Genomic DNA, 115,859 nt, shown 5'->3' with positions numbered 1-115,859 from the left:
TGACTACTATAGCAACTTGATGCAGTCAGGTGGAAAAAGTCGAGAAAATATGCCTTGTATGCAGGTGGATCATAATGCATGTGAGGGGTCATTGGGCTCTTATGACAGTCTGTAGCTATAGAGACTGTAAAAAATGTGTCCAACCCGGCTCAGATCCTCAGTTTGAATCCTTCTGGCAGGATATTCAGGGTTCATCAATTGTAGCAAGCCTTCATTTATCACATAAAAACTTACACCAAGAGGTGAAACTTTGCAAATTAAACTTGAAGAGAATGTATCATGAATAGTGTTTGGAACTGTCACAAAGTGTTTTGTATGTGCTTGTTTTTTTTGTCTCTTTTTTGGGAACCTATATTCCATTGCCTCTCCAAAGTTGGACTCTTGTGTTTTTTTGCGCTGGCTTGCAGCAACTCCTCACTTTCAGAGCACTTCTAACCGGCGCTTACTGTTGCTAGGTTACAAAAGTTGTCTGTCTGCACTTCCTTTTCCCTTTGAAGTGAACATAAGTCTATTTTAAATGGCTCTGCATGCTTAATATTTGCTTTTATTTAAGGACATTTTAAACATAAAAACAATGTAAAAGAAAAATCGTGTCCTGGCATGAGCAGCAGCTCTACACCTGGAAGTTGTGCCCTCAAAAAAGACAAAAGGATTAGCTTCTTATCCGCCATTATTGTTGACAAAGTTGATGGAAGTCCTGCCCCTTCTTTATGTTGATTTGTCAGCGAGGAAGAAGTGACATTAAAGAGTGCACTGCATCTGTGAGCACAACCAAAGAAACAGCGGCGTTTTTGCGCTGAGGGCGACTGCATTGGTTTTGTATAGAAAGTGGGTGCTGCCAGTGCAAAAAACACCATTAGTGAACACAGGCCCTTGTCCTGCATTTTGGTATTTTGTAATTACAGCAGGTCATCGATGGTGTGGGCCTAAGAAAAGTTTACCAATTTCGATCAAATCAAACAAAATTAAATTGACTCAAACAGCAAGAGAAAGCTTTTTAATCTAAAAAGGTAAAATCACCAAAACTATAGTTACTCGATGACATGGTTTCTCACTCTTGTTTCTGTCTGTATGTAAATCAAGTCATTTTTATGTTACACTGATTCGTACACTGTTTTTCAAATGCCTCCAGCTCGTCCAAAATGCAGCAGCACAAATTTTAACAGGCACTAAACATAGAGACCATATCACTCACTGTTTTAATACACTGCACCGGCTTCCGGTAAGTTTTAGAATTGATTTTAAGATTGTACTGATTCCCTTTAAGGCACAGAAAGGTCTGGCCCCTGACTATATTGCTGACCTTTTAACTTTTTATGAGCAAACTCGCAGCTTAAGATCCTCTGGCCAGAGGAGTTCCTTGTCCCACAGTCGCGGCTCAGGACAGAAGGTGACTGTGAGGGTGCATGTACTGTGGAACAGCCAGCCAGGGGAGATCAGCTTAGCACAGCAGCAGTTTCATCTTTTAAACCTTCTCGAAACACACCTTTATGAACAGGCGTCTATGAAAGTCATCGATTAATTGTCTTTACTAATGTTATGTAATATAATTGAAGCCAACACCGGTTTTGGGCTGTGTACACTAGATGGTCATCATGGTAACTCATTCTGGCTAGTTAAAAATAACAAGCCAACATGAGAAATAAACCAAATGATTTAGACCTCTATCAAACTCGGAAAATGGTCATATTCAGAATGATAGAGGAAGATTTGTGCATATCAATGTTTTAAGTGGTATATCTGTCTGTCTTTAAATTATGTTGTAATTGAATTGAACGGCAACCTCAAATCAAAGGTCAAAGGCTTACCTCATTTTATTTCAGGTTGTTTAGTTACCTCTTTTTAACTCATCACACATCAAACATTGAACTAAGCTTTCCTGTTTATCAAAACTACTATAAACCTTTATCTCACTGTTGTCCACCTCAAACCTTTAGTAGTGACCAACTTTGTAACAACTTAACTATGTCACGAATACAAGCTCCTTCTATAAGTACACTAGGTAGAATTTAATTAACCAATTAATTTATTTGTATTTATTTCGTCACCCACGGGCAATTTAGAGTCACCAACGAGCATGTCTTTGGACTGTGGGAGGAAACCGAAGCACCTGGAGGGAACCCACACATGCAAAGGGAGAACATGTAAATTCCACACAGAAAGGCACCCTACCTCAAAACTAACCACTGCACCACTGTGCAGCCCTTACACTCCTCCTGCACCTTCTTCTTTGTCTTCTTCAAGCCGAGGAAGTGGCGAGCTCTTTTCCAGATGGACTTCTTTTTCTCTGGAGCCTTTCTCGTCAGGATCATGGGCCTGTTCCAGGAGTCCAGGTGCCGGTGGAGTGGGAAGAGACTCTTTCTCCTCTTCCTCCTCTTCCTCCTCTTCCCTCCTTCTCCTCCTTGCAGATTTTGTCCTTCAGCTCCTCGCTGAGTTGTGGCATCTCAGCAAGGCTGGCTTGACTGTCTTCCTCTTCAGGGATTGCTGAGGTCTGTTGGGGGAGTGTCATTCTTAGGTCCTATTAGTGCCTGTGGAAGGACTGCTCCCTCTCAGAGGCTTCTTGAATCAGGAGACTGATTTCTTGCTCCTTCTTTTGTACAAAGTCATCTTGTTCAGTCTTCAGCCTCTGGATCTGCTCCTGGAACTCTGACACCCTTTCAGCGTGAGACTTATTTTCTGCCTCAAGTTGCTGCTGAAGGATGTCACTCAGTTCATTGTTCCTTTATAATTTTGGGGTATTTAACCATCCTATTGTGTCCTAAGGCTTTACACCCTTAGTGTTAGCATAACACTGTAATAAATAGCGGACCGTAATCTACATTGTGCATTTACTCCACCACTACATCCCAAACAGGGCTATAATGCCAAACATTAATAACCACGTTACACTGAAAGCGCTGACTCTTAATTTGGCTTCTTCGTCCCATCTCCACAGCCGAGAACAGCCGAGAAACATCGCCCGGCAGGTCTAGATGAACCAGGGGCTCTCCAGCAAGCTAACATGAGGCGTGCGGGCTGGCAAAGTTAGCTAACATTGACCAGCAGATCGGTTCGGCATTTTGGCAACTGTAAAATCCTACTTTTAGCTAATTTAAGGTTTGGCTGGAGTCAGTGGGCCAAAGCAGGTTCATTCAACAAACACTAGCATATCTTTTCCTATGTTCTGTTTTTAGTCCATGATCGCAGGGAAGCTACATGTTTCTCACCTTTGTCCATCAGACTCCATTGTGGGTCGACAGACTGTGATTGACAGCTTAAGCACGCTGAAGCAAACAACCGCCAGGGGTTCAAAGGAACCATTTAAAGGGGGGGTTGAAAAATGTCTTTTTTATTACTTGTTTTTGTCAGTTGCTGAAAATAGTAAAATGATCGTTGGTATAGGGTGCTGAAGTATAATCACCTGATTGCGGGGACCTGATTGGGACTACGATGATAGTTTATTTTTAAAAAGCCAGAATTTTGCTCCAGAAAAAAACGTAGCTTTTTCTCTGAATTTTGGCCTTTCGTCCACATACAAACGCCGTTTTTGGTCAATGAAAATGGATCTTTTGTAAAACTCCAGCCAGAGTGAAACTTTTTGAAACTCTGTTACCACGGAGCCATGTAGACCGGGTAAACTGCGTTTTGTGCTCGTGGCGTCAGGCTGTGCACCGTTATCTCCTGTGAGGTGTCAGAAATGAGGCGACATTCCTTGCAAAATGACAGACGTGACAAAAACAGTGATGCTTCTTTCCTTGCTAACAGGACTTTTTACATGTTTACACATACTGTATATGTACAGCTACTCGTCCACTACATTGAGGAACAGAGGCGTTGGGATGCACCACCTCACTGCACTACTTTTGATTGGCCGCAATTTTCTTTTTTTGTTTTGCACGACTGGGTTATATCGCCGCCTGTTGGTGTGGCATTCTCATGACAGCGTTTCTGTTGTGTTTTTGCATTCTCATTTGGACGGGGACTTTTTTATGAGGGTGGGGTTTTTGGAAACGAAAGAGGGAAATACCCACGTACGTGTAGACCTCAGATTCACAAAATGTCTGTATTCCAAACTTGACATTCACGCCAATGCAAAAATGTCTGTAAATGATGCTGCTGTTGAAATCAGTGGACTTAACTGTGTGCCTAAGCAGAATTTGAGCTGAATTTTAGAAGCTCCAAGATTTCATCCAAATCAATGAAAAGAGACAATCGGGTGTGGATCTGCCTGGGGGGGCAGATATTGATGCGAAGATTCATCCGTGTGAGTTCAAAATGTTTCCACTCGAGTAAAACTAGTGTGTATTCTGGGGCGCTTTGAATCTGCTTCATAAACTTACAGAGATGAGAGGGGGAATGGAGAGGGACTGGAGGGAAATCACAGAAAGAAGAGGAGTTCTGGTGAGTTCAGGCAGAGGCTCAGCTGAACGGGCCCACTCCCACACACACGGGCGGTTCGTTCGTTGCTTGCCAGCTTACATTTAGCGTCTGTACAGTTGGTATATTAGCTGTTTGGGTCAAATAAACAGACGGCAGGAGCACAATTCAAGCAAATGATGCCAGCTTAAAGAATGTGCAGTTTTTTTAGTGTGAACGCACTCTACAGAGGCAAACTGGGTGTTCAATTCCCTCTTGGGAACTGTACTGTACTGGAATCATTTAAAAAGGAACTTACTTCTTGGTAGGATTTGATGTAACTGAACAGCACACACGGAGCGAGAGGTTGCTTAGTTTGCAGAGCGGGTTTGATCCAACACATATTGACAGGTATGTGTGGGCATGAGCCTTTGCAGTGAGGTAAAGTTGGCTGTGTGGGTGAGGACAGGGAGTACAAATCAGGCCTTCTGCTTCACACACACACATAGGCTACACACTTACACACTCTTTTGCCACCTACCCAGATGAAAGCGTTGGCTCCGTGGCTCCCTCAGAGGCCCTGTTGAGGGCTATTGTTGCTTTTTATAGGATGTGGAGTCAGCAGGAGGTATGCTGCCGCGTACCGTACACTATGTTGTGTACGTTTTTATGTTTCTGCTGCGTACATATTTCAGCTGTTTATGTTTCCTTATATCTGCAGAGAATGCGTGTGTGTGTGTGCAGTGCCTTCTTGTCATTTCTCAGTAAGACTGTCAACATTCACACTGCAGCTGGATCTTCATATCTCAGCATGCACACTCCAGCACACACACACACACACACACACACACACACACACACACACACACACACACACACACACACCCTCACTCACAATCCACTGAGGGGGGGAAACCGCAGCCTTGGATAGTTTAAGAGTCTCTGTGTCAACAACCAGCTCTAAAAGCACAAGTGTTTGTGGCCGAGCAGCCGGTTTAGATAAGCCAAAGGCTACCGAACGGAAAGACTGATATCATCATTACAGAATGTGCTCGCTGTGATGTTGACTGATGAAAAGGAGAGGGGTGAAGAATAAAACAAAGGAAGAAGCCAGCAAGGAAGACGCTCATGATAAAATGTTTCATAAGAGAAGCGAGCAATGGAGGAGGATGAGATGTGTGAGATGATTTACAGGCAGTGAGGAGAGCAGGGGGTTGGAGAAATATTAAATAAAGTAATGGATTAAAGACGGAAAGAAAGAAAAGACGGGTGGGAGAACAATACAAGCTAAAAAAGATAGTCTGGGTGGATAAAAGACAGAGACAGGGGACTAACACATGTAAATAAAAAGTTAATTATACAAAACTAATGAGTTTTCCAGGTGAGCCATGCAGCTTTATTGTAACTTTTTAGTTTGGTGGAAATTCAGGGACGGTTGCCAACACCTGGCAAACAGCCAAACAAATACAAACCCCAGAAATGAAAAAGCAATAAACCTTATACTGTGATTAAATTTACAACAATCTTATTTGTACTGGTGTTGTGAAAAAAAAAGCTTTTGTCTGATGAAATGTAATTTGATTTAGCAGCATGCAGCCAGTGAGTTGGGGACATTAGAGAGCAGGGTGCTGGAAGCTGCCAAGAGCATGAACAGCTCTCTCACCCAGACGCCCAGCCAGGTGGGGGACGATTAAAAAAACAAAAAAAAACACATGTAATGGATTTTATACAGTCGGTAAAGGAGACATTTTGCACTTAGCTTACTTTTATGTCTTCCGCAAATTGAAAAATCAGATTCACTAAGAGGCTGCAGAGCATGCAAATGTAATTTGTAGCTCATTATTTAAAAGATGCTTTTAAGTCCTGTCCCCTGTTTGCTAACATCAGTGCTGCTTTGTTCCCTCCAAATGGTATTTAAATAATGAAACTTTATCAATTTGAGGGGAATTGGCTGGGAGGGGAGAAAGCAAAGAGAAAAATGGAACAGGTGCAAAGAAGGGAGGGGAATTAAATAAATATTTGACCAAATTGTTTGCTCCACAAATAATTATTTCAGAAAGTGGGAATCATTTGGAGGCCAGGAGGATACGTGCAAACAAGGAAGAAAGGAAGGAAAGAGGAGAAGAATGAATAATGCTGCATGCATCGATTTGGTTCCGGTTGCTTCTGTCTTCAGTAACTCAATAACTTAATAATCCAGATGTAAACCTAAGGCATATGTTTTCTTATGCACATAATTGTGAATTGATAAACTAAAAAAGGATGTTTGGAACCTTAATGAAGCCAATCATTGATGAATTTGATGCATATATTTTGTTTATTAGGGTTGTTATTTGTGGGTTGACACCAATTATGCAGATGTAATATTTGGAGTTGACATTATATGAGGAGTAATGGTTCATAACGGAGCAGCTCAGTGAACACTATCGCCTGACAGCAAGAAGGCCCTGAATATATCCAGTGGCTTTCTGGGACTTTATACCGGAGCTGCCTCTCTTTCATTGTGTTCTTGACCCGAGGCAGGTATGGAATTATTACATGGAGCACATATACACACAGAAAAGCCAAAGTCTCTTCTCCAGCTGTAACAGCTTTGCGCAGCATATAATTTGTTCCCCCAGCTTTCAGTGCTGCTTCTGAGTATTACTGCCTTCCAATAAGTACCGAACCGCATTTATAAGGGGCTGCCTGTTGGTTTATGTGGGAGCTGTGTGCATTTGGTTGTGTGAGAGAGGGAGGAATGGAAAAAGAAAGAGAGGAGGCTGAGAGAGGGGAAGTGATATAACAGTTTGAGTGCACACTCATAACTACTGACTTAAACAAATCTAAAGATGGCTGCACTTTTACTGTCATGGCAATTCTTTTATTTAAAAACCCCCCAGAAAACTTAGTTAAAATATCTGTTTTCGACATTTTTGAACAGTTTATTAACTGAAGCTGGAGAATTCCCTAAATATAAATGCCTTATGCATGGGTCTACGCGTGTGCGTGTGTGTGTGTGTGTGTGTGTTTGCGTGATCAGTTATTTGTGCTACTATGCAGTGAGTTAAAATCTGTGTTAGTAGGTTACACTCTCAGCAAAGACGAACCACAAGAGACCCTCTGAAGTGTGTTTGCATCTTCAGACTGACATGCTGAAGTTTTAGTGTTAGTCTGTGTTCTACTGTATTCACATTTTAAAGAGGTTAAATCCGGAGCACACGGTTATACTAAGAGCTTTTAATAAGATGCAGCAGCTAAAGCATATCTTCATCAGAGTAAGATAGTTCAGTGGTGTAAATGCCTGCTGTCAGTAAATAGCTGTCTCTTAGAGGATGGAAAGGCTCTGGGTCTTCCTGACATTTTATGCATCGTTACAAATGGAACAAATTCACTTTATCACATTGTATCCTGTTAAAAATTCACATACATGAAATAGTGTTTGGAATTACGGCTCTTTGAAGGAAGTCGGATCTTATGGCTCCGTTCCTTTCTGAGGGCTGCTCATCGTTCATGAACGTCACAACACTACGAAGCAGAAACGCGAACGTGCCTGCACTATGTTCTCCCGTGTCAACACGCTTATTTAAAATTCCGCGCTTTTAAATATTTAAAAGGAAACAGCAGATTAATGTGGGAACAAATAATCAACGTCATTGATTTGCCAATAATTCATGATACAACTCTGTATGCCTACAGAGATGTCAACAAAAAAACAAACTTGGCGGAGGGTTATAATATTGCTTACCGTCAGCATTATGTTGTGGTGACATGATTCCGCTGCACGTGACCTCGTATAGTTGAAAAAAGCTGCCTGTGGTAATTTGGCATACCGGGGAGTGGATATTGGGGTCCAACTACGTATAAAAAGGACGGCTCTCACCTACAACTCGGTTCCCGTCGTTCGTACCAAAGAGGCGTTTGAAAGAATCAGCTCGTTCGCGAATGTCACAACACTAACATGAAATACATTTTTAAAACGGTAATTCATGGATTAACGTCAATGTTCATGAGTGCACTGTCCTGGGAAGCTCAAAATTGCAACATAATGGAAGTCCCACCTATGGGACTCCTTAGCAGACATGCATCCATACATTTTATTTGCTCCATTTTCCTGTGACAACACGTATTTTCCCGTTGTTTTTTGGAGATCTCGACTTATTTATCTCGAGACACAGCACAACACTGCACCACAGTAATATCAGATGCCCATAACTCGTATCCCAAAAGCACAAAACAAACATAAAAATGGGCTTAACTCAACCAGCAATTACTCGTTATCATGGGAAAAGGGAAAATGTATGGATGCATGTCCACTAAGGGTTTCCATACCCACCATCTTCCTTTCACCAAAATCTGATACTTCTACCATTTTTTCATGATATATTTGCTTTTAAAATATGGTATCATCTAGTCATAAAGAACTCCTAGGTTCTGACTTTCCTGTGAGAGACATCTATCAGCTGATCACAGGCATTTTAAACGTCTAACAGTTCTGTTAAAATGTTGCTGTCCCCTGTTTAACACTATACATATAACTTATTGTTAGTGCGCTCCAGATCTCATCTTTGTCTGTTTAGGCACCTGTTTGAGCTTTGGGTAAGATGCCTCTGAGACTTGGCCCTAAGAAAACATTCACATAGTGTGCGTGCAGACACTCTGATGCCTCTGTTCCTGTATGCATACATGTGTGTAAAAAAATTGTGTTGTATGTCAGAGGAAGCGTGAGAACGGGGTCAGTCTCCTGAGGAGGGGAGAAACAGCGAGATGAATAAATGAGGGCAGGAGTGATGAGAAAAAGAAGAAAGAGGAGAAGAAATGCTGAGGCAGAGAAATCATTGGTAATGGCTCTCTTAGCTAATTAGAGGGCTGAAACCAAATTAGCATTGCACTGTATACAGTTACAGCCAATTAAGAAGAATTGTGAAGTGGGGCAGATGGTCAGGGATGTGGGCCAGTCTTTAGTAAAGTTATTACAGCCGACAAAGAAGAAAATCGTTCTGGACTGAAATTCGTCTTACTATGGTCTCACATCCTGCCGAGCTCTTCTCTGCACACACATTTTGCACAGTGTGTGTCATGTCCAGAAGCCAGTTCTCCACAAATGTCATCATTCTTGTTCAATAACTTCTCTCACTTCCTCACTTTTAAGATAAACGAGTCGAGTGGGCGACAGCTTCCCTCTTTGTGATCTTCCTGCTAATCTTCAAGCACGAGCCCGGGTGCTTTGGTTTGTGTGTTTTCATGGGTACATCGTGTTAATTAAGAGCAAGCTTTCACGGCTTGATTGAATGAAGAGGATCTTTGATCCTTCATGTGTCGGCCTCTCATGGGTACCAACGCCAGAACACCTCTGAGACAGACACTAAAGAGAGAATAAAGGAAAGCAAGGGTGGAAAGAAAGAGAGATTGAGGGAAACGGGGAAAGGCCAAAACAAAGTTAAAATGGGCATGACTCATTTAAATTTGATTTAAAAGACAACTTTATGGTTCAGTTAAAAAAAAAAAAGTTTGAATGTAATACGCTCATAACAATAACACTAATAACTTATTCACATCTGTCCTCTGTAGAACAGAAAACATGTCGATGTTGTGACAGCTTCCTTGTTTCCTGTAAACTGCAGGACCTTCATTCATTATGAAACGTAACTCTCATGTGCAGGCCTTCCTTCATATAGATTTTGGGGCTTTAAAGCTTCAGAGAGAAATTTGCCAGGTTCACACAGCGAAGTGCCCGCAACCGCCACCCGCTTTCCCTAAGCACCTATGCAAACATTTTGGGCTGTTGATACAGGGACCGCTGCAAGCTCCATTTTTGCAGCGAGGGTTACGTCATCTATTTTCTTCTGCTCGCTGCTATAGCAAACCTGGGGGGTATACTACGAAGGTTTGGATTTTGTATAATTTCTTCATATCTTCCTAAAGTTTAGCTTGCCCCTTTTATAGAGACACTGTGTGATTGTTTAGCGCCATTGGCTTTATCAGGTTAAGTGAAGCCAGATCAGGAAAAGAGACCCTGGGTATGTTGAACTTCCTTCGTAGTATAGGCCCCTGGTCAGAAAATACCCCACTAGTCTACACACAATAATATACATATATAAATCTTATGTAAAGTGATAGACATGCAATCATACTGTCCTCAAACTTGTGATAGTTATTCACTTATTAGCTGTTATGGTCATATTAATCAGTGCACAACACTCAAAGAGTGGCTGCTGCAAAACAACCAAAGAAACCTGGCATGAGAGTAGGCTGAGCATGTACCTCAGAGATCCACTCAATAATGTAAATATTACAAACAGCTTTTCTGTGTCCAAACACAGATGAGACAATCCCAGGTGATCCTAAAATGAAAGCCCTCCAATTGTGCCTGTGATTGGAACAATCATGTGCCGTGCAAGAGCTACAGGTGCAGCCAGCACATCAGCTAATCAGCTAGCAGTCTGCGTAGTGTTCAGTGTAGCCAGAGAAGGAACACATTTGCTCTGAAGGGGTTAATGCGGCAGAGATGTAAACCAGGCTCTTCCCTTCAGTTTGCATATTACAGTCTGCATTTAGTCTCCATTAAAGACAAAACTAAACAAAACGGCAGCATTCAGATACTGATTAGAAGGATGATTACAGCGGTAGAAGCTTTGAAGCCTTCAGCTAAGCCCTTCTTATATGTTTGGAGCTGTAAAATCCAGGTATTAACCTGTTTAATCCCAGCGTCTCCTTTTATAAATGCATTTTACAGGAAATCGGTTAAAAACTTTCAATGATTTATTAACTTTTGTTTGAGGACTTTGATGTGCTGAAGGCCTGTCTGGAACTTAGTGAGGAAACACAAATACAGACACACAGGATTAATACACACAATGATACAACACAAACACTCAGAAGCAAATCACTTGTTATTTAGCCTTTATTAAATAATAATAATAACATTAAAAAAGAAATTCTTCTGTACAAAGTCTACAAACAACGGTTTGAGTTATCTGGCCAGTGCCATAGGTGTGTGTGTGTGCATGTAGTTTGTATTTGTCAGTGTGTGCAAATGTGTGTGTGTATCCATCGAGACAGAAGAGGTAATACTATCCGGGCGTTCAGAAGGAAAGAGTTAAAGTCAGGCAGGAAAGAGAGAGAGAGAGAGAGAGGAAAAGATAATAGGTGAGGAGTGTGTGTGCGTGCGCGTGTGTGTGAGAGAGTTACAAAGAGAGTCACGTGAAGTCAGGAAAGAGATGAGAGAGAGAGAAAGAGAGACGTAATAAAAGAGCTCCAAGGCACTTGGAAAACAGTCCAATGAAAATGCAGTTGATGGACAGAGAACACTTCTATCTCTCTCTCCATTGTTCCCTCCCTCCATCTTTCCATCTCTAACCATCTTTTTATAATCCCTTTATATTCTCCTAACAGGCCTCATTTACCTGCATGTGTGCCCTTGAACAGGCGGAGATGAGGGAGAACGACAAAAAAGAGAAAGAGTGACACGTTTGACTCTTTCTTCACATTTTACCCCCAAAAAGACACCGACTCAACCCAGATAATACAAAAAGGTCTTTCTAAGACTGACCTTCACTTGTTACAGCCGAGCAAAGTGAAAATGTCTGGGTTACTGATTTTCCCCTTCTAGTCTGTCTTTTGTTCGTCTCTTTGTTTGTCAGTCTTTCTGTGTTGTGATGATGTGATGTTGGAGCCGAAAGCTTCATTTTGTGTTGGATTGTGTTTATCTTTTGGCTGTCTTGTCCTCCTCATCTGTCAGCTGAGTGTCTCATTAGATATGTTTACATGCAGAGCATCACCTGCCTGCAAGCTGGACTCCAATTGTTTGGATTACAGATAGATTTTAATTGACTTTGTTGACATGTTAATGAAATGATCCTGACTTAAGTTACATCTTTACCAACAGATAGTTTACTTCAAATGGAAGGACGGTGGGAAAAATTGCAGTAATGTTTAACATAAGCTTTAAATAGCATTTGGGGGCGCCGGTTTACCTCAGCAGGCACCCCATAATATACAGAGGCTATAGTCCTTGTCGCAGCGGCCATAGGTGTGACTTTGCTGCATTTCATCCCCCTCTCTCTTCTCCCAATATTTCTCCTCTTTCTACAGCTGTCCGATCCATAAAGGCAAAAATGGCCAAAAAAAGGAATCTTACAGGAATCATTGACATACTCTTTAAGGAATCATTAAAGGTACTCTGTGAAGTTTTGTTCCATAATAATCTTATGTCCTGCATTGTTTTACATTCATGTTTGCTAATTTGTAGTTTTTTCTGTTCCTTAGCTGAAAGTTAGCTTCCATTTTTTGCTAGCATGTTAGCTCCACCAACAATCAGCCAGTGGAATAGTGTGAAACCATGGTGCAAACTAAATGGGTGCACACTAATGCTCCATAGTTTTACAACTGATCAAAAACACCACAGAGTACCTTTACAGTGAAATGAAGCTTCTCCAGTATGTAAACATAACCCCTATATTTCTTCCCTTTCTCTCTCTTTCAGCCTGTCTCTCCATCTGTCTGTCTGTGTGTGTTTATGTGTGTGTGTGAGTGGGGTGTGTGTGTGTCTCCTGCTGTTCATCAGTCTCTTCAGCAGCACTGGCCCTCCTTGATGGCTGTCCTCCGATACAGCGTATACTGTAGTTAGCTTAAGGCTCGATTGTGTGTCCAAGAAACGCGACGGTACGATTCCCGTCTTCCTCCTGTAGTCGTTCCTTCTTTTTCTGTTTCTAAGTGTCCTTCATTCAGGGGGTGATGCTGAACAGTGGTGGAAAAAGGCAGGATGATTTAGTCCGCTCTCCACCTCTTTGAACACTTGTTCAGACCCTCCCCTGTGCACATGCACAGCTCTTTGGCAATCCATAGGTTGCAATAAAACAATCACTGACATTTTGTTCACACAGTGTCTGTCCCTCATTTGGGCATCATACAGTCTGAAAAGCAAAAAAATATAGATATATACCAAAGACAAACTCTAGAATACTGAATCTAAAGCACGACTCCATAACAGCATGTTAGATTTAGATAAACCTCTGATTTTCTGTATCCCATCTTCCGTTATCTTTCCTCTATTCTTTGTAAAGACTGATAATCTGTAATGGAAAAATGTCCAAAAATAGAAAAGGACTAAAGTAACAGTTAAGACCATGGAGTCCAACACGATGCTAAAGAAAGTCTAAAAAATGGCGCAAGAGCTCTACAGGGCGGCTACAAACTGAAGCTTTCTTTACCTTTTTTTCCAAACTGACACAAGTCTAAAACAAAACAAAAACAGTCACCATTACTCTTCTATGCCACTGGTTTCACAAAGCGCAGACCAAGGGCAGACAAAGGAGCGAGCGAGCGCTATATGGCAGGCTAATGGACGTTTGAAACTCCAGGAAATCAAATGTAAAACTGTCAGAAACAAACAAAACGAAAGGTCCTTTTTCATCCTCTTTACCTTCTTCGCCTTTAGAAATCTAGATTCATTTGAGTTCTGTGGTTTGATATCTTTTAAACTCCTTTAGGGGGGTAGGCATTCGCTTGATATGTTTTGATTTCAGTCAAAAGTACCCACTGGTGCTGAAGCCTTCACGGACAGTTAGATTTCTGCATGCCGGCTCTATTGACCACATTCAAATGTAACATTTGCCCTCTGCAAAATCATTGGAACATGTTGATTAGATTCTTTTCTTCATAAAGACTCCAACATTTCCACCAAACACCCCACCTCTGCTGCCATTTGTGGTCCAAATGTCCAGATTGTCATGGGTGCTGTAGTCCATCTCCTCTCTAGCTTCATTCCAGTGGCTGGTGGGTTAAATTCTATGGTAGATCTGTCATTCATATTCATTTATTCATTCCTTCATTCATTCACAGGCTTTTAGAATCAAGCAGGCTCTCTCCTGCAGGCGGAGGAGATATGGTAGTGTAGGTAAGGGAGGTCGGTGTCATCGTTCCCCCAGTATGTGCCTCCTAGCATGGGGGAATCAAAGTCACAAGTTCCCACTGGCACTGGGGCAACTCAGGGTTGAATGTTCCCCCTTTAGACATCAGAGCAGGATATTAGGAAGGGGACGATGGGGATTGAAATAACAGATAGTGCTTCCTTTTCGTTTTTTTCATTGTCCAACCAAGAACAATATTTCTTTTTGCAGGGGATCATGGGACTTTTCTTTCCCCATTGTCTCTTTCTCCTCTTCATGCCTCCGAGCAGCACCTCTGCTGGTTTATCTTCACTTTATGCTTTATCCCGTCGTATAACTCAAAGTTGTAATTCTCCAGCGTCGTGGAGGAGCGCGAGGAAAGCCCGCTGTAGGAGCACGTGCAGTAGAGGAGCAGTCCGGCGCAAACTGCTCCCAGCAGGACGCCTAGAGAGCTCATAACGATGATGGTGAGGAGGATGGGGTCCAGCGTGTACAGCCAGGCATTGTCCTTGTCTTTCTCTGACACCAGCGTGACGGAGGAGGGGTCCACATCAGAGGAGGGGGTGGAGAAGGAAGATGGCCATCCTGGGAACATGTACCCTGGAGAGAAAACAGGAAACTTTAGAAAACACTTCTATACATGATTTTAAAAAACATGTAAGTTAAAATATGATGCATTTTTTAGGCTATTTACCACAAATCCCCTGCACTACATACACTGTTATCAGCGATGTAGTAGAAAGACTGAGAGAGTCTGCTTGGGGTGGCTGTCAGGGACAATGGATGCGCCAAACAAGTGCTATAACCCAGGAACCCAAGGTTTGACTCCTGTGTGAACCAAAACTTTACCTTGAGTTATAAACCTTCTGCATGATTCTAAGCCTAATCCAAAAGGCAACTGGACTTGGTTGAAGTTCTTGAAGATGTTTCACCTCCCCTCCGAAAGGCTTCTTCAGTTCTCAACTGACTGATGGACAGAGCTAGAAATATAAGCCTCTTCTAGCTCTGGGTGAGAGATGAATCGTCTTCAAGAGCTTCAATCAGGTCCAGTCGCCTTTTGGCTTAAGCTTAGAATTACCATGACCTGGATGACTGAGAACCTTCGCAGACCTTCTACCTGATGTTTCTCCTTTTTTTTTGCCTAGACCCAACCGAACAAAGCGTTTGCATGGGATGCAACAGGTGCTTCTCTGGGTAACTGAATAAGACGCCCAAGGATAGCACCAAAGCTTTGGAATGTGTTAGATGGTCATAAGCCTTGCCTGGCATCAATGTCTGAATGTGGGTGTGAATGGGTCAATGTTGGCATGAATCATAAAGGGCTTTGAGTAGTTGGAAGACTAGAAACTTTGCAAAGACTTTTGTAAGTGACATTTTTGAGTGGCACTTGATTATCTTTATGTTCACCTTGATGGATCACAAGACTCGACAAGTTTCTGCTAAATCAAAAAGAAATGTGGATGGAATACTAGAAAAATCAATCCATCATCTATACTGCTTATCGGGTTCAGGGTCGCGACTCGCGGGAGGCTGGAGCCGATCCCAGCTGTCACTGGACGAGAGGCGGGGTACACCCCAGACTGATTGTAAGGGTCAATCACAGGGCTGACACATAGAGACAGACACACGCTCGCACTAATGCCCACAGGTAATTTAGAGTCACCAATAAACCTAATGAGCATGTCTTTGGACTGTGGGAGGAAGCCCACACATGCACGGGGAGCATGTGCAAACTCCACACAGAAAGGCCCCCCTACATCTGAACTGGGATTTGAACTAGGAACCCTCTAGCTGTGAGGCGACAGCGCTGACCACTGTACCACCGTGCAGCCCAGAAAACGACATAAAGACGTCTAAAACTGTGCAGCATGCACTCGAAAGTGATTGCGCAAATAATGTGCAGCTAAAGTCAAAGTAATTGAGCTCCATTTTGCACCACTGTGGCCACAAGTGAAAGATGAGATAATGGTACATGTTAAAGTGTTAAATTTACCAGACGGACATAGTAATCCCCTTTACTAAGGAATATCTCTCTAAAGTAAGCGAATATCATACTTGTTGGGCTGCAGCAGCAAAACCATTCACTATATTATATAAAGCAGAGTTTTATTTCTCATAGACTACATTTTTTCATGTAAAAGAATAAATGCGGTCTTCCTTCTCTCTTAAGTCCCACAGCTTTAGGGAAATTAATTTAAGTGGCAAATGTTCCACATTATCGCTGATATATTCAAGCACAGCTAATTCTCTTAACCGCAGCCCCAGTTGTTATTGACTTCAGAAATATGGAAACATAATGAAAAGAATTACTGTAAAGGTGCTCTCTGGTGTCTCGTGTGTGTTGAAGTGTGCACATCTAGTTGGCATAAGCAATCATGCTAATCCACTTAATGAATGTATACTCATGAACAAGCCAATCCGCAATTAAGTAGTGCATTTAGAGTGTTTTATGGAAGAACACACACGCAGAGACACACACACAGGAAAGCAGTAAACAGACAGTAAACAGTCTTGTTCACTGAGCTAAAGGCTGAGTACTCTTCTTGTATCTGTCAAGGGGAACACACACACACACTACTCACCGACACACAGACACACACAGGAAGTAAACGGTGATTGTAACAGACAGATGTTTTCTAGGTGCCCAGGAGGAAGCTGTCTGTCTCACTTTGTCTGGCACAGAATATGAAAGAGGAGGAGAGGAAGCACACACTAACATGCCTACATGCGCACACAGACACGCTTCTAAACGCTCCATCACTCTCTGCCCCGTCTACACACACTAGAGATTGTCTGTCACTGTTGCCACGGGGCTTTTTACTCGTGGAAGCACGAGTAAAAACGAAGAGCCGTGGGCATGCCTCAGCTTAAAGAGCTGTTCCACTGTTCTTTGGGTGAGACTTGTAAACCAGCCAGTATCGCCTCAGGCGGAGAGGAAGGAGAAGAGAAAAGATCGGAGGAAGACTCACCTCCATCGATGGGGGGCTTGGGGTTGAAAACAGGATCGTTCCCGAAATCCATAGGCCTGGGATCTGTTAGAAAGACAGAAAAAAGAGTATTAATCGCAACCATCCAGTCAAGCGCACAACATGTAGTAATAACACCACTCCATCTTTGACACTGTCAGCACAAAAGCAACATCTGTAGATGGAAATCAAGGAACACAAACAGCTCAAAGAGTGAGTGATCTTGTTTCAACTTTCCGAGGAGATCAGGGAACAGATCTCCTATAAGCCCTTTTATTCTTTGCTCAGTCTATCAGGGGAAAATAACATCCAAGGTTACTAAACATTTCAGCGAGACTACCTGCTCAAAGCCAGGAAGTTTCATTATGTGATAAGCATCAGTGCTCTTTTTTATTTGCTTAGAAATGAAAACAGAATCAGGAGATTTAGAGAATGAGCTAAAAGATATGAGAGAGAGAGGAGGCGGAGACTGAACTGTGTGAAAAAAAAACACACTCAGAAAAGTGTTTCATAAAAAAATATCACCTTTATTACCTTCACATTCCCCACAATACATTTTCTTTTTATTCCATGACCATGAAATTCAACGAGCTAAAATACCACATTATATTTCCCAGGCAGGCTGAAGTGCAAGGCTTTGAAAGGTTTGGAAGCTCAATTCCGCTTCAATTCTGTTTTATTCAAGGAAAGTGATATTACAATCCTCTGAGAAAAAAATAGAGCAATATCTGAGCAGCTGATAATCATTTATTGCTGGGGCAAAGGAACCAGAAACACATTATGACGTGGAACTGTAATAGATATTCAAAAGGCAAGAGGTGAAAAACTAATTTAGTAGATATGGAAAAAGATACAGAGCCTAATTTCCTCTGTTAGATAAGGTCTGTTTTTTATGAGGCAATTTTAACATGTGGCATCCAGATTATAGCTCCTAAAAACCGCCCTCACAAACTTCCAGTACTCTTCAGTCTGTAAATAACAGCGAGAGATAAATAGTTTCAAATGAGAGCTGCTGAACATATTTGCTCATGGATTAAATATGAGGTAATTTCCTTGGAAATAAAGACGATTTAATCACATGTTTTCAATTGTTTAAAATTGACCCAAAATTGGCTTCCAAAGCAAATAAGAAAAAAAAAAGAAAGACGTGGACTCAATTGGATTTCAATTCAATACCATAGCAACAAATAAATCCTCTTCTAATTGAAGTGTATTCCTCCTCAGATGTTTGATTCTTCAGAGTTTGCTTTTTTAATTACTTGACTGTGAGTATATAGACGCCTCTACTGGCTTCCTCTCTGGTTCAATATTTAATTTGCTTGAAGTGCAAGACAGTGCAATCCATAGCAAGTGAAAAAGACAATCATAAAGTCGAGGTCTTTCCTTCAGAGAAACAGAGAAAGTGCACAAGAGTAAATATAAAATGGATGTGGCCTCAGCCGGGGATCAAACTTTAAGCAGTTACCAAGTAAAAGCTGTTGTATCCAGTTCCAGTATGTCCAAACCATAGACTGTATAAAAAGATGGACAAAGTGACAGCTCCCTAAAAGTGAAGTCAAAACATCTCTAGAGCCCCCTGCTGACTGGCTGTAGTATAGGTCAAAAAGGTAAAGCCCGCCTTATGAGTCAGACTATAAAATCAAAATACAAGTCAAATACATTTTTCTCAAACATGGTTTCTGTCATTATAGTTACTTCCTCATGCTGATTTACGTCCAAATGTTCATTTTTCTGACAAGTTTATTTTAATTAGTTATTTGATGCTGTAAAAAGGATGATTGACAGCTCTGTTGACAAATACGGCTCATGCAGCCGATCTGTTCCTGATTAGCAGAGTAGAGAAGGATCAACAAGAGGAAACTAAATCAATCACTACAGTCATTGAAATTTTCATATCTGTGAACGTCTGCTTCAGACCAACACAAGAAGCTGTTCTGCTGTTAAATACGCAGATGTCTTTTTTGGTAAGTTAAGTGTGTGTTTTGGTTAGCTTAAGTGGTTACGCCAATCTCTACTGCGCAACTCTGGCTCCAGATGTCGTCAACATCGCAAGATGCCAGCGCCTGTCACGGGGGCTATTTTGGCTTCAATTTCGTACAATGAGAGCAGATGGGGACGCGTCTTCCATCTACGTATATATATAGTCATTGGTCCAAACTAGTGACAGTTCATCCCTGACTGAGGCCATGTTTCAGAAAGATCAGTCTGTGTGGCTTCCCACAAGAAAATCTTTCTAATGAATACAAAAAACTCATTATAACAACAAGAAAGCAAAGAACAATAACCTTAACATTGATTCATTTGATTAAAAAATGACATCATTAAGGTAGATTTCCCAAAAACTCAACATGTGGTTGTACTGTACCCCTAAAATGAGGCCAAAGTAATAGGTACAAGAATAAAGGCATGAAATACAGGTGCTTAAATAAACTTAACCAACCAGGTGTACCAAAACGTGCAAAACCTCAGAGTGCCCGGCAGGTTGCAAACAGGACTTCAAACAATGTTGGAAGAAGTCTTCACCATCCAACTAATTAAAACAATGCAGTCATTGTGCAGAGTAAGCAGTTATCCCTGAAACAATAGATACCTGCTAAGCTCGATATGGCTGATCCTAGTAGTCACACTGTAAGTTATAGTATGTATGGAGGCCTGAGTGAGATGTACCCTTCATGTAATACTGGTCAGAACATGCACATGAAGGCATCTCGTCAGTCTTCTCTCCTGCCCTATGATTGTGTAAACGTGCAGCCCAACATCAGCCCTCAAGGGTCCTTATTCTCCTTTCTCACACTTAACAGAGACATAGCAGAAAAAAAGCAGGATAATATATGATAGATGCTCGGACATTCTTTGGCCGACTGTTGAACACTTTCTAATGATCCTGGCTTAAAGCCCTCAGGCGAGGATCCTGAAAAGCATCATCATGCGGATCTGAAAGGAGATTAAAACTCCCTGTAGTCCCATTTTGTCTCCACTGTCCAATTAGTAAAGAGAAGCATAAAAAAGGGGGCTTTTTTATTCAGGCAAAGGCATGGATGGCTCTTTGGCACCATACGCTGCTGCAGCGGGGGCCCGAGGACCTGTTAGAGTGCTTTCACTCGTAATATTTCTCCAGAACACAGAGGAGGAGGAGGCAGGAAAAAATAGAGATGGCCCGAAGGCTAGAAGTGCTTACTGCAGGGTTTTATGAATGCAATCAGCTCCATTAACTAATTAGAAATATTAAAGGGCTTCAAAGTAGTCTGTGATGGAGAAGGGAGAGAGGGAAGTGAGAGGAGGTTGATTTAAAAGCCCTGCACGAGAAGGCGCCAACACGTTTTCCAAATCTTGCAAAAAGTTTGATCGAGGGAGAGAGAATGAGAGGGAAAAGTGCACGGGTAGCACAACATAAACACAGTCATAGATCATTTCTCTATTTGAATTTGGGGCTCATATTGATTAGGTTAGAGCAGAGGGCTGCTAGAATGACTCACATAATGTGTAAATCATGCACAAGTCGATTCAAATGGAAGGCAGAGGGGATATGTGAGCACCAAATATCTAAAATACTTGTTGACTAAAGCACAAAAGCACATTATGAGACACAATTGGATGAATAAGTCGATATGCAGAGCTGCAGAGCAGATACACTCCTGTACATGCATGAAACAATGATTTAAATGATGGATTCTTTGCTAACACAGGTTAGCATTGGTTAGATCGTGTGTGTGACTGCGTGCGCGCCGTGCTTATTTGTTTCCATCTCACTGTCTATTCTGCCAAAAGGCTTCTTTCATCTGCTCTTGTGTTTGAAACAACCTGCCCTCCTCCTTTAATTCTCCTCCTCCTTCAATCTAAACCCCTAACCTGCCTCCCTGTTAGCCTTCCTCTCGCAGTAAGAGAAAAAAAATCTATCTTTAGAAAGTATAGAGAGCTGTTTTTTCCCCCCTTTACTTCTTTCATCTTCCTCCATCTCTGGGCGCATTCTTTGGAGGGAAAGGGGGCTCGCTTAATGGACCCTTCTCCTCTGAGAGGTTTTGCTCTCCTCCATTTCTGCCTCTCATTTCCTCTCCTGTGTTTTTTGCAGGGAGGATTTGCAATGAAGGGAAGGAGTAGAATAGGAACAAGCGGGGTTTGATAAAAAAGGCTGGGGGATTTGGGCATGGACAAAATGATGGGGGAAGCACACAAAGCAAGATGGTGAGCTGCTGAGAATTCAAGAAAAATAAGTCGGCAGTGGTGTTCTCAATTTCACAGACAAGGATCTGAATAGCAGGTGATGCTGAGCTTCTCAATCGTAAACCAAGCAAATTAATATTTTTTTTAATCCAAATAACTTTCAAATAAACTGATTTCCTTCCATCGCATGTCCCCGTCTGATGTAAGCTTGAACCTGGATGCTTTAAACATTCACTGTTGCAAAATGGCTTAATCCACGTGACGATTTGACATCAAATGAAAGTCAAGAAAAGTTTTTAAGATCATCTCAGTAAACACAATCAGTAGAACTCTTTCCTTAAAACAAGTCAGTAAGAATAGAAAATAAACATTGTATAACTATTATACATCAGAAGCACATGTTGGCCTAGTAACACATGTGATCACAAAGACAAAAAAACGTGTAGAATCACAACCAGTTAATTACTCAACTTATATATTAAGATTCACAGTAGATGTAAGAAATGTTCATAAACCATCAGAGCCTTCAATAAATGATTATTAAGAAGCGGAAAAGTGCTTAAGTTACTCTCAACATTGCAAAATAACATGTAACCCATCCTTAAAAATGCACCATGTCACACTTGATGAAAGGAGTTAAAAACGTGTATGCATACTCGCCTGTACTGCACTGAAAAATAATAATTCTAACACACACAGTTAAACTAAACATCTATAAAGCTGTGTGGGGTGTGACAGTAAGTCCTGCTGTGGAATCAGTCTTATCTGACGAATTATGGTGAAGAAAATGAACAAACAAGTGATCCTGGATATGCAGTTTTTCTTAAAAACGCTTCATATATAAGAAGCTTTCACAGCATATGTTTGGTCTCACCTGTTGCATTAAAGCAAAACTGAAAATTTCCATAGCCAAGAGGATAATATCTTCAGGCTACAAGGCTGATATGCAAGACATTCTGAGCTCCACAAGCTATGAAGATTATGAAGTTATCGATTCTACAGAAAGAAAACTGCAGCTTTGGATACAAATGATTTTGTATTTGTTTCATTGACCTTTTCTAATGTGTGCAGGACAAACATTAACAGACACAGGCATTGGATTATCCATGGGATCCAGGCAAAAAAGAAAAAGGTCCATTCATACTCTAATTTGACACTGAGGCACTACAGAAGAGGTACAATAACACTTTTAAAGCACATTTTTACAAAAGGCATATCAGTACGTAAAGAAAAATGCACTCTTGGTAACAAGAGCGACTCCGTGTTCGTGCATATGTGTGACTGCTTGAGACTTTGAGCCTTTGTGTGTTTGGATGCAGAGAGTCTGTGTGTTTGCAGCTCTTGCAGGATGCCATGTAAGCTGTCTCGTCCCGACTTCCCCTCGCGTAAACCAGACGGAGAACAGCACAACACTGATTCCTCCGCAGACCAAAGGAGCCACTCACGGAGGATATGTAGCTGTCTTTCTGTCACGGCTGGACAGGCAACACTAATTCTTCCTGCACCTTTTCCTTTTCTCCTCTTAATCTGTCCCTGTCACTCTCAGTCCCTCGAAGGCCGGCAGGACAAATAAACAGCAGTTTCATTCAGAAGGGCAAAGAAATCGCTTTCTCTCTTTATGCAGCACACGCTGTGACTTCTATCTCCCTGTACCTGTGTGTAAATCCCTTCTCTGTTGACAGGGTGTTTGGAGGCAGGCAGCGTCCAAGCTGCAGATCAGAGCATGGCGGGCTGACATGTCCTTACAGAAGAGGAAAATACGCTGGTACAAGTCATTCTGTCTTTAAGTCAGTCTACCTGTTTTCTACTTGTTATTCTGAACATAATCCATTTGTTTTCAGGTTGGGGTGCAGTTGTAGAAGCCAGTAAGTGCATCAAAGAAGTTGCAGCCTCCCCAGTGAGAGATGTCGGTAGAATTTAATATAAAGAGTTTATTTCCAGCCAACCAAGAAGTTGAGCATGTTGCATCCTGCGTCACTTAAATAGATCAGTCGTAGTAAGAGGAACTGCAGTGTCTCTTACATGTAGAATCTCATAAGAGAGGGGTGGTGATTATGCTGAATACTGCTGTCGATCATTTATCTCAGGGAGTTTTTTCACCCCCTTTTATTTGAATAATTCTTTCTAATATATATTTTTTTATACTTTGCAAGAAGTCCAGTTGTTTTCAACACTGGGAGTCATAGCTGTCATCTTTGTCCAGTTTGATGGTGAGCATGGGGTCAAGACTCGCCCCAGTACCCGGGTACAGGTGGTTTTGGTTGGGGCTGTGGATCAGATTATAGCTGAGGTTTTGGTTCTGGTAGCAGTTTTGGTGACCTTGCAGATTTGGATGCTGGCTGTTGTGGTACATCACTGAATGATGAGTACTGCTGGTCTTCTGGGTCGCCCAGTGGTACCGATGGCAGCACAGTATCACTGTCACGGTTACAGTGATGAGCAGCAGGAGGGCGCCGCCTCCTGCCAGCACATAGTACCAGTAGGCAGGGAGAGGCTGCACCGCCACTGTGTCTACTGTGGGCTCCATCCCAGACATGGCACCCCCTGGAGGGCAGGAGGACACATTACTGGACGGCACTATGGATGAGGGAGGCATGCAGACCGCATCGGAGAATTTAATGCTTAATGTAAATTATTTATTGCCAATTCACTAAACCCCTTCCTAGACAACCACCGTCTAATCTTTCGTGCAACCGTAACAAGGACAGGTGGGTCTGTCAAGCTTTGAATGTCTCTACATGCGTACAGTGGGCTGTAGTAAAACGATACAATGCATTTATAGATCCTGAAGAGCTTCTAAACCTGGAAACACTACAACAATTTTATAAAGACCTGATTAAACTAAATGGTTTGTCAGCACATTCATTAGCATGTCTGGCTAACTAGTTTACAACCTACAGTAGCGCTAGCATTTCTTCCACAGCCAAAGTGCAATGCATTGACTAGCTACCATAAACTAAATAATTAATTCATTTTGACAGTTTAAAACATACTGTATGAAAATACAAACAAGTATGTAAAAGCTAAGTAGCTAAAAAGACATTGATCTGACCTTGATCACTAACCAGGCTAGGATGCTGACTCTTTGCCCGGGACATTATGCTTCAAGTTTTCATTTTTTTGGCAAAAATATTAGACTATAAAGAAGTCAATGGCCCTCTTTGTGGGGTTCTCACTTAAGTGAATTAACTGCAAATGCTAAAGAGTCAAACAGGAAATAGTATTTTCAAGAAAATGTATCAAGCTAATGCTAGCTTACCAGCTATGTAGCATGTGCTGCCAAAATTGGTAAAAGACAACTAGAAATCATAAGCCTAGTGTATTTACGTCTATGTTTGTCTAAAATGAAGAGTCTATTGGATCATTTTGACTGTTAAATCTGAAATTTAAACTGCATAGAAGCTGTGAGAGAATCTAAAGCTTGACAGGCCTACAGTAGCTATGGGGGTAGGGACTTTAGTGAATGGTCAATTACTACAGCAGTGAGCTGAAATCATCACAAACTGCTGTTATTCAACAAACATAATAATGCACGTAAGAACAACAGCAGCCGTAACTGATAGTTGGCTTCCAGTTTCGGGTATTCAGGTCACTTTTCTAATATTTACAGTAAACATCAAGTTTCATGTAAGTCATTTAACATCTTTATTCTTCACAAAAATGCTGCTGCAATCACGTTTCGATTTAGCTGATTGTACTCAAAGTATTTTTTGTCAATGCAAACGTCACAAGCATAAGCTGCACATTGACACGCAAAGGCTCATGCCATGCGTCCAGATTCCATCACAGAATGCAAAGCTTTGATTATGCAGTGACTGGCTGATTTAGACAAAAGGCTGGGGAGTGTTAAGTGGTTGTTTATCAGGGCAAGATCACACTGAAGGGACTCGAGTGGAGGAAGAAAGAAATGGAAGGGAAAGAGGGGATATCAGAGCGAAATTACAGGGGTAGAGAAAGGATAAGAGAGAAGGCATTAAGAAAAGAATGAAAAGAAGAAAGACGGGAGTGAAATAGAGAGGATTGGTAGAAAGTGAAAGGAGAGGGTGGGAGGGAGGGGAAGTGAAGGGAGCGAGCTAATCCTGCCATGATATCTTTAATCCTGCATTAGAGGGTCTGTCTGAAACTTCAATACTCTGTCAACTCACTGTGAAAGAAACCCACTGAGAGAGAGGTTGTTGAAAGAAAGACAGACCAAGAAAAGAAAGAGAGAATGAAAGAACGTCAGCAAGAAAGAAAGAAAGAAAGAAAGAGGAAATAGGCCAGAGCCAGGCCATCAAGTACGAGATGGAGACAAGAGAGAGAAGAGAGATAATGGAAGGACAGAGGAAGGAGAGTTGCACAGAAAGACACTCAACCTCAAGAAAACCAGCAAGCTTAATTTTGTTCCCTTTTTTTAAGTTCAAAAGTGCTCTTTAAAGGTTTAAAATGTGCTTTCATTGTAAAGCTCTGCCCTAAGCACCCTGCACAGAGAGCCTTCCCACCAGTGGATTAAGACACAGATGAGTTCTACGTCTGCAAAAATCGACCGCTAAGTTGCGTTTTTTTAATCTACAGGGGTAAAAAGGAAAACGTTTCTCAAGAGCTCTGTTCCTAAAGTAAGCTTAAAAAATGTTGCTTTCAAGGAACTTTGGTACATAGAGTTTCCGAATCACTGGATTACTATCTTTCCTTATTCTAATGTACAGTTAAACTGAAGCCATATTAAGTCTCTTTTCTTTGGTGTTGGTGCATGTCTGTGTAGCATGATCGGTCCGTGTGCCTCCTCGGTTGCAATACACAAACTTTCCAGTGTGGCCCTCTGGCAGCAGTATGTTCCCTTTTCTTCCGCATGGAATCATTTTCTCTTTTGGATTCAGATTAATTTAAGATTAGACGTTTGTCCAATCACTCAAAATTGAGTTCCGACTTCTTTTTCGCCCTGTAGGATGTTTGCAAAAACCACATTTAATGGACTGTTGTATAATGGAAACTTAAAAGTTAATGGTGGATTTTAAAGTTTCAAAACCCTGCATCTAACTCTTTTATTATCCACATCAGGACACACTAAAGAGATAACCAATGAGGCGTCTATATTCAACTGTATCTAGGTTAAACTACATCTGCTCATCTAAATAGAAACACTTTCGTCTTAGCTCAAATTTCAACAGGCCTCACAAAGGAGACTCATGAAAACACACGTATGTTAAAACTGACACTGTTGTCGTGCTGGGAGTCGCATGATATCTGCTCAGCATCCAGTAGAAACCTGTGAGCATTAGCATTAGGTACAAATACTTGTGTCTGAGTCAGGTGACTGGAGGGTTTCTGGGTTCGGCTCATGTCTTTTACTATTTTTGGGAAAGGGATTTCTGTCTTTATTGAACTGAAGTAAACAAAAGTGGTGCTCAAGTGTCTGACAGTATTCAAGGAATGTTTTTGATCTATTCACACATTAGAAACACACGGACACACACACACACAGAGTAACACACACTGAACTTACTAAATTAGGCACCCAGCATCAGTAATAACAAATAAAAAAAACCATTCTTGTGTTTTACCCAAAGCTGAATAAACATGACTGCTTGCACCCACTGTAATAAGGAGTAAAGAAGTAGATGTCTGCTCCAGTGTTAACCCTGTAACCTCTCAGCCATCCATAATAAATGTGAACACTAACTACCAAATGCAAAAACATCTTCAGATCATGAATCTTGATATAAATGACTCAGAGGGGTCAAACACAGGATCATTTGTGTCACTGAGGCCCGGGCTGTGCTCATATTTTGTGGGTTTTCTAAACAAAAGCAGTCCAGAAGCGAGCTTTGCAGGTCCAAACCCAGTCTTTGAAAACAAGAGATCCAGTAGCATAATCTGCCTAAGCCCTTTTTATCTGCTTTCAGACTGGCCTATTTGAGGATGAAGGAGGGGAAAAAAGAAAAAGAGAAGTTGGATGGTGATCAGCGCTGCATTTTATTCTGGTGGCATCAGCAGCTTGTGAAAATGGAGTAGCAGGAGCAAAGAGGAGAGGAGAGGAGAGAGGAGGAAAGGAGAGGAGAGAAACTGAAAACAAAGGCAAGGACTGGAATGTAAAAGAATAGTTTTGATGAAAGTAGAGGAGCAGAGAGGAGGGAGGCGCACAATATAAAAAGGGCAGATGAACAAGAGGAACTAAAGAGATGGAGGAAGAGAGGCTCCTTGTATGGTGCTGAATGCAGGGAGAGCAGCAAATCAGGATGGGGAATGGATGACGGGCAATTGTGCTGTTCTCTACAGTTATAAAGTAGTGAGTAATGGACTGATAGAGTAACAAGTTAAGGGCGAGAGAAGTAAGTTTACTTTGACTGAGCAGTTCACCAATGACCTCGTGATTGTAACCCCCATTCCTGTGTCACCTTAAAGATTATTTCCCATACCAGAGATAAAAAGATGAACCCAGTTCAACTTATTCTCAATGGGTCTTTCCAAACTGGAGGTAACCTTATGCACCGGAACTTGTTCAGATACATCAGTGATGGATCACACACAACACGGTGCATACTGTTTAAGACTTATCAGACTGTGTAATGCGCAAACACAATGTTGTTGCTTTTGCAGTTGCACGTGTTGTGTTTGCCGCCTGCCTAAGTTGCTGTTGTTGTAAATAATCATATGTTACCTTGTGTTCATGTAGTGGATCGGTAATTTTCTCCCCAAGGAATATACCAAACTGCATTACCAAGAGTATCAGCGCAGCATGCAGGGAGTCATGCTGGAACAATGCAGTGAACACATTGCATCAGGTTGCAATGTTGTAACCAGAGCTTTTCAATGGATAAAGTCCGCATGGATATAAACTCTGACTTAGTCTTACACAATACTTATACATTTGGAAAAGCAGCTGTGGATATGATATAAGAAACTATTTAGATTTAAGAAACTGTATTTAGGTTTGATTGAAAATTATGTAAAAGCTCAAGAGTAGAATTTCCAGTCAGAATAAGTGTGGTTGATGTCTATTGAACTGTATGTAACATATGTTGTGCACTAACAAGGTTATTCAGGGCCAATGCAGTGCTGTGAGCTGAGCTTTGCAACAGGCAGAAAGCACAGACGTTTGGCACAGGAAGAACAAATGGAACAGGAAGTGGAACTTACTGGTTATGCCAGGAGTTAAAGCGGGGAAAGGCTCTGGAAAAGAGAAGAGAAAAGGAGTGTTATTTATGATTGCTGAGAACTGATAGGTATGATGAAGAGATGAGGGGGTGATGGTGGCTCTAAGAGCACTGAGACCACAGTGATAGAAATGTATCGACTATTAATATTGTCTTCTTCTTTATGTTATTATTATGTCTAACATTAATATTATTATAGGTAATACAACTATAAACTACACTGTATGTTTCCTCCTATCCCAATCAGTTCTGGCAGATAGCCGTCACCAAAAATCCGGTTGTGCTCAAGGTTTCTGCCTTTTAACGGCAGTTTTTCCTCACCACAGTCGCCAAGTGCTTGCTTGTAGTAATTTTTTGCTTCTCTGTAAATAATATTGTAAAGAGAAGGGTGTAGACTTGCTGTATATCAAAAGTGCCCCAAAAGAACTTCCGTTGTGATTTGGGGCTCCATAAATAAAATCGACTTGCCTCATTTGGTGATTAAAGTTCTGGTGACTTATACTCTGTGAGTCCCAAGTTCACAAAATGTACAATATAATATACAGTACAGTACTAAGTCATATTAGGGATTTGCTCAGACTTTATGTACTGTTGCAGATTTTCAGGATTAATTGAAATGGTACAACTATATTTCTGATGATCGTTAGCAGAAAGGCCCTGATACAGCCGACTCACAAAATTGCAGTTGCTGCATTTTCTGCTAAAGCACTTGTTTCTCCTTTCTGAGGAAATCAATAACGATTTGTAGAGTTCTGCGACGGTGTAGGAGTCCTAAGGCCCATAATTCTTCCTGGATGACAGTTATTTTTACTAAATGCCGAAAAAACAATAAGAGGAAGATAAAAGAGTGGGCTGATAGGGTTGGAAGACAGGAAGTGTGTCCTTCCTGAGCGTGTCTCTCTCCCTTTGTGTGTCTTTCATTTCTGACTTGGTCTCAATTTCTGCTTTCTGCTTTGTCACACTATGTCTCTCTTCCCTGTGATTGCTCTGTAAATCTTTTTTGTCCGAGGTGAGAAGAGGCAGGATGGAAGATTGGGTTGAAGAGAGTGAGGAAGGAGTGAAGAGAAGGGAAAGGGAGGAATGGGAAGGAAGGGTGGAGGTAAGTTAAGGGTCATGGGAACAGGGACTGAAATTTACTGCTGTTTATTATTTGCCGGAGGTTATGACATGCATTATGAAAGTGAGAGGGAGAGGGAAGATGAAAAAGAAGAGAGAAAAACAGAGGGTTCAAAAACACAGAATGGCACCACAAATATAAGATCTACAGAAGGAAGATAGAAGAAGAAGAAAATATAATAAATGAGAGAGCGGGAGAATGAAAGTTTAGAATTTTTGAAATGAAATGATGGAAACATTGTAAAAGTGACAGAGGCAAGGGTAAACATGTCTTCCCACATATAATCCCCCAGTGCCTCATAATAAAAGTTCTGACATGTGATGATAGCATATATTCTTTTAGATAGATAGATCAATATTTATATTTGACCCACAGAAAATGCCACAAAGTTACTGTTCTATCTATTGACACAAATGTTGAGGATATAGGACCATTTCATTTTAGCATCATCCATCCATCTATTATCTATACCGCTTATCTTGTTCAGGGTTGTGGGGGGCGGAAGCCTATCCCAGCTGTCATTGGACAGGAGGCAGGGTACATCCTGGACTGATCGCCAGTCACTCACAGGGCTGACTTATAGAGACAGACAAGATTTCACACTCACATTTTACGGGCAATTTTTAGAGTCAGTAATTAACTTAAAGAGCATGTCTTTGGACTGTGAGAGGAAGCAGGAGGACTGGGAAGGAGCCCACACATACACGGAGAAAACATGCAAACTCCACACAGGAGAGCCCCCTAAGTCCGAAACGGAATTCAAACCAGGAACTTTCTAGCTGCGAGGCGACAGCGCTAACGACTGCACCATTGTGCAGCCCATTTTAAGATGATTAATATAATATTCTTTTGAAATAAATAACATTTATAATAAAAAAGGCCCAATAAAAAGGTACCCCCAAATATATGTATCCCATTTGAAGGTAATTAAATTTCACAATTCGGTTTTGCACTCCCGTTACAAATGAAAGCAGCAGAGGTTGAGTTATCCTGACTTTTAGTTCCTACACCTTGGGTCCTAAAATTCCCATAATGCTACTCGGTAACTTGTTTTACTACACGCTCAGTTTTAAAATTAATAAAGCTCCTCCAGGTGCCACAGAAGACTTCATACAGCTGTCTTCACAGGTTAAGCACTACACGTCATGACAAGTTAATAGATCTTTATGAGAAGAATCTGCACAAATATGCTCCAGATCTCATTAAAACACACAATGGAACAACAAGGTGAGGGACAGAACAATTGCAGCCTTCGCAAGGATTTTATTGTGTCGGATAAGAATTGAAATGACAAAGACTTTGGACAGAGATGAGACAGATTAACACCATTTGGCTCAATTAAATCATGTTGAAAGAGACGCAGCGGTACACTGGCAAGCAAGTTTACAAGAGTGTGTGGGCGTGTGTCTTAATGTGTCATGGTTATTAATGTAAAACAACTGTGGCGCTTTTTACATGTCATCATACATTAGTGTGTGTATGTGTGTCTGTGTGCTCACACATATTCACTGAGTGCAGTGGTGTTTCGCTACATTAAATGCTAAAAATATTCCCATTATTTAACATGACAGAGAGAACAAACTATGCGTGTGTGTGTGCATGTGCATGTGCGTGTGTGTGTGCGTGTGCATGTGCGTGTGCATGTGTGTGTGCGTGTGCGTGTGCGTGTGTGCGTGTGTGCGTGTGTGCATGCATGGGTGGAAATTATGTTTGTCAAACAAGGATATGTGAAGCATTTAAAACTTAATCCCGTGTCTAGTCAGTGTGTTTAAAGTAAGTCTGGATTTGTGTTGCAGTAATAGCATCCACAAGTGAGGCCAATGGTTATTAATAGTCTCAGTGGTTAGCTTGTGTGTTGCAGTGTGTGTGTGTGTGTGTGTGTGGGTAAGAGAGAGAGAGAGACAGGTACATTTTAGTCACATAAAAGCTACATGTTGCTTTCATGTAATCATGCAAAGGCACACACATTTTGTTTTGGTCCTCAGTGGCCCTGCGACAGACCACACTGAGTGGAAGAGGAGGCCGGGGATGGAGAGAGAAAGAGCGAGAGACATAGAGAAAGAATGAGAAGAATGATAAAACAGCAGGGTGGGGTGGTAGAGGAAAAGACTGAGGGAGGTAGAGAGAGGAAGATATGAAAGATAGATTAGAATCCGTGCCCAAAGGCCGTTTGTGGCCTACTTTCATTTTTTATCGATATATTTTTTCATGTGTGTTTGTGTGTGCGCGTGTGTGTGTGTGTATTCATGTGTGTGTAAATGAGAGTTTTCCCCCCTTATTTCTCTCTCTAAACTGGTCTCTGGTGAAAACATAGCATAACCAGTATGGTGTGTGGGAGGGAGGGAATAAGACTGACTGACTAAATAAAGCCTGTAGTGACATATGACACAGACAGACAGGTAGACAGACAGGTTGTGGGACTTACGTGTACACTGCTCCAGCTCGATGCTGCTGCTCATGTGGATGTTGTCTATTCTGATGTGGCCTCTGGTTGGGTGATCAAAAAAGCCCTCGAACACCACCTGGATGTAAGAGAGAGATTCTTTATTAAACGCAGAGGTTAATCATCACTAATGATGGAGTGTGTGGGTAAAACACTCAGAAGGTAATGATGAGTTGTTAATGAGGGCTGCCATTAGCATCAATGATTCTAACCATCAGTTGGGAAAACTCTGAGTCCGTCTGCATTTTTGTTTTTAGATGCATCAGTGTACACAGAGTAACAAACAGTCTCATAATGACCCTTAAGTGTTCATTATCCGTGAAGTTTTTTCCTTAAGCTTATGATCTAGTAATAAAAACCTGTAAGAACATTAAATGCTCTCTGTGTCTTTCCGACGGGGACTGTGACCTGAGCTTTTGCTGACTTGTTGAGTTGAGCTTGTTTTTCTGTTAACAGATGTCCCATGACTGAAATCCTTTTTCTGGTTTAATAATATAGTTAAAGTTGTAATCTCGAAGATCTCAGTTTCGTTCTCTTTGGCGACACACATGGCAATAAACTGTAAAGTGAGAGCACACTTCCCAGATATCCAGACAGTGTTGCATGTGTGACGTCCACAGTTGGCTCCAGTTCTAACTCTTGATTTTCCTCGCTGGTGGTCGTTTTCTTTTTTAGACTGTCTTCCTTTATCTGAGCGTCGAATTTGTATCTTTTTCTTTGGATTTTTAATTATTTTTGAAGCTGTATCTGTAGTCATCGATCTTTCCTTTGTTTGCTCAGCCATAGAAGATTACTGTTTACTCGCAACACTTGCAGAGGCCTGAAAAGCAGCCGCTTAGCTCCGCCTACACCGCCTCTGACATGAAACATTCATAAAGTAGTGCTGATATAAGACTGATAAATGTGCGTCTTACAAGAAAAAGCATGACTCATGTTGGCAGATATAAGAGTTTGGTGTGGCGCTTAACTGAAAAAAAAACAGGAACAAAACTTTGTTTCAAACAGCCAGATCTGATTTGGCTGAAAATAATCTGAGTTGGGTAGAGCCCTAAGCTGATATATTTATTTGATGATTGAATTGCTCTGTAATAGTACACTTCACTTAGTATCACTTTAACAACCCACTGTGTATCACTAGCTCTGGTTACATGCAGCATAAACCACTTAAAGCACAATAAACTGTTCCGAAACAACTCGTACCTGGTACTCCCTGGGGCTTTGGGGCAGGATGGTGCGGCCCTCCCTCCAGTGTGCCCCCTGGTCTCCTTTAAGGGCCCATAGCAGCGTCTCCTCCTGGTCACTGTCCCGCAGAAGCACCCTCAGGCTCCCCTGCGCCTCCCCCTGGAGCTGGTAGTAGAAGAGGAGGCAGAGCGGGCCTAGCTCCGGCCCCACCTCGGGGCTCATTAGTCGGGCCCGCTTGCGCTGGGTGTGGGCGCCTGCGTCCAGGTGGAGGTAGTTCCCTGAGAAATCTGGGGAAAAGGAGGAGACAGAGAGGGATGATTATTGATGTGTATTAGATTAATAAGTTGTAAAAAAGTAATTTAGTGGCTTGTAAACTTACACGTCAACAGTTTTATAGGGTTCGTAAATATAAAGCAATCGGTTTTTGCATTTTATTGATTCTATTTTAATGTGTTTTATTGTTCGTGACAGTTCTGCTGCAGAAAACAGACTTGCTTTTGCAGGCCCAGCATACAGCATGATGTAGTAATGCAGCGGGATGTGGTTGCTTAGAGTTTAAAGCATCGCCACCATCATTCTGTGGTATGAGGCCTAACCACAAAGGAGAAACTGCCATTTCATCATGGCCGCTAATGGCTTCGGATACAAATAAACACGCACAAATACACACACAAATACATACACAACCCTGTTAAAACCGCCCTAATCACTCCGAATGCTGACACCTCGTTCTGTTGCTCTCCCTGTTTATGTCAGCACAGTCATCATACACATACAGGCACACAGCTTTTTTTTTTTTTTTTCTAATTCCAATTCACTTCCTTTTCTCCTCTCTGCTCAAAGAATTGATGGGAGTAAGAGCAAAGGAGGGGACCGAAAAAGAAGGGGCGAGTGAGTGAGAGAGCGAGCAAACACGACATGAGAAGGAGAGAGAGCGGGAGAAAGGCAGTGCCATAGTGTATTCTCCACCCAAACAGGACCATAATCATTAGCCTGCTGCTGTGTTTTGCTGTTTGTCTATTTTTTTTATCATGGCCGGAGACTAAAAGCTTCGCTGGAGCTGCAAATAGTGTTTCTAACGACACCACAACACCATATGTGACACCTCATACAGAGAGAGTGAAAGAAAGAAGAGTCAGAAGAAAAACTATCTATCTATCTATCTATCTATCTATCTATCTATCTATCTATCTATCTATCTATCCTCACCTCAGCCAAAACAGGAAAACACTCGGCGCATTTTGCAGCGCATCACACTTAATGAATAATGGATTTGGGTTGAGGTAGCTCTCTGTTTCTTCACTCGGAGGCAATGAAATCGGGGACCCAAATTACCGTTGCTCATTAAGTACAGTTAGAGAAAGTTGCAGTGTTTTTCTGTCTCCTCGCGTTTGATCTTGGCGAACGTACAAAGGGAGGGAATTAATTAACAAGTCTCCATGGGAGGGAGAGGCAGGGATGTAGATTGGCTCTGAGGGAGGGAGGGAAGTGTGTGTGTATGTGTGTGTGTTGGCGTCTGTTTACATGACTGTTCATTTATGTTTATATCTGTATGTGTGTGTGTGAGTTCATCTGTCAGTCATTGTTTCTGTGTACTCGTGTGTAAGCTCGAGTTGATCTTTTAGCCTTTTTTGAGTCTATTTTTTTATCTAGGTTTAAATTTAGATATACGACAAAGCATTGAAAACGTTGGAGTACCAAAGAACTGCATGATGACCTACAGTACAATGTAAACTCTTGCTTTCTCTTTAGATAGCTGCACTAAAAATATGACTTGACCTTTTCTTTTAATGCGTGTTACACTGAATCCTAACATCACTAATCACCACAAAAAATCCCATCTTGTAGTTTTAATGAATCCATCTACATTAACTGAGCTGCCTTTTGTTGTCACGCCTCATTCATCTTATGAACATTTTTTTAAGATACATTTTTTTGGCCTTTTATGCCTTTATTGATAGAGCGCACAGTGGACTGTTGGAAACAGGGGAAGAGAGAATTAGGGATGACATGCTGGAGGAGGCCGAGGGTAGGAGTCGAACCCGGGGGCCGCTGAGCTTATCCGGCGCCCATCTCAGTGACATTCTGCCAGTCCATCCTGCCATTAAACTACTAATGCCTTTAAAATATATTGTTTATAAACCAATGTCAAGTTGTTATAAACTGCATCAGAATTAATATACTTTCCTTATTTGAATATAAACTTTTGAATCATTACATTGCATTTTACTGATATTTTAGCATATATGTTAAAAGCTTTGGGTTCAGGTTGTAAGGAAAAGACCACCTTAATCCCAGTTATGCCGTTTGGAACATATTAAACAAATGATATCATCGGGTGATATTAAGATGTCAGTTTTTAGTCTTCCAGCCCTCCCTTATACTCGTTTCCTCTCCTTATCAATAACTAAAATAATTCCAACAGTGCTGTGAAGAGTTTCCTTCGATGAAAATCTCCACAGGGTGCAGAGTTTCAGTCCCGCCCTGTCTGAGATCAAAAGAATAACTTATGAGCTCAGTTCAGGTCGGATTTTCTCTTTTAAAACCCTTTTCACTGACAAGGGCTGGGGATTTGATTTGCATATGGAGACAGCTTCCAGACAGGGTGCTGCGCTAATGTTGCTGTAGAACAAGACTTAATGTCATGTTGCTGTCTAACACGGAGACAGGGACGCTGCTATGTCAATTACACACACTCAGACACGCGCAAACACACTTAAAGCAGCGCAGAAAGGCACGTATAAATGAACGTGTTAGCGGGCACACACACACGTCACACACAGCAGCCTGGTGTGATGTAGAGCCTTGCCTTATGTCACGGCCTTGTCTGTTTATAAAGGAGCTGCTCAGTCAACCATAAAGTAGATGGCTTCAACAGATACAGAGAGAACCTTGGTGGGGAGCAAGGTCGTGTGTGTGAGTGTGTGTGTGTGGGAAACAAACCCACACACCTTGAGTGTTTAATACGCGGTCAGTCCCACCTTGAGTGGCTAGTGAAATAGTGTGTGTGTGTGCGTGTGTGCGTGTGGGGCCTCAGGGGGAGCTGCAGAGCTAAGGCAGCACTTCTGTCAAAGCCATCATCTGAGTTATCTGACTGCTCTGGGCGATGTGTGTGTAAGTACAGTGTGTGTGTGTGTGTGTAATGGATAAAACAGTCTTGGTTATCCTCCTGCTGTCTTATTAAAGGTGGACAGATGTGGAAAAAGGCAAGTACCACTGAGAGGAAAGAGAGAGAGGTCAGTGCGGAGAGACGGAGGTGATCCCAGTGATGGAGTGAGAGGACTGGAAGTGGAAAGTGACATAAAAATACTGACATGATATACTGCTGTAGCATGTTAAGGGCATGGTGAGGGTAACAAGGAGAAATGAGATGTTAAGGATTGAAAGCAGAAGGACATTTGTACTGACATTAGGGGTTAATATAATGGAGGAGAAATGGAGGAAAAGAAGAAGGAAAAGGAGGCAATCACAGGATATGAAACGAGCGACAAAAGTGAATAAAATAGAGATAAGGGGAAAAAGAATGTGGGGAAAAGTTAATCTACAAAAAGAGACAAAGAAAGTTTTGGATTAAAAAGGAAGCTGAATGAGAGAAAAACTAAAAAAAAGATGCTAAAGTGAAAACTAGGTTAAAGGAAGTGAAACTATTAAACCAAACATTTTCTTAAAACCTCTAATTAAGTGGTACACACTTTTAGCGGTTCAGAGTGAAATCCTTGCATCATAGTTGCTGTCTGTGGTTCCTCCCAGCGCTGGGATCTGTAATATTCCACCACGGGACAACCACTTTGCTGTTAATTAGCTACAGAAGCCTTTGTGCTGAGGAGGGTCGAACATCACAACGTGACGAGGCTTTCTTTTCCGTGTTTAACAAATGAGAAATATCTTGAAATGCATCAAACTCTAAAAGCTGAGAATTGTGTGGTTCTAATGGGCACAGAAAGTTTTCATGTCCGTACAGGATCTCACCTTGTAGTGTTATTAAAAGTGATAAATTAGAACTTGTGTGAGTCTGGTTGAGAATGCTTGATGAAAACTCTCCTTTCCTGATGTAACTTAAATTTAAAATTTCTAGAAATTTCTAGTTTCTATTCTTTTAATTGTATCTTATTTACTTAAGTACTTGTGATTTTCTATTTTTTTTACTTACATTGTATTGATATTTATGATGATTTTATGGCCTGTCTGTTTTATTTTGCTGCCTTTGAAAAGTGCTCCAAAGGTTCCCAACCATCCGTTTTCTATACCACTTATCCTGTTCAGGGTCGCGGGAGGCTGGAGCCCATCCCAGCTGGCATTGGGTGAGAAGCGGGATACACCCTGGACTGGTCTCCAGTCAATCACAGGGCTGACATAGAGACAGACAACCTTACACGCTCACACTCACACCTACGGGCAATTAAGATTCCCTGATTAATCTAATCAGCATGTCTCAGGACTGTGGGAGGAAGCCGGAGTACCCGGAGGGAACCCAGGCATGCACAGGGAGAGCATGCAAACTCCACACAGAAAGGCCCACTATATCCGAACATGGATTCAAACCAGGGACCTTCTAGCTGTGAGGCGACAAAGCTGCATCACCATGCAGCCCTAATCAAAGGCTATGCAATAACAGATCAGGATGCTTATACATATTTAAAAAATATTTTCCTTATTCAAACATATAATATATTTTTTTTAATCATTATGTATCGACTAAGGTGGAAGAGGTGGACTGTCCCTTTAAATGCTTGCAGGTAGGATGGATACAACAACAAACATGTTTTTTGGTGTCTTATTTATACTTTCTCCTGCCACATTAGTGTTAATGATGACACATCTGGAATTGACTGACTTGAAATTCCAGTAACACAGTGAAAAACGCTGACTACATAAGTCATTGTAATACCAACAAATGAGTACTCACTGTCTGATCCCAGCGCCAAATCCTGCCTGGTTCCATGTGTGCCGTGTCCTGTTGAACTGCTGCTGGCGGTGTGCAGGGACCAGCTCACACCTGACTGAGGATCAGCCGACCAGCCGCACAAGCTCTGCTCAAAGTCGCACACAGCCGACAGCGACGGGGTGGTAGCTGTGACAGAGACACAGAATGTGAGCACAGATGTACGATGGTATATTTCTTCATGTGTCTCTTTTTCACACTTTCCGAGGGATTTGAGCACCGTATCAAATCAAAAGGTCTTTTTTTTCTCAGTTACTCGTTATCCTTTCATAAGACAGCCATAGTAGCTGGCTCTGCTTTATTTTGAAAGTGCTTTGAGGGAGATTCCCATTGTGTTTAGATGTTTTGGCACAATTGCTCATGTAAAATGACATCTCAATAAATCATACTGATTACAAATATTAGAGCGGAAGAGCGATTATTTGTAGAGAAAATGGGCAAGACAGAAGAGTCGGTAAAGAGAGTACACGAGAGCAAACATAGAAGGAACATGGACAGAAAGAAAGCAGTACAATAAAGGGAGTTTGGATTCAAATTAAAAGGAGAAACCTGATAGACAAACAGAAATAAAAGAGCATGGGAAAAGAGAGAAAGCATTACAAAAACAATTGATATTTCTGTTTCTGTTCAGTCCCTTTAATTAGTTAAAACATGGATCTACAAGAGCCTCCTTAAATCATATTCATTTTCCCAAGAAAAGCTTCTTGCCTGACACTCGCTGAACTATACCTGTGGAATCATGTTCCCAATATATCCGTGTGTGTGTGTGTGTTTGAGGAGGTGAGATCCTCTGGCTGTGAGAGCTTATTTTCACTCAAACAGAGCTTCCTGTGGGACTCTTGAATCTAACCGACTTCAAAGCCCAGAGGCCCCGTGGTGCTCAAAGACGTCATGAGTTTGACCTTAAGAGTGGGAGTGTGTATGTGTGTGTGTGTGTGTGTGTGTGTGTGTGTGTGTGTGTGTGTGAAAGTGTGGATGAAAGATACGGAAAAAATTAAGTATGAAGTATGCATGAGTGAGTGTGGAGATATTGTATGGGTTTCTTTACCGGGTCTCATTGCAGCAGTGGTCTGTTCCTCTCTGGGCAGGGTGGGGGTCGCAGTGTCAGGTACGGTGGTGGTTTCTACAAAAATGAAAGAAAAAAAAAACACAAGAATATTAGAAATATATTAGAATATAATAAAATAGATGAATAAGATGAGAAGACAGAGCATAAGATATCAATACAGAGTGAAATGTTTTGCATTTTGGGTAAACTATCCAATGGCAGCCAAGAATTCATGTTAACCATAATATCAGCTAGAAGCATCCGAGCTCACGACAGCTAACTACCACGTTGTTGTCAGATGCTGCTTAACCAAGCGGCACTATCTAGGGCTGAAAAATAAAGCCAAAGAAGAAGTGCACAAACTGCAGTTAGTCAAATGGCCACTTGAGGCTGGCTCTAAAGTGAGTCGTTGCCCATTAGGACCCATAACTAAACTAACTAAATAACCAACTTTACAGCACAATTAAACATGTTTGCCAGCTTCTAAAAACAATGTTGCTCTCTGTAGATAATTTCCCCTTTATAAGTGCACAAGGGGTTTATTAAAAACCCACCTGTTTCAGTTATATCAAGACTTTAACTTGAGAACAGTTAAGGGCATGGCTACATGTAGTAACATTTGGGTGCTGCTAGCAGTCTGCTAGGTGTCACAATCATCAGGTCATTGAACTAAACTTCTCAGCCATGTTTGTGGTGTTGATGCCTTTTGGAGATTTTTTCATGCAAATATCAGACACATGGCTTACTGTATGGTTTTGCCGACCCCTCCCTACTTTCAAGCTCCACCCCCTCATACAAATAGGGTCACTTCTAGCTAGAGAGAAAGAATATGGTGACTCCCATAATGCTGAATTCAAGGCTTTAAAACAGCAGTCGACAATGGGTGAAATCCAATTTTTTCATACAGTCAAGGCTTTCAAGCCACAAAGCAACCCTAAACAAACTCTCTAAGCTACCATGTTAGCATGCTAATTAGCGGTAACAAACACACCATTTTTTATACTTCCAATGCACTCAAACTGTCTCAAAGTTCAAATAGTACTCAACGACCAAATCTCTTCTCTAACCGGCTCTTCTGTTTGAATATGCACAATTTGTTCTACAGCTGCTTCACGGCACGCTGGAGAAGAGAAATATTTCCACACACCAGCAGTGATGTTTGAGTAAAGTAAGATTTAGTTTTCATACGGTGACTAATGATGTTTGTACACCCTTCACTGTTGTTTTCCAAGACTGTGTATTAAGGCTGAAGTTCGTCATGACGGTGACAGTGACAGAGTGAGCCGAGGCAGCGAGCTGGCACTAGGCTGCACACGGTGCCACACCACTCATTTTACCTACTGCAGGCTGGCACACACACACACACACACACATATACGCCCGCAACGCTACGATGATAGATGCTGCACTCAAACTGACCTTGGTGCACAGCAGCATGCAACCAGTGTATGATAGATCAAACGGGGGCACACACAAGCACACACACACACACACACACACACACACACACACACACACACACACACGTAAGCAGTGGGGTATGTCTGTGTAACCCTAAGACCTTCTGGCCTTAATAAGCAGTTTTCTACTGTTGGTTAAGATTCCTTAAACGTCCCAGCGCTCTCTCTCGCGCACACACACACTCTAGTATAAGTAGGTCTATGTTGACGTAAGGGAACATAAGATCGTCTGGCTTGCGTGGCTCACAGCTGACACCACAAACCCTTCACCAAATTATTCCTAGAAATGACTTCCTTCTGTCTTATATTTGCTTATGCTTCCTTCATCTATCACTCGAAAAAACCCCTACATCTTTCCATCTTCTCCCGGCCATTTGTCACAATAAATCTGACCACTTTCAGTTCTGCTATGCAAAACCACAATCAACACCACGAGGAGCTCGTTCTGCACACACACACACGATCTCTATTTCTCTTTGTCTCTCCGGCATCGAGGTGAAACCCTATCTACTGTTGTTTCTGTTTTACCACAACCGCAATTTTCGTCCCCATAACTCTTTCTCTCGCTCGTTCTGTCATCTCTCCCTGAGGCATATTTTGATTTCCACTCTTCCAGATCTTTCTCCCTCTTTGCTGAGATTGTGTCTCTTTCTTCTGCTCTCCTCTCAACCTTTCAGCGCTTCTTCCCCTTGCTGTAACTCTGCCTGGTGTTATTTCATGTCAGCTCTAACCACCAGGTCAGTAAATCCGAGACCACTGTTGATTTACTGCTTGCTTGGTTCTTCTAGATGTTTCCATGACTCACTTGGTGATCTGCATGTGTGTGTGAGTGTTTGGTATGAACTCTTGACCTTTGGTAGCGTTTAGCTTTGAGTCTTCATAAGTGTCCAATGTGAATTGTGTGTGTGCGTAACTTCATTAAATTGTTAGCACAGTCTGCTTACAGTGAAAGCATGCAGGATTATTATGTAAGCCAAAACAGAATGGCCTCATATTACAGTCCCAACACACACAGAGCTAGCACACGCGCACACGTTCACGCACAGAATTAGATATTAACATTGGATAAGTAGCTCCCAGCTGCTGACATTAAGCTGTTTTAATTTGGTGCCCTTTACCTCCGTAATTAGCCCCCCCATATGGAGGAGAGAGAGTTAGGAATGGAAATGAGAGAGGAAGAGAGAGAGAGACAGAGACACATAGATGGATACTGTAGATAGAGAGAGAGAGAGACATGGGAAGGGAACATAACCCTTTCCACCTCTCACCACCATTTTCCTAATTAGTGACCACACACAGCTCCTGTCAGCCTCCCGTTTCTGTCTCCACCTCCTCTACGCCCGTCTAATCCAATTTCGCTCCCTGCCTGTCACCTCCTCTCCTCTTATTTCTCCCTTTTCTCATCCTCTTCATCATCCTCCTCACCCCTCTTGTTCCTATCCATCAAGGCCCTGGCTTTAGCTACTATAAAGGTCAGTAAATTAATTTAAATGTAATACTATAATTAAAGCTATATTGGTATTCATTCTGTAATAGACTCAAGAATTTAAAGGTGCTGTTCCAGGAAGTTTTTCTTTTATTTGCTGAAATAAATTTGACTTCTGTGTGTTAAGTCATTGTGTGGGATTCAGACATTATGACACAAACATCAATCTTTACATCTGTGTTCTGCAGATGGGTCATCCCCACCTGCCATCATCCACCTGCCTGTCATGACTTTCGGTCTCATTCTCAGACAAACAAATGCGCAGTTTATACTGAGTACCTTACTGAAAAGGTGTACAGTTCAGTTAACCATACACACACACACACACACTGTCACAGGCCCCAGGGCTCATTGTAAAGCTGCTGACTGAGCAGGGCGAGGCGGAAACAGAGAGACGAAAACTGTTCAATTATGGAAAGAGCTCTGGGTATAAATCTACCTCTGTCAGCCTAAATAATGACTACTGACACAGTGTGTGAGTGTGTGTGAGTGAGTGAATGTGTGTTTGCTCGGGGAAGAGAGGGAACGTCGACTCTTTTCGAATTATTGCAGACATGGTGCATGTATGTGTGTGTGGGGGTTTCCTTGACGTAACGATTTTGTGATTGACTGACTGACTGAATGACTCTGCCTGTGTGTGTATTTGTGTGTGTGTGTGTGTGTTCTCTATAACAGGGACCTCTGCAGATAGTTAACGACTATTAGCAGTTACCACAGGCTAACTTGTCTGCTGTCTGCATCTGTTAACTATAAAACCGTCTGCAGCAGCTCTGCACACTATAGCACTATAGAGTATGGACAGATTTACTTGTGAGAAACGTTTTTGCTACAAAGAACTTTCATTGAAATTTAGGAAACTGTTAACACTACATGTAATTAATATTCTGGCAAGAGTTTGGTGATGCTATATCAATCACTATAATAGTTTAAGTATACAGCAATGCTGTAAACTAGGCCAGTGGTCAGTGTTGCCAGATTGGGCTGGTTTCCACCCAATTGGTGTTCCTTTGATGACCCTGGGCTGGGGAAAATAGCTTTGGGCTGCTTCTGTCAACATTTGGTGGGTTTTTGAACATCAAACAAGCTGTCATTTTATGGTCGAAAACAAAGATTTCGTTGTTTCCACTCACTCTTTGTTTACTGATTTGATTGACATGAGTTGTATTCAATCCTATGAATAAGGGGAGGCTCTATTTACTTTGACTTGACAATGTGACATACAGAAATATCATTTTTAGTCACATTTTATCCTTAAACCAATGCCTAAATAAGGCCTTATTTTTTAAATATTAATTAACATTTGCATTTGACACATATCTAGAATCAATGCAGGAACTGTCTGTGACATTTGAAGGAGCAGAAAATGAGTTATAGTGAAAAGAAACCTGGACACATGTTTTGAATTGAAGTGTTGCTTATAGCACCAACAAAACAGTTGAGAAAAGTTTAAGGTGATTTGATGACAGTATAGCATCCAATGAGAAGAAAACATGAGTGTTTTGGATGAAACTTAGTGCTAAAGATCTGAATGGTAAATCAGTGATGTGCTTTAACAAACCCAAAGTGCAGGTTTGATTTTTATGTAGCTTAAAGCGCTGGACTAATTATTCTCCCTCTTCTGGAGATGAGTGGGTGGAAGAAGAAGTTCTTTACAGCAGGAAACTCTTCTGAGACTAAACGCCTAATTAGAACATTGTACAGCAAGCTACAAATAATATCTGGTTTTACTTTAAGTGCCTCACTGGACCACATGTTTTAATGTCTTATAGACGGGGAAGGAGGGTTTCTGAGTAGACCAGGCACAGGAATGTAGTTAAAAAGCCACCAATAATCGAGCATAAAGTGTGGCTTAAAAAGCACATCCGTGTACCGCACAGCTGAGACGCTGAAAGCAAAGAAGCTCTGTATGTCAGGAAGAAACAGACAGTGAATTGCTCATTAGCCGATTGTGCAACAAAGCACCATAAGGTATGTGAATGTAATTGTAGCCTTAAGTGTGAAGCTAAGTAGAACAACAACTGAGATGATAAAAAGAAGCTGCTGGCAATGAATGGCTAACTACATCAGTGAACAGTAGTCAGCTACAAAGGAAATGAGTTTAAGTGTGGCAGAACCCATTAAGCTAAGTACGCCATTAACCGCTCTGGAGAAAAAGAAAGGCAGCTCTCCAGATTACAAAACAGTAATATGTTAGCAAAGGTATGGATTTTACATTTTCAAGGCACAATCAGTACTTTTGGGCCTTAATATATTGCAGGTAGATCGATAGACTGTATGTATTCTTTTTGGTCATGGATGAAACAGTGTGTTTCTCTCTGAATATCACTGTATTTATATATAGGCCTATCAGTCCCTGTCGAGTAACGAACATCAGAAAACATTGTTACTTTATTGTCTACTACACAACTTAAGACCGTTGTCTTTCTGTGTAATACATTTTGACAAGATGACTTCACACCAAATTTAAATCACAGATGAATTCAAAGATCTAAGTTTCATTCTCGGCACCTATGGCGATAAACAGTAATTGCGGGAGCACACTTCCCAGATGTCCAAACAGTGTTGTACTGTATGTGTGACTGTCTGCCTTCATCTGAGCATCAAATCTGTTTTTTTTTCTTTGGATTTTCACTTATTTTTGAAGTTGTATCTGAAGTCATCCATCTTTTCTTTGTTTGTTCAGCCATAGTAGATTACTATTCACTTGCAAGAGAGCGGAATCACTAACTGGGCTTGTGATTTTTTCTGCAGAAGCCACACCCAGTCCGTCATACAGCAAATGCAAAGGCTTTCATCAGTGGACCATAGGCTCAATCCCCATTGTGTTACCTCATTCAGAGATGGATAGTGACTTGCATTTATTTAAATGAAAATCTTTGTGATTATTACTTTAAAGGTCATTGAGAGCAGGAAGCAAGAGAGGATCTATGACCATACATCTCAATTTGCATAAGCTATCAAACTCTAACAATGGATGGAGTGACCGACTGATGGATTAATGAGAACATTGGTTTGGAAAAAGGGGAACAAGAAGCAACATTATCCAGGAAATACTGCAGAGAGGTGGTGAGCCACACCTAAATATTTGGAAAAACAAGCTTTTTGCCTACAGACACATATAAACACCCACAATGAACCAGTGCCCAGTCCTGAGTGTTTCCATGTGTGATATCGCAAGACGAAAGAAAAGGAACCTTTATTGCCCTCCTGAAGGGAACAGAGCGTTACTGTATGCAGTTTAAATAACTGTAAACATCTTTGGTTGTGTGCTTGGCGTTCTGGAACTTCAAACTTCAACATCTTTGTTGTGAATTGATAGCCAATTTTTCCCCCCCTAACCCCAGGGTTCATCCTCATAAACCAAGTGGAAACACCCTATGGAAGTCCTGCATAAACTTTGAACAGTAATCCCTTCAGGAACCAACACTTTCAAAATAGTATGACTTTCCATTTAAAAGCCATGTGTTTGGAAATACCTGATCTGTGGTTTGGCTTGTCTGTGGGGTCATGAAACATTTACTGTTGGAGATAATATTAGCTTTACAAAACTGTAAAGCAGAAGTAGAACTCAAAACAGGGATGTTTTGCCTTGAATGCTGCACCTCTGTGACAGGTGAGGGATAAACTTGGAAAGGGGGAGAGGAAGAAGGAGAAGAGAGGGAAACAAATCTACGAGGGCAATGAGGTCAGGGGAAAAAGAAGGGTGGAGAGGTAGGATAGATGGAGTGTGCATGCGTGTGTGTTTGTGGGGGGAGTTTGTTACAGGAGCCTTGGCAGCAGACAGGAGAGTGATTAAATTCTTCTGATGGGGAGGGAGAAGGGGGCGGAGAGGGAGCACTGCAGAGGCCACAAACATTTGCCCACTCCACCTCCTTCACTGACATTACTTTCTCTTTCTCTTTACATGTTCATTCTTCTTGGTACAAAGGAGCAGGGTCAGGTCTGTAACTGTACGAGTTAAGATATTGAACTAATCAAACTTATAATTCAACTACATAATACCCTTAAACCCATTAGGTACCCAAAGTGCATTTTAAGAATATTTCGTATATTTCGTCATATCTGTTTCTTGTCATTATTGCGAAAATGTGGTGTTTTATAATCACATTACAATCTCTGCAGAGGGAGCAGAAGACAGGCAAAGAAGGAGCAGAGGAGACGGATGAGTGGGTGTAAGTCAGGACACATCCCACCAATCACATGAAAGAATCTGGACAGGAGCCACGACTCACATGCGAAAGCTATCAGCAATGTTGGACCTGGAAAACACACAAACGCACACATGCACACACTTGGCTAAACCTGAATGATTGGCTGGAAACCTGGAACACCTCTAAAATGTTCTCGAACAAAAACGCCAAACAACATCCCCTCCCGGGTGCAACTGTAATGGCGGACATGTGGATTTCCAGATCCAACACTATTACGATGTGAAAGACAGACACAGACGGTTTTTCACTATAAGTTTGGGAATTTGAGTTGCTTTTCCAACTATTCAAAAATGCATAAACTCAGCAATTTATGAAAATCTACATTCCCACTTGGATAATTCACATTCTCTTTTCTTGGTCCCTGTCTCTCCTGACCAAAAGCTCCTCAAGAACAGCTGTATTGAGATTTCTCCAGGTTATCCAGAGATTCATTGACCTTGCCGATCTCATGCCCAAGGTGTCGCCTACCAACACTTTTTCACTGCCCACAATGTGTCATAGATGCACAAAGTACCCTTCAGCGTCTGCATAATATGCACCGGACTTTCGAATTACTTTAAATTGAGCCCATCCCAAAATGTAACACTAGGAGAAACAGCTCATGGTGATGTAGTAGATTGACAGAGAAAGTCCGCTTGGGGTGGCGAACAGGGGTCCGGATGAGACTGGGATTTAAGTCTCACTTGTAACCAAAAACCTACCCCATGATGTTTCCCCTAATCTTACCAAGTAGTTTTTGTGCCTCAAACTAACCAAAAGCATTGTTTCAAAGGTGCTCGACAGAAAGAAAGCAGATGCTACCATGTCTATATGACCCCTAAACACACACTACACTACTGTTTTGCTTTGCTTCCTTACAAAACAGCAACAGAAAAGCCTCCTGCCTACCTGTAGTCCTCATCCAGGTCTACACTCCTTCACTACGCTCTGCCAATGAAAGGCGCCTGGTACTCCCATCACAACAGGGCCCTAAGTTGCTAACTAGACTCTTATCCTCAGTAGTCCCCCGGTGGTGGAATGAGTTACCAACCTCCATTCGGTCCGCAGAGTCCCTTTCTCCTTTAAGAAGAAGCTTAAAGACCCAGCTCTTTCATGAACACCTCTGCACTTAATTATATTGATGCTAATGATAATTATGTTGATGTTCATTAGGATATTCATGATGATGGTGATGATGATGATGATGATATTGACCTTGTTGAAAAAAAATCTGCTTCTATACACCCTGTGCACTCCCTGTCACCAGTGTCCGATCGCTCTCGAAGCTGTTTGTTGGCTCTTACTGACCTTGTTCCTTCCTGCCTGATCGTTGCTTGAGTTGTATTAACTTTCAGATCTTCGTCGCTTTGGACAAAAAGTAAATACATTTGTAACAAATTGTAACATTGTATATCTGAATGAGATGCTGAGGGATTGTGACAAAGCATCAACGACCATGGAAAGGAAAGAGTTGAGCTGACACACTACCAGTAACCTCTTTGCTGTAACACCAAACATTTTAGTCAAAGGCAACTGAAACAAGCCGACAGCCTTGAATTATGCAGTTTACCAAATGTAGCACCCCCACCAGGCTAATTATGTGAGGTAAGAAGCATAATTACTGTCAGAATGTGGTTGGCAGTATCTAAGGCTTTGTGACAAGTGAAGATCCACGATCTACAGAGCAGCAACAGCAGCAGATGAATGAAGACAAATCTGTTATGAGCCTCTCTGAGACACCGGACACAAAGCCGCTCTCTCTCCCTGCCTTTGTCTTTCAATGTCTCTCTTATTTTCCCCATGTAGGCCTACCTCGCCCATAGCACAGCATTTTCCAATACATTCAGAACCTTAGTATTTATTTACACAACTAAGAACAACCCTTTGTCTTTATGCCAAACAGGTGGTGTGTGTGTGTGTGTGTGTGTGTGAGTGTGTACATACAGTATGTGTCCGCCTGCCAACAGCTAGGTGTGGAGTGAAAGAGATGAGAGCATAGCAGATGTTCTGACAGCTTAGTCATTTAAAAATGAACAAAACTGGCAGCCTGGCAGCTCTCACTTCACATCCAATAGTCGGGGTTACTCGACCTGAATTACACGTTGTCTCTGTAGCGCGCGTGACTGATCAGAACGAGTCCTGCAATAATATTCTGGCTCTGTTTCTGTTTTTGCATCGCAGGGTTTGGCGCCATAATGAGATGCTAAACTACATGATTGTGCGCCCCCTAAGAACCCTGTGTCCATAATTTGGGATTTCTTCATTGTAATTGGGTGCTGAGATTGTCTCTCCCATGTGAGGAAATTGTTTAACAGCCCTGAAGCCAGGTCACTGCGCTTTAGTGTAAAACGTGAAAACAATACAGGGACAGTAATGGAAAAGCAATTTCTTTGTGAGTTGGTTAAAGCTGATGTTGCGAGAATATGTGGTGTGTGATTCATAGTGTGTCATATTGTCTCTTTTAAACAATGAATAAAGTAGTCTGTAAAGAAGAACAACATGCTGCTTACACACAATTACATCTATTATTTATGATGCTTGATTATGGATTTGAATTCCATACATCCATTATCTATACCGCTTATCCTGTTCAAGGTCGTGGGGACAGCTTTATCCCAGCTGTCATTGGGTATTAGGCGTGGTACACCCTGGACAGTTCGCCAGTCAATCTAGACAGACAACCAATCATGCTTACACTCACACTTCTGGGAAATTTATCCAATGAACCTAACGAGCATGTCTTTGGGGGGAAGCCGGAATAAATTGTAAATGGTAAATGGATTGTACTTATATAGCGCTTTTCTAGTCTTTGCGACCACTCAAAGCTGCTTTTACACTACATATCACATTCACCCATTCACACACTGATGGCAGAGGCTGCTACGTAAAGTGCCCAACTGTCAATCAGATATCACATTCATACCCGTTGGCTGTGCCACCGGGAGCAATTTGGGGTTCAGTGTCTTGCCCAAGGACACTTCGACATGTAGCCTGAGGGAGCTGGGGATCGAACCTCCAACCTTCCGATTGAAAGACAACCGACTCTACCACTGAGCCTCAGCCGCCCAAAATGAAAAGTTAAAAAAAATAAATAAATAAAATGAAAAAAGGAAAACATCATGGTACCAGGGGCGCAAGATTCTTCTGGAATACTGGGAAGGAACCCACGCATGAGGGGAGAACATGCAATCTATACAAATACCTCTCACCAAAATTAGCACGTTGACGCAGATTTTTCAGATCCAGGAGGACCCGCTAATAAAAAATTATTTTCTCTTTTCCCATTGCCAGTGGAGTATACTCCTTTCGGTCTCTTTTCTTCGGCAGAAACAGGGTTAGTAAACAATAGTACGCACAAAGAACTTACATTATACTCTTTGGTAACGATTGTAACCTTTCTCACTAAGCAGAGAGAAAGGTTTTGTTGGCCAGTTGGGGCTACAGAAAGGCCCCCTATGTCTTAACCGGCATTCGAACCAGGAACAATCAAGCTGAGAGGCGACAGCGCTAGCCACCGTGCCACCGTGCAGCCATGGATTTGTTTTGTATCACATAAATAATTTCATGATTCCTCTTAACAGGGTTTGTTATTTATGTCAACAGGAAAAAGGAGTCTGAAACAAGCTACTGAATAATAGAAAGGTTGGCTCGTGTGTGTATTGTTGTGAGTGTGTCAATGAACATGTGATTTCCTTACACTGCTTATGTTTCCTTTTATTTATTCATTAATTCACTCCTTTACTTCCCGAGCAGGACTGAGACAGGCGGGGCTGTGGATCGACTGTACACAGATCTTGGAAAGAAGGAAACTCCCACTATTTAAAATGTTAAAGGAAAGAAGAGTGACTGGATGGATATTATGCTTTGTGGAAAGAAAAAAACAGGGCTTGAACTGTTTTGAACGCAGCTTGAATAGAGATATACGATATATTAGATAGAGGAGGGAAGACAAGCTCATCGGATTTCATCTGAACAGAGATGAGAAGGTGCTGTTAGGCCTTTTCTTATATGACTTTATATTTTACTTCCTCTCCTCTGCCCTGTGTGTGTGTGTGTGTGTGTGAATTTATAGAAAAGGTCCACTAGAGTTGAGTGTGTGCCTATGTGTGCTTGTGACTTATGTGTAAACAGCTGTGTTCAGTGGACTGAAGCTGATGCACTCTGTTGAATATTTTATCTCCTGTTACGACTCAACACTTGCAAGCAAACACACACACACACACACACACACACAGTTGCACACACATACACGCACACGAGAGAGTAGGAAAACAAAGCCTACTTTATCTTCTGTCAGACGAGCTTTCCTGTTTTATTGTTGCATTTGTAGCACAAGCATGACTGGTGAGATCACGTGTTTCAGTTCAGACGTATTATCCTAACGTCACTTAGCGTGGAGACAATTAAAACCAGACAAAGTGAAAATCAACTTGTCTGAGCCCCTAAGATGCAGAATTATCTTGGTGTGTGATTGTGTGTGGTACTTAGGGTGGCAGCAGGAGCAGTTGTTCCTGTGGTGGTCATGCAAAGTGGAAATGAACTGTTATTGTGTCTAATGCACGGATTACATCCAGAAGGCAAACATCTGGCGTGCAGACGCAGACAGCCAGACCTGCACGAGCCAAGAGGTTGATCGGTGCTGTGATCATGGAGATGATGGCTGCAGATATCATGTGCATGATGTCATTATGAGCAATAACCAGCAATGTGTCTGGACAGGAGGAAACAACTGGCGCGGTGATTGCACAGGTTGCAGTCAGCATGATATCTCCATTATAGATACATTTGTTGTTGGTGTTCATGATTTACAGTATCAAGGTTTAACTGCTGCTTTGTTGTGCCGGAGGTTTCTAAGTATGGTCGGGTATATTTTTGATTACTGCCAAATGAAAATGAAAATAGAGGACTTTTCAAACTTTGAGCTAAGTTTGAAACCAGACGGTTTAATTGGACAAACTACAAAATACATGCCAGCAGAAGTAATTGCATATCATGCAGTAGACCTGTGCTACTTTAAATCAATCTAACGTTTTGTTAACTTAATTTCACACTCAATGATAATGGATAAAACATGCTGCTAAAAGAGCTTTTCCACCGAGGGCTTTATTACACATGGAGCGACGTCTGCGAGCTAGTTCAGGCAGGCAACTCGAGCCGCACTGATTTCTTGACATGCGTCATTCTCCAGTCACCTTACAAACACTTCCTCCCAGTTTGACGTCTATTTATGCTGCAAGATTTCCGGTCTCTCCCTCTGCTCTGTCATTGCCACCGCTGCCCTGCACCAGTACTGCACTCATACTTTCAGCCCCACCACCAGCCCAGCATCCACCTGCAGGCTCCAGCTAGGGGGGTTTAAAATATTATCTCAACACTCTTCAAATTTCGGATGAGGTCTAAGCCAAGACACTTAACACAAGTTATGTTCTGCTGCTGGAATAAACAAATTTTCTGTATTGATGCTATATCTGTGCTATGCCTAAATTGTATTTTTGATGCAATCATGCTAACCTGTTAAAACTTATGTTAACAGTAGTGGATGTCCTGTTCTCCCCATCATAGCCAACCTCTTGGCTAGTCCTGACACATCTAGGATATATTGTTCCCTTTGGGCTCTCTCTAACTCTCTCCCTATCCCTCATTTTCTCTCTCTCTCTCTTTCACTCTCTCTCTCACACACACGTTCAGAAATACAGAAAACAGGCCACTTCAAGTCCACTGGGAACAGGTTCGTGTCATGTCTTGTTCTTGTCTTCACCTCTCACATGTCACAACCTGACTGAAGCTGTAAGATCTGACGCCACAAGAGGGAGAGGAGAGGAGAGGAGAGGAGAGGAGAGAAGTATTTGCTACAACGAAGCACAGTTACTGGTATTAGTGGTGATATTATTACCATAATCTGGGCTGTGATTTCTTCGTAACATATTAAGCATACTGAAAGTCTATATTGCTGCTGAATTTATGCATCACATCATTATTTCTAAAGTAAAGTAATAAATGCAGGGGGATTGGTACAATGCTCTGCTTTATTATAGAAGTTATTGTGCAGCTGAGAATAATTTGCTCACCACCGCTAACAAGCTCCATACAACAGTAACATACTGTTAGAAATACTACTTATACAGCTCCATAAAGAAGCATAGCTAATGGTCTATATCCATCACTCTTTGCAGCTAATCATCACTCTTTATACACAACTGTTGGAATAATCTTTGAGTAGTAAAATATATAACAAATATCAAGAAAGCAAAGCAGAACAGATCATGGATTGATCATGAATACCAGGATGCAGTAGACCGTGCAGTGCACCTAATCCTTCACTACGCGCTAGCAACATGTTATTAACATAATAGGCTGCGAACACAATAAAGTACTACTACACAGCTGGCCACTATTAGTAAAAGTCCCATGACCTAGACATGTTAATCTCTAGCCAGACATGCTGCAATACCTCCTATAGAGCAAGATGATTAACTTCAACCACTGTGCAGAATGCATGTAAGTAAGTATATGCACACAAGTACACGTATACTATGCACATTAATGCACACTTGATGGCAGATAACAAAATGGAAGAATGCACACACACAATCTTAATGCTAATAAACACCCGCGCACTAATTGCAGATGTAAAGAAGATTAATGATGTGATTCGAACAACACATTAAAGTCACAGTCTGGTTTGTAATTATGTTTCTGGATCATGTAACGTACATGTATGCAGAGGCATCATATGATGATGTATGTACGATGTGGAGGAGATGGCTCTTGATCACAGTTGGTGGATAATTCATTATTATTAGTACCATGAAAAAGCTCCGTTACATATTTATCTGTGTGCATTTGCATGTGTGTGCACAAACGCATTTGTGAGTCCAGCTTTGTGCATAGCATTGTGTGTGATGCATGTGTGTGTTTCCGTGTGGAAGTGTGTGTTGCCCTCTGTTATCTAACATATGCATGTGTGTGTTCTTACCCGGCAGGTCACAGCCAAGGACCTCCATCCTCATGCCGATCCCAGCTGGGGACCACCTCTCTGGAAACACTCTGATGTACTGGGCGACTATCTCATCAAACCTCCGCACCTCTGGGGTATCGTAGTGACCGTTCCCCTCGAAAATCTGGAGAAGAGATGGAGACACAAAATGATGTTATTTATGTGAGTGCTTTCCTGTTTTTTATTTCACACCAAGTACGGATGAAACATTTCCCCTTTAGTATAAAGGATGTTTTCCTGCCAGTTTTGACATCCCTGGGTTCAATTTGTGCACTCAACGGGAAAATATGGCAAACTTCTGTAGCCGGCTCTGCAGATGACAGCTGCTTTTTTGACTGCAGCTCAGCACAGCTAGATCCTGCTGTGTTTTCACAGTGCTGCTTTAAAAGGAAACATGTTAAAGTATCATTGCTCGTCCCAGAGTTTGTCTTAAAGCCAAAGCTGTCTGAGCTACAAAACGATGAGTGATAGGTTTTACTCCATGTTTGTTTGAAATCTGTCAGAGTGGGCGCACTGACAGCATTGAGGATGAGTATCCTAAGACAATGGAGCACGCTGCAGAGGAAGTAACATTTGTCGTTTCACCACTCCACCATTCACGTCTAATTGTAAAACAATAGCGAGATTGTGAGCCTGTCTCTCCGAAGTCATAAAACACTTCTAATCAGCATTGTTTCCACACACAGTGTGACACGTGTCATAAAAATAACAACAGAGACCGCGCTTCCTTTGATTTTCAAGTCATTTTTTGAGGCGGTTTGCGGCAGCCTCTGGCAAAAACACAAGATTTATTACAAGCGGAAAAACTGACTAGACTCCTCCACCGATGCTCTCAAAATGTGGGCTGTGAAAGTTTGATATTGGTTTCATTAATTTAATTTTATCTTCTCTTTTTCCCGTTTTTTTGGGAATTTAAAAAAAGCATAAGATGAATTTCCCAGGATGCTCATTTAACAAGACAGGCAGATGAGAGAGAACAGGATTTTAGCATCAGGAGAAAAGCCAGACGCTCAGTAGTGCTATTAAAGCGCTTTAAGACAGAGTCTTAGAAAGGAGAACAGAGTTTAAAGTGCCCTGTCTCACTGTGCGTTAGACTGCCAGCCGTGTTGAGTGGTGATGCAGGGAAGACATTTTTAATTAACACCCATGAGAGACAAATAGAGGATGAGTGAACAAGAGAATGAGATGAAGAGAAATGCAGAGAGCGGGAGTACAGCGGACTTAGAGGGAGACAGAAGCAGGGAGAATGAGGAGTGAGGTGATTAAGTTGAATTATTATCAGAGCCGAGGCTGTAATAAAAAGGTTTTCTCTTCCCAAAAATGACAAGGCTGAGAGAACGAGAGAGAGACAGAGGCAGAGAGGGGAAGAAAGAGAGGGAGAGTGAGGAGGGATTGAGCTGAAAGGCAGCTATAAATAAACTACAAATGAGGGAGAGCTGACAGTGACAATCAGAGAGAGGATAGTACATGTGTTTGTGTCAGACAGACAGAGAGGATATGTGTGTGCGTGTGTGTGTGTTCCCCTCGTTTACCTTAGCAAACCCAGTCTTGCTGTCAGTGATGTACGTCCAGTCTTTGCCAGTCAGGCTGTGCGCCAGTTTGTACTTTCTGACAAACGCTCTGTTCTCAGCGCTGGTGCTCCCCTCCAGTCCTCGAGCACCCTGGGTAATAATGCCACGCACCATCTTAGGCACACCAAGGTCCACCTGAAACACAGAAAGATGCTGGTTTTACATTACAGAACTATAAACAAGCTTACAGGTTCAGAACTAGATGATTCCCTGCATTTCTTGAATGAGCCAAGCCACTGACAAGCTTGTCAGTTGCTCAAATGTAACCACAGTGTGAATCACCTCCTGTTGTTGTTTTACAGTTTGCCTTTTACAATTTTGTTCTAATTTCTTGATTTAGCCTCATCACTATCTGAGTATTTATTTCTTAAATGTTGCTAAAACCTTTGGTACAACTTTTGTATGATAAAAAGTTACTTCAGACAGGTTTTGGGCTTCAGTATCATCCATTCTTCAGCATGGATTTTCTCTTCTTCAGCAGCTTGCGACAGTCATTGCGACCGCTTCAGTTAATGGTGTTCATTGTTTTGGGCTTGTTGTTTAAAGAACGAGTATTATGCTGTTTCACATTTTAAGACATATTTATAATGTTAGGATGTGGGATGTCCATACTCAATGTGGGTGAAGTTTCAGATCTGTAGGTTAAAGTATGTTGGAGTCATCCCCCGGCTTCTCAGCTCTGTCTGCAGACTGCTGTGAACGCCAGGTTTCACACAGTTTTTTTATACAGTGTCACAGCAGGCTTTAGAGAGCTGGCCAATCAGAAGAAAGTTGGTTTGTAGGGGCGAGATTTCTTAAAGCGACAGAGCTGACTGAGTTGTTTCAGGCAGAGGCTGTATGAGGGCATGCACAGAACACCAGTGTGAGAAAAATGCTGAGGTTTTTTTTTACTGTAAATGATGCTAAGCTACTCCACAGGTATCACAGAGGGAAATATAAAGCTTGAAATTAGCATAATACCCCCCCTTTAAGCCTTTATTTTGATAGGATGACGTATTTTTGATACATTTTAGTTCTAGAAACTTCCCCCCACAGAAAGTGGAGAATAAATTAAAGCAGAACAGTTGACATTGACTCTGAGTGTTACATTATGTTTGTTTCTGAGGTTGAAAACATGGCAAAAAAAGATACAGACTGACACATAATGAGTCTTATATTCTACATAATGAGGCAATATTTACTTCCTGATGCAAGGCGAGGCAACAAAATGAGCACCACCAGTAGCTTCTCATTCCCAGAAACAGTCTCTTTTGTAATTGAAAGCCACTTTTGTTAAAACAAGAACACTCATTAAGTACAGTGTGACGTACCTGCAGCCATTCTTCTCCAGCGATGGGTTGTGTTGGATTTGGAAACCAGCCCGAGCGGCTGGCCACCAGCCTGGCTGCCCCCGTGGAGCCGTGGATGTCTCTCATGGACGAGGCGGTGATCTGGGAGTCAGATAGCAGCCCGGACAACATGCCCTGCAGCTCTGAGCAGGGGGCGTCTGAACAGGAACACATGGTGAAAAGTTAATTTACTGCTGTGGATCTGAAGCAAGAAATAAAGCTTTTGATTGTTTTCTGACGTTACAGTAAAGTTGAGCTCTGTTATTAAAATCAGCTCACAACAGGAATGTTGGTGCCTTCAGCTTTTTTCTCATTTCATACAGGTCAAAGTGTTGTTTGAAAAACATTCTTATTGTTGCAAAGAGCAGCATCCAAGATTTGACAGTGAGCAGCCAAAAGTCAGTGATTAATGAGGTGTCTGAAGACCAAGCCAAAGTTCAAACAACACAAAATCTAAAAAGTGTGAAAAGGACACTGAAGTCATCTATTCTTGAAATAAAAGGTTGATGTTGTAGCTTTGTCTCTAATTACCAAAGTTACACAGCAGAATAACAGAATCTATTAATCTGTTCTTAAGTCCTTGTCTGATGTTCTTTTCTTGCCGTCATTTATTGCTTTTATTTATTTACTTATTTATTTATCATTTAATTTTCAAACCTTTTATCTGTTTTTATTTTCTCTGATGTGACGTCGCCTTTTTATTATCTTTTTATGGTCTTTTATAGCTTTTATCCTTTTATTTATATCTCTTTATTTGCTTTGTTGCTTTAACTGCCTTTCAAGATCTGCTTGTTTTATCACTTTTATTCCTTTTGTTTGCATTTATTCTTGTTGACCTTTAGCATTTGCATGTTGTTCTTGCCTTTTGTTGAATTTTCTCTCTTTCTATTTTCTCTGTTTGGCCTTACTGTTGAATGTTCTGTATTCTGTGATCTTCTGAATTCCCACCTTCAAAGCACTTTGTAGACATCAGTTTTTAAAGGTGCTATATATTAATAAAGTTATTATGATTATTATTATTTTACTTATTGATATTTATTATTATCATTATTATTATCATCAATAATAATACATTGAAAAAACTTGTAAATGTTTACTGTGGAAATTCGTATCCAAAATCTGAGAAATCCAAACATGAAATAAAATGAGATGCAGCCAGAAAGGTGGATATTAAATGTAACAGTGAGTGATAGGCATTTCAGGTCATTATAATAAATCACACACACTATGTTTGCTATCCTTTAGAGCGTATTAAGTTGGACTTGAACAAACTATGAGAACTCAACTTCTCTGCTCTTATATCGACCAAGTCTAAATGTGGCTAAATGATGTTACTTCATTGTTAAACATCATGTAATTAAGAGAAACTCACCATGAATGAAAGTGATTTTAAGGGCAGGAATCATTTGGTATCATTGTTTGATCTCATTTTGCAGCCTGATCGCAACATGAATTGTTAAAAGCAACAACTGGTGTTTTGCACTCCACTGCTTCCCATCAGCCCATTTCATTATTTTCCTCTCTGCTGCTGCAAAGTTGATGCATAACTTTAACCAAGCTACCAAAGGGGATCCTTCGTGGGGAATTGAGCCAGAGAACTCCCAAACGGAGGAACTAAATGAAAGCATGTTGCAGATCAAAGCGATGCTGCTTATTATACTGACAAATGTGCTTTAGTTTAACAAGCATCAGAATATGTTATTGCTTTGAATAACGATAAAATAACAAAGATAACAAAACAGAGTGACCATTTTTATATGATCGGATAAATGAAGAGACAGAATATGTGAATGGGAAATGAAGGGAAGAAGAAGAAGCAAGCTAAAAGGTTAGGAAGAGGAGTTAAAGGACAAGGAGGAGATAAAGAGATAGACCAAAGGTCAAAGAGGAAGATCGACTAAAGAGAGAGCGAGTGAATAGAAAGGGTGCGAAAGATAAAGAGAGAAGACTTTGAAAGAAAGAGAGGGAGCGGATTGACAGTGAAGGGTGACGGTGATTGATGGTGACATTCTTCGGGTCTACACGGTGATGAATGTTTAATGTCATGACGTTTGCACCCACCGCCTCACTTTGGTAAATAATGAATCAACAATAAACAACAACAGCTTAAGACAGGCTCAATGAGCTCCCTCAAGCTTTATAATAAAGCTGATTAACCAGAAGAAAAATTCTATTATTGCATTGTTTATTCTAAGTTTGTTATTTTTGCATCTGTCTTTGTAAGCAGCGGAACTGCAGTAGGCTTTTTTTAATACAGGGGTGCCGTGGGAGTCGATTAGAATATCATCTCTGGAGAGGAAAGCAGCAGAAATACCGATCACACACCAGCGTGAGAGCCGTACTGTATATATAACACACACACACACACACACACACACACACACATACATGCACAAGCACAGAGTTAAATAGTCAAGGTCTGAAAGGCTGAAACACACTTTCACTCGCACACGCTCTGATGTTTAGCCCACACATGAGCGCACACACACTCCCACTGTGCTTTTACTGATAACAGGATCTTATAAAAGCTGTGAAGTACACCATTGAGGCTCTACCTTACTGACACACATGCACACGCCTGCACACACACACACATGCAGTTTCACAAACACGCACACTACACAAGCCTGGTAGGAAAAATGATAAAGGTGCTAAAAATAAATGATTGATAGGTGCTGCAGGGGCTGAAATAAAATGAGATTAAGGAAGGAGAGAAAGGGATGGAGGAACCAAGAGTTGAACGAGGCAGGGGCAGAGAAGATTTAAAGTGAGGCAAAAAAGGGGGAGAGAACGAGAGACAGCGGGAGGAAAGTGGGAATGGAAGCTTTCAGCAAAGGCGGCGGAAGGACAGAGGAACGAGGAGAGGGAGGAAGAAGGAAAAACAGAGCGACAATGAAGAAGGATAGGTAGAAAGAGGGTAAAAAGTAGAGGCAGAGACATAAAAGTGTGATTTAAGTTAATGACATGTCACTGACTGACTGCTTTATGTCCGCCTTTATAGGCCTGTGTAGGGCATTATCACATCCCCCCTGGCAGTGTGGTCGGGTGTGTGCTTGTCAATATGTCTATGCGCAGGATGGAAAAAAGAAGAAGAAGAAAAGATACTGCATAGCTATTAGCTGCTATGTTTGGTTATAAAGTTCCCTCTGCAGTGTTTCCCTCAGATAAGTAACACACTCTCCATCCAACAGAACGCACACGTCAAGATTTTACATATAAAGTCAGGCTTTTCCTCAGGCTCAGGATGGATTGCAGACATTACGAGGCAGCAGAGATGGGCAATACACTAGGAAAAAAGGAATGGCCAAAGGATGTGTTGAATTGGTTCACACTGGTGAAGGTATAGTGCAAAAAGAAGGGTGATATATAGTGCAATTTCAGCTGTTACAATAGGGTAAAAAATAGCCAATTGGTAGACAAGAACACCGGTAAAGACACCTGATATATGCCACTTTCCTGTCATTTTTGCCTGCACTGTCTCTCTCTATTGCACACACACACGCATATGCTGTATCATATTTTTTTGGTGTGACTGTGATTTGTGTGGGTGCTGAAATAGCCCTCCTAGATAAGAGCATATCTGTCCCTCTCAATGGCCACTACGATGGCTGCAGAGAGAGGCCCTAACCTAATAATGATACAGTGAAGCTGGGACACACACACACACTCAAATGGATTGAAACACTCTCTCTTTTACCATTTCTATAACACACACACACACACGCACAAACAGAGACAGTCTAATTAAGTTTTATCTATTTATAGTATTGAGCTGATTATGCTGGTTGAAATCGTGTTTGTTTGCCAGGGCTGCAGATGAAAGCTGAGAGCCTGTTACTCTCTGATGTTATCACCCACACATCACACTAGTATTATTCTATTAGGACTGAGTGTGTCTCTTTGTGTGTGTGTGTGTCTGTGTGTGTGAGTGGGAGACAAAGAGGCAGGATATGTATATGAAAGAGCGAGGGGGCAAGAGTGTGAGTGCACATGAGGGCGGGTTTTTTGTGTGGATGTGAAAGAAAGAGAGGCAGATGACAGAAAGGCGAGGGAAGTATGAATAGAATTACTGGATGGATTGATGGATGGATAAACAGAGGAATTATTTATCATTAGGGTACACAGTATAAATGACGTGAAAAAAAGACTCTTTGACGTTTGGTGGTTCTTTTTCAGGACATGTTTTCCGAGGGAGTTGTTTTTATTATGACCCACCTTCTGACCCCATTAAAGCTAATATATCACTGGTATAAGTCTATCGTGTTTGCACAGGAGTGAGTCCCATGAGGGGCCAGGAAAAAGTCTGAGAAACTCTACAGAAGAAGCCGTTTCATCTTTCTTACCCGTGATCTGACAGCCGTAAAGCTCGAAGCGCAGTGCGATGCCGTTCTTCCACGTCTGAGGTCTGATTCGTACGAAGCGGGCCAAGACCGGCTGAGGGATCCGATTGAGAACTACCTCCGTGGCATCAGCATTGGCGTGGAAAACCTACAGATAGAAACAGATGGGATTTAGTAAAGTAAAACTCAGATAAATGTCTTTCTCTTGTCACTTTCACAGAAAGGGCTGAGGCCGAGTAAGTGACACATATATCTTTTTATCTATTTAACTTTATTATTCACATTTTGTAGTGCTAATGTGTAAAATTCAACAAGTGAATGTGAACCCGGCTGTTAGGGGCCATCAGTTAAACACCAGTATGTTTGCTTTGTCATTGTAAGATTGTTAGCGTGTTGATGTTAGCCTTTAGCATGGAGTACTGCTGCGCTTAAATACAACCTCACAGAGCCCCTTGTACGTAAACTCATACAGTAGCCATGCTCCAATGTCATTTGTCACATTTGAGTTTTGGCTGTTAAGTTTTAGTTAATGGGAAAAATAACTAAAAAAGAGTCAAAGTTTGGAGCTGAAATTGGACTGTGTTTAGCCTAGCTTAGCATTAAAACATGAATTGGGAGAAACTGCTAGCATGGCTCTTTTCATGGTTGAAAAATACCCACAAAAAACTCTGCATCTGACTTACTGCAGGAGTAACATGGACTAAAGCAAAAGTTAATGGGCAACAGGAAGTATGTATCGTTCATACCAGACAGTTTTGATTGGAAAACTGACTCAGGACAACATTTAACATGAGTTATCTTTCTCTCTTTCGGCTAGAAGCACACACTGTCCGTTAAGTTTCTGTGAACAAAGGAAGACATAGTGCAAATGTTTTCTTACACACTCTCACACACTGAGACTGAGGGCATGCAGTGTGTAATAAATCAATCGTTTAAGTATGTGGGAGAGCATCCTCTTCTCACGTCCTCTTGACTTAACCGCACACACACACACAGACACACAGACACACACAGGAAAGCATTATGTTTAATCCTTCACGCACTGAGAGCAAAGAAAAACACACGCTGTTGCCCCTCAACGCACAGGCACACACATTGCTTCCAGACACAACTGTCACACGCACACACACAGACACACCACAGCACACATCTGCCTTACACAGCTCAATCCCCAGCATGTGCACACTCCACACACACACATCCTCTGAAAACTCACGCAGATAAAAAGGAAATTGAATGCAAGCGCACATGGCCAGAAGCACTCTTTTTGTCTCTTGACACCAAGACTTTATATCTCTGACTATCTGACAGAGTGTCATGTCTCCCTCTGTCTGTCTATGACTACCATCTCTGTTAAGCTCACCACAGGAAAACACAGCTGGGCTTCCTCTCTTCTTCTCCCTATCATTTCACGTTCAATCTCCTCTCTGTCTCTCTGTTTGACATCTCTTTCTCCTCCTCTCGCTGCCACAATGATATACTGCTGTAAATCTAAGAAGAAAAACTTATCATGTTGTTTCATTAGAGAAGCTCAAAGGCTGTTTTTTTTCCCCTCTCATGCTTTTCTATTATGTTTCATTAGTGCTGAAAACAGGGCATCGAGTGTTTAATACAGAGAGCAGCAAATCTCATTCAGCAGAGCCAAAGGCCTTGCAATTACTTGCTTGAGTACTCATGTGTGGATGTTCGCTTGTTTTAGGAGTGTGTGTCTCCCTCTGTGTGTGTGTGTGTGTGTCACCATTTTTCTTTCCTGTTCCAAATCCATTAAACAACAGGACCTGTCAGTGGTGACAAAATATGGATGAAAGGGGTTTCTTACTTCCAGGAGCAGAAGCAGGCAACCAGGCCAGCTGGGAATTGAACCTGTGACCCACTGGGTGAACTTGTGCCCTTACAGTGGCTCTAATACCAAAAAGTGTGACCAGTTAAATGATGGAAAAATGCCGAAAGGCCCCAAAGACTTAATGTGGAATGTGGAAGGGGACTGTAATTACAAGTGTATATGTGTGCGTGTGTGTGTGTAGGGGTGTCAGTGTGTAAAAGTGTAATTATGAGTCTCACTCTAAGGGGTTGGGGGCTGGCGGGTCCTTTCTGATTTCCCTTGGTGCGTGCTGAAACATTTCCTCAGCATATGTGCGCACAGACACACACACAAACTCACAAGCTTGAATGTATGTGTGTGCACATAAGAGTGTTTGCACTGTTTGAGTGTTTGATTGTTTGTGTGCATTTGTTTGAATGCTTAACCTTGTAACTGTCCTTTAACAGCTCTGTGAATGAGTAATGCTTTGCAAGTGTATGTGTGGGACACTTCTGTATACACTGTTTCTAAACACAAATCTAGCATCCATGTGTCCCTATTTTGTGTTACCGAATGCAGCCGTGACTCTATCATGTTTAGCTTGATGCAAAATTCGAACCGTTACCACTTCTGTTCTACAATCTCTTCAGTAAAGTAAGATTGCCCAGGTAGCAGAGTAGAAACATGATAAGAATTTGCCAGCAGAGCTCACCAACACAAACACTTTATCTTTATGAGAACTCTCAAGAAATTGCCTCTTAAATATTTTGAATCAGAGCCAAGCTGGCCAACTGTCAGCACTGAAATACGTTTTTCCACACAGTGCATTGGCATATTTTGTACTGCTGTGGTATTCAGTTTTAACCTCCCTGCTTGGCCTTATCAACCCACGTTGGAGCGATCACTCGCGGTAAATGAAATGTGTGAAACTTGTTATTTGTTAACATGCAAAAATCTGTCTGCACTTCAGTGTTGGAGAATGAGCTGCAATATTAAAAAGGGATTAGCTCTCTTCCCTTCTATTCATTATCTTTACCGCTTATCCTGTTCATGGTAGCGGTGAGGGGGTGCTGGAGCCTATCCCGGCTGTCATTGGGCGAGAGGCGGGCTACAACCTGACCTTAACACCAGTCAATCACAGTCGTTCATGCTCACACTCATGCTGCATTCCAGACAACTGGGAACTAGAGAACTTACCATTGGTAATTTCCGACTTCCAAACTGTGAAGTCTGGAATGCAGCATTTTTCCGACCTCCGACTAAAAAAATTGCTATGGAACGCCATTCAAAGTCGGAGTTCCAACTTGTGAAGTTGGAGCAGATTCATCTACCCTGACTTCACCATCAGAATTTGGAAATTTCTCGAGTTCCCAGTTGTCTGGAACGCAGCATCATACCTATGGGCAATTAAGAGTCACCAGTTAACCTAACCAGCATGTCTTTGGACTGTGTGAGGAAGCCGGAATACCAGGAGGGAACCCACGCATGCACAGGGAGAACACGCAAACTTCAAACAAAAAGGCCCACTTTGTCCAAACCGGGACTCGAATTAGGAACCTTCTAGCTGTAAGGCGACAGCGCTAACCACTGCACCAACGTGCAGCCTTTGCCCTCTTTTAATACACAGAATATTGCTTACCTTTCTAGGCATGCATTATGATGCAGTTCAATAGTTTACATCATAGAAGGTAAAGTTAATTACTTACTTAATGCCAGAGATGTTTTTGTTACAGAATATTCAACAGAAGGCGTCCTTAAGGCTCTGACTCTGCAGCGAGAATCCACAGTGAGGAGGTGTAAGAGGATATGTAGCATCTCTGAGGTCTTAAACTCCTTAATTCACTGTTAACAGACTCTTTCTAAAAGGCTTCTACAACAATCAGCTAATGGACTGCACCCAGAACCCAGCTCAGGTTATTGTGTGAGTGAGAGAAAGAAGGAAGAGGTGTTAAGTTAAGCATCTGCTCGTGGTGTCGGCTTCCCTTGTCTCTTAACACAGGTGGAAACATCTGAGCATTAAGAAACCTGCACACATTAACCGTTGTTTAGCAGCAATGCTATAAGAACAATGCCAAGCAAGAAGAGCCTTCCATATTCAAACGGTGCTTTCATCTCTCAGCGGAGGTCAAAGGTGACAGACATGTACTGAATGCTGTTTCCTCCTTCATTTACACACACCTGCTCTGCTGAATAACAATAGTGTGCGGAGCACAAGGACACACGTTGTGTATCTGCTTCTGGTTTGTAGTCAGAAAGAAAACTAACCAGGCCTAACGTGTAACTACAGGAAAGGAAAGGAGTATGACGAGGAATAGGTTCACCTCATGGGAAAGAAAAGAACAGGTGTGTGTGAGTTTGTGTGTCACCCTGTGGGGCGGCAGTCAGTCAGCCGGTGAGGACCAGCGCAGACATGCTGAATAATTCAAATGTCCGTGCTGTGTGTGCTTTGTGTGTGTGTGTGTATGGATAGAGTTATAAAATAGTAAAACAGCCCCCATCTCCTTTAATTTCATCACACAAGGACAAACACACACTTCAGGGAGGTAACCTGTGTTTGACAGCTGAATCCAGGTGTGTGTGTGTGTGTGTGTGTGTGTGACAGTACGCTGCACAAATCTCTCAAACCAAATGACACATATCAACCTAATATTATCCCCATTGTCCTCTTCCTTTTCTTCCAGCTTTTCTTTCTTTATTTGTCACAGTCTTCCCTCCCTCCCTCTCTCACCTCACCTCGGCCGCCCTCCTCCAACTCCATCGTTCTATTTTTTTTAATTCCCCCTCTCCTGACATCCTTCCAGGCTGTGATGCTGGGACCTCTGATCTTTCCGGAGGGATTTGTGGTCAACACCCCTGTCTGCTATTCTCATTATTCCTCCTCTCCTCCGTGCCTTCGTTCATTTATCCATCCCTCTTTCTTTTGCTCCATGCTTCCCCTGTGAACACTTCTTTTCCTCCCCTTCTGCCTCTCTCCTTCACTCACTTGTTCCCCTATGAACCTCACTCTTCTCCCTTTGGTTTCCACCTCTCTTCCTCCCTCTGCACAGCTAATTTTTTCTCTCTATCACTTCAATGCTTGACTGGTTGACCTTTTTGCTTGTGTTTTTCTCTCTGTATTTCTTTCTCTCAACTTTCCTACACGTCCCTCTCATCACCATCCCTCTCATTCCACCCACGTCTCCCTCCTCTCTCCCTCTCTCTTCATCCATCCTCCCTCCCACAGATTAAGGTGGGAATAGGAGGTTTTGGTCTTGGCTGAGGTCCAGTGTTGTAATGGCCACAGACAGTGAGTCAGGAGGGGGATGCGTAATGACATTTGTACCACGTGGAGCTTAAACGTACCTCAACTAACAAAAAGGTCCCAGAGTCCTCCAGAAGAACATTCAAACTGAGGCAACATTATTTGTCAACCTCAGACCTCAGGTCAATGAAAATCGCTGCATTTCTTGTCAGGTGGGCAACCTCCCATAACCAGGCCCACGGCCAATTCCGTGCACTGAATCACAAAACAGTTTAACTGATAGTGTCAATTTTTCTTTCTTTCTGTATTAAGTTCAAATGTGTGTTTTCCGGGTGCCGGTTTAGCTCAGCGGTTAAATTGGCGACCATACACAGAGACTACAGACACAAACATGCAACACTAGCCCTTTTAAGACTGCGTTTCTGCCTTAGCGCTGTAACGAAGCTCCGCCGTTATGCCGCCTTTATCATTTTACATTGGACCAAGCAACATTGGCCCAGTGTGTTTTTACATCTTGTCCGGCGTTGCAGAAGCAAAATGAAAGTGTAAACAAACAGCGCATGCTTCAAATACACACGCATGGCGCTGTTTCGCCCTGCCGGCTCTGCTGTTTACACAGACGCCATTTCGCCTCTATCACGTCTCAGAGGCGGAACGACTTCGCCCCACCGTTCCGCCTCTGTGTGTTTTACATAGAAGCCAGAACCTAACAGAGGTGTAATAATCCCGCCTTGAACTGGCAGTGTATAAGGCGCTATAGTCTGGATATCTGGGAAGTGTGCTCCCACAATTAGCATTTCTTGTGATACGTGCTGCCAAATAGAACGAAATTGAAATCTTTGAGATAAGCGCTTTAAGAATAATAGCTGCTGAACACCCAAACAGTAGAAAATGTAATATTTATGGATCAAAAGGCAGATTAAATAAAATACAACTTAAAACATGGAGAAGCAGCTCTTCATTTTTGTTCTGCGATGATGATTTATATTTTATACTTTCCCCCCGCTGTGTCTTATACTTTGCCCATCTGTTTGCTTCTACCCCTCTTCCTCTGCTGCATGTCTTGAGTCAGTACCTGTCATTTGGGAGCCTGTCGGTACAACGCAGGAACAAATGTTGTATGAATATTACTTCTCCTTCTCCGCAAAACATTCCTGCGAGTTAACATGTATTCCATATGTTCCATCTGGTTCAGCATGGGCCTTAATGACACTATCGCAGACATTACAGATCACACAAATCATCAGGATGCTGGGCGACGTTAGCTCCGCCTCTTTGGGCTGGCTCCCAGATGTTAAAAACCAAAGTCTGTGTGTGTGTGCGTGTGCGTGTGTGTGTGTGTGTGTGTGTGTGTGTGCATTGGCTGCTTTATTAAGAGTAACTTATCAAATGCTAACATACAACGTTAAAGAGGGTGAAAAGATGCATGCATGTATTTGCATGTGTCTTTGCTTTTAATGTAAATGATTGTGTTTTGTACTTGTGTGTATTTGTGTGAGCACAGACTGCATGCTATGATCATTCTTCTACTTTTCCTATTATCCATGTGGCTCCCATTAATTTTTGTCCTCCTTTAATGCCTCTTGCTCATAAAACACTAATTCAATAATTCTTCCAGATTAACACACACACACACACACACACACCAAACCGACACTGTGGCCAAGCACAAAAAAGTAATTTGTTCAGGCAGCGAAAAGTTGCCTGTCTAAATCATGATGACTTTCTCAGGAACATACGGAGGGAGGGAGAACGGATGATGGAGTGTCGGGGGAGGCAAAAGAGGAGACATGGAAAAGAGTGCAAGAGAGGAAGGATGAGGTGGATGAAGATGTGTGGACAAGGAGGGAGGACCTGATGGATGCAGGGATTTGCAGAGAACTAGTGACGGGGTGAGTGAATGAAAATGTCAGTGACATAATGAATGGATAGCGGACACTTTGAAGCTGGTTCAACAAGTTGGACAAAAAGGATTTGGGCACTTTATGTTTCCCTTGCTTCGGTAAAAAAGCTACAATCTTGAAAGGAGTCGATAAATTCATAATTGTACATGGCTTTCGTGCGAATTAAAGTTCAGGAGTAGACAAATATTACAACTGCTCCAAGATCTGCTCTCCATTATAAAAACCATTTCCTTGAGTCGTCCAATGAAATGCAGACATGGGATTTTACACACCCAAGCTATAAAACACTCTGCCAAAAGATCTTCTTGGCTGTTGCTTTTGAGTTATTTATATTCTTTCTAACATAAAACACACATGCTCGCTTACACCCCGAAAGCTGATGGAGGAAAGTTGGGAATGCAAGGCCCATTCAGGTTAGAAGGAACGCCTCGAAACATTAATGACCATCACTTTCTTCACCTTTCCCTGCTCGAACTTCCCTCTTCTTCTTCTTGAATTGTAATATACAGACTTGGATCCAATGAAGCAGCTGACTACCAAGAGCTGAGCCATCAGATTGCTGCACAGACTGACCCTCCAGGGGGGCCGAATTGCACAAAAGACCCTTACCAGTTGGTGTGAGGTTGTGCATGTGCGTGTGCTCGGAAGACAAGGGAGGGATATTCCACTAGAAGCTGGTGCTGATGTATTCCAAACCCCTCCTCCTCATCAATCACACACATGCATAATCACATGCACGCCCATACACCTCTCTGCATCCCTAAGCATTCGGCTCTGAATGGCTTTCCGGGGTCATGAGGGAATCATGGGGGATTATGGGTGGTGACACCAACAGCTAACCTCAAAACATCATCATTAATCTGTCTGTATTGTTGTTGTTTCATATCCTGCTGTCATCTGACTGAATGGTGAGCGTATTGAGTAGTTGGAGGAATGCAAAATTGTTAAAAACAGGTGGATTCACCAATTAAATGACCATTTTTTTCCTGTGTAATTAAACCGTTCAGTAAGCTTAATAGCCGTACACCTGATTAAAAACGTGCTTTACACTCACTTCTTTGTCCCCCTCATCTTATTTATTTATATTCTCCCTGTCTGCCTTTCTTTCCAACATCTCTCTGTGTTTTATCCATCAATTACTCCTCTGTGAGTTCGTTACAGCTATAAGCCTTATGGGATCTGCAGTCCACAGAGGAACCGCATGCAGATGGTAAGATTGAATCTCCTGTTTCCCTCTCGCAGCAAAAAGCATTGAAACGTATGCATCTGTAAAAGTGTGTGTGCATGCATTAGCGTTCATGGAGGGGAGATGGTTTATAGCACAGAGCTAGACATGGCGTTACACCGCAGGACAAACATATGTGACCGCTATAGCAGTGGGCGCACGAGTGTGATGGAAAAAACAGCCACAACCACTGGAACGCTCCTGCACTTTAATTGCAGTTGCAACCATTTTAAAGACCCTCAGTACAGTCTGCTTCATTTCTACACAGCACCCCCAGCCTGCAGCACACTCACTGATGATTCATCATGCTTTAACGCCTCTGAGAGACGTGGCTCAGAAACCTGTTCAAGCAGGTCGACATTAGGCAGAAATCTGACCAGTGAGTAACAGAAACCAGATGGGATGTGAGGCGCAGACTGAGTGGTGCGAGTGGAGCTGCGTTCAATGATGTAAGGTATCACTCTGTCTTGGAGACGTGTGCTGTTTCTGGCTTGGTCGTAAACCTTTAAATGAAGCCAACTGAACGGCGGTGGAATGGCTGTAATTGCAGACACCGGTTGGATTCTGGGCTTGTGGTCAACTCTTGCTGCATATATTCCGTCTCATGCTTTTCTCGGCCTCTTTAACGTGTGTGCATGTCGAGGCGTGTGTGTCACCTAAGAGCATCCAGACTTTCTCCAGTCGCCCTGATTAGTTTGTGGTCAAACTCATGGCACGAATATGTGCACGTGCGAGCCTACCTTGTGATTCTTGCCGTGTCTGTAGATCATCCAGTCCTCTCCATTGGTGCTGACCTCCAGCTTGAAGGTGGTGACATGGTAAGCCTTTTGGGTTTCCTTTGAAATGGCGCCTTGCGTAGCAATGCCTGTTAGCACCTTCAAAGTATGAAGGTCCACCTGTTGATGGAGAAAAGAGAAGGAAATAGAACATAAAGATCATGAGCAAAATGTTAAAGATGCTGCGTCATGTAGCTGAGACGTGATCAGTTGGCTGGTTCCTGAAGGAGGGTCTTGAAGCGGAAGCAAAAATTGTTACAGTGGCAATTTTTGTGTTGACTTCTTAACAAAAACTTAAAACCTAAACTAATAATAACTGAATAAAAATGGAGACCTGATTCCTTGACCTTTCCTGGTTAGAATTGAATCCCTACTTTGTAATCTTAGCCCAAAACCCAGGCTATACAACCAACCAAATACCCTTATTCTGGAGCTCCAAAACATTTAAAGTTACAGAAATATACACCTGAACTTATCAGCATCTATAACTCACCTTCACCGCCCTCCCTCCCTCCCTCCCTCCCTCTCCCTCTCCCTCTCATCTCTCTCTCTCTCACTCTGCTCTCCCTCTCTCTCTCCCGGCAGATCGATAGTAATGACCCGGGGCTCATTTTAATTTCCTCCCATACAATAGCCATAATCACCTCCCCATCCTGATTGTGGAGGCTACGCTACGTGTCCCGAATGCTGCTAGCTGTGTTGCATTGAACATGGACACCAGTGTGTAATAAATGCAGACTCCTTTATTTCCCTCGAGTAGATACACATTTGTTTGCTCCATTGTGCCCGAAATTGGAAACTCAAGCTGAAAATGGCTCTTTTTTAACAAATACTAGAAGTAACAAAAAAGATCTTCACAATATGTACAGTTGTTACAGTTCATTGTCAAGAACTTGGCACACCAACTTGGCAAATGTTTCACATCAGTATTCCCAATCTTTAAGGCTTCAGTTTACACGAGTGATGCTCTCCGGTAAGCCGGGACATTGACAGATAGAGACACAGGCCTCTATCTTACAAACAGGGTTTTATATGGAGGAGAATAAAGACTGCAGACAAAAAGAAGATGCAGACAAATAAAGAGCAGAAGATGAGAAAGGTTCTATTGTACGTTATAAAATATTTTCTCCGCCACTGGAGCCGTTGAAACCTGTAGATTAATCAGAACTTGTGTGTGTGTTAAAGTGTGCCTGCTGTGTGTCCCACTGGGGTATAGTACAAAACACCGGGGGAGGTAAAATGCTGCGCTTGTTATCTGTCAGAGAGACAGGTGTTTTAGATTACTTCTAACACACACACAGACACACACACCAGAATACACACACACGCGCCCCGGCACGCTTAGGGCCAGACAGAGATCCACCAAGACAACTAATCGATAGTCCGGAACTGAAGACAGGAACGAATGAGAAGAAGAAGGGTGAGGAGGAAGGGAAAAAAGAGAGGGAGAGAGAGAAAGAAGAGAAGGAGGTGAAGAATGAATGAATGAGAGAGAGAGGAAGAGAGAGAGAGACAGAGAGAGAGAGATGCTAAGTGAGCCTTCCCAAGGCTTCTCATCAATCACAGAGTTGTTAGAATAACGGAGCCACCAGAGCTCACATCATCAATCTGCACCACACCTCACCGGACCAGAGCAGCTTAGAGTAGAACAGAATAGAATCAAATAGAATAGAACAAACCAGGTTATACATTAGAAACATTTAGAATAGAAGAGAAAAGAACAGAATAAAATAGAATGGTCTAGAACGGAGAACAACAACATGAGCTTCTACAGAGAACGTGCCTTAGAGAGAGATTTAAACCACACACGTGGCTCTTGAGCCAACATAGCAACACACACATGCCTGAGCTGCATGGGTCACACATATCATCAAACACACCCTCAAACTCACCAACACACACATACATGGGTGCTCAGGCACACACTCCGTTATTAGAGACTAAGGGGTCCAAGATGCGAGAAGGAGAGGCATGTTGGCATTTATGACAGCTGCTTGTCAAGACAGGAGCTTGCACACAAACACAAACGTGTGCACACGCAGACACACACATACAGGGGCCTTGCTCTCGGCTAGGTGTTAACGCAGGGGAACAGCTGAGAGCCTCTGAGGAACGCAGCCACCTGACCACAACGCCGGTGACCAGAGCGAGACGGAGAGGCAACGGGAGGGAAGCAGAAACTTCATTAGCAGCAGACTGTCGAGCCGATTTCACGCAGAGATCTGATGTTTCACCAAAGATAACATCCAAATCAGGAGTTTTTCCACTGGCTTGATGATGATACATGAATCTGATTTAGAGAGAGGAAAATATGGAGAGTCGTTTAACTTATTCATGTTAAGCAAAGTCTTCAATGTCAGCAAATGTATCGAGTAGGCCGGAGAGAGTGAGCTGTCAGCTGCAGACGAGGTGAGACAGGAAGGAAGCCTGATGAGACTGATGAGACCTTGGCCTCACGCTGCCTCCTGGCTGCGGTCCCTTCCTGTGTTTGCTCGCCCACATTTTGGCCACAGTGGAGCTCAGACAATCAGAACTACTGCTTCCATTACACATCTGTTTGTGGCTATCTGTGGATATGTCTTTGTCCTAAAACAATAATAGATGAGGTGTTTGTCTGGGTCTTATCTCTCACTGGGTCCTGTTCTGTTAATGAGACAAATGTTTCCTTTTTTGGAAGCGGTGAAGTTTGTTATCACAGGCTGGGAATAAAGAAACTCTATATCTCTATAGCTTTTCTGTGGCACAATTTTCCTGATTTAAAGGACCAGTTGCCGATTTTCAACCTCAGTTCTGTCATGCTATCATAGGGAGCTAATGCCATTATGGTAGAAAAAAAATGCAAAACCTCTAAAACGTGAAACGCGTCATCTGGCGGAGGCCAGGGAGCTTGCTAAACTACACTTCCTCAATCTCGGACGCCCCGCCTCTGATGTCATGTATCGTTCAAAATCATCAGGTTTGAAATGTGGACAATTTTTTAGACAATCCACCGGTATATTCTCGTCGTATTTCGGATTTTGTACCACTCTGACCCATTACCTGCAGCGAAAGCGGTCGTATTTCACTCCAGCGTCTCTCGCTAAGCCGTTCCTTTCAGAAGGAGGGGCGCAATGCACGCTGGGTGTTGTAGGAATGTAGAATGGGCATAGTCACGAGCTGTTTGTACAACTTTCTCCACAGCTTTGGCGCCAATTTCAAATACAATTGCTTCTATCAATTTCAGAGAACACCAGCTTTGACTGACAGTGGCTTTTTTTCAGGGGTGAACTGCTCCTTTGAGTCAGGAAAACTGAATGAAGCAGCCTCTAATCTAACCACTTGGTTTAGGCAACAATTTGAGTTTCTGGCTCTGAAAACTCGCCCTTTAAAATTGTACGTAATAATGAAGACTGCATCATATATTAGGTGCAGAAAGGGTTCTAACAGATAACTTCAATTACAAATCAAACCTGAAATGATGTCCATTAAAAAAAATTTAATACAAACCAATAAACAAAACCTGTATGTCTTTTCAAGGCTTCTGTACAAGATTTACACCCAACCAGATAATGTGTTGCTTTCAGGAGGCGTCTGACTATAGAGTGCCTGGCAGGCTTTTTGAAATCCATTTCTGTCTGAGGGTGTGAGTGAACCTCACACTCCCTTTCCCCTCTCACCCAGACAGCCTCATAACTCAGCCTCGGCACAGGGATGGCACAAAGTTGGCACTGTGATAGAATACAGGAAACAATGCCTTACCCAGGCATCTCGCTGTTAAACCTCGATATCACTACACCTCCCACTCGCTCGCTCTCACTCACTCTCTCTCCCACACACATACACTGACGTAAATATAGCTGTGGTGGAGTTATTATGTGTGACTTGTCAACACAAGAAAAGGGATGCTATAAAAATAAGAATGCAGGCTGCTTTTAGTTAACGCAGAGTAAACTTTTGGGGATTAGGATCTTTGATTTGGGCCCGATCGGAATGAGAAAGTCAAAAATCCCCAAACATAATGAAAACAAGCCTTTGGGGGGGGGGGGTTTCATCAGGAGTCCCATTTGTGGTTGTTTATCACCAACAAAAGTACTTTGGCAAACTTTAGGGGAAGATTGTGTTCATGTTTTTTTGGTTAATGGATTTTAAACATGTCAGGTCTTATGTTTCAAGTGATTTTTTTCTATATGAACCAAGAACATGGGCTTCCCTGAGATTTACAAGACATTGCTGAAGTCTAAACATAATGCTGTAACCACTACAAGTCGATATTGTAATGCTAGATTGGTAGATGGAGCACTTGGAGCACTGGGTGTATATTCAGTTCATTAGATAGACCTTTGATTATGTGTATTGCCATAAAGCATGTGAGAAGCTGGGCCGAAAATTAAACCATAAGACCCTTTGTGACAGTGATTTTGAATGAATTGAGTACCCCTGAATCCTACTTTGTGTGTACCAAAGCTCGAGGTCGCCAACCAACAGTTGAGCATGAACTCATACCTGTATGTACTCCCTGTTGCTGTCTTTGTTGGGTGTCCATCCGTTGTCGTTGTAATTGAGTCGGGCCTGTCGGGGCAGCCAGTGTTCATCGTAGAAACTGGACGAGGCCGTGATCTGGTCATCTGTGATCTTTCCTGACTCCAGACCGAATGCACTACTGCAGTGGAAGGCTACAAGAGGATGAGAAAAGGAGAGAACGTGATTAAGACTTACATTCTATCTTTGATTTTAAATTCTTAAATAAAAAACGTGGACTTACTTTCACTGACTTCCTTATGCGTCATGTTGTAGCGGGCTGAGAAGCCATCTTTAGCCACAGCCATGTCGGTGTGGAAGGACAGAGCGAGGATCCCAGTGGATGACTGGATCTCAGGAGGAAACCTGGTCCCACAGTATCGACCAATCAGAGGGCCCACTGTTGATCAGATAGAAGAAATATTGGATTAGCCATTAGTTGGTAGAAAATCTGCCAAGAACTTGTATATATAATTTTCAGCTATAAGTGTTTGACCTATGACACTATAACCCCTTTCATACATGCACTGCACCCCTGAAGATATCCCAACATTGTCCGGGTGGGCTGCATGTGTGAACGCAAACAGCTTTGTGTCGACTTTTTCCTGCTAGCCTTCCAGTAAAACGTGATGAAGAAGGTGTGCAAATGAGCCGATATGCAAACACAGCGGTAATAGCCAGGAACATTCACCATGAGCGAGTGGGAGACCACAACAGCATGTTTGCAAACTGGAGAGATGAAGAGATTCGGGCCGAAGCCGAAATTGTTCGGCAGCTGCAAATAACTCAGCCTGCTTCTTATGTCATGTCCTGCCTCATGAGACCTCCCTCGTCCAACAGGGGGACACGTGTGAAACGGCAACTCTGGAACATCTCAGGGCCAGACTGTCTTGAAATGTTCTGGAACTTGTCAGGCATGCATGTGTGCAAAGGGCTTATGCTTTAGTTGTCTGTCATACAAGACGATTCAAGGATCTCACTTATCCAGGTGTCAAGATGTAACTTGGAGTTTCCCATTATCCTATAATCTTCACATTTGTTACTCTCTAATCCAACGCTTGCATTGTGCTTCTCCATTCATCCATTGTCTCCCCCACTCCCTCCTCCGCTGACAGCTGCTCATCACTCCACCCTCTCATGTCATCACCTCTCTTCGCTCCATCTATCAACCCTATCCCTGGACTGGACGTGGTTTTACAATGCGGACAATGTGTGTGGCTGTGCGTGTGTGTGTGTGTGTGTGTGTGTGTGTGTGTGTGTGTGTGTGTGTGTGTGTGTGTGTGTGTGTGTCTGTGTGTGTGTGCGTAAATCCAAGGATCCAAGTGATTCCTCTACTGTCTTCTTCTCTGATTCCACAACTTGTACATGTCAACACAAACAGATGAGTGTGATTAAGAGCCCCTGGGTGTGTGTGTGTGTGTGTGTGTGTGTGTGTGCGCGTGCTTGTGTGAGGGGAAGGGAGCACACATAGTAGACTCATCCTACCACATCCTGACTCCTCTCTCACACTCACAGAAACACACATGAGGAGGCTTACGGAGGAGGAGGTGGAAGACGAGAAAATAGCCACCAATCGATCAGTGCTATTGATTTTTTTCTTCCCTTTTGGACCGGGTGGAGGTTTGAAATAGGGCTCTTGAGCAAATAACAGTAATAACTCTTTACTTGATGGTGGTGAGGAAACAGGAAAGAGAAGAAGAGAGCAGAGCAGAGAGAAAAAGGAGAAGGGAATCTAAAATCCACTAAAATCATTTCTATAAATAAATGACCCATCTTTGCATAAAAATCTGGTACAAAAAGTATTAAATACAACTTTTGGTGTTTCATATTTAATATTCCTTTCTTACTGAGAATGATGGTCTAATTTCTGTCTCCATCTGCATTTCTGAATTTAATTGCAGCAGTTTAAAGACACGCTAGAAGGCACATTTGACCCCTGCAGGACCTCTGCACACATGAGTGGTAACACACACAGACACAGACACTCCTCTGGATGTTTATCCTTTCTTTCTCTTCCCTTCCTTTCAATAAAAATATATTCAGACCACTTCTTTCTCTTCCAACCTCTCCTCCCTCTTACCATCACCCTTTAACCTTATGAGAGGCACACATGGTCATTGTTTTTGCCTATAGGTCTTTTTCTCATCCTCCCTTCCTGCTCAGGACTCTACGCTCCTGCACAGGGTGAACCTAAGTTCTTCACCTCTGATGCTCATCCTGTATATTTCCTTCCCTTTCAACCTCCTCCCACTTCATTTCACCTTCCTTCCCTTTCTTTCATCCTGCTATCTTTCTTGTAGTCTCTCCACATCACTTAGAGCAGAATCCTTTCATCCTCTCTTTCTCTTGAATCCATTTGTTTTTGCCTTTCTGGTCTTCTTTATTTATTACTTTGCTTAAAGCTATGGTAGGCAATTCATGTTCTTATTATATTTGTTAATTCTCAACCAAAGACAGAAAAGCCTGTGAAATTGGCCCGCATGACATGAATAGAGAGCCTACCTGCGTGTCCACCTTCCTGCGTATACCTGCTGGCACTCTGTCTGTGCACTTATTGTGCATCATCTGAGTTTTCCACAGGGTTATACAGACATATAGCTAAAGCTAAGGGGCTAGTTGCAGGAAAGGTTGTTGGATACAGTTAGATATGACAACGATACGCTTTGCCCCATTTGTCTAGTTATCTCTTAACATGATAATCTTAAAGATTACGCATAAAAAGACAAGACTGTTTGCTCTCCTTTGCTTTTAATGCTGTTCAGTCTTTGCTCAATCAAAAACCAATAAAAACCGTTTAAATGCTACAGATATTATACATTTCCAAGATGAATCTTCCCTCCTCTCTCCACTCCTACTTGTTGAACTCTCTTCAAATCAACCCATTCCTCTCTCATCCCAGTCCTCCTTGTGAGGGGAGACCAGAGGTCTCCTGACCTTCATTTATTCATCCCAACATCTCCTTCCTTTTCCAGTCTTCCCAGCAGTGGAGGACTTTCTGATGCCCTTCCACCGCTCTTCTTTTTCTCTCTACATCTTCCAGCTCTTGAATCTAGATCCAAGGTCTTTGTGCCTTAGGTTTGTCCTTCTAAACTCTTCCAGTCCTCCTAGCAGCAAGAATAGAAATATCCTCACCCTCTACCGTTCCTCCTCTCACCGCCCCTTTTTTCTCTCCTCTCAGCAACTTCTATTTTTTTCCCCCTTGAAAACTTGTTTCTCCACAGTGGGTGCCAACATCCTGCCTGTAAGCTTAGCTTTCATCTACCAACACAGAGCTACTAAAATAGTTGCTACTCCACCTCAGTCAATAATGATGTAGGCAGGGCAGAATGCACAACATTTTAACTCCGCTCACTGACTGACTCATGAAGAGGCTGAACTATTGTTCAGCATCTCCAACAGGATCATCATTAACATTTTTATCAGAACATCAATGATCACCATGAGGGGAAAAAACAATCCTTTTGATGATTGTCTCACCTCCGGGGAGCCCGTCCCACACTTCCAGCCAGTCGTACTTGCAGTCCCCCTCACTTCCAGGAAGGGGGTCGTTCTCCAGGTCAAAAGTGAGGAAGGTGAGGGTGACGTCCATGCTGGGGGGCACGATGATGATGAAGGAGCACTCCAGGTTGTGGGGGTATTTGTCAGGGAAGCCTGGGGACTCAATGAGACCCGTGGGACTGGTGAAGTTGCGGGAGCAGTCTGAACCTGGGGTGAAGACACGGACACAAAATATTTAAAGACACACATTTATTAAGTTTGACATTGATAAAAATATCTCGATCGTGACTTTATCTGAAAAAAAAACCTGTATTCAAAGACTCAGAAAGGGCATAGACACCAGAGACTTTGATTAAACTTCAAACCAAGAATAATAATATTCTGTGCAGACACTCAGAGGTGCTGTTTCTAGAGGTGGTGCTTTCAAACCCAGTGCACTGAATAATTCCCAATATAGCTTTCTCAGCTTTTCTTGACCAGATATGTCGGACTGTGAGATTAACTCTGACTTCACATGAAGTACTTTAAATGCAGGAAATGTAATTGTTGGGAACCTAACTCCAGATTGATATAACTTTAAAATGTCTGTGTGGCGCCTCATTTCCTAGTTTCTAGTTCGTATCCCGGTTCGGACATATGAGGCCCCCCCGTGCATGCGTACTCCGGCTTCCTCCCACAGTCCAAAGACATGCCTGTTAGGTTGTTTGATGACTCCAAAATTGCCCGTAGGTGTGAGTGTGAGTGTGAGCGTGAAAGGTTGTCCTTCTCTATGAGTCAGCTCTGTGATTGACTGGCGATCAGTCCAGCGTGTAACCCCGCCTCTCACCCAATGACAGCTGAGAATCTGCTCCAGCCCCCCTGTGACCCTGTTCAGGATAAGTGATATAGAGAATGGATGGATTGATGTGTCTGATATGCCGCTGATTCAAGTGTTCGACCTCCAAAAAACGTATCATGATCTTCAACAGCAGATTTTTGTCTTGGGGTCCTAACAGAAAAATGCATGAGCAAGACACTGTATACCTCAAAAGACACAAGTCCTCTTGGAGCATTTCAATAGATATTGAGACATTTAAATGAGACTGTGGAAAAATAAGAAAAAGAAAGAGAAGAAAATATCTGTTAACAGTGAAATTCAGCTAAAAGAGAACGATCGCAACAGAAAAAATACAGAGATATCAAAGAGACATAGAAACAGAAATATTGGAGTGCGACAGACCCTGTTGACAGTATCATGTTTTGGTGGACCAACATTTATGAGAAGCTTTAGTTCTCATTATACGTGCACACACATAAACATACACACACACAAATACACACACAGTGATCTGAGGGTAATCTGGGGCTTTTGATTTCTGAACAACCGTAATACCCTCTCTATTAATACTCACACACACACACATGGGTTGTACAGTGGATATGGTCAAAGCAACTGGACTATTATTCCAGCCTACCCAGCCATGTATGACCAAACAGCCAGACAGACACACACACACACACACACACACACACACACGCTCACACTGTCTAAGCCTCTTATGGTAACCCATTTCCCTCCAGTCTGTTTGGGTGTCTGCTATTGTGCTCGCGTGCTTGCATGAGTAAACGAAGAGAAAGTGAGTGTAACACATTAAGAGATTGTGTGTATTGTGGCGTGCAAATGTGTACAGTTACATGTACAGTTGTGTTTTTCAGAACCTGTCTCCATCGAACATGTTTGACCAGCATTTTTCCCTCTCAGGTTTGTCTTACAGAACAGATATGCCCTGCGGTCTACATCAGCTGCTTTGTAACTTCAACAAAAAGGGTGTATTTGGCCTTTAAATCTTTTTTTCTCTCACATATGTTTTAGGCTTTTACTGTCAATAATACAGAAAATTGTTCCACAACTAAATTTGATAGTTGTGCTAGAAATCTCCTTGGAATCATGAAGTCAGTGAGTGAGCGGAAAGATGCTGAGAGGCGGGCAGACTTTTTCTTCCGTCTTTTTTTCTTTCCTCTAAAAACAGCTGAAGTTGACTCTAAACTTTTCCTGATACAGCCTGTCAGTAGCGTCATTTTGATTTATACTGACTGTGTTACAAATTAGCTTTGACAGATTAGAAATTAAAATAGGCTAAATTCCAGTTTGTTTGCTGATCTATAAAAATGCCTCGCAAACATCTTTTTCCACAGCAACAACTATTTTTAGTGCGATAGTGATTGTCTGTTTATCTGTCCCACTTTCCAGCCTGATTTGCTTGTTATTGTGACCTTCTCCCTCATGCTCTGACCTCGGATGAGACCAACACACACACACACACTGACGCACACACTGTCTCTCACGGGGTTCCCCTTGCGTCTGGCCCCCCTGCAGAGTCAGTCACTGGATAGCGCTGGTCTGCGTGACTATGAGCATGTGTGTGTGTGAGAGTGTGTAGAGTGAACGCCTGACCAGTTCTGTTGCCGACAGCGTTTTTATTCCCTTCTCATTACTTCATGTTCGTGAACAGCGCAAAAACACTTCTGCCCTCCTTTCTCCTGTCTTCCCTCTTCCGGACTGTCCTTTCTCACACTCTTACCCAGACAGCACCTTGTCAGCCCACTCTCTAGTACACTGAAAAAATACATATGCATATATTCCAGCTTTGATTAAATCCGGTGCCCTCTGAATGTTATGTCCATCTGTGTGTTTTCTAGGACATTTCTTTTGTTCCTGCTCAACTTCAACCTCATTCATTTCTCCTTCCTTTTCTCCTCTTTTATTCCATCGTCTTTCATCCTCTCTTCTTCCCTGCTGTTCTTTCTTTACCATCTTCCTATGCATCTTTTCATGCTCCACACTTCTATTATGCCCCATTCCCTCCCACTGTCTCATTTCCTATTCTTTTCTCCTCACTTCCCATCTGTCTGAATTGGATGAGTGTAAAAGGAACACGTGTTTCACTATGGGGGTAAGGTTAAAGGAAGCGTGTGTGTGTGTGTGTGTGTGTGTGTGAGTGTTGCTGGGTAGATCTGGCGCTGGTGCTTATGGCTCACTGATCTCTGGTCGACAGGATGGGGTCTGTCAAGTGTGTGTGCGTGTGTGTGTAGGTGTATGGTAACCTATCGTGCAAAAGCTTTCATTCATCTTTTTCTTTTGTCTTGTTAGTGTAAATTTCCATGTGAATGTTTGTAAGTTGACCTGCATCTTTTTTTATTCATTAGCTCTATCAAAGAGCACCTTCACTCTGCACTGGGTCAGATCTGGATCCACTTTCCTCAATGAAAGCCAGAGGAGGGCGAAGCGAGCGATGTGATTGGTTGGACGGTGCAATAAACGGACTTGATGTGTAGTCGCACGAAGGCAGAGAGGAAGTGCTTGAAGGCATTTGGTAGAATGTAAACAACAGCAGTTATTGGAAGGATTGTCACGATAGCTCCCACGTTACACTGCCTGAGGAGTGTGTGTGTGTGTGTGTGTGTGTGTGTGTGTGTGTGTGTGTATGTGTGTATGCATGTGTGTATTAGTGTTACTCAGAAAAATCTGTTCACACACTTGCACCATGGGGACTCACTTCTCATTTGGGTCAAAAGCTGGTCCCCGGAAGGTAAACCATACAAATTTAAGGGATAACATTTGGTTTTTGGGTAACGGTAGAGTGTGTGTGTGTGTGTGTGTGTGTGTATGTGTGTGTGTGTGTGTGTGTGTGTGTGCGTGAGAGAGAGAGAGAGTTACCATTTGCGTGCAGACATGCAAGCTGCCCTGCATTTGTGAGTAACCATCCTGCCGGCATCAGTGTATTCATATACTGTATGTGTGTGTGTGTGTGTGTGTGTGTGTGTGTGTGTGTGTGTGTGTGTGTGTGTGTCTGGTGAGTTCTGGGTCACAATAACAGCTGGGGGCACACTGCCTAGACAGTCAATTGTGATTGGTCGCCATACTCCGGCGGCTTTGTTCGTATTGGCTGGAATTTTACTACAGTATCCATAGCAACAGAGCTGTAAACAAAAACAAGTGCAGCATGTGTATTTGTTTATGTTTTGTTTTTTGGAATATTTGTTCATTTTTGAGTTTGTCTGAGCCCTAAATGTGCATCTCTTCCTTGCATGCATGCACAGACCTTTCTACAACACATCTATCAATGCATGAGCGATATGTCTTATGTTTACTAGCTGTATATGTACCGTACATCGTGCATATATGACTGTAAACATGTGATTTGTTGTGTTTTTGGTGCATGTTTTTCATGGCAGAAATGTGTTTCAATATAATATATGTATGTGTGTCATTTCCAGACTGATTAGACTGTTAATCTTTGACGGGTCAGTTTGAGGGATAATTAGGACACCCAGAGAGAGGGAGACAATCTCCTCCAACATACACACACACACACAATTCTCCTCATTACTCCAAAACACAGACCCCAGAAACAGGAAAATACGGTGGCAGAGACCCCCTTGAATATCCAGTAAAGGGTATGAGGAAGTCAAGCAGCAAAACCATTATTATCCCCGGCAACATGGTACGGTAAAAACAAATTTAATTAAAAATATATTGTAATAGAGAAAATAGCCAGATTTGTTATGTGGGCAGATTTAAACATCCTGTCCTGTCAGTAGGGCTGGTTATCGAAATGGATTTCTCAATTCGATTCGATTCCGATTCACAGGGTCCCGATTCGATTCGATTTCCGATCCGATTTGATTCAATATAGATTTGTTTGTTTGGGGTATTTCAGTTACAATATCAGTGCACCTCTAACCTGGTGCATTACCGAAATGTTTAATGTTTACAATAAGAATTGACCCCAACGAAATTACTTTTTTATTGACATGACCAACACACAGCAGTCAACTCAATATTAACAATTTTATGAATTAGACAGCTTATGAACTTTTTAGTCTGTATATTTGGCTCATGTTTTTGATTGAACGAACTAGGCTTCTACTTGCACGAGATTTGGCCACGAGATCTCATAGCGCGACAAACAAAGCCACACGAGAGTTATAGGGAAAGGCATACTGTATAACAACATGCCGAAAATACACTGGCGGGCCGAAGCTGACGCCAACAGAGAGTAACATAAGCATCAGTGCAAAACTAACCTACATATTCGTGGACGCACACACGATAAAAAGAGTCCGTCGACCATCACTGATTTCTCCGTAGTAGCTGCAGTACACAAGTCCAGGCATGTCTCCCTCGCTGCAGTGTTTCGAGGGGATGCGCTAAGTCGTGCTGCGTTCAGGAGCGCTCAGAAATGTGAGTGATCAGACACATTTTTACATATTTTAAAAGATCGATCTCGGGATTTATGAATCGATATTGGGTAATTCAAATGAGAATTGATTCGAATCGGAAAAATCGATTTTTTTTAAACCCAGTCCTACCTGTCAGTACCATGAATAAAGCACTAACTGTTTTCTATGGAAACACTATTGAGAACTGAAAAGAAACAATGAAGCGAGATAAAAAATAAAGTGTAATGATGAAATACAAATGACAACATCTCAAAAAGTAACACTGTGCTTGAAACCTCTTCACTACAAGTGCCTCTATTCTTGTTTTGTCCCCATTTGTATGTGTCTGGAAGCGAGTGTTTATTTAGTCGAGGCCTAAAATTACACAAAAGAGAAGAGAATAGGAGAGGAGAGGAGATACTTTTTGTCTTCTGTGTACAGAAGACACCTTGCAGGGGTAGCACGGATAGATACATATTTAGACAGTTCACCTCGAGGATATACAGTATGTATAACACACAAATAAATACACCCTGACACACACACACAATTTAGTCACCCACACAACCAGACGTTCGGTTGCACCTTCCAGGATAACAAGATCTTGTTAGCAGTATGGCAACAGCTTGAATCTTCCAAATGGCGCCATCATTACTGCCAGGGAAGGCTGCACCCAAATACACACAGATACACACAAATACACACACAACAGAGAGAAACTAGATGGAGTCCTGTATGCTGCTGTATGGTTTGATCAATCAAAACAGCTGCCCTGAAACAGAAATATTTTTGTGCATATAGTTGATGGTAAATTGGGCTGTGTTCACTTTATATGGAGACTGTCCAACCAAGAAAAATCGGTTGTTTCAGCAAATAACCTAAAACAACATTCAAATGAAAAAGCCTTCTGATTGGTCAACCAAACATCAGACTAAAACACAGGAGATGCTGTTTGTTTCCAGTGTCATTAAGAGTTTCTTTTTACAAACACTATAGCAGGGGCAGCTGTGGTTCAGTGGTAGAGGTGGCCATGTCTCGATCCGAAGGTTGGGGGCTCGATCCCTGACTGCTACAGTCACATGTGGAACAGCGAACCCCAAATTGCTTCCTAAAGCATAGCAATTGGTGTATGAAAGTGCATACTGAAGGGAGATTGCACTAACAGGTATAATTTGAAAGAATGGTTATTACAGTTTTGGAAGGAACAAACAAATGATGTCCTGCCAATAGAAGCACAATGCCAATGTTTTAATTGGTAAGTAGGACTGAGATCATGTAAAAGTATTGTAACTCCAACAATGGCTGTTTCCATGTTTGAATCCCATTAAGGGCTGCATGCTCATTTTAGAAATAGAAAAATATAGCACCCTTTAAATAATAAATACACCTCAAACCACTTTCAAATCTAAATTAAGGGAAAAAAGTGTTCCTTATTTATTTATTTATTTTTATGTTTTGTTAGGTTTTATTTCAGGTGTATTATATCAATTTAACGATTCTCAAATGTCTCTGTCTCTGTTTCTGTTTGTCTGTCTCTTTCTCCCCAGGGTGCTCGGGTGTGAACACTGACACCTTGGTTGTTTTTAAGTCCATCAGGTGGACTGTGTCAAGAGCACAGAAGAAATCCCAACAGGCCGGTGCCAGTAAGCGAGAAACATCGCACGTGTTGTGTTAGTAACCTCAGCCCTCTCTATGTGTGTGTGTGTGTGTGAGTGCGTGTGCATGTGTCTCTGGGGAACAGGGCTCAGGACTCAATTAAGCAGGCATGTGTGGAATGCTTTCAGGGGGAACGGGACAAGATGGCTGTGGGGCCGACACTATGCGCCCCTCTGTCTCGCTCGCCCTTGATCTCAATTGGTCTCGCTTTGGCTGACCCATGGCAGCGTGAAGGGGAGCCATGTCGGGCACACACACACACACACACACACACACACACACACACACACAGACACACACACGCACACACACACAGACACACACACGCACACATAAAGTGCCATGAAGGGGAGCGATGTCTCGCCTGGACTGTCTAAAGGGCTCTCAAGGGTCCTCTGCTGTGTCTCGCGTTTCTTACTCACCGTCTCCCATGACACAGAGGAGATGAACCAGGCTCGATCACCTAATGAACCATGCTGAGTCCTCTATGAGCAGCTTGTAATAAACCTACTAATAGCCTATTTGTAAAGGTGCAATCCCTCAAATATCATGTTCACTTTTATTAAGTCTGTCCATGCATGAGGGTCATTGACTGGGGTCATGACCCTCTAGTGAGTCTCGGATTATCGAATACAGGCTTTGAAAAGGGTATGATTTTATCAATTAAAGAAATGTGATGCCCCACATCAGGACATCCAAGAATCCTAGGGTTTAAGACACTGACCATTAAATCCCAAGATTCCCTGAGACTTTTGTTGCTTGCAATCCCAAATTAATTTCTAATTAAACTACAGTGTATTTAAAAAATACAAAAATGCCAAAAATGTAAGAGTAAAAAACTCACAATGTATGTATGTACTCCAAGATTTTTTTAATCTTTGGAATTTGGATTTGAAAAATTGTAATGTGTAAACCTTCCCTGCTTTTATCTTGTATCAAAAGAAATTTAGAAATAGTAACATAAAAAACAACTGTAGCATCCATTTACCGGTTTTGAAGATTTCGTAGCGCAGTGAGAAGCCGGCCCCCTGGTGGGCGTAGTCCGATACGAACTTGATGTGGAGTGAGGGTCCTGACGAAATGATGGGAGCGGGGGCGATGTTGCTGCAGTGCTTCCCCAGGAGGTCAGCCGTCTCCGAGTTCCCATCATGGATCTCTACGTAGTCGTACCTGCAGAGGACAAACAGATTTTATTAATACTTCTCTTCTGCATTTATATTGCGATAAACTAAAAATCTACACCATTTTATTACGATTCTGAGATGTGCAGCTTGTAACTCTTGCAACTAGACAGGGACAATAACAATCCACGGTACTTAATATCATAAACTGCACAGGCTTAATGTACAGTCATGAACTGAACTATACAGAGTCATTTAGTGAAGAAGGGAGAGGAGACTTTAATTTGAGGACGAGGAAGTTGTTAAATCCTTCCAAGCTGCTTTGACTTTCTTTATTATTAATACTATCAGTCTTTTGTTAGTCTTTTGATCTGATAACGTAGGATTTGGCTTCAAAACAGAAGCAATGAGCAAAATTGTTTGCATCTATCAGTAGCTAGAAGGACTTTAGAAATCACAGCTTCTATCAGCAGAAGCATGGCTGTTATTACAATTCAAATGAGCGCAGCAGAAGATTTTGGCAGCTCGCAGATGGTGGAGGAGGAAAAGAACCACCTGCAAGAGGCAGAAAAGGAAGAGGAACCTTTTTAAAATTCTACAACTGCACTGTAATCGTGTCATTATATACTCCAACTGCTACAGGCTTCACGGTCTACAGAGCACCATTTTATGGATTATCACTGTATTATAATACAAACAGAAGGAGTGTATGTAAGATGACGTGTTCCCTTTCACCTCTCATAAGGGTACAGTGGCGTCACATGTGCGCTGCATTATAGACATTCAAAAGGAAACCGATTCCCATCTCACACAACTCATTTACCTCATTTCCTCCTTGTTACTTTCAAAGCAAATTACAAGTCATTCTTTTTCAAAGCACTGCAGTGCAATGCTTTCAAAAGAAATTACAGCCAAATGAGCTTTGTGTGGTGCAAGGAAATCGATGTAAAACAGGAAAATGTGCCCACAGGTGTTCTGCTTTATGTTACACCAGGTCAAAGTCATAGTGTGAGAATGTATGTGATGGTCAATTCTTTTGCACTCTGCATGAACCCTCCAGTCTTTGAAGCTAGAGGAGGATTAATGTGGAACAAATGACTCGAGTTTACATCTTTGCCCAGGTCTAATTCAATAATGTTTGTAACTCAACCGGAGGGCCTTCAGTCCTCAGAGAAATCCACATGTTACACTTGTTACGGTGGATTTAGCTCGCTTCGGCATTTTGTCATGATTCCTCCTTCCTTTGAAAGATCTCATACGTTTTAACACTATAATAAGGTGACTGTGCTGAATTAAAACTAATCACTTTTGTACTTAATGAAGGAATTTTCTCAATCGTCTTCAAAGTTATTTCATACTTAAGGAAAGCATGAAAGATGCATATAGAAACCTGAGTTTATCACATACATATACTTTTACACCTCAGCTGAGAGGCTGTCTGGGACTGTTTCCATCCATACAGGGACATTTCTGACTTGAAATCTATTTCCGTTCCCTTTTCTTTCATGTTTTCTGACCACAAATGTGAAGCCCTGTCTCTGGACCCCCAGCAGGAGTGTTGCCTCTCCGTCTGGATACCAAAGACACACCTGCCTGCCTCTTAAATAGCTTCCTGGAAACAAATTCCTTCAGCAACTTGCCATAAAACTAGACTAAAAGTCTGATTCTGAGTTCAGTCAATTAACTTACTAACTATAAGTTGGGCCCTATTCGCATCTTTGTGTATCATTGATCATTTTGGAATGCTGTTAAGTGCTCCAATATTGAGCATTGTACAATTCTCTAAAGAAGATGCTACAACCTCAAAAGAACCCAGAGTAGATGTCCTTTTTCATATGTGCCTAAGTCAGCAACAGTGTCCCTCAGCAAGTCTCATGTACACAGTGATTTATTGCTACAGTACAGACACATCAAAGATACAGGAATATAAAAGGGGTGTTAATCTTTTCACTATTGCATTCATGTTTATGTGGACTAGCTTTCCCAGCCATGGAACCCAACACACACACACACACAGTCACACACTGGTGTTGTCACTTGGATATAAAACGTATGTTAATTCCCTGGACACTTAGGTGCAGCAGTGTTAACCATAAAATTTTGTGGTTTGATTTACAGAGAGCAGCTGTTGGAAGGCAAGTCATCTTGAAGATCTCAGTTTCGTTCTCTTTGGCGGCACCAATGGCGATAAACGGTAATTGCAGGAGCACACTTCCCAGATATCCAGACAGTGTTGCATGTGTGACGTCCAAGGTTGGCTCCGATTGTAACTCTTGATTTTCCTCGCTGACGGTCGCTTTCCTTTTTAGACTGTTTGCCTTCATCTGAGCGTCGAATTCGTTTTCACTTATTTTTGAAGTTGTATCTGTAGTCATCGACCTTTTCTTTGTTTGTTCAGCCATAGTAGATTACTGTTTACGTGCAACACTTGCAGAGACCGGAAAAGCAGCGGCTTAGCTCCACCTACCCTCTCTGGCAGACCAACCACTGCTGGGTGATGGAAAACGCGTCACTAACTGGGCGCCCCTTGCGATTTTTTCCATGAAAGTTGCACCAGACACACAGTCTTTAATACTGCTAATGCAAAGGCTTTCAACAGTGGGCCATAGGCTCAACATCGGTTTACCTCATTCTGCGATAGATAGTGACTTAATAGACATGTATTAAATTAATCTTTGAGATCACTTTAAAGTGGCTGTGTGGTTTTTGTAATACTGATACACACATACGCTCATATTGCAACAAAATGTGCACACACTTATACGTCAAGTCGAGTCGAGTCAACTTTTAACTAGTTTCACATGACTTAAGGTGAACTTTTATCCTGTGTAACATCGCTCTCCTGTGTAACTCCAGCTGTAGAAGTGAAATATCAAATGTAAGTGTGTGCATGTGCATGTATTTGTCTTACTACTTCTTGCCTTGTAACAATAAGACATCTTGAAACCACAGACAATAAGAGCGGCTACAGAACCCTCACAGCTGCATAAAAGGCTGCCAAGTGTACAAATGAGAACTGTATTATGCATAGACACAGTGTGAGGTGTGTATAGACACACAAAGGAGTGTGTTTCTCTCTGACTCACACAGTTCAAGTCTGTGTGCGTATGTGTTTTTCTGACAGGTGAGCTAGCTCCTGACATTATGAGGGTCATACACCTCCCACTCTCCCATCATGCTTTGTGTCTGTTGTACATGGAACTAACACCTCAGTTATGACGCAAGCTGTCACTGCAGTGTGAGCGTGCGTGCATGCGTGTGTATGTGTCACAGTCCCTGTCATATTTTTCCAGGAGAACACCTCCTCCCAGCGACAGTTTCCTCCTCCTCTTCTTTGTGCTGACAACTTTGTTTAACGGCTACTTGTATCAAGATCTGTTTTTTTCTTTCTTCTCCTGGCTCACTCTTTCCCTGATTAGTTTTCACTGTTTCACTTTCCAAAGCTTTCTTTTTTTAAAATCATTCTTTGTATTCTTCTTTTCTCTCCATGTCCTCTTTTCCTCTCTAGCTTTCTGCTCTGTCACATAACCAGTGGCCAAGAGCCAGTGTGTGGGTGAGGCAGAGGAGGCAGAGATGGGGGACAGAGAGGATATTAGAAATTGTGAATATTTGATTTTTAAACTACCCTTTATTAACAACGCCGATATTGACGATGGAGGATGAGATACACTAGTGTTTTTAGATTGTTTCCCTTACAGGAAATCAGCTAAATCTCTTCTTCTTTGTCCAATTTCACCTAAGAATCAATACAAATGTTTACTACAGCTGACATCTTGTGAGGAGTAGGACAGACAGCCCAGCTGCTCTGTTGAATCTTGGCTGGTAAATATAATTTTACCCTCCTCCTGTTCTCTATAAGCATCTTTGCTGTTTGCTAAAAGGGCCAAACCTTTGGTGAACATGAACTCCTGCTCTGGTGTTATACAGTCGTTGTTTTATGATCGTCTGCCAAAATAAACTTGATGGTTGGGTAAAAACATCGGCTGCATGATTGGCCACTTTCAAACTAAAGCAATCAAGTTACAGAAAACAAATAAGAAACATCTGGTTCGACGGTTTCAAAATAAAGCTAGCTGAGACACATTTCTCATTTTATTAATTTTGGCATGTTAAAATAATCAACATGTGATTAATGCTGTGAAACAGTCACAGTTTGGTTTTTAGGCAGGTTTAGGACAAAGTTCATGCTTTACTGACCACATGTATTTTAGTCTTTTTAATCTGGTTTTGGAGTAATTTTAATTTATTTTATTTTATTTCAAAACTTTTTACTGTTTTCAATGTATTATGCATTATATTGTTTTTAATGTATCCCATCCATCCATCCATTTTCTATACCAGTTATCCTGTTCAGGGTCATGAGGGGCTGGAGCCTATCCCAGCTGTCATTGGGCGAGAGGCGGGGTAACCCTGGACTGGTCGCCAGTCAATCACAGGGCTGACACATAGAGACAGACAAACTTTGGCACTTTGGCCTTTAAGAGTCACCAATGAACCTAACGAGCATGTGTTTGGACTGTGGGAGGAAGCCGGAGACCCTGAAGAGAACCCACGCATGCACAGGGAGAACATGCAAACTCCACACAGAAAGACCAACTTTGTCCAAACCGGGGTTTGAACCAGTGACCTTCTAGCTGTGAGGAAACAGCGCAAACCACTGTGCAGCCCTTTTTACTGTATTGATTTAAGTTTTTTCAATGTTTTAAATTACAATTACTTTCTACTTTCTTGTTTTAGTCTTTTGAAATTGTATCTATTGTCAATTTCTGATGTATTTTTCTGTCGCTTTGTTCTTTTGTGAAGCACTTCGGGTTGCATGCTTGTTTGTATGAAAGATGCTATATAAATACATTGAGTTGAGTTAAATAGGGACATAACTAAAGTAAGGTATGCACATTTAGTAACTAACTTTGAGTACATTAAGTAACATACCTAGTATTCATGGTTTGATTGACAATTGACTGCTCTGGGGATTGACCCTGGGTTTCCAAATAGAGTCATGGTTTGTTTGACCTGACCGCCACCCCAAGCAGACTTTAAGGCATGTCATACGAGGTTACCTGATTCCAGTACACATCAGAACTGGCTAAAGTTTCATACCTGAAGCGTCATACTGTATTTTGACTCTTGGGCCGCTGATTAAGCCGTTGTATTGGAGTGAGAACAGTCCGGGTTGGCTATGTTGACATGGAAAGAGGGTGATCATAGAGCGGGTCTCAGCCGACAGAAAGAGACTGCTTAACTTTACAGTAACACCGGCCCTGACAGGGTCTGAGCAGACGTACATGATAATTTTCCAAAGCTCAGGTTTCCTCGTCTCTGATTAAATGTGAGGCTGGCATTTTATAAGATTCATTCACTGTGAAAACTGATTAGAAAAGCTGTTTAGAGAAACAGAATTCAAATTGAGCCAGCACAGCGTTGAGGTAGTCAGAGAGAGAGCGAGAGAACATGACACTGCATTCACCCTGCCAACTCCTCCCCACAGACAGACAGAGACAGGTGTCCCTCCATCCCTTCCTCCCTCCCTGCAGCTCTGTGCCTTTAGGAAAATGCAGAAAGACACACTAATAGTCACATGTGCACAAACACAGAAGCACACACTAACACACTGCTGCACACACAGAGCCTGTGGCCATGCACTCAGAAGAATTCATGGAAGGGTTTGAGGTTCCCTCCAATCTGTCTCTGTGTAGGAGGCATACAGCTTCTAACAAACTGTATAATCCCATCATCTCCCTCCCTCTCTCTCTCTCCTTTCCCCCCCGATATATTTCACTGCAGCTAATCAGAGGTTTTCTGAGACTTGCCATAGGGAATGACAAGCAGTCTGATTTTGTTTCTCCCACACTTTTCCCTGAAATTCTCTTGTTAACAAGCTGTTTACGAGCTGTTTTGTGCTAGCTTACAACGAGGAAGCGATGAACAAATGATGGTTCCAGAATGTGTAACATAGTAAGGAGGCACATTCATTCTTGATGAATTGGAAGCACAGATTTAGTTGTGGAAGTAGGCGTAAAAATAAAAACTAATGACATTACGGTACATTCATGTGTGTGTGAGTGTGTTATGGGGCTTGGGGTGTTTCGTTAGCGAGAAAGCTCTCCAAAGGCGGTCTGACATGAACCAAGGAAAAGGTTTGTATACAGGCCCACTTCCACCCCTCCTCCCGTCCTCCTGCTCCTGCTCCTCCCTTCTGTCTTGGGCCTAATTGCCTTTCACACGTTGCGTCCCTCTTTGGGTCAGGAGTCGTCTTCTTACACCTGCACATTTCTTTCAAACATCAGGGGTGCCCTGAGCAGCAGACAGAGCGTCTGCAGCCCAGACACACATAAACACATGGACGCTCACACATGCTGGAGACAGCTCAAAGCAGGCCAGACTTTGCAGTTACATGTTTTCATAGGTTGGGAGGAAAGAATGAAGGTCGTACTGGTTCCAGATTTAAGAATCTTTTCATGTGTTTTTTTTGAGGTAAAGCCTGACCATAGCTTGAAACAAACCTCACTAAGAAGATCACATGACGTGCAGTTCAAGGTACGTACGGAAATTTGAAAGGGAAGCGAAATTATCAATGGCACCAAACAAACATTTTAAGAGGAAGTGAAACAGTCAGCTGTGAGTAGATTCTTGAATATACACAAACACATCGCACTCTTTCCTGATGCAGTCATGTGACTGACTCAGCCGCTCCAAGCTAAATCCATCCTAAGACTTATTTTAACATGGTTAAAAGGAAGTAAAACTGGACTGTTAGGCTTCCTGACAGGGCAAGAAGGTTGACTCAAACCTGTTGACTGTTTTAAAAAGCACCCAGAAGCACAATAATTCCCATAAGGCATTGCAGGCTCTGATTCTGCTCCTACTTCTTATACCATATATGTACATCCCTGGAGACAATGAATTTCAAACACAGCCATTTAAATAAGTCACTAATTGTTATCGGATCCAAATACATTCACTTAAAACGATTAAAGTGAAATGTTCTTATCTGGAGTTTTTATGGAGTGCAGTCCTCTCTATTTATGTATACCTAAGTAAAGCAGCAGTAGTCAGTCTGTTGCTGAAGCAGTAAATGAGGAGAGTGAGGAGGATGACTGACTTCACTGTTATCAAGTATTAGGCCTGTTACTGCAGACAGATGGACAGTGTGTGTGTGCATGTGTTTATGTCTGTGTGTAGGTGTGTATGTCCAGCAGTAGTCTCCAGGACAACCAATCGATTCCTCATTATGACTTTAACACACATTGATCAGGGTCAGTCCTTCAAACACACACACACACACACACACACACACACACACACACACACACATCCTACAATAACAGACATTGATCAGGCAGACCTTCAGGCCTCGGAGACTGTGAGTAAGTCTGACCACTAATATTATCATCATTACCTGCATTACCTGTGTGAGCGTGATAGGGAGAGTGGATCTCCTAAAGCCACCTTGGAGCTAAAAAACCTAAAATATCAGATCTTTTTCTGTCACCCTAAAGCTATGTCCAACATCGCTCCCTGTCTACAATGTAGTGCACTATTTTAAGTGTCCAAATTCTGAATGAGTACATGCCCTCAAAGTTTCTGCAACAGAACGAAACAGTTGTCCGTGGCATACCTTCTGCTCACAATCCCACAATGCAATGCACCCAATTTTATTGCTCTGAAAACAAATGATGTCAGAAATCTCATTTTAAGCTTAAAGGGCCAGTTTGCCAATTTTCAACCTCAGTCCTATCATGCTATCATGGGAGCTAATGCTATTATGGTAGGGGAAAAAAAGCAATTTGGCTCTGTGCCTTTGGAGGACGCTATCTGCTTCTCGAATTGGCCCTCGAAAACCTCCGCCAGAGGTAAACCTCACTTCTACACAATCTAGGACGTCCGCCTCCGATGTCATGTCTCCTTCAAAATCATCACGTTTGAAATCTAGACTGTAGACCTGAAGACGCTCCGCCGGTATGTTCTCGACGTATTTCGGATTCTGCACCGCTCTGAGCCGTTGCCTGCAGCGATCAATGTCCTTGACTGGAAAACTGTAATATTTCACTCCAGCATCTCTCGCTGGGCCGTTCCTTTCAGAGGGAGGGGTGCAATGCACGCTGGATGTTGTAGGAATGTAGAATGGGTGCAACAACGAGCTGTTTGAACAACTTTCTCCACAGCTATGGCGCCAATTTAAAATATTATTGCTTCTATCGATTACAGAGAACACCCGCTTTGGCTGACAGTGGCTTTTTCCAGGGGAGAATCGATCCTTTAAAACTATTGAGTGTCCATTAAACTGGGAGTAGAGAATAAGGAAATGTATAGGTGATTATGTTGGCCATGATTTACCATAAGCAATGGATGTTTGCTTTTTGTAACTAACAAGGATGAGGTGCTTGGAGTTTGGACACTCAGGACACGTCTTGGAAAAAAGCTTCTCATCGATGCTGCTTTTCTTTGCTGTTGCGTTAAACGAACACATGGAAGTGATTGTCTGTCTTAACTATCAACCGCAAGAATGAAGGGAAAGTCCAACATTTCTTGTTACTGACCAGTCTGAGCCATTTCTTTTCTCAGTTAGTCATTATAACAGCTGAAGTTTTGAGTCAAGATAAACAATCACGTCAGTTTCTTTATTTAAGCTGCTGATAGCCTGAAAGAAAAGGCTGTTATCACATGTCACTTGCCGACCACCTAAACACAGCAAGACAACGCTCATAACAAACATAAGGCAGTGCAATCCTGGTCACATGTGTAGGGGTTGACAGGAGTTTCACATCATATCTGAGGCATTTAGAGAAATCACTGCCTAAAATCTCCGGTAAGGATAATAATCATTTAAATGAGCCGCACACTATGTTGTGCTGACTGTCCCAAGGTGTCCTCTCTTTGTCTCTTTCTTATAAAGTTGTCTTTCAGCCTTGTTCTGGGACGCTTGTCTGGACGCGTGACTCTCCTGCTGGCAGAGTTGCTGTGATGTTAATTCAAACATGCAGGCAGCTGCTAAATGTCCACAGTAGGTAACTGAACATCCTCTGTCACTCCAAAAAGCAGTTCCTCTCTCTGTCATATAGTCTCTTCATCTCTTCCTCCCACTTCCTCTTTTTTCCCTTCTGCCCCGAGGCCAGTGTCACATCACATCACTCCAACCTTTAGCCCCGCTCCTGGTCATGTCCTGAGGACTTTTGCCTGCCAGTAAGGTGTGTATGTGTGAGTGTATAAGCTCTGAAATTCAAAGAGTTCTATCACAATGTATAGCTTCTTTCCCACTGGTCAAAAAACCTGCTAACACCTGGCTTTCTTGCTTAATGGGAAAGGTTACAATCGGCATTCAGACCCGGGTCAAATGACTCTGCAGAAGACCCAGATAATTATCGCCTCGGCTCCGATCGGCAATGATTGAACCACAAAACCCGGGTCGACACAGCTACAAATTCTGCCCGTTTCCGTCCGAGCAGCGCTCGAACATCGTTCCAAATTTGTCTGCGCCGAGTTTGATAAATAGACTGAACGAGTAATAGAATAAAGACCTAACCACTGTGACCTCTTCACTGACCTCCGTGCTGCTAACCAAAGAGTATAATGATTGTGACTCAGCAGAAAAGAGACTGAAAGGAGGATACTCCACTGGCAATAGGAAAAGAGACAATAGGCATTTATTAGCGGGTCTTCCCGGGTCTAAAAAGCCCGCGTCACTGCACTAATTTTGGTGGGAAAGGGGTATATATGTCGTTTTCAAGTGCAGTCTTTTTCACAAGGTTCATGTTAGAAGAGTTGGTTCAGATTACACTTGATACCTGTTTAATGGTGAGTCTCGAGAGGAAGAGAAGAAAGAGAAGAGAAAAAAAGAGGAGGACAGAAAACAGAGCTAGCCAGCATGAAGTTAAATGATTGATTGAGGCAGAGTACAAAGACAAGGTCTAAATCATTAGTGAAGCCATTATCGTTGACTGCAGCTTCTCTGTCATATAAATCACTTCTTAACTCACTGCTTTACTCCACACTTATTGTGTAAGTCACACAACCGTGAAGCTGCCTACGTGCCCGCCTGCTTGTCGTGCTCTCACCGTATTAAAGTTTATTTGCAAGCTGCAAAAAGGCTCGCACCACAAGTTTCCTTCTCATGTGCGTTTCTCTCATATCAATATCACAGATAGCGTCTGTGATTCTGGTGTGATCTGAGGTAAAGGAGGAGCAGAGAGGCTGCGGAATGAGGAGAGGATGAGAAGTAGAGACAGACATATAGAAAGGGGATTTCAGTGATGGATAGACACAGACTGGAGGATAAAAGAGGATGAAGACAGATATAGGCTGAGGAAAATGATAAAGAGAGTAGAATAGCATTTTAAAGAGGGAGACGAGGGGGAGGAAAGGGAGAGGAGGGGAGCGAGGAAGAAAGACAGAGACAAATGGAGGAGAGTGTGGCATTTGGCTCGCTGCCTAGGTGTTTTTTCATATGCAATGTTGAATAATGATTTGGCCTATAAAGGATCGGCACACTGCGGAGGGATGAGGGTGAGGAGAAGAGGAGGATGGAAGGAAGAAGGGCAGAATGAAAGAGAGGAAGACAGAAGGAGAGGTGATGAAGAAAGAGGCATAAAGGGAGGAGGAGGTGGGACAGAGGAAGACGAAAGCAGATGAAGGATGATGGATGGGGTCCAGTGGGCAGGAGGGGTGAGGAAGGGTGAGAATGAATGGAGGGAAGAGGAGAGAGAGAGAGCCAGCAGGAAAGAGGAGAGGAGAGAGAGAGAGGAGGTAGCTGTCAGGATGATTTGAGCCTGCCCTCAACGGACCCTGACTCTGCACTTTTCCCTTAGCAGCTGTGTGTGTGTGTGCGTATGAGCGTGTGTGTGTGTGTGGGTGGGTGGCTGCGTTCTTTCCAAACACTCCAAATAGAGATCTTGCTTCCAGAGACAGAGCGGTGCAGTGAGCTCAGAGGAAAATGTGAAGTAGACGACTAACCGCCGCCTCAAAAGGAATAAATACACTTTTTCGCTTTCTCACTCTGACCTGAACAATGTTGGTCGCTGCCACGTGGAGAATTTGATATCACTATCTGTGGCACAGTCGAGACCTGGGTTTAAAACGTTGATGCTTTACTGTGTCAAGTGTTAAAGCAGCAGTTTGACATTTTGGAAAATACACTTGTGTGCTTTCTTGCAGAGAGAAAGAAGAGAAGATTGATACCATACTCACGTGGAGCCAGCAACAGTTAGCTTAGCACAACTGCTGAAAATAGGCCTAAAGGTGGTTGAAAATCACCTGCAGTAGCAAATGTTAGGCTCTGTTATTTTTTTAGTTTACATAAAACAGTGTTTTTTATTTTAGTCCAACATTCAGAAAAATGTAACTTTAATTTTCTTAACAACGTCCTCATCACCTGCACTACTTTTTCCACTCAGACTTCTTTTGCAGTGTCACATATCATTTTGAAAACCAAACAACACGCCTGTTTAACAACTGTCTTTGTCAATATCAACTTCTTTAGCAATGGATATCACATGTTTAAGAGCTATTTGTTGTGATCTTTCATGGCTTTTTGCATTTAAAGCACTTAATATAGAACATTTTATTGAACAATGTTCCAAAATGTTAAGCCCGGTGCCTGTGTTATGTTGTCGGTGTAAATTGTTCCAAAAACAAATGTTGTGGTTTGATTGTGAGCTAATTCCGTGGTTCTTGACTGGTGGGTCGGGACCCAAAAGTGGGTCGATGAGCTGTTTTCAGTGGGTCGCGGATGTGTGTTTGAAAAAAAGTCTAGGCTGCGCTTTTATTTTGAAAGACATGATAGGTAGTAGTGTGGTGTTGAAACTTGAAGAGCCCAACAACTTGCACCTGCACTTTCTTACTTGAAAAAAGGCTGCTAACTGAATGAAATATTTTCCTCTTATGCACTGACACCTGCTGCTCACTTCACAGGGTTGACAAACTGTGATTTTTCGTCTGGTCTCAGGTCCACACTGCACCATTTTTCATTAGATACATTTGAGTGGTTACAGAAATCTGGGTCGCGATTTGTCATTAAGGAGGTGGTGGTGGGTCCTGAAGCGAGACCAGTTGAGAGCCACTGAAGAAAATGATCTCCTGACTGTTGTTTGATACAGACATGAGACTGCTTTCAATTTTGTCGTCTAACTCTGAGCAATAAAGCAAAAAAAGTAACTCCAAAAATCTCAAACTATTCCTTGCTGAATAAATGATGTGACTGCAGTAAAAGAGTGAAAGTGATAGTTGAAAGTGTCTGCAGTGACGAGCTGTGACATTAAGTTTGAGACTTAACATTATAAGCACTGCAAAAATCTCCTGAGAGCGTACTGAAGTTGGAGACTAAGTTGTTATACATCAAGTTACACCAGATAAAAGGCTCTCTCAGATAAAATAAAGCAGACATTGCTTTAACAGTTGCATTTATTTAAACTTCCATCAACTGTATCTGCAAATGAAAGTGGATGTAGTGAATGTCCACACTGCTCACACATATATGAACCGGTCGAGGATGTTTGTGTACCAATCCATCATGTGGTTTGGCTCTTCACGGCCTTTAACATGAAACACAAACACCACAGATGCAGCTGTTGGCTGATAACTGAAACCTGTCACCAGTGATCGACTAATGTGTCAGCATGGGGCCGGCACGTGATGGGAAACGGGAAGTCACGGTGAGGCATGATTGGCCATGGCTGTACTGACCTGTCTGTGCATCTGTCTCGCGTCCCACAGCTGCCTCCCTGTACTTAAATTGCTCCTGTATATGAATCTTAATGAAAACATCTCTCTCTGTCTCACCACCTCTCCATCGATCCTGCCTGCAGAGGCAGCGGAGTGCTTGACAAAATGTGATGCATTATAGATTACAGATTACCATCTTAAATTGCAATCAAGACCATAACAGATTAGAAAGCTACACTGTAGTGACATAATGAAATAACCCCTGTCTGACCGGGGCATGCAGATTCATAACAGTGCTGTCTGTGCAAGTGTGTGTATGTGTGTGTGCTTCTCAATGTTTGTGTGAGAGGCAGATGCGACCGCATCATGAGTTTCTTTACGAGAAGGAGAAGGGCCATCTTGCCTGTTAATAATGTAGTCTTTGTCGACGCTCACAGATGAGTCCTTTGTCTCGACAAGATGAGTGTGTGTGTGTGTGTGTGTGTGTTCATTTTCCTCTCCATAAACTGAGGATTAACAGTTTTTTGTTCTCCAAAGCTGTCGTCTACAAGCTTAAGAAAAGAAACAACAAGATAATGTTAAATATATAAATATTTAATGAATCTGCTGATCAAAGAAATCATTTTTAATTAAGACAGAAGAAAAAAGACGGGGAATGTTTTAGAAAGAGACATTTGACGGCCAGTGTGTGTGTGTGTGTGTGTGTCAGGGATGCTGCTGACCATCACTGGGTGACCATGTTCTTCTGCCCCCTCTCACCACCGCTACTTCCTCACACACACACACTCTGTTTCTTCTCCTTGGCCTCTTTGCCCTCTGAACCTAACAGCTCAATTTCAGCCTACCCCTGCACACGCACACAAACACACACACACTCGCTCCAGGCATCGGACGCCTGTAGACTGAAATAGCTCTGCACAGCATGACTTGTAAATAACAACCTATTAGACTTGAGTTGTTGCCACCAACACTGCAAATATCTCTGATTGGTGTAGTTGAGTTATCATTTTTCAAAAGTAACTTGTCATTACTTGAAACAGAGAATATATTTAGACGCAAACTAAAACAATCTTACAATATAGAGCAACCACAAACACACACACACTGTATGTGAACACCATCATAAATAAATCAGAGGCTGTTGTTTCAAGCTGTTCACCCAGATTTTATCCTTCTGGGAAACGACTGGACTTTAAATGGATGTATGAAACTCTAAGAGAAAGAGGAAAGAAAACAGGGGGAGGAGGGGGGAGAGAAAAAAGAGAAGGAAAAAGAGGGGTAGAAAGAAAGAGAGATGCATTGAATGCATCAAAGTGATACAAGGATAAAAACAGGAGAGAAAATGAGCAGGGCCGGGAGACAGACAGAGAAGCATGTTTTTCATTTCCACAGCACAGTGTGAGAGTAAAACCGAGCCGAGCACAGCGGGCCTTTCCAACCTTTCAGCCTTTCTGAACAAACAGCCAGCCGGTGAAATATTGATGCTTCAATTCCAACAAAGAAATGTCTGAATGATTTTGGTACATCTGAGTGGGGAAATTCGCCTATCTATAATTGATACAGCTGAAATGTTAATAACTGGAAAGGAAAGCACCGGAACAGAGAGGGGGGAAAGTGTGTAAGTGTGTGTTTCTGTGTTTGCCTGCCTTCTTGCCTGTGTCAATGGGTTTGTATCTGTGGGCCTTTGCGCTGATGGTGCCCATTAGAGGCCTCAGAGCCAGAGGTCTCTCCTCTAGGATACATGACCTTATGACCTTCCACTGAAGATGGCAGAAGTCCAGTAGAACAGTTTTAATTCATAAAAGAGAAGTTATTGTGTTAAAAAGAAACACCAGTAAAGGCCTTTATGTTTCTGTGTCTTGTGTCTTCCACTCGGATAACTCTGAGTTTCCCAAACGGCATCTTTCTAGATGTTTTTGAATGAAAAATTTAGCTTGGCACTGGTTTCAGAATAAAATGTCCCACCCAACTAAACATGTGTGGCAAGGAAATCTTTTTTTGTCTCCTAAAAACTTCTTTGTGTTAACTTTTTCACTGCTTTTTGGATTCAACAGCCGTAAGTGCTGGCCCAAAGGCCCAAAGTGACTTTGCACTGTATGTAAATTGGTCTCTACCAAAATATATGACTTACCAAGGTAACTGAAATTACTGGAAACATATATACTTCTCTTAAATCTCTCTCTTTCTTATCCCATTTGTTGTGCTTTTATTTTGTAGGTATGTAGGTGGTTTGATTGCCTATCATTTTTGCAGTAAACTTAAATGTGTTTTTATGTGTCTCACTCCTCTCTGAAAGCACTCTTCCATGATTTCCCAGCATGTCTCTCTGTCTGCCTTCATCTCTGTGTGCTGTGTTTTTAATTCACCGCCTGCCTTTCTCTCAGTCTCACCATGCAACCAAAGCCAAACAGCCAAAAACAATGATCGACACCAAATCCTCTAATCTGTGTTAATTCTACCGAAGTGTGAAAACCATCCTGGAACAGTGAATGTGTTGTAATTAGACTTTGATAATTAGAGACAGGGGACAGAGGGAGGTCCCAAAGTGATTATTATGGGATAGCTAAAGCCAGAAAAAAACAGGAGGAGAGTGGGCTGAAGTTCACCAAACACACCCAACAACTCTGACACACAGACAGGCTGGTGGAGACAAACTTCAGAGACCCCCATCTCTCCCCATCCTTTCATAGCTGCAGTCTAACATCCATCAATCCATCCAGTGTTTACCTGCAGTCCAGTTTCTCGATCTCAAAGTGTGGGTTGAAGTTGAGGACGATGCGTTGTGAGGGCTCAGGGGCTGTGATGACCCAGCGGCAGTTCTGGTGAGGCGGGTACTCCAGCGGGTAGCCGGGGGTCGTGATGTAGCCGGCATCGCTGGCATCTAATAAGCCACCGCATTGCTCAGGCTCTGGGGAGAGAGAGAGAAGGATGGCTGTATTAGAAAGTGAAATCATTGTATAAACAAGTTAGCAAGTTAGACTTTTCCTATACAAGAACTGAAAGTGTTTAAACTATGGTAAGCTTAATATTTTTTAACATACAAGTTCACACGTTTCCAAATGTAAACGAAACAGCTGAGACAAAGAGGCAAACTTTTGGAGAACTATAGGAGGAAAACAGAAGAAAATACTTGAAAGCCTGAGAATGTTTCATTGCAAAAAGAGACAACGAAAAAGACTGATCAGATAAACCTCCAATAACAATGTGTATAATAATAATTATTGAAGGTTTGTTTACATATTGATCATGATCATTCACTCCAGGAAAAGTGGGCAAAACGCTGATAAGAGTTTGTGTTTGCAGAGGCAGGATATGAAACACAAAGATGTGTGTGTGCGTATGTGTCCATGTGGATGTTCGGTCAGAGGTCAACTCAGCATCATGTCATACAAAGAGTCCATTCTGACCTGTGAGGACTGGCACACACACACACACACACACACACACACACAGACACACACACACACACAATGACACACACACACACACACACACACACACACACACACACACACACACACACACACACACACACACAGAGTGAATAAGCGCTCCAGATGCCACAGTTACTGTCACAGAGCGGATCCACTTGTCGGCAGTCGTACGTCTGTGTAGTGTCACGCACAATGCCACTCATTCACAGCCGCAGATGTACCCTGACATTGATGGGTAACTCATATATATCTATGACACCCTAACGGCATAACACACACAACTCTACTGTATAACATGTGTGGCGTCCATTGTGCACCCTTCTGACTGCCCTGTTTGATGGACTGTGCAGACTTTCTCCATGAGCTGAACTTCTTCATTGTTTAAAACCCATGAGACTCAAGTTAAACCATCATGGCCGATCACCATCTGTGTTAATGCCAACCATTTCTAATGTAATGACGCAGCATGAGCGGCAATATGCCAACGAGATTCAAGACAAATGCTGTTAATTGACTCATTTAACAGCCTCAGAATTACACTCTATTAATCTAATTTAAGTACATAACATAGGTGATAATATAATGTATTTTATGGCCTGCATGTTGATAACATTTTATTTATTCATAAAAGTATCTTAAGTGTTGGGGAAACTAAAAAACAAGAGCTTCGAGTTTGTTAAGCAGACTTTTATTTTGAAAGAACTACTTCCATCCATCCATGAATTATGTCTGCACCAAGCTGTGATTACATTGTACCCTGGGAGAAAAGCAGATGGGTTCCAATATACATTTTAGGCAAAATTATAACCACAATGAAGAAATTATGCAAAAAAACAAAACAGAAAAACTAAACAGCTGACTGTTGGCTGCTTGCTGGGAAGTATTTGGCCGGTAAGCAACCCCTGAGATAATTTCCTGTTTATGAGAGAAAAAACAAACTCCCCATCAAACTCCTGACAGTTTACATTATTGTTTCAATCGGGGTCAAAAGGCCCCCAAAAAATCAGCTTCACAAAGAATTCAAACAATAAAAGCTTGATTCTGATTCTGTAAATCTGAAGTGAAATGACTTCATGGTCTGTGCCACCGTCTCGCCCGCTGCGCTGCGCCGTGCCGTGACGTTATATTTATTGCCTGTGTGCTGAGTAGGGTGTCATAGCCAAGTCAAACTACTCAGCAGAATACAACATATTTTAATGCTTTAAATAGACCGGCTACTGTAAGCCAACTCTAAGAGGAGTCACACACGCAAACATTAACACATACACGCATGGCATAAACACTCTTTCAGACAGCATTTTTAAGAAGCTAATAAAGCACCTTTCTCAAACCTATTTATATGTATGAACGTGGACTTGTGCTTTTCCACTTAAGAGTCAGCAAATGAAGATAAAAGTGGAGGTCAACGTGATTGACATTTTGGCATCTATATCTGGCATCTACCTCACTCTGCCTGCAAACAATTAGCGATCCCCCCTCCGTATCTCTTTCTATCTCTCCCCTGCCTGTCGCTCTCTCCCTCCTGCGTCATGCTGTGAGCCAACTAGTCCTGTCTATCTCCGTTTCCAATCTCCCCGGTGACATACGGTAATACAGGAGTAGAGTTACAGGGCCCATGAAACCCGGCCAGACGCATTTCATCTCAGCACCACCTGGATTAGTGTTTAACCACTGTGGAATCTCACAGCACCATCAGCCAAACGACACATTTAGCACACTGCTTAGCTTAACTGTCTCTGACCAAAAATGTGGGTGATGTCGGGGCGATGCAAGGGGGAAACATGCAGAGAAATGTAACTGATTAATAAACTAATGTAGAAATGTGTTTTCATTAGGTTCAGTCCCCAGATGAGACTTTCATCCTTACTTTGCTTTCAGCTTTTAAACTACTTGTATCTCCTCAACCAACCAGTTCATATACAGGAGAGGAGGCTGTTTGATTATTTAAGCCTATGTATTCAGACATATCCGCTTATTTCCTGTCAATAAAATGATGTTACATGTGGGCTGAATGCATCATTCTTTCTCAGACGAACTACCCTCTCCTCTCCCCCCTTCACCTCTGACATACAGCAGATAAAGCCTGAACCTCCAAGTGTCTGATGAATAAGGCTGCTGTCATAGAAAGTATTGTGTCTGCTCTGTTTTAAGCTTCTATTAATCTGCAGACACACACACACACACGCAACCACACACAGTCATTCATCGATTATCATGTCCAAACAGAGCGGGAAGTGGCACATATTGAGGTGATGAGTGCACAGATGACATCACATCCTCTTCTCTCGCAAAGCCTAAGAAAACTTGATGCTGTTTGTTTTTGTAGCACACACACGCAGACACGCATTAAAAGCATGCTAAAACACAGCTCGTTAGCCACAGCTCCCGCCGCGATGGAACGGTAAACTGGAGGAGTTTTCTTTTGAGAGACGGCAAACTACCACCTGTACGTCTATATTCAAGAAACTGCGTACAGCTTCCATAAATTAATCTATAGGACGGCTAATTTGCATTCCACCCTGCAGCATCCTGACCTGCATGCTGGGAAGAATGTGTAATGTCTGTGTGCTTATGTGTCAGAGCAGAGGAGATGCTGAGCTGGGGGAAAAAAAACCCTCTGGATTCATGTCAAGAATTATCAAACAGGTTAAAGTGATGAGAGAGAAAGCTTGATGGAGAGATATTTTAAACAAGAGAGAAAAAGAGAAAAGGATTAAGAAGGCCAAAGGCAGAAATAATGACGTTGTGTTGCGGAGAGAAGGAAGAAGAAATAAAGGAGGGTAAACCAAAACCATTGTTCAGTGCAGCAACAAACTGGCCCTTCGCCCCTAAACTTCAGTGGTGAGATGGCATGTAAATCAGAAGTGCCACATCAATACATCACCATTTCCTGTCTCACTCTTCCTTTCATTTGCAAAAGACAAAGTACCTTGCCTCTTCATGACCCCAGATTTCACAACAACCAAGCGGCATTTTCTCCAACCCACATCAGTACGTGTGATCTTCGGGGAGAAGCTGTATTTAGACCACGGATTCACGATAAATGCACAAACACAACCACTAAATGTTGCAAACTCCCCCTCCTGCTTTGACATCACTGAATTCAGACCACGCGTGTGCACACACACACACACACACTCACAGAATAAGCAGCGGTAAACGGTGCTAAGCAGTCGAGCCGGGATAGAAGACAGGTCACTGCATTATTTATGGCTCTCTGCCACGTTTAGTATTGCATCTTGATAACACCTATTCAGCAACTTTTCCCCTCATGCCACCTCCACACACACAGATGCGCCCATATGAAATGTAATAAAAACCTCCACAGAAATGCATGCGCAGCAACACGCACAAAAAGGGGGCACACAATCCATTGCGCACAGTCCCAAACACACCGCTGCTTTGCAGAAGCACTGAACTTGTTTGTTGGCCCCAAATGCAAATGTTCTGACCTTGTTTCTAAACTCTCGCACTGATTCATTTCCCCTCTGAGCAGGGAGTCTGATCCCACTCTGAAGAGACACTTTGCAGCACGTCACAATCGATTTGCTAGTCAGTGAAAAGTTTGCAAATGTGTTGGACCATAGTGTGCATTCTATTGAATTGGCCGCAGCCCATAAAGACAGCATAAGTGCTTATGTTTCACGGAGCTAACCAGAGAGCTTGTTAAATGTGAGGCTTTTATTTTGCACATCCACCAGCACTGGCCCTGATACTCAAAAATAGTACAGTTAGTCTCACATTTTCATTGTTGACCTTGTTGGAAACAGGTCCCTGAATTTAACAATCAATAAACTCTGACAATCAATGCCTAAGGGCACAATATGTTAATTCACGCATTGATTTCTATTCATTTTCTACTGTTAAGCACACATTTTAAGTGGGATGGCTCAGTTCCAGCATCATGAAACACAAAACGCTTCGAGCACTGTGACCTCAAATGGTAGAAAAAGAGATACAGTTGTAGTGAAAAGATTTAGTTTGGCTCTGGGAATACACGGAGCAGTGAAAATAACATGCTAAAATGTCTTCTTTGGATCAAAACCGAGGAGCTTTTAGTCACCGAAACCTGGGAAACCTCAGGAGCGGACGGAGTGAGAGAGAGAGAGGGAGAGAGAAGGGGAGAAGAAGGCAGAGCAGGATGAAGGAAAGAAAGAGAGAGTGATGCCAGAACATCTGTCTCCCATCATCTGAGAAGAGAAAGTCAGCAGCTCAGAAAGCCCACTGGACAGAAAATACAACTCTTCCACACCCACACACACACACATACACACAAACAGGTGGTGGTTGTGCTTTCTCCAGGTGCCCTGCATTAAACCACAGTGGAAAACTACAGAGAGAAAAGACTGTCTGTTTGTATGTGTGTAAAATAGAAAGCAGGACTACAAAGGATCTGAGAAACAAAAGGAGTGATGGGAAAATGGAGAGAAGAGAGACTGGGATGAGTGTGTCATGCAGAAACAGAACTGACATCAGAACAAGCTTCTCAACTCAGGAGCAAAGACACCGGCTGATCTGTGGGGCTTTAGAGAGGAGAGGGGAAGATACAGTAAAAGGTTTAAGGTCAATGACAGAGAGAGCTGACTGAAGGTGAACAGGATGAGAATGAGGAGACAAGAAAGAAGGGTGTAAAGAAAGGGGTGGATATCATTTTCAAGTGTGACTATTTGAGGTTAAATAAAAGTGGGGCGTGTCATGCTAACAGGGCTGAAAAAGTATAATAATAGGTATAGCCTACAATACAATCAGCACACTGTCGATCATCTTGCTTAATGGGAATCTAATCCAATGCCCCTAATAGCAGCGCAACATAATTCAGTGTGCCTTCAAATACTTTAAAAATGGTCAGCACCATTGCCGAAATTTCAACCTCATGATGTAGATTAGTAAGTAAGTAAAACGAAGCTATGTCAGGTCTGTCGTTGAATGGTCGTATCGATCATTTCTGATGCATTCGAGGAGGTCGGGAAATCTGAATGGCTTTCGTGACACTGCGTCAGGGAATTTATCTCAAGTTGAATTGTAGATCTAGAACTGATTGTTAGCTGTTAGCATGCCGATGTCTGTTTAAAGGGATTAATAAGAAGCTAAATCCTTATTAGATCACGCTGATGGAGCCGGGATATCATAACGGTGCATTATGTTCCGCCTGCTTTTGCTCTCCACACGGGCTGTTTTCTCCTGCATACGCCGCAGCCTGCTGATTGGTCAGTAATAGTAGTAGTAGTAGTGCAAACGGAAACCAGAACACTTGCCGTCCCTAAAATCCATGTCCCTGAGATTAGCACCCTCCTGACATCCTTCATTCACATACTTTTTCCACAACTGACTTCCTCCTTTTTCTCCTGTTATAACTAATATGCTAGTTAGTCAGCCAGTGTGTTATTTTTGGACACTTCCTCAAAAGACTAGTTCCATCATTTTGGGGGTAGGGCCCCTGTTTCACTACTAGCCCCGTAGAGCAGAAAGGCCCCATGTTACCACCTGGTACCTTCAGCTGACATTGTGTTTATGCATTCCTATTCTAGTTTACCTTTAAACATACCATTGAACATGGGGTCAAGAGCTGTATGCTCAACTAAAGATGAATCAGATGCAACAACCGCAACAGTTTTATATTCAGTTAACTTTGTTCTCTCTCCTGTTTAGTTCACAGGACACTGCTGTAGAAGAGCACACATTCTCATCCTCTTCTCTATAAATAAAAGTAAAATAAAATCAGATACTGCAACCTTTGGAAAAGTAATTTTAGTTTTATCTCAAGGAATGCTTCAGAAACCATAAAAAAACATTTACTCTGAAGATATTCACACTGATAAGAGCACTAACACATCAAAACAATGTTGCATACTCTTTATGAGCACATCTTAAAGTTTGTTTACTGTGTGCATGAAACAATAAAGTTGCTGACCTTTTATCACCAAAGGGTCTGCCCTGTTTGGAACCTGTTATCACTCATCCTGACTCCTGGAAAGCAATTGTGTTTCTCAATGGAATTTAAATCTAACGTACTTTAAGAAAGCCTACCAAATCAGCCTACTTAATGTCTCAGCTTTTTAAGACATGCATGAATGAAGCCATCTGAATGGATTTCCAGCTTCTGAAATGTATTCTTTTAGAGAGAACAAAGGGAAGGAAAACACGGACGGGCAAAGATTGACAGACACGTATAAACAAGGAAGCGGATAAAAAAAAGAGTACAGAGATTTCCCACCGTGTCAAAGTGGGGCGTAAAGAAGGTGAGGTGAGGTTTCCTAATCGGAGCGAGGGAAACACTGGCAGAGGCAGGTGTGGAGAAAGAGACACAGCGCGCTATTAAAGGAGAGGTGAAGTGCCATGAAAAGAGGAAAACAACAAGATGATTCAGCGTGAAGGGAGAGAGAAAAAGGAAAACAACCTGTGGCCTCTCACGGCACATGCTCCGGAGGGACTACTGAGGACACACCAGGCTTAGTTTACACACACACGCAGACATTTCTGTGTGTGTGTGTGTGTGTGTGTGTGTGTGTGTGTATGTGTGAAGGTTTTAAAAGAGGTGAAGACGGGTAAATGTTGAAGGTTTTCCATGATTTTCATGTCCCTCTGCGGACATTTGTTCTTCACGAGTGTACAAACACACATGCACACACACGACTAATTTCTCCATCCTCCCTAATTACTCCAGCCATTACCACTAGCCAATGAAGACACTGGAATACGAACAGTTTACTAATGACATAATAACTGTAATTAGAACGTTCTGCTGGACCCACTAATTGTCCTGTCTCTTATACAGATGAGAGAGAGAGAGAGAGAGAGAGAGAGAGAGACAAAGGGAATAGAGGGTTAATTGGGCCTAATGTTCATTAGTATATAGGGCTGTTGATGTCGGTGGACCCGCCCCTCTGTGTGTAACGGCTATTATTGAAACGATGGGAGAGCCAATGTCCTCTTTTATGTGGTTGTGTGGCAAATTCAAATTCAGATTCAGATTTATAGCCATGTTTTCCTAAATGTGAGAAGAGTCGGCATTCTGAATCACGAGACGAATAAAGATAAACCTTAATCCTGAAACCTGCTTGCGGAACACCTGCTACCTGCACGCTAATTAAAATGAAATCCGATTTTTTGGAAGAGAGTCTCCAGCAAAGTGTCACCTGCCACAGATTAGCATTACCCGGTTTGTCACATACAAAGATATAAATCTAACCATCATAGTCAAGTGTTTGCTTGAAATACTGTACTGTTGGGAATTACGTCTCTTTGATGGGAGCCGGATCTTAGATCCAGAGGTGAGAGAGTGGTCAGACTTGCGAGCGTGCCTGCACTCTATTCTCCCGTGTCAACACACATGCATATTTAAAAGTCTGCAGAATAGGAGAATAGTGTAGGAACAATCGATCAACGTCATTGATTTGCCAATAATTTATGATACAACTCTGTATGACTACAGAGAAAACAATAAACCTGGCGGAGGGTTATAATGTTGCTCAGCGTCGGCGGTGTTGCGACCAAGTCATCTTTGCTCAAGTCCCAAGTAAGTCTCAAGTCATTTTTTCTTGGGCTAGTCAAGTCAAGTCAAATCACAGATTATGTCAAGTCAAGTCAAGTCGAGTCCTGATTCAAGTCACTTTTTTTCCATCCAAGATACAGCACTATTTTCTTTAGTAATCTGTCTTTATAAAGAGAAAAGACAAGGTGTTAGTAGCTCGTCTAATAATGATATTATTGGACAATTTATATAACCTGTTCAAAAAGTATGACAATGAATTGTATCTGTATTATCTCGGCACAGACGCAGCCATGATGATGGTCTGGTCTGAGACAGTATTGAGGAGTAACAAGTATGACTGATGAGGCTTCTCTTTGGGGGAAAAACATCAGGTGGCTGGGGGCTTTGATGTAACATGTTGCCATAGTGAGGAGTTTGACTGACAGCCAGCCATCCAATCATGACAATCACATACCGGGGAGCTTTTTGAGTCGTCCAATCATGACTCCCAGTTTGCTCTGCATACATAGTTACACAGAAACTTGATGACACTGAATGTTATTATTTTATATTTAACAGCTAACATTCAAACTTATGAACACACGCAAGTCATCTGAGTCATCATGCCCCAAGTCAAGTCGAGTCTCAAGTCATTTTTTTTTTCATCAGTCATCAAAACAGTGACTCGAGTCGACTCGAGTCCTAGTCATCAAGTCCACATCTCTGACCGTCGGCACTATGTTGTGGCGACATGATTCCGCTGCACGTGACCTAGTGTAGCGGAGTTGCAGTTGAAAATACTGCCTATGGTAAATCGGCATAAAGGGGAGTGGATCTAGGGCGGGCAGTGAAAAAAGAACGGCTCTCACCTACAACTTGGCTTCCGTCGTTCGTACCAAAGAGCTGTTCAAAAGAATCAGATCATTCGTGAACGTCACAACAGTAAAATATTGCCTCTTCTGGTTTGTGCTGTGTTCTCACAAATATGGCCTCTGTAACACCAGAGGAAGCCGAAAGGGAATCTGCTTCATCCTATCACTGCTTCATTTATTCATGAATCATTTAGAAAATACAATATGTTGCATATATTATAATCAGACCATTTATTAACAATATGCTTCACCATGGCCAGAAGCTCTTGTGCGCTTGACAGAGGAGAGGAATAAATCCGGGGTGGGTTTACCGCAGGTGGCTCCACTCAACTACTGCTTCACACTCTGCTGCTTCCCCTCTTATTCCACTAATGCCCTCTCATGCTCTCTCTCCCTCTCTTTCCTCTCTGATTCTCTCTTTTCCTTTCTATTCTACACTTCCAAAAACGCTTATAATTTCTTGCTCTCCCTCTTTTGTTTTCAAACTGGAGCTCTTGCTTCATTTGTTTCAGTGTTTTACTGGGAAAATGTCCACAGGCGCATACTGGTGAGCCATTTCCTGGCCTTTTGTATCAGTGAATCATCGAACACATCTGATAGCGATAAAGAAGGAGTCACATGGGTAAAAACAATCATAGGGAATAAAAAAGAAGATATGGGAAATACACAAACAAGCATGTTGATTTCAGAGGCACTAATTGGCCCTTCTTTTTATAGACGGCTGTAATATATTCTGCTGCTTATATTGAGCATTAATTCCCTCACTCGTTCGTCCTTTGTTATTAGATTTACACTGATGTATTTCTAGCCTTTATGAAGTGTGCTTGCCAATCTTCATATAAGCTGAGTAATAAAGCAAAATGAATGTAATGTTATATTTCCACCTAACAACTGATGTCAAAGGAGAACACAGAACGACTGTGTTCATGGCAGTGAGTCTAAAACAGGGTATAACCCCATTGTGTGAACAAATGACATGGTCGGTTTGTTTTATTGATTGTCAATTGGAGCTTACAAAGCATTATGACCCACACCAATGTTACTTTTAATTATTACAAGCTGGCCCCGTGAGGCAACATGGCACCTGACAGTGTCAGATCCGAGGTCAAAGCTCGAGATGGAAAATCACTTGAACGTCAGAGAGCCCCTCAGGACACATGGTGTACATCAATTTATAACAAATGTCTTTAAATTCTGCAGACTAATAACCTTAAAAGTTAGAGCAACTGAATGCATTCTGTTGCCTTTAGCTAATGCTTCCACGTCACAGCATACAAAACCAAAACGCAACCATCTCTAGAATACTTGAACCTTAAATCTCTGCCAGACTTATTATTTCTCTCTATGTGGGTTGAGACGAAGACTTTTTCCACTACAAATCCAAAAGAATTGTCTTCCCCTGTGTTTCAGACTTTTAAAACCACATTGGACTTGTTGGAGACATCAAACACAGCCTCACAAGCCAGTCCTTAGCGCATACCTGTGGGCAATTCACCCCACTGCTAGCTTACTCCTCGCACTGTGCATCTCAGTGAGCCTGTTTCATCATCCAGCATATCTCAGCTGAGACACTATAGAGGCAGACAGCTGGTCTTGAGTGGCCAATTATGTCCGTTTATCTCCCTTCCAGGCACAGCTGTGATCAAACGGAATGAAGAAACAGGATCAAACAGCGCAGCTAAAAATCATTCTTCCGTTTCGTTCACTTCTTCTTGCAGCTTCCCTCTGCCTGTTTCTGTCTCTGTTGCTTCCTCCCCCTGCACTTCCATCCCTCCCTCCTGTCTCTCTCTCTCTATATACACACTTCTCCGCCTCACTATGCTTTCCTTGCTCATCTCTCCGGAGACAACGGAGCGGAGGCATCTGTAAAAGTTTATTGCTGAGGAAGCTTGATCCTGCAATCACTACTGCTGAGTGTGTGTGGTTCTCAGTGTACCAGTGGGGAGACCTCAAACATAGCTTGAGGGAGTCCCCAGAAAACTGGAGGTTCACCTCTGTCAACAGATACAAATACTCTGCTGCTGGAGAAAATAACAGTATATGCACAAATCCTCATAATCCTCACCCAGTCTCTGGTGTTAAAGTTGAACTTTTTGTGCATTGGCCCTTAATAATACAACTTTTCTTGCTGTGCACTGCAACCTCAACTTCCTTTTAAAGCTGTTGATCAAACGACCTGTTTTCATGGTCTCTGACAATCTTTGAATGTACTTTACGAACCGCGTCATCACATAAGTGTTCTCTTCTCTCATTCTCATTCTTCTCTCTGAAATGTGATGTAAAGAAAGCCTCCTCTGTGCTCTCTGTATGCACTGTTTTTTTCTCCTAAACAACGTTTGGCAGACAGGCCTCCCAATCCAAGTCATGAGATCTGCAAAAGCCCCGGCTAGCCTCCTGAATAAGCCCTAAATCAATAAAACTTAGAATGCAACCAACCTTTCCACAGCTATAGTTCCCCACTGTTTTGCAAATTATAGACATGAAGAGTATGCTGTGGTTTCAGCCCAATAGTTCCCCCATGGATCCACTCTGAAACATTATATCGCCTAAATAAATTGACTTTTATTAAAGCACATTTGATTTAAAAATGTGAGTTCTGTTTCTTGGTTATTGGCAGAGACATGTTAAGTTACCCATAAACGCACACCTGTAGACAGTGAATTTCAGTCGATGTTGACCTGGAATCCCCACAGGTAGGTTTTATCCAAACAGAGACTTCTCTACTCATGCAGCAGAGACGCTCAGTGCATTGAAGGGAGTTTTCCCACTGCCCGCTTTATGCGTAAACATTGTTTGTATGCGCACAAAAAACGCACCAGACCCGCGCAATGAGCTTGCTTTTTTTTTTTTTGCCTATAATCGAAAGTCAATCCAAGAGCTCGAAACGTTTCTCACATCAGAGCTCATGATGCGTCTTAATGCAACTACATACCCCCTCGCGCGCGCGGACTTGGAAAATGACAGACCTCCGCAGTCTCGGTCGTCAGAGGCTGAACAGAAGGGGACATCTGCGCGTCTGCAGCGCAGGGGCTGCACTCCGGTAGCCGGAGACAGTAGCCAGACAGATTCCCGCCACCTCTCCGCACATCTGACATTAAATGAAGCCCTGTTGCATGCATCTAGCATACTCGGGATACAAATCTTTCAAGCATTCTTTGAAAGCTACATTAAAGTGACCTGATATGAGGTGTGAGAGGTTCGATAAATCCTAAAAAACGGGTTATTAAGTATCTCTCAGACGTCTAGAATTGACAAAAGTCCCGATAGGAATATTATAGAAACATAATCGCGATTTTTCCTCATTGAAAAGTTCTCCCGAGAACAGTCATTGATTAGGCTGAAGATTAAAATCCACAGCATATGGTTAAGATGTTTGTCAAGAATACAAAAATCGATACTGAAACTAAGCCAACATCCCAGCATCAGTATTATAGGACGGGTTAAAACCAGTTCTGGAGATGCGGAGATGCTATTTAATAATAAAATTAAAATATCACATTATTTAATGTTAAAAACGACAGACGCTACGCATGAAACCTCGCGCACGTGTCTATTGGGAAAATCATCATGGACTTTGTTTGAGATTTAAAAGAAAAGAAACTGATTTTGTTCATAGACCAGTCATTACAAGTTTACTCACTTTCATTCATTTCTCCTCTACACCTCTGGTACCGACCGCGAGATCGGTCGATGCTGCAGAGTTGAACGAGGACAGGACATCCTGCATCAGGAATCTCCCTCCTAATTACGCTTAAACTGAGCTAATCAATGTCCCTCCGCAGAAGAATCGGCAACGTATTCTTTAAATGTAAGTGAAAGCTATGGTAGCCCGAGCAACCTCAAAATGCGTTGATGAATTAGTTTCACTAAAAGTTATTTTTTACATTCATTACGCGTCTTGTTTAACTGGTAATCACCATCTCTAATGAACTCTCGTGATGTGGATTGGGGGAACGTTCTTTCAAAAAAGCGGGTTGATTTCCATTTTACACCTACATGTGACAGAGTGATTTGAGCGGGCAGCAAAAGTGTCAAACTTACCTCCTTCCTCTGCTTTGGCTGCTGATGGCAAGATAAAAGCCAGTAAACATCCACAGAGCCATATGAATAAATCCATCCTTTTCCTTGTGGTGTGGAGAAAAACACGTATTCCCCTCCTCTGTGGTTTTATTTTGTTTATCTGAGACAAAGCTGCAGTCCAAACTGTCCTTTTCTTTTCTTTTCCACAGTTCTTTTTCTCTGAAGCGCAAATCAAGTAGTGCCCACAATCCTCCAGAAACGCCGGGTTGCGTTCACGGGGCTCTCCAGGAATATTGCGCTTGTAAACTGTTTGAGTTTGAGTCAATGTGTGTTTCCTTTTTTTGGGGAAACGAATCTACGCAAATTATTGTTGAATCAGCGCAACTTTTACTCTAAACACAATTTTAAAGCCTCAAAATCCATTGCGGTGCGCAAAGTCGGGAGACTCTGTCAGTCACAAGGCGCGTGGGAATATAAACCTTGCTGACACACTCCTTGACGGACAAAATGTCAGATTTAAAAAAGTAAAAATCTCCAGTTGGAACTACAGGGACCAACAGAAACATAAAATGAAAACAAATCACTTTTACAAAGCCTTTAAAAAAGTATCACGACTGTCCTCTTCGTCCCGATAAATTATCCCAAAATGTTTTGCTGTGGTTCTCTTTCCCAATTTACATGATAAAAGCACATGTGATTGAGAGCAGAAGAATATTTCCCATTGATTTTCTCCTCAATACTGTTTACTGTCCTGATAAGAGAAAAGAAGATAAGAGAAGATCTCCTGGAAGAGGCAGCTCCGGCGTGCGTAAAACTGATCGAGAGAAAATAAACGTGCAGCCTCTCCGCTCTCCTGCAAACTGTGCGTTTCTTTGCTGAAACACGCTCTGCTCTACCCGCTTGTTCTCTCTCTCTCTCTCCCTCTCACTCCTTGACGCTGGGTATATGTCTCTCTCTCTGTTCGCTTCTCTCTCTCACTCCTTGACGCTGACTGAATGTCTCTCTCTCTAGTTCCCTCTCTCCAGGCAGCTCCGGTAGTGCGCTCCTCTCCCTACGATCTCCGCCGGGTTTGTGGCAGTCAGCAGCACTGCTCACTCAGTCCCCTGTCTCAGTGTGCGTGCACGCTGTGCGCGCGAGCGTGTATCGGATTACAGTAGGCACCTCGGCCCGCCTCCGTATAGCCCCTCACTGATTAAAGAGCAGTTTCATCTCCCGCTCACTCCCTTCTCTCTCTTTTTTGCCTCACCCCTTTCTTACCTCGCCCAATCTCTCTCTCTGATTCATTTAAAGCGCATCTCTCCCTGTCTTTATCCCATTTCCCTTTACTTCTTTTCCTTTCTCTATCTGGTTGCCACTTCCTTACCTCTTTTATTTCCTTCCCATCTCTCTTTTCTTCCTCACCCTGTGTCTGTCACAAGTATAAACGAGAGTAGAGAGAGGTTTAGGGAAGAAATACAGAACACAGGGAAAAAAGAGGCCCACAGCACTGTTTTATGTGCTTTGTTGTAGTGCTGAGAGCTTTAAAAGGAACCTGCTGCTGGTTTATAGCATTATTGTGGAAACAATGAACATGTGCACATAAACTAATCTAATTAAAAGGAATCTGATGAGTAACTGTCACCAATTCCCTAAAATATCGCACTACTAATCTCAGATTTACTCTGGAAATGAACAGCAGAATATTCTTTTCCTTGAAAGAAGGAAGTTGAGTCTTCATGCAGAGCAGCCGTTGTGGTAATAACGGTTGAGTTTTTGAATGCAAAAACACACACATGCACGCACAGACACACACACACACACACACACACACACACACACACACACACACACTCAAAGGCCAGGGGAAAATGCTGTTAAACAAGGGCACAGGGGTCAGTTACGAACAGAATCTAAACAAGGGGAGGATGATATAGACA

General features: G+C 42.3%; 1 protein-coding gene across 1 annotated transcript; it reads right to left on the bottom strand.

Moving 5' to 3' along the window:
* Positions 1–11,200: 11,200 nt before the first annotated feature.
* LOC138592073 (neuropilin-2-like) lies at positions 11,201–114,999 on the bottom strand. Its single transcript, XM_069662690.1, has 18 exons — positions 113,965–114,999; positions 100,874–101,054; positions 85,357–85,538; positions 77,490–77,717; positions 74,257–74,412; positions 73,998–74,167; positions 69,480–69,635; positions 60,572–60,716; positions 56,211–56,386; positions 54,862–55,035; positions 53,309–53,453; positions 39,197–39,271; positions 38,113–38,277; positions 33,225–33,493; positions 32,007–32,103; positions 28,448–28,480; positions 17,174–17,236; positions 11,201–14,804 (listed from the first exon to the last, which is right to left on the bottom strand). The coding sequence occupies exons 1-18, from the start codon at positions 114,038–114,040 to the stop codon at positions 14,479–14,481; spliced, it is 2,817 nt and encodes a 938-aa protein (XP_069518791.1). The 5' UTR covers positions 114,041–114,999; the 3' UTR covers positions 11,201–14,478.
* Positions 115,000–115,859: the final 860 nt, after the last annotated feature.

This window comes from Semicossyphus pulcher, unplaced genomic scaffold, assembly GCF_022749685.1.
Source record: "Semicossyphus pulcher isolate SPU_LCO1_2020_fin unplaced genomic scaffold, fSemPul1.0.p SCAF_15, whole genome shotgun sequence".
In the NCBI taxonomy this organism is placed as follows: Eukaryota; Metazoa; Chordata; class Actinopteri; order Labriformes; family Labridae; genus Semicossyphus; species Semicossyphus pulcher.
This window is presented reverse-complemented; position numbering and strand designations above follow the sequence as displayed.

Bases quoted from the DNA above. Each gene is read 5' to 3' on its own strand.
- LOC138592073 (XM_069662690.1), bottom strand. From the start codon at position 114,040: ATGGATTTATTCATATGGCTCTGTGGATGTTTACTGGCTTTTATCTTG. The intron at 101,055-113,964 runs GTAAGTTTGACA...CTCTCTCCCCAG, and splicing joins AGCCAAAGCAGAGGAAGGAG to AGCCTGAGCAATGCGGTGGC. The intron at 74,413-77,489 runs GTGAGACAATCA...TCTGATCAACAG, and splicing joins GTGGGACGGGCTCCCCGGAG to TGGGCCCTCTGATTGGTCGA.